At 42.6% G+C, this 144,179-nt stretch overlaps 1 protein-coding gene across 2 annotated transcripts; it reads left to right on the forward strand.

The window, feature by feature from the left end:
• Positions 1-9,391: 9,391 nt before the first annotated feature.
• Positions 9,392-90,339, forward strand: olfm2a (olfactomedin 2a). Of its 2 annotated transcripts, none has more exons than XM_080446599.1 (6): positions 9,392-9,743; positions 69,652-69,801; positions 79,973-80,128; positions 85,959-86,178; positions 87,678-87,784; positions 89,486-90,339. In XM_080446599.1, exons 1-6 carry the CDS (start codon positions 9,684-9,686, stop codon positions 90,158-90,160), a joined length of 1,368 nt encoding a protein of 455 aa, XP_080302725.1. In that variant the 5' UTR covers positions 9,392-9,683; the 3' UTR covers positions 90,161-90,339. The 2 variants fall into 2 exon arrangements, with proteins under 2 accessions (XP_080302725.1, XP_080302724.1); XM_080446598.1 differs by lacking the exon at positions 9,392-9,743 and adding an exon at positions 48,393-48,575.
• Positions 90,340-144,179: the final 53,840 nt, after the last annotated feature.

The raw sequence follows: 144,179 nt of genomic DNA on the forward strand, positions 1-144,179 counted from the left end.
GAGCCCAAGTGAGAGTGCTGAAAGAGGTTAACGACTGTGAGTGGCAGGGGGAGAGAGAGAGAGAGAGAGAGAGAGAGACAGACAGACAGACAGACAGAACGAAACAGGTTTGATTGATTGATTGAATACTTAATTAGCTGTTTGCAAAATAAAGCACAGGAAAGTACAGTTCAGTACAAGGTCTGCTAAGAGGATTTCAAACCCAAGAAAGCCTTATGGCTTGTTTCTATTGGAGTCCTTTGTACTCAATTCATCGAAACATTCAATGACAGACAAATAAACACTACTTTGCAAAACATCATATAAACAGTTAGAAAACAAAAACTAAAATATGTTCAGGTTTGGAGGAAGAAATAATCTATTCTGTTAATACAACATGGGTAGGAGGCAGGTTTGTGTACTGCGGTAATGGCTCTAACGCATTTGTTATGCTGGAACGTAATTAAGCCATCAGTGACAGTTTGGAGTATTTAACTTCATAATGAGGCTGAATGTGTTCAGTTCAGCGCTCTGTGGATAAGCTGCTGTAATCGCTTCTATCTGCTTAATTATGTAAAACCATTCTTTTATGCCTACTACCCTCACCCTCTCTCTCTCTCTCTCTCCCTTCTTCTCTAGTTCTCTGGGCCTGCACTAGTCTCTCTAGTAGTACTGTATGTCTTCCTGAATCTGGCCTTCCATCTCTTTCTCTTTCAATTTCTCTCTCGCTGTCTCCCCTCTTGCCCTCTCTTTCTTCTATTCTTCCTGTCTTCTGAATAGTCCCACAAGAGCACAGGGATAGGCTAGAAACTAGAGTACCAGGCACTCATGCTGAAAGATCGCAGCCTGAAAGGGATCCTCTGCCCAAATCGCTGCTTGGAGATACGTACAGCGCAAAGTGCAGCGAGTGTTGAAAAAGGCCTTATAGGAGGAGGAGGAGGAGGAGGAGGAGGAGGAGGGATTTCTGGCTCAGCCACACTCTGAGTAAGCACAAATCTCCCACCCTCAGTAACACATTAGATTACCTCTCTCCCTCCCCCTCCACACAGTATTGGTCAGAGTAACATTACTGGCTACATGGTGGAATTGCGTGCTGCCTTAATTGCTTTATTTTTTTATCTCTTTCTTTTCTTCTTGCTCTCACATCTCTGCATCTGTCTGTTGCTCGTTTTCCGTTTACCGTCTGCCTACATCTTTCTCCACAAGAAAGAGACAGTACAATCCTATGATCACCACCGGAATCAAAGATGCTCTTTTATTACCAACCACCGCCACCATCAGACCATTGTAGTTGTGCATGCAGTCGGCAGGAAGCGAAGATGTGTGGAGGTGCTGCAGGTTATTTGTGTTGGAAGTAAACACCATCTATCTCCATGGACCCTAATGGACACAACCATGGCTTCACTCTGTTTTAGGTAGACCTACTGTACATCAAAGCTCTCCTTCTGCTGCTTAGCCACTTTCAACCTAGCATCCATTAGTCTCGCATAGGCAGAAAAAAGGAAAGGCCTAATTTTTACACTCTGCAGCAGTAATGGGTTACGTGCAAGCCTTAAGTCTATTAGCCCTATTGTTCTTCAAGTCCACCACAAAGAGCTGACTGAATAGTGGCTAGACCTAATTATTAATTACCCCTCCCCCCTCCAGTAACATGATGCACTCTGTTTACACACACTTACACTCAAGGACCACAATTGAAATAAGATCTCAAGATGTTGGTGTTTTATCCTTTTGACATATAGTACAAATAATGTCAATGAAAATGTCAATCGGCCCGGATCACTGGTCTAGCGATCCGGGCACTTAAGGCTCAATGTAGCCTGACAGCGTGTCGCGGGTTCGAGTCCTGTTCCCGACGACCTTTGCTGCGTTTCTCTCCCCGTCTCTCTCTTGCTCCTTCCTGTCCATCTTCACTGAAAACTATCAATAAAGGCAGAAAAGACAAAAACAAGTCTAAAAAGGTCAATCTACTGTATCAGACTACCTATACATCTTGTGACATCTAAATTATAGAACTGGGTGGAAATAATTTGGACATTTTAAAACAAACTGCATCGCAGTAACGATGCAAAGACTTTAGGGTGATCCTTCATATTGCGATGGTATCAGGATTGGTTTTCAAAGCAGTGGGCTTTGGGGTTTGTCAGCACTGTACAGGCTAGCTGTTCTAGCCTCTACAGTACATTGAATTTAGATTTCCCAAGATGATTTGTAGGTGGAGATCTCTGATCCTCTGGCTACGTGAGACTTGTGTGAGACTTTTGGGCATGTAATTTAAGGCATACCTTCACAAAAAAGAAAGAAAGTGAATTTCTTTCACAATTCTTTTAAATAGGAAAATATCGGATCTACAAGCTCACACTGCGCAGCATCTCGACATGTTGTGAGGTTCTAGATACGCTTTTTTAGCTATTGGGTGTACGGACAATTATAAAGGCCTAGTGGCTAAGGGATACACTGCCACACTGGAGAGGTTGATGTTTGAGGTTGCTCGTGACCTTTGCAACACAGAGAGTGTATGTATACAGTATACTTAGATAAACTTAGATGCATGAATGATGCTCTTCTCGTTTCAATGGAGCAGAAAAGAAAACAGCAAAGAGAAATGTCAACAACAAATAGCTGCTGGTTTCTGCTGCTGCGGGCGACACGGACTCTGGTTCCCTCATGTTTCTTTCCCCCTCGCATTATTATGCATCATCCTTTCATCCAATTAAACACAAAGGCAGGCTACAGTGTACAACTCAGAGAACATCTCAGCACTGCATGTTCTGCAAGAAACAGGGAGAGTGGCGGGGGGGGGGGGAGTGGCAGGGAAGGGGAGAGAAAGAGCGGCGGGGGGGAGAGAGACACATACACAGAGACAGAGAAAGAGAAAGAGAGAGAGAGAGAGGGAGAGAGCAGGGTAAGAGGGGGTGGAGAAGATGAGAGGAATGGACAGTGTGTGTGTGTGTGTGTGTGTGTGTGTGTGTGTGTGTGTGTGTGTGTGTGTGTGTGTGTGTGTGTGTGTGTGTGTGTGTGTGTGTGTGTATGTGTGTGTGTGTGTGTGTGTGTATGTGTGTGTGTGTGTGTGTGTGTGCATGTGCGTGCATGAGTGTGCATGCTGGCGTATGTACAAGCATGCATGTGTGTGTGTGTGTGTGTGTGTGTGTGTGTGTGTGTGTGTGTGTGTGTGTGTGTGTGTGTGTGTGTGTGTGTGTGTGTGTGCATGTGCGTGCATGTGCATGAGTGTGCATGCTGGCGTATGTACAAGCATGCATGTGTGTGTGTGTGTGTGTGTGTGTGTGTGTGTGTGTGTGTGTGTGTGTGTGTGGGGGGGCTTTACTTGAGACAGACTTTTTGGCAGGCACTTTGTCTGTGTATACTGTATGTGCCAGTCTGCGTTTCCCCTCTCTGCGCATGTGCATGTGTATGCATGTGCGTGTGTGAATGAGAATCAGTGTATATGTGTGTGTGTGCGTGGAGGCATTGCAGTGCTTCGCCTCTTGTTCTTGTTTGGTTGTAGATACGGCGGTGCTGTGCGGAGTGGCGTGCAGCTCCATCTAAATGAAGATTGATGATGTTTGCTGTGTTGCGTCTATAGCACAGCACAGGCATGAAGCATGGCGGGCCGCTTCCGCCATAACCTACACTCAACCTGCATCGTCCTTGCCCTGGTTGCCGTGGTTACGAGCAGGTAGTGAGACTGAAGCATGTGTTACACTTTGTAGTACAGCGATGTCGCGTGCCAAAAACGTCCTCGCAGACGCAAACAAGTTGTGATCTTGTGGAGCTTGCCTAGCTGTTTTCCAGCTAGGCAACAGTTAATCAAATTAATCAATTTGATATATTATACAAAATAATTGATAATCCATAATTCAATAAAATAATCGATTCATAATCAAATCCATTTTTTAATCTAATGTCATTTTTTTATATTGAAGATATCTTAAAGCTCACAGTGATTAATCCCTTTTTAAGGCCGCGGTTGAGCAATAAGGGTTTCACACCTCTTCCTCTGGGCACTTTAAGCGAGCATTGCTATAGCAACTAAGCACTCTTAACCTTCTGACCCGTGGGCTGGTGATATCCTCTGCCAATCACTTCATGTGGATTATTTCTGGTGCTGTGGCTGATGTGAGACACAAATGCTATGAAAGTGGAAGACATTCACGGGTAGAATAACAGCTTGATAAGACTCTTGAGTGACTATAAGACATACTCTCACAGAGTACAGCAAGGTCCTATCTGGATGTGATCCGGTAGTGAAGCCTTGGCAATAAGAAATCCTGCTTTAGATAAATAGCTATAGCAATGATTATCTCTTTCTCCCGGCCAGTGAAGGGGGAATTTCAGACCGAGAGAGATAGTGTACACTAGGAACGAGACAGTGAGTTTGACATTTAGCAGTGTAATGCAATTATATGCTTTCAGGAGTATAATAGAGAATAACATAGTGTTTGTTTCTTGCTCACACTGTTGAGAGCTGACTGTGCCTTCAGTGTGAATTTTACCCAATTTATTATGATGCCACAGTGTATTTGTAGAAAAAATTATCAAGAATTGTCTATTTATTTTTTATTGTGAAAATAGCTGATCTACAAGCCACAACATGCAACGTGTTGTGAGCTTTTAGATCGACTATTTTCGCTATTCGTCATGTGCACATTACTGTATATGGCTTAAGTGGTTAAACATTTCATCGACATGTCATTAGAGGCATGCAGATGCTGCCAGACACTGATGATGATGATAATAATATAATAATAATATTAAAGGTAGGGTAAGTGAAGTTTGTTTGTTAAAATAAGTGTTAAATAGCTCTATTCTGATAGTAATCGTTGCTATAGAGTGTTTGTTCACTAACAGAGGTCTCCCTGTCTGTCCGGCTCTTTAGTAAACAGAAAATGCATTTGCAGGTAGGGATAATAATTTCATCCAATCAGGAGACAGAACTCATACAGGATACATGATTAACAAGTGAAATTGGAAGTGATGACACCAAGAAATGAGCAGACACACAATTGGTACTGGAACACTGTAAACTTGAAGCTGATAAATGGATACTCTCTCTTGATTGGCTGAACTTTTGCCACCCACCTGAAAATGTATTTCTTGTTTATTAAAGAGTTGGAGAAACAGGGAGACCCCTATATATATATACTGAACAAAAACTCTAAACTCTATTGACCATTTACAGTGTCATTTGTTGACTATAGGGTTCATGCACTTACTTAAGTCACTCTGGATGCCAAATGACTAAATAGTAATGTCTTATTATTGTTGTTGTTGTTATTATGTACACGTGTTCATTCTTGACATCTAAAGCCAATTCAAGCCAGAGAATGAGAGCTCCATCAGCTAGACTTTAACCTGTATGCCTATTGAACCACTAACCATCTATTGCATAATGACTCAGCAGCAGCCGCAACATTACAAAGATCAATATAGAACAGTCTCCAATGTTTACTGGATTGATGGCACATATCCATGCACTCTTACTTTGTGGAATCTAATTAGGCTGTCTGTGGATGTCTGAGTGATGATCTAGTCCAGCCACTCTCTGGCCTCGTCCACCTGTCTAATCTTTCCTTTTACTGGCCGTACGGGTAAAATCCCTGTCCACCACAGTGGAGACTGGAGTTTGAATCCTCCATGGTGCATCTGGCTTGGCCAGGCACTCCAACAATCTCTGTCACTGCATTAGCAACTCATACAGGTTGGTCAGGGCTCCTGTTCAGTGGGAGGAGGAACAGGGAAGAATAGCGTGTTGCCCTGCATGCGTTACATACTCCTGGTGAAACCTCTCACTGTCAGGTGAAAAGAAGCTGCTGGTGTATTGAAGGAGACACGTGGTTGTCTAAATCCTCCCCAAGACCAACCAGTATAGGGGTAACCCCAGTAGGGGTTCACAGTGACAGGGACTAAATGGGGGAATTGGGAATTGTAAAACAAATAAAAAACGATTGAAGCTTCACACAGTCAAATCCACAGTGTTAGTTTAACTTAGTGTGCTCTCTGCATCTTCTCCACAGTTCATGCTCAGAGGGTGTTTAAAATTCTCCTTGCCTTATTTGGAGAGAACCAACTCACCGAACCAACTCCTGGAAACTGAAAATCTATCTAATGATAAGCTTGTTAATGCTGGCTCAATACAGAGTCCCATCTGGACAGTTGAGTATTAATGCTTATGAACCATGCTTTCTGAGAAATGCCTGTGGGCAGCTGTATAGTCATATATACTCATTTGGGCTTACTGTAAATGCATGCATGAACTCATGCATGCGCGTGTGTGTGTGTGTGTGTGTGTGTGTGTGTGTGTGTGTTAGGGGAGAGATAGACAGAGAGAGAATTACAAAGAGAGGGGGGTGAGGGGGGTGAGGGGGGGGTGAGGGGGATATGCAGATTCTACAGTACGTCTTCCTTACAAAGTGTAGTCAAGTGTGAAGAGACAAAGAGAGAGAGAGACAAAGAAATGAGAGGAGGGTGAGAGACACTGGCTGGCTATGAGCCCGAAAGGTCGCTTTTCATCCGCTCTCCTCGCCTTGCCTTGGTCTGACTGTCGGGATAAAGAGATCAGCATGCTGCTTCCTTGACAAATGGGTCATGAATGCCTCGTCTTCATTTACCTAAGACATATCACCCCAGTCTTTAAGTCAGTGTTCCACGCCAAAAATAGCAGATCTACAAGCTGGCAACGCTGCGTGATGCAACACATTGTGAGCTTGTGGATTGGCTATTTACATGCACAATGCAGTATAAATCAGTGTGGCACTGCGTTGATGTGAAGCACGGTGGCTAGCAGAAGGCAGCTCTTTAATAAAACTGTGAGAGTTTAAAAATGAACCCTGTGATTTTACTGTGCATTAAAAACACTGGCACACAGTAAAGCACAGAAGCTGTCTGTTTACACTTTGATAAATGCCCTGTAAAATCCTTTATTGATTTAACTCTGGGAGGATTTTGACTGAGGATTTTGCAAGTGGCACAGAAATGCAGGGATAATTCCTCTCCTCTGGGCTCAGGGCGGACCAGTCCTTTGTATGCCTCGTTGTATTTGGTTCCATTTTTCCTGTTTCCCTCCGTTTCTAGTACTCAGTTCACCTCCCATGATTTGTCCTGCTGGGAAAATGGAGGGGTGTGTGCCATGTAACTGAGGACAACAGCAGGGGCACAGGATTTAAGCAGTCCATCTGACCGCAGGGGGTTCGAGAGACTAAAGGGGTGAGGCCCTCACGATGCTTGTTCTGAAAGTGCTCTTGACTTACGGTATCGATGTAACGTGTTGTTAGCTTGAAGATAAGTTATTTTTGGCAAGCCACACCATCGGGCAATGGAGTACAAGTTCATCTTAAAGTCTTCAGACATTCAGACAGCGAAGGGGGGGCCAACTTTCTAGAAAAGTGATGGTGTATGTATGTATATACGTATGTATGTATGTACGTATGTACAGTATGTATTACAGTATGTATGTACAGTATGTACGTACGTACGTACGTACTGTATGTTAGTAGAAAGCAGCACAGAGGTTTTGCATTTAATTTTTTAATTTTGTTTTGAGTGTAGTTGAGTGCTTTATTATTGAGGAGTGAGAGTGGACTGGGCAGTGAAAGCTGAATGTATTATTCATACACTATTGCGGACCGCCAGAGGCACAAACTCAGTCTGTCAAAGCCAAGGAGCATGCATGGAAATCACAAGCCCACCAGCAGAGCCCCGGAAGTGCATCTCTGACATGGGAGCATCATGGGTACACTGAATAATAATAATAATAGCTTGAATTTATATAGCGCCTTTCATAAACCCAAGGACGCTTTACATCAGAACAATGAACAAATAACAGACAACTGAACAAACAAACAAAAAACAACTATATGCCATAAGCCTGAGAGAATAGGTGTCTTTTCAAGGCAGCTTTAAAAGAGTCCAGTGTTGGAGCATGGCGAATCCCTATTGGGATGGAGTTCCACAGGGTGGGGGCTGCCACACTGAAGGCTCTGTCCCCGAAAGTTCGCATTTTTGCGTTGGGGACAGCAAGGAGGTCCAAGTCTGTGGACCGCAGGGTCCGTGACCGGCTTGGTTTATGGAGTAGGCTTGAGAGGTACTGTGGAGCAAGGGCATTTTGACATTTGTAGGTGAGAAGGAGGAGTTTGTAGTGGATGCGGAATTGAACAGGAAGCCAGTGCAGTTGTTTACGTGTAGGGGTGATGTGCTGCCAAGGCTTGGTGCGGGTGAGAACTCTGGCAGCTGAATTTTGGACATACTGGAGCCTATCCAGGTATTTGTTTGGGAGCCCAAACAGGACTCCATTGCAGTAGTCCAGACGGGAGGTTACAAATGAGTGGATGAGGGTCTCAGCCAAACGAATCCGATCATTAAACTGTGCAAATAATCCAGATGTAGGGCAACATTTGCTGTGAAAGGATCTTTGAAAAGATGCCGAAAAGACACTAAAACACAGGCTTTAGCGCAGTTTGAGGAGCGGCGAAATTCACGCCAGCGTCCCCTCAGTAATAGCTCTTTTATGGTCTGCGACTGAGGCAGACTACAGTGCAATCTGCATTATACTTAGCTACCCAACACAACAGACGACTGACTAGGGAGTAGGGAAGATACACTAATTATACTTACCATTAATTACAGTATGTCCGTTGGCTAATGACATCCGTTATCTTCATCATAATCAGGAGGAAAATAATCATCTTTCCCATTTCCCTAAACGCCAGTCCCAGCAATTAATTGGATATGCGTGAGTGTGAAAATGATATAGCATTAATTCCGTTTTGACAATCACCAACAGGATCTTTCATAACACACGTGCTTATCAGGGCCCATGAGGAAACCTTTAACAAAATGCCAGCCAGCCTTCACTTGAGTTTCATGGTGGCCTATCTGTATGTCATTCTACTGGAAAGGAAACCCATCTCTCTCTCTCTCTCTCTCTCTCTCTCTCTCTCTCTCTCTCTCTCTCTCTCTCTCTCTCTCTCTCTCTCTCTCTCTCTCTCTCTCTCTCTCTCTCTCTCTCTCTCTCTCTCTCTCTCTCTCTCTCTCTCTCTCTCTCTCTCTCTCTCTCATCTCTAGCTCTCCTCTCTTCCCTCAATCTCCTCTCTTCTCTCTCTCTCCTCTCTTCTCTCTCCTCTTCTCTCCCCCCTCTCTCTCTTTCTTTCTCTCACGCAGACACGCACACATAATAGGCACTCGCGCGCTTGCGCCTAAACACATGGGCGCACGCACGCTATTGCGCACGGCTGAGCCTGCCCTGGACTCATCAAAGAGCGGTACTTCTTTGAAGCGACTCCCAGCACATCTATGCACTGCTCCTAGCGTCGGCGTCCCGCAAGCACAGCAGTCACCTTGCAACCTCTAGCGACTCTCATCCCGAATCGCGTTTCTGCAGGAACTGGAACACTGTGTATTCTTTTTTATTTTATTTTGAGAGCTTCGTTGTTTTTTTCTTCTTTTTTTTGGCTGTCTAAAAAGAGTCTATGCTTCACATAAAGCAGGAGGCTGGCCATTTCACCGTTCCGCGGAGGGCTGCTGCTCGGCGTCCGTGTGTAGAATTAACCTGGCGCACTGGCTGGTGATGAGGTTGGTCGCGCACAGCCGACAGAGCATCACAGGAGTCCCTCTGTTCGTGCAGAAACCGCCCCAATAAAGCGAACCGACGAGAGGGAGAGCAGAGCAGCGGTGGTGCCGGCTGCTGTAACGCTGCCATTTCGACTAGAATGCATCTCTTCAGTGCCATGTTCCTACTAGTGATGTTAGCTGTCATGATGCCCTGTGAGGTAAGAGATGCGTTCATTCAGGCTATGAATAAGCATTATCTAAAAGTTGACGAGGGAACGTGCTGTCCGTCGCCGATTTCTAAAACAGATGCTCTTAGGAGACGTGCTGTTGTTCATAGCTATTGATATGGTTTATTTGGGAGTGAATGGCTATTTCACTGAAAAAGAAAACTAAAAATTCACAAAAATCTGCCAAGATATGTCAGTGTGCATGGTGCAGAAATGAATGGGACGTACGGTGTTAAAGATTTCTGTATACCTCGGCGTGAACATAGTCTATATATTGTGTGTTGTGGAGAGGTATAGTGGCCGGACAGGGAAGTTCCAGAGGCTCCGGGGCTTTCCCACGAACACCAACTGGTGATGCAGATATAAGCTTGGAGCGAAAAAACGCTATGGTCAAATGTATAGTGAGTATGTTACTCCGAATTCTAAAGAAACCGGGGTTACATCCGTAACCCTGAGTTTGTTTGCACGATCCGTGTGTGTGTGTGATCCATTTCAGGCGGTGGACTCTCGCCAGTGCAATTAGCCACGTACCAGCGCGCCTGCATCATGGTAGCATATCTATTGGAGATCTGTTAGTGGCTACAGGCAATGAGACTCGAGGGAGGCTTGTTGCCGTGTTGGCCGAGGTTTGATGTGGCAGTTGTAAATTGAAGTGAAGGACGGTGAATTAATCTGACCCAGAAAAGCTTTCCAAGTCAAAGAACTTGCGGGGTTCAGCTGTCCAGCATCTCGAATTTGTAGCCCTGAAGTATGATCTATGTCAGCTCCCTTCAACAGCCTAAAAGGACTGAGGTTGTGGTTGCTACTATTTACATATATTTTACGACTGCATAAAACATTTACCCGCAGATGAGTATGGTTTCCCAATAGATCAGTGGCTTTCAACCCTTTTCATGTCAAGGCCATTATGTATTCGGCATTTGAGCCACGGACCACCATTTGATGAGATTTAGCCTCTCAGACCCAAAACTTAGAATATTTTGTTATCGTTGAATAAAGATTTTATGGATACAATTCCATGCTGTATTGATGTGGCATAGGAGAGATAACAGGCAAACATTGATCAAAACAATTCTTTAATTAATTAGTGCTTTATGTTTAACATTTAACTCTTGAGAGTGAAAAATGAAACCAAATGGGTCCATTTGGTTACCAACTTGCCATAATTTCGGTGGGGACCACCTGGAACCCCCTCAAGGACCACTGGTGGTCCCCGGACCACTGGTTGAGAACCACTGCAATAGATGACCATAGATAGCGTTGTGTCGTACCGTAAATAAAAACAACAGTCTGTGGCAGTGCTACAGTATACTCATTTCAGCACCGTGGATAGCTCCCATCGCACTTTGCTCTACTTGGCTACCAGACAAATTGAGAGATGTGTTAAGTGGCTTCAGCTGTTTGTAACACTTTATTTACACTCAAAACATGTATTGGATTTGGAGATAAATAAATAAAATCGTATTATTTTGCTAAGATAAGTACAATTTTGTGATGCACCAAAATGTTGGCAATATTATGAGATTGACAGTATTCGTTGCTGTTTCAGTGTTTTTATGAGAGCAAGTTGCTCATCTATTTGCAAGACTGATCCAACTAACATATACTGTTCCATCGTAAACCCCTGAGACCTGTTAGCTGTAGTACATTAATATCTTTATGTCATGCATGTCTGCCAGTTGGTGGATGACCTTTAGCAGATGTGGACGCTATGTTTGCTGTCTGAGGGGCATGCTCTCCATACGGTGAGAGCAGTCTGACAGAGGAGAGCAGGTTGTATGCTTAGGTGTTGGAATAGCATAATACTGCACAGATGGTATTGCTCTAATGCAACCAATAAATCTCAGTCTGAATGGCACAGAGCATGCTGTTGGATCTGTTCTCTGTGGTTCTTTTAACTGCTAAACACACTGCAGTTAACTGCTACCATCCCAGCAGAAAATATGAAGAATATGATCTGCCTTAAATGCTCTCAGTTTTCTTTCTTGAGGCTTAAAATTGGCCATACCATTTTGCATGAATTTAATCAATAAAGGTAGAATTGTAAATAACATACCTCCCTTCAACAAAGACAGAGCAATCTGTCAGAATGTTAGCTGTTGCTCAATACCATTGCTAATGCTAAAATCAATCTCAAAACAGTCGTAAACATGACAGTGAAAATGTAGCTGATGAGCTACTATCATTTTTCTGTCGGTCGAACTGTTTTCCTGCCTCAGCAGGCTCATCACTGGCCTTGGGGGACAATTTGTTATAAGTGTAAACATTAAACATTTATAGGACTGAGGGAAAATACGACATCACCAATCTCCACAACATTGCATTGCAACCATAAAGAATTGATGAAATTTTGTGGCGTGTATCCTGCAATGAGGGTAACACTCTCCACCAGCTGAGAGTTGTGCGATATCCCCATATCTTCACACACAGTCTCGACACGGCCCAGCATGAAATATTCAGGAGGTTTTAATGAGACAGATGCACTTGCTCGTTCACTGCTTGTGTTTGTTAAGTGCCCATAAAGCCCAGGGGTCCAGGCAGTCAATGATATGGATGGGCACCTGCTTGACCTGGGCACCGATGTCTGTGCACATCATGTCATGCATGACAGGATGCACTGACGTGAGTGCATGCTATGCATTTGAGTGTGTGTGTGTGTGTGTGTGTGTGTGTGTGTGCGCGCACACACACACACGTGTGAATAACACATTTAAATGTAACTCCTGTTTGCTGACCCTAGCTGGAGTTGATTAAGTGTAAGGCTATAGTGAAATGTCTTGTAGCAAATCTAAGGCTATAGAATAAAATGCCCTTTCATTTTCAAAGCACGTCATTATTATTATTTAAGCAATTTGAGATCTCAAGATCTCAAGGCTGGCTGAAAATAGTGTGATAATTTTATCAAGTCAGATTACCTGCTCCCCTTTAAATCATATTACAACACATTCTAAATTTGATCTATGAATCCTTTTAGTGAACAGTTGTCTCTTTATCGTAATTGTTTGAACAAAACTTCTCAAATGTGTGGAGAGAAAGCTGTAGAGAAAACCATCTGCCATCTGCCAGTGACTAATAATCAAGATTCTACAGACTCCTCTTGTGAAAGTCAGCCACTTTGAATAGCCTGGGTCTTTCCGGAATATGAATTCCTTTACAATATAGGTTATGTTGATGTGCAGCTGAAATGATCTCATGGCAGATGTTGCCTTTTTATAGACTTGCGTCTAATGTAATTAAAATAATTGTTGTGAACTGAGTCAGTCATTTAGTGTGGTGCCTAAGCTGATAGATAAGGGCTGGCGGAAACTAAGATACATTTAAATAAGTAGAGTGAGATGAGTGAAATAAGAAAAGGAAGAGTTAAAAGGAGTTTTGCCTGCATAAGTGAATACTGACAGTAGTACCACAGGGCTTTTCTTAAGTGGACTTCAGTGTCAGTGAATTGTATCTTTTATCAAAATTGAAGTCAATTGGAATTTGCTTTGTGATAGTTATATCCCCGAACCTTCATGAATAAATATGGCTCCCTTGTTCAAAAGTGAAATCTTAAATTATATCAAAGCCAATTTTCGAGGGGATAGTTAGCAAAGCATTGGCCTGAATCTGAAGATCAGTGTCGTACTGTCACCTCTATCCCTTTTTCTAACTGGATTATGAAGTCCACTGGAGTAACCCTAAAGGGTCTGGTATTATTATTCAAAGACGACAAAAGATATATTTGTCTTGTTTTCTCTATAGCAACTGCATTGCTGCTTAAACTGTCAGTGATGTTGATGCACTTAATGATACATACTTGAAAGACTCACATTCAGGCCGTAAGGTGCATTGATGATGTCCCACAGGACAGGATATAGATGCAAGGCACCAGAATTCTTCGCTCAAGTTCTCTGGCCTTGAACATCAATGAGAAGGATGGAGACACTTGCTTAGTTTTTCTGCTCATACTCAAAGTGCAGTGAGAGGGAGAATACATAATTACCTTTATCATTCTTAAAGACGAAGACAAAGCCCTGTACTGTATAAGCATTCCAGAGCCAGCATTTCTCAGTCATTTACTTCAACCCCTCTGTCACCACCGGGGAAAACAATAAGCAATCAGTTCAAATAGATTACTGCTATGTAGGACTCTTTAAAATTCACTTCCTCATTCTAGATTGGAGTGATGATTGCGCCAGAGACTCACCCTGCCAGAGTCGATTCATTGTTAACAGGCCGAGGAGGGAAGAGTCGTAAATGCGTGTTTAAATTACAATCTAACGGAAACATTTAGCCGGTGTACAATGAACTGATTATACTTCAGAGCACTCTAATGTAAGTGTCACTGTGTGGAAATTGCTTTATCCAGGCAATTTAAACAGTATTTATGATAATAATCAAAGTGAAAGGACTGTGTTTGCAATGTCAAGCTCAAGGTTGCAAACTTGGGATATATTAGGCCTGAATCCACATGGAAGCAGCCACAGTAGGATAGCCCAGTAGGCCGAGCTAACGTTAGAGGTATCTAAAGTATCTCCACATGAGAGGACAACTAGGACAGACCTCTGCCCAGTGAGAGCCAGGCAGACCAGCAGCTGGGTTGGCTGTCGTCCAATCCGTCCCAACTTTCAACACCCCACTGACCTGGCACTGAGACCCTTTGACTGAAAGTTTCTTTTTCCTGGTGAATTTGTAATGAGAACAAAGCAACATCATCACAGTTGGACCTGTCCTTGAAGAATGGCATTTATTGGGACTTTTACAGCCAGCTTCTCTCATTAATCCTCTTTCGTGGCAGAGGAAACCTGGAAAGCTGTGGTTTTTACAAGGTCTGATGTGTTTCCTGGTTTTGGTGAGACAGGCGTTTGGCAGGAAGGCAAGGTGACAACTCAACTCAAGTGCCTCTGAAAGGAAGGTGTCTGTGTGCATCTGGACAGCATTCAAATGGGAGCAGGTACACAAGAGTCATCCATCCTTCTCTGGACCAAGGACACCAGGAAGCACGCCGGACACAGTGTGTTCTGCCAAGCAGCCTAACTTCCACCTAGGGAATTAAACAAATGAGGAGTTGCAGGAGCAGGGGTATAAATCTGCCACCGAGAGCCAAGGACACACACACACACACACACACACACACACACACACACACACACACACAGTGTTGGGGCTTGACCAAAACATTACTGGAACCCCCCACCCCAAGCTTCGCTGACTAGATGGGTATGATTGAAGTATTTTGTGCACTGAAAAGAGATACTTGAAATGCATTCAGAGAGCAGGGGAAAGACACACAGCAAACAGTCCGGCCAGCTGGGAGTCGAACCGGGGAACGCAGACCCGATGAGGGCATTCTGCACCCATGTGGTATTGCACCTTAAACCATTTGGCTACCAGGTTGCCCGATGGTCTAGCAGCTAATCTAATCTCTGTTATGTAGTTGTCAGTCAACCACTGCAAAGCAAAATCCTCAGAGAATTTTACGATGTATATCTGTCAGCGAGTGGGTGGGAGAGCAAGGGCCCATCTAGATTAGCCTTATAGTTATACCCACCTTACACACCTTTATGTGCTCTCCGTCAACCAGCAGAGGTGCAGCTCCCATAATCATCCCCCATATAATGAGGTTGCATTGTTTTGATTCATTGCTCCTTGACGAGATTGAATAGTGTGCACTTGTGTCATGACTGATTACTGGAGGGCTCGATCCGGTAGCAGATAATGCAAGCGTATTAAGGCAGCCGGAGCCTCATTGGTTTTGCGTGCGTGTGCGTGCGCGCACGCGCGTGAATATACTTGATGTCCAGATGTCCAGTTGTCCACACAACAATAGTAGAATTTGAGTAATAGACGTGGGGACAATTTACCTGGTCTTTACAAGAGAAATGGTTGTTAAAAAACTGATGTTTTTAGTTATTATACCAATTAGGAAAAGATTCAGGTTGGAGTTAGGATTAAGATTAGTATAGCCTGGAATCCAGACTCATTCGCTCCGTTTAGATGACTTTTCTCTTTCTTTTGCACTTCACTTCTCAGTCTGGCCGTCTCCAAAACTCTTGGCTTCCGAACGTCCACCTGTTTCGTAGGCACATCATTGCTGATTGGATAGTGCTCAATGAATCACGGGAAGTGGCTTGAGTTTTACATTGGCTCTAATCCTCCCTGCCCACAAACCATTCCATTGGAAGGCTCTGGTCAGAATCCTCAGCACCTGGGTGAGGTGTCCGAGACCAACTCTTTCACATAGGAAGCTTCCCAGACTGATAAAAAAAAGTCAGCTGAACAGAGCGAATGAGCCTGGATTCCAGGCTATGGGATTAGGCTGGGTTAGGTTTTGGGTTAGAGTTACTGTATGCCTGACTTTTACCTTTACTTGCCTTTACTTTTAGTTGTATGCCAGTATCATGGACCGCTGCGTGGCGCGAGCTCTGCTCTCTAGAGATCTGCTATTTACGGCTTTAGGGTTACGGTTAAAAATGTCATTACAAAAATTGCTTGTCTTAAAAGGTTGATGTCCTCACAAGTATAGAAACACAAAACGTGTATGTGTGTGTGTATGTGTGTGTGTATGTGGGTGCGTGTGTGTGCGTGTGTGCGTGTGTGTGTGTGTGTGTGTGTACACACACACCGGGGCCTGTGTTGATGCACTCGTTTCTGGGTCAGCCTCTAAATGCAGCGTGGTCGTGACTCATGGAGGGCGATATGAGTGTGTGATGGGGTCTTGGCATTCTCTGTGAGCGTGGCTGCGGCGCTGTGCAGCCTAGGCTAAAATGGGTGAATGATTTTACTACAGCAGAGCCTCTGAGGTGCAGGTAGCAAATTGGCTAACAGATGGAATACTGGGTGAGGTCATAGGCCTGCACTCTGAGAGTATCAAGTGATGAAAGAAGCACTTAGATTTTTTACGTAGAAGTAGAATTATAAGATAACACTTCAGTGGTTAATGTATGTTTTGTAATAATAATATAGAGCTGCAAAGTAACTAAACCTGTCGTGAAGTAAAAAGTACAATATTTGCTTCTGAGATGTAGTGGAATAGAAGTATCAGTATCGAAAAATGGACATACTCAAGTAAATATACCTCAAAATTGTACCACTGAGAGTATCACTCTGTCCCCATCACATGGCCGTCCCTTGAGATAGACAGCGAGTGTCTGCATACCCTTGCCTCTCTAACTGGTTTGCCCTTTGTTCTAAACCCATGTCAGACATTGACCGATTGTGCTATTGTGTCAACGTCCAGATCGTCGCTGTCGGGTCCAATTTAATGTTATGACAGTGTTGTGCAAAAGTAGCGAAAATAGCAGATCTACAAGCTAAGAATGAGGCGCATAGTAAGCTTGTAAATCTGTTATTTCTGCTATTTATTTTTTTTATTGCCTATAATGACATGCCCAAAATACTGTATAGGGACACCAGGTTGAAAGTGGTTAAGTCTGTCTGTAGGTTTATACATATTTTAACCTATGCAAAGTATTAACAAGTGACTTAATATTTTTGTCAAAATTCAATTTTTGTCACGGGCATGCATAATGAGCGGAACCAGAAACGCATAAAGAGCGAGCCCTGAATGACCATAACAGGTCTGTAACTCTGAGAGTGTACAAATGGAACCAAATGGACCCTTACGTGTCCATTTGGTTCCATTTGTACACTCTCAGAGTTAAGGGGGTCCTTGCAAATAAAACATTTGAGAACCACTAGTACTAGTTGGACTCCTATTGTGCCATAGTGTCATAGTAAATCAGCGTCGTACATATTCTGAAGAAAACCTGGAGACTTGACATTCAGTAATTGGGTCTTATGATCAAAATAAGAACACTAAAATGGTGTGTTAAAAAGAAAATCAAACATTTGCCACGGACAAGACCAAGTCTTTGCCACGGACACATTTGTCCGCGTACGGACATATTGATGACCCCTGCTATGTTCTAACTGACCACTTAACTGTACTCACTCTGTGAACCATAGACTGACCATCACTACATAGCCCCAGGGTTGTGGGTGTTCTGACTGACCTCTGTGGCTGCTTCCTGTCTTCTCAGTGCACCCAGAGGCCCGATGAACTGATCTGACAACTGGCATTCCCATGCAGTAGATTGGACTGGCTATCAGCAGTTGCCCTTATCATAATTAGCTATGGTCTTTTGGGATGTCAAATACAGACCTAACCAGGGCTGGGCCGATATTGACTTAATCAAATATCACGCTTTTTTTCTCCACCAAACCACGATATGTGCCCTAGACTAGAGTGTCCGCCCTGGGACTGTGCACGCCGGGGTTCAATCCCCAGACAAATCATACCAAACACTATGACAAATGGCACCTAATGCCTCCCTGCTGGTCAGGCTCAGCATCAAGGGTAGGATTGGGTTTAAGTCCCTTTGACATACTAGAGTTATGTCCAGGGGTTGTACTTGTACAGTACATCAAGTGCCCCGCCATTAGCTGGGCTTAATATTTTACTACAGTATAATGCAGCCTTCCGAAAAATACATCATTTAAACCTGCAATAAGCTGCAATATCTGAGGCTGCAACTAAATCCCAAAACAACAGTCTAAGAACTGTCTCCCTGTACAATATTTAGTAATTGATTGCAGGTTATAGCAGTGCACATCGTGAACAAGGCTGCATAAATCGTTATTTGGTGTTCAGTGGCAAATGAGCAACAATTGACTGTGGTACCGAATCTTTTTGGAATGTCAGTGCTTCTCAATACATGCATCAAATGTTTCATTTGATTCAATTCTACTCAATGTTATGTTAAACCCCATCAGTGATTGTTCTTTCTGTGACTCAAGAAGTTTAAGGTGTCAGGCAGGGATTATATACATTCTCTATCAAAGTGTGGTATGTACAGCTGAGCTTATGACAGGAAAGAGATGAATAAGGTAGTAAAGGCATAATCAAAAATCGTTGGTCAAGATTTGCCTAGCACATGTGCTATTTACAATACTCACATCCAGCCAAGGCACTTTTTGCCCCACTTCCTTCAGGAAAAGGTTATGAAGTATTAAGACCAGAAGTACTTGATTCCATAACAGCACATTAACAACATGAACCCTATTCTGGGTGGGCGTGTCATAACAGGTGAACATTCCGCGAAAATAACAGATCTAGAAGCTCACAACAACGTGAATGTGATGCATTGTGAGCTTGTAGATGTTTTTGGTGAATTGATTTGGTGTAGAGGGAAAAGGAGGGGACCAAGTATAGACCCTGGGGGACCCCGCTCAATGAAGTATAAGTATAAGTTTAAGTGATTGATTCCTCATCATCAGTTCAGACCATTAACTTAACGTAATTGTGTCCTCAGGGTGGATTTCCTTATTAATGCACCAGTCACTAGTATTTTTATCTCGGCCTGGTTGCGTAGATTATGTTTTCGCCTGTCTGTCTTTGCATGCACACTCCATGACACGTTTTACAAATTGGCCTCATGGTGGCACTATACCAGGTAACTTTGCACTTTGGAATATAATTCTTGAACAATAGCTCGTATGGCATGACCATATAGGCCATGACCATTTCTGCCTAGCTAGATTCAGCATTTTCTTCAAAACACACTTTTTGCTACTATTCTTACAGATTTCCAAAACTCACACCAATCTGTACCAAATTAGGTACAGATGATCTTGTGAGTCATGTGACAATGAAACAACTACAAAACACTTTCACTTCTGCCCATAGGGGCTGCCACAAATGTGAAAAGTTGCCCAGTATGTTGTACAAATGCTAGTTCCACCCAGCTTCTTTACGTCCAGACGGCTTCAACCCAAGCCTTACACAGCCCTGGGTAGGCAACCAAGCCTGGCAGAGATATGCACTCAGAGTAGTACCCTTTTCTAGTTTACTGTGCTGTATGTTTATGCTGTCGTATATTTGTATTCTATTGTTTTGTGTACCCTGAGCACACACCAAAACAAATTCCAATCAATGTCTCATTGAAATTGTAATAAATAATGTAATCTTGAATCTTGATGATCACAAATATTGCTGATTCCAGCACTCTATAGCAGTATACCCCTACAAATCCCAGAGGATATTAATTATACTGATATTATCCAACTCTAACAAACATTTAACACATCAGTTACCCAGCAGCCGTGAACTTGACCACTCTGCAGATTCTACTGACCAGGTTTCAGAAAAGAAAAATAACCCTGTGTACTGTTGTATGCATTCCTTCTTTCTACGCTTTTTGTCACTTTTGGGAAGAAACCTTGTGTGTACAAAACCTTTACTTTTCAGGAAATGGCTAGAATAACCTCTGTTCCAATGGATCTAACGTTATTATTTAGTCACAAGGTCTTGTTAGTACTGTGCTTTTCACTGGTTGAATATTTATAAAACCCACAGACCCTCTCTGTGTGTGTGTGTGTGTGTGTGTGTGTGTGTGTGTGTGTGTGTGTGTGTGTGTGTGTGTGTGTGTGTGTGTATTAATCTTCTTCACATCACCATATTAGGTTCTCTGCCCCCTTTCTCTCTCTCTCTGTCTGTCTGTCTGCCTGTCTGTGCGTCTACCTCTCTGTGTGTCTGCCTGTCTGTCTTTGTGTCTGCCCGTCTGTCTGTGTGTCTGCATGTCTGTCTGTTTCTATCTGCCTGTGTATATGTGTGCCTGACTGTCTGTATGTGCGTCCGCCTATCGGTGTCTGTCTGTCTGTCTGTATGTCTGTCTGTGCTGCAGGGCACAAGACTCCTAGCTACTGTGATATCTCTCTGACAACAGAACCAGGCATGCACGCACATGCGCGCGCACACACACACACACACACGCACACACGCACACGGTCGAACACGTGCATATTATGCAAGCACGCACACACATTTTCTTTCTCTTGTGCTCGTCCAGTTCACTAACATCTCAACCATGGCTTGCACCATTGACACAGTTAACTAGTGGATGCAGTACAAATCAGTTTGAGCTCAGGGTAACATGCAGCAGTAGTTCTTAACCAGTAACCACTTAACCACTTAAACCTCATATGGGTAACCGGAGTTCCTCAGGGCTCAATACTAGTATATTTTCGTTTTTTTTTTGTTATTGTGGGGAAAGCTTTTGCCGAAAATAGCAAGCTCACAATGCGACGAGCTTGTCGATCGGCTATTTTCAGCGAAAGCTTTCCCCACAATACCGGTGCTGTGGTTTAAGTGGTTAAACCACTTGGTTGTCCGGAGTCTCTCAGGGCTCTATACTAGTGACTTTTCTGTTTTCGCTCTACATTAAATATCAAATACAGATCTACAAGCTTGTAGTGAGCTTGTAGATGATCTGCTATTGTCTGTATATGTTTTCCCAGAAATGGATGCTGGGGTTTAAATGGTTACACTTTTTCATGTCAAGGACCTACAAATTGATGTATTAGGCCGTGGACCCCCATCTGAAAAGGTTTTGTGCCAGGGAGCCCCATAAGAGATTTTTGTTCTTAAAAAGCTTAAAAAATATTCCACATTTGTCACTTTTTTAACCAGGATTTTTTTGAAAATAACAGATCTACAAGCTCACAACACATAGCAATGTGATGTGTTTTGAGCTACAAATAGCTGATGTATAGGGTTAAAATGGTTAAACTGATTTTGATGTAATATTAACAAATTTAGCCATGAAGACCCAGTTGAACCCCCTCCAGGAGCCCTGGGGGTCCCCGGACCCCACTTTGAGAACCACTGACATACAGTACAGTACGAGTGACAGGCGCCAGTCAGAGTGGCCACAAGTGTGGACATTTCCTTTCACCCTTTATGGGGAGTAACTGCCAGTAACCCCCTGGTAACCGCTGCCGTGGCGATCACGCAGCATTTCTGTGCCCATCAGGATTTGTTTTTGCATTAAACTGTGCGAGTGCCTCCTGACCGCTTTTCCATACGACCTTGCTTTCCCCTTGCACGATGAATCTTTTATGAGACCCGCGATGTGGGTTTCAATGGAGAAGATTGGAATATAAATATGGCCACGTCGTGCCCAAAGCTCCTCTCTTCCTCTCTGAAACAAAAGCTTCTCTCTAAGCAGAGACTGAGCGGTTTTGGCTGCATGGCTGCCGTATGCGTCCCCCGTCACCAGACGCACACATTGTCATCGCCAAAAGTGTTAAATGTATCTCATCGCTTTGACAACACACGCCACACTCCCAGAGAACTGTCTTCATTTCTCTTGACAGGAGCTGGTTTATCCTGGATACAGATTTTTCGACAGAAAGCAAAAGATAGCTCTCGCTCTGTGTGAGGGAATCTACTTGTTAGCAGACTTAAGGTATGCGTATATAAGGTCTACCACATCTGCAGTTGAGAGTATTATCACTTGTTTGGCGTAGAATGAAAGGAAATGATGAGACGAGACAGAGGTAAATCTCAGCTGATCGCAGTGCACTCTGTCTTCTTCTCCCTCTCTCCCTCTCTCTCTCGCTCGCTTTCTCTCTCTCTCTCTCTCTCTCTCTCTCTTCTTGTCACTCTTGTGGTCTCTTACACAAAGACAAATAATGGTTCTTAAATGGTTCTTTAAAAGACTATAGGGTTCCACGAAGAGTGAATGGTTCTTCATGTTCTTCAATATGGTTCTAGAGAACCTTTTTTTGTCAAAGCTCTTTGTCGAAGCCAGAAATAGGTCCTCAAAGAACAATCGCACCTTTAACCATTTAAACCCCTAGATATCTTAATAGACGAACATTTGCCGAAAACAGCAGATCTACGGGGTTTACAGGGTTAAGGGGTTGTCCTAGGACCAAATAAACGGTTCTTTAAAGAACCTTGGTCTGAAAGGTTATTTCTAGATCCGAAAGTGGTTCTTCTAAATCACTCTGAAGAGCCGGTTTTGGTTCTAGTGAGTACCTCGATTTCCCTCACTCTTTTTCTCATCCTTTCTCTTTTGCTGTCTCTCATGCTTTCTCTGCCTCTCATAATGCATAGCACTTTAAAGAACCATAACCCCTGTGTATGTACACGTGTGTGTGTGCGTGTGCGAGTGCGTGCGCGTGCGTGCGTGCGCTTGTGTGTGTGTGCGTGGACAAGCAACTTAGCCTCCTGTGTTGAAAGCTAGCAAAACGAAGGCCGCTTGCATTTTGGGATTGAGGGACGAAAGCTATGTGGCGCAGCAGAGCCGGGTGGTGCAGGGAACCTTTTAATCGATGTGTTCTCCGCGCGGTACTGTCACAGCCACTCAGTAGGGTCATTGATGAGAGAGGCGCTTTCTCTCCGACTGCACCAAGGCTTAAAGACTCTAGTCAGGGAGGTGCGAGAGCCCAGCAGTCGCCCAACACTACTGCATATCAAGCAGGTTCGGTTAGGGCTGCTCTCTGCAGACCCACGGTGCAGGGAAGGTAGAGACAGGCAAGAGAGGTCCTTTGACAAAGACACTGCATGCAGGCGGGGAGATAACAAGATACTCCGGGAGCAGGAACAGGAGCTTACATTGCATTAAGCTCTCTCTGATGCAAAGCCACTGGGATTCCCTCAAGTCTGCAAAATACACACGGACACGGAGGGGTAGAAGACTGGCCACACACACACACACACACATCTGAAAGAAATAGTTACAGCTACAGACTGTTAAGTGTATGCAGGGGACTGAAAAATCCACCATTTATTAAAAATGTCCTTCACATATGCACATATACCAATATGCTCACTTCAAAGAATATGGTAAGGCTTATTGGCTAAGGGTTAGGTTATTTGTATTGGCTGTCCCTTAGCCGCTAAGGGACAGCCAATACAAATAAATATTGATTATCACATGGGCATTCATCAAATGTCCAGAAGCAATTTATTTATCATTTAGCATTCACGAAGACAATGAGAAAATAGCATTTGATCAACACTTTAATGGAATAAATATATTAAGAGGGAGTTGGCTGATAGCACTGGTCTCTTCGCCCTCACCATTATGCAGACATTCTGTGACCTGATGTAGGTCGCTGTTTTGGGTCCTTTGCACCTGGATTTCAAGAAGAGATGGCTCATGGGTTGCGGGCTCCCGAACGACTTTAAAGTTATCCGATAATTGTACTTTCAATTGTTAGTTTTTCTGCACACAAAGCGTCTGCAGCATACAGACAAACCCTTCTGGACATTAGATCAGCAATCGCTATGCTCAGATACGTTGCTGGATCTATTCTATTCATCAGAGGTAGCACCACACACTATCCAATTCCAAACTAGGGACAACTGAATAATATGCTTCACAGAAACTTGGATGTCTGACAGAATCGGTGATCACAGACTCAGCAATCGAGCCACCAGGGAGAACCCTGGTAGCTGTGTGGACAGGACAAAGTCTCTCTCGGGTAAGAATCGACGGGGAGGGATATGTCTCATGATCAACAACTCTTGGTGTTAACAATGAAATGTGCATGCGATCAAGTCCTTTAGTTCCTCGGACGTGACGTAGTTGATGCTAATGTGCCTTGGGAGTTTACTGCAGTGATTGTTACTGTTGCGTACATCCCCCTCCAAGCCGAGACGGTATTAGCATTAAGAGCACTGTATGGGATAATCAGTGAACCGGAAACTATGGCAGCACACACGCAGAGTCACATTTTATTGTTGTGTTGGACTAAAGAGCTAACCTGACAAAAGTGTTCCTGAAATATGATCAAAACTTTACAAGAAGCACGGCTCCTCGATCGCTGCTTCGCCCCCTGCCGGGATGGTTACAAGGCCGTCCTCCACCCACCATTCGGCAAATCAGTGATTGCTTCTCTATTCAGCTACTTCCCACCTGGAACCGAATAGAACATGGCGCCACTTCTCCATTGAACTCAACGAACACGGCCGCCCTGTTCTTTTCTGTCGCCCTATTACTTTGAATGGTGTCCTCAAGCTCGAAAGGCAGACTGAAGCAATAACTAGTCAATGTGAGGGAGGTTCAATCCTGGTCTGACAAATTATATTCTATGCTACAGGATTGTTTTGATCACGTGGACTGGGAGGTGTTCCAGCTCGTCTCTGAGGATAACATCTGTGAGTACACAGACAGAGTAACAGGATTTATCAGGAAGTGCATAGATGACTTTGTTCTAACAAAGTCAGTCGGGATATATTCCAACCAGAAACCATGGATTAACGGCGATGTCCACCCAACCCTTCCTGCTATAGGCAGCATCATGCTGCCTATAGCGCTAGAAATATGGTGGATAATACAAAATCCCACTTTGATCTCCAAAGATCCATCAAACAGTCCAAGCGGGAGTACAAGAATAGAGTGGAAGACCAGTTCAACAGTAATAACATGAGGACCATATGGTGGGGTTACAATCAATAATTGACTTCAGAGAGAGAACCAACTGTGCAGAGAGCCTCTCTACCTCCCTCCCCGGTGAGCTGAATACCATTTTCAGGCGGAGGAAACTATGCAAGTCTCGTCGGGTTGCTCAAGGACACTTTGCGCCAGGTTGCAGCACCACGGCAGATCCACTGACCCGGGAGCACCTCGGGGCAACGTGCTGAGCCCTCTCCTCTGCTCCCTGTACAACACACACACAACTGTGGCCACGCACAGCTCCAGCATCACCGACAAGTATGCTGATGACAGCATTGCAGTGGAGGTGTCAGCGGCCCGATGGCGTCACCTCAAAATACAATCGGGCTTAGTAGAACACCATGGAGCACCTTGGTAGTAGCATCATCTGCCATTTTAACTCAAATCTTTGCTTCTGGGGATTCTACAAATGTCTTATAAATCCTAGCAGTTTTTTGAAAAATCTGTGGTTCTCAAACTTTTTTTCATTTCAAGGACCCTCAAAATTATATGTATTTGGCCACGGACCCCTATCTCAAAATATGTTGTTCCAGGGACCCCCCAGAAGCAAAGATTTGAGTTAAAGATTTTCGCTTTAATTTCTTTTTTATATATATAATATTCAAAGATTGGCACACATTTTCACGATTTTTCAAAAATAGCTGACCTACAAGCGAACTCGTGCCGCGCTATGAGCTTGTAGATCTGCTATTTTTGAATAGCCAAAGAAATCTAAAATGACACAGCTTTCCCGGTCTCAATGGGTAAACTAACTTGTTAATAAAGTTCATATCAATCAAAAAGAAACTGTGGAGAGGGTCAGTTCCTCAGCATACTGTGCATCTCAGAGGAGCTCACATGGGCCACACACCACCATGTGGCCCAACAACGTACTGCACAGCCTCAGGTGGCAGAATAAATTCAGCATGAGCCCCCGCCACATCCTCAGCATGTTCTAGAGCCATATGGTTCTCAAACATTTTCATGTCAAGGACAAGGACCCTTTTGTCAAGGAGGCCGATGCACACCTCAAGGGTTAGCGACAGCAGGGACGTCACGGGCTCTCAGAAGGTGGGGGGGATGGACTTTCGGTGGACTATACCCCTTATTTTATACTTTGGCTATTCAAAAATAGCAGATCTACAAGCTCATAGCGCGGCACCGAGTGCCGCGCTATGAGCTTGTAGATCTGCTATTTTTGAAAAATCGTGAAAATTTGTGCAAATCTTTGAATATATATTTTTTTCAAGCGAACATTTGTAACTGTGTCAAATGTAAACACATTTTTAATTTTCAAAAATGTGCGTTTTTTTTTGTTCCGGTGTTTTGGTTACTTTATTTCGGTTTTAGGGTTAGGGTTAGGTCATTTAATTCTTATTTTTGCCTGATTTTACCAATTTATGATTTAAAAAAAAGATATATCACGGATTCGTGAGAGTGAGGGTGTCGTGTTGTACGCACAGTGAATGGCCGTGACGCCCCTGAGCGACAGGTGCGTAAGTCAAAAATGCACAATTTAGGAGGAGATCTCTGATGGTTAAACCAAAGAATAGGACCCGCACACCGTCTGAATCTTGCAAAAAAAATAATTTAGCTCTTTATTCGACGTTTCGGTCGTTAGACCTTCATCAGGACAGACGATCAAGGACAAGGACCCCCAAATGTATATGTATTTTGGGGCGCAGACCCCCATCTGAAAAGAGTTCGTGCCAGCGACCTAGCCTGGCAAACCATTCCGGCCGCGTGAATTCACATTTTGAAAATGTCAATTCACGCGACCGGGATGGTTTACCAGGCTACCAGTGACCCCCATAAGAGAAGATTTGTGTTCTTGTTTTTTTCTAAATCATTCAAAAATGTTTAAGGTTTTTCTAAATGTAAAAAAAAATACTATTTTTGCATAGCTGAGTTATAAAATAGGTTTAATGTGATTAAACTGATTTTGATGCTATACGCAAATTTTCCTGGGGACCCCCTGGAACCCCCTCAAGGACCCCTAGGGGTCCCCGGAGCCCACTTTCTCAGTGTTCTATAGAGCAGCACCATAGAGAGTGTCCTGACGAGCTACACCATGGGAACTAGAATGGGAACTGGACCGCCCTTGATTGCAGAGCATTATAAATTCAATGGGATTTTTAAAAGGGACATTTTCTTTATGACACAGGGGGTGGCTTTGACTATTGGTCGGCTGCTACATTATCCCTCGAATGGCACAGCAGCTGACTAATTATTGCAAGCTCATCATTATCGCTGTCCTTTTATCACCCCCTCAATAATGATAAAATATATTAGCTTTAGTTGTGTGAAAAATCTGTGTCTTTGTTCTGATTGGCTATTCCATTGATTGTACACACAAAAGAATTGCATGAATGAAGCACTCTATTTTCTTGCCCCTTCTTAGAATAATCCATGATCACAGAGGTAGAAGAACCATCCCAGTTTAAAGAGCAAACACTAAGCCCTTTGCACTTTAAAGAAGGTCCTTTCGCTCTGCTAGGCCCTAAGTAGTACTCGTTGCAATGAGCACGCCTCTCTGCACCTGAATACTGTACAGTACTGGCTACTGTATGGTGTGTGGAGGATGACAGTAGAGTCTAGGCATAATGCTCAGTGGTGCGCACTCTGACAGTGCCTGGTATTAATTTGTGTCCCTCTTCCTTAAACAGGACACACATGCAAACAGTGGCGATGCGACGCATTGTGAGCTTGTAGATCGGCAATTTTCAAGATATTTTTAACACATTTTGAACTTGTGAAATGGGACATTCTGCACAATTAGAACTTTTACTTTTGGTACCATAAGTATATTTTGTTGCCAATACTTTAGAATTTTGAATACGGGACTTCTACGTGTAACAGAGTATATCTACAGTACATTGCATTATTGATACTTTTACTTAAGTCAAACATGTGAGTACTTCTTCCATCAATGCATTCAAACAAACACGTACTACACACACACAGAGACGCACGCGCAGGTGTGAACAAACACGTTATACACACACAAAAGCATGCGTTGGGGGCTGAATAGGAGTGATTAGTGCTAGTGGTATAGGGTAAGGTAGTGTCAATGTACCAAGTGATATACGATGTGGAATGAGTTTGAATTAGTGCCCAGTTTTTTATCTAAGAGATAGGGCTGTGGTAGGAAAGAACAACCAGTCTTTTGGGGACATAGATAAAAGTTAAGTAAAAGAGAGTGTGAGAGAGAGAGACTGCATAGATCAATGACAAGCATGGTTTACAGTCCCATCGTTTTCAGATGCTATAGGACCCGCTTCAGTAATTCCCATCATGTTTCTAAATGGCAGAGTCAAGTGCTTCAGCCAAGATCAAGGCAACGTAATAAATAGGTATATATAGACAGGGGTCTCTAAGCCATAGCCCTCACCCCTACCCCTTCCCCACTGCAATGCACAGGCAGTGATCTCGAGGAGGAGAGGGGGAGGATTGCTTCTCACTTGTCAGACATGTTTTTCTACTTGGTATGTTCTGGATCGATAGCTGCACTTGCATCGAGATCTGTGTTGATCTTACCCAGACAGCCCTGAACAAGGCTATTAAAATGAGCAGTGAAACTCAGCCCAGGAATGAGGTGGTGCTGCTTGCACGCTTACTGTGTATTCTGGTGAAACTAATGTGCCACTGTACAGCATAAAGTCAGAATCTTGCTTGATTGTGCTGCACACCGTGAACTTAATAGCAGATGATGATGTGCTGATTTGCTTAACATCCACTATATAGAGGACATTAAGATGAAATATTTGCAAATAGTGGCATAGTATCAAGAGCTGCAGTGGTATCAATTGAAAAGTCATCTTAATAATACATAACGTTACAAATTAACATACACACAACCATTTTGTGCAAGAGGGCCTTTGCACATGTGAAGATTTATTCATCAAGATTTACATTAATTCTGTGGGCGGCGGAACAGTTTTTTAAAATGTGTCACCTTCCTTTGCTTATTATTAAAATACATGCTTGGAGGCTGGAGCTTAATTCAAGTGCATTCCTGCCCTTTTACCTCGGGGCAAACATGCAATATAGTCAACAATGATATACCCCAGGGGGATCGAGTGATGGTGCTGCAACACTGCTATTTCTTAAGCAGGCAAAATGGAAATGTTTATGTTAACGATTAGCAAAGGAAGTGCCTCCTTAAAGGAGCTACACCATGAATTTAAAAAAAATATTTGATATTTAATATCATATGGTGTATGTCCCTCAAACCTTTTTCAAAAGGTTTGAGCCTAAATCATCACTCAGATATACTCATCCCAAGTCAATTGTCTCTGGCTTATACAGCACTTTCAGCTGCAATACCAAAACGTCCTCTTGGGCAGGGGGGGGCTACTGAGCAATTCTGTTAATACAAAATTCTGTTAATAAAAAAATATATAAAAAAAAAAAAAAAAAATGGAAAAATTCTGCATAAAAAGAAGCATATAAGAAAAATACAAAATCGAAAAAAAAACACTTTGAACATTTTTGAACAATTCCACCAAGTGTTTGAGGTGCCTGTTTCACCCACTTCCGGGGGGCGGAGCCAAAATCCGAGCCCGAAGTATTTGTTCGTAGACCCCCACTTAGGGGGGGTAGAAAAAGTTTCAGAGCGATTCGGGCACTTTTCATTTAACATTGGGTTTGCCATCAAAAATGTTTATGACCTCATAAACATTGCCATTCTGAGATCGCCTGTTCAGACACGCCCATTCTGGAAATCCATGAAATGAGAAGGAATGACTGAATTAAAAAAAAAAACATTTTTTGGGGTACAAGAGACACTGGGGACCCCAAAAAATACAAAAAACCAAGAAAAAAGTGATTTTCATGGTGTAGACTCTTTAAGGGAGGAATCATTTCCTATTTCCCCCTCATGTCTGAATGGAATATTAACGTGAGAGATAGCTTTTCTGATTATCATGACTCGCAGGCTCTATTCACAGATGTCATCATTAAGGTCTATACTGTAGCTGCGTTGCGTGCTCTGACTGTAAAACTGATTTACACTGCATAACATCCTGCCTCTATTGTATTCTGGCAGAGAGACAGAAATATGTGCAAATTACATACACAACCACTGTAAATATATCCATTCACTCCAGCCTTTGTGAGGGAGGGGATTGAGGGAATGGTAAAAGGATAAAAAGGTGATAGCTGTGATAGCAGTTAGCTGACCAATCAGTGCAGGACAAAGTGGCGCCATGCGCTGAACTGTTCCCGTAGGGACCAGCAGCAGTGGTAGAAGAAGTACTCAGATTTTAAGTATAGTAGGCTACTTGAGTAAATGTATTTAGTTACTTTCCACCACTGGGGACCAACGTGAGAAAAATAACTCAGCATGTCAATCACGGCTGCCACGGTTGCTGCAGTCCGTCAAATGTGATTTTGTCCTCGTCTTTTGTGACAAAATAGAGCTTTGGGCAGTGGTGGACAAAGAACTCAACCCCAGTACTTGAGTCAAAGTATACGGTAGATACTCCTGGTGAAATATTACTGAACTACAAGTGAAAGTAGTTCAGCGTTGCATTGTGACGCGTTGTGAGCTTGTAGATCTGCTATTTTCATTATATTTTAAATAGGGCTTAAGTGGTTAATTCATTATGTATACATTTCCCTTCCTCAAGGGAAAAGTGGACTTAACTCAAGTCCAGATATTCAAAACATTTACTAGTATATGTACTTTGTTACTGTAATGTATGTATGTATGTATGTATGTATGTATGTATGTATGTATGTATGTATGTACGTACATATCCTGTACATAACAAAGACAAGAATATGTCATCAGGTTGTTCATTCTATAGCTGCTAGTTGCTGCTCGTTGGGAAAGTTTCACATGCCATTTTACCACAGGAACTCTAGCATCACTATTCTGGGGGCAAACATGTGTAAAAAAAAAGAAGAAGATCTTTAAGCTCAAGATGTGTTGTGGGACGTGGTGAGCTATCAGCTATTTTTGACAAAAACTAGTGAAGAGCCCTTTGGGATCCTGGTCAACTAAATACATACAGGGTTTTAAATAACAAGTCTAGTAATCCAAACCAACGCCCTACAGCATTACTGAAGTACTGAACAATAGGACTATTACAGACTCCTCTTCCTGCTGTCCCCCTAGACACCCCCCACCCTGGACACTCTCATCTCACACTTGGCTAACTCAGCAGAATATTACCATGTTATTAGATTCAATATACAACCCTCTCATTTCTGCTCCCACATACTCATTTTCTCCAGTTTGTTGATTTTCTTCCCCCCCCCCCCCCACTCCCCATTTGTTTGTGTAATCACTGAATGGATCAGCGGCTTCTTGTTGTGAAAATACGGCCAAGAAGTTGCAGATTATATGGCTGGAATCATTGGCAGAGTGTTGGGGGGGGAGTCACAATGGAGCGTGGTCTTACGCCAGGGTGTTTATTCGTACTAACAATCCTTCTCAGTCCTTCCATGGGTGTGGAAGGATTCCACAAAAACACAACGCGAACACAAAGCTAATTTGCTCATCTTCAAGCTTCTGCTACCCATTGCCCACAACTCCATATGATTATAAATATAATATTCAGTTAAGTTAGGAGCTGTTTGGGGAATTCTCTCAGCCGCACGATATGCCCGCGTGCGTGTGGTAATAATAATGTCGCTCTAATTAAACGCTACAGCTTACCCTGGATACTAATGACCTGTAGACACAGAAGGGGAAGGGAGGGCTCTGCATGAGTTCTGGCAAAAGGACTGGGACACAGGGCTTTGTGTCGTAGTTATCACAGCACATACAGCAGGGTATAGGCAACCTTAGGCACGGGTGCCAACATTGGCACAGGGGAGGGTGATCACTGGCACAATGGCATAAGTGTGAGAGAGAGGATTTTTATTTAAGATTATTCTAAAACTCTGAACTCTGACTGGAGAGGGAGTCTGGGAGATAGGTGGGGTTATTGCCCCCAAAAGTCTAATGGTCACTACATCCTGATCAGTGAAAGAAAATGTTTCTAAAGAAGAATAAAGGTTATATGGGGGCACGGTGGCACAGTCGGTAGTGCTGTCGCCTCACAGCTAGAAGGTCCTGGGTTCGATTCCCGCAGGGGACGCTGTGGGCGTGTTCTCTCCTCCGCGTCATCAGTGCCCATACCCTAGGTGGGGTTGGCGAAAGGGCCTTTCTGTGTGGAGTTTGCATGTTCTCCCCGTGTCTCCTAGGTACCCTCACAAAAACATGCAGTAATCCTGGTCACTATACTGCCTCCCCCTGGCCAGCCGGGGCGCCTGATGGAGGGGAAAGGAACTGGTTGGAATAACGTGTTCCTTCCACGCGCTACGTCCAACCAGGGAAACTCTCCCCTGTCAGGTGACAAGGTCAGTTGGCTCTCATGCATTGAAGGAGGCATGAGCTCGGCCCTGGCCTCCCTAGGTTGGCAGAGGGAAGGTAGTGCCTAGGATTACATAGACAATTGGCACTGGGTGTAAAAAATAGGGTTAAAAAATCGTGGGATAAAAATTTAGGAAAAAAACAAAATAAAGTATAAAGGTTATGCAAATGGGTAAATATTTTGTTTGTTTGTGGACGGTGTTATAATTAAACTTAATGTTGACATCGCACACTGACTAAAATTAATAAAACATGGCACTTCATGTCAAAAAGGTATACAGAGTAACCGACAGCTGCTTTTCACCGTTTTTGCCATTGACCATGTGTTGCTCTGCAGGAGGTGTCGGTGTGTGTTTGTCTATGTGTCGGTTTCCCCAGCGAGATTTCTTGTGCACACTGCCAGTAGGCCACAGAAGTACCTTTTCTATGTTTAAAAAAAAAAATCAGTCCAAGGACCCCTTAAGTGAGAAGGAGACGAAGCAGTGACCCTCTCTACATGTTGTATGAATATTTGTTCCATATTCAACTTGTCTTAGCTTTTTGAGAAAGCTTTCCAATGCAACTTGATGAGAGGCTTTCAAAGCTAACTCCCAATAGCTGATTGTCTCATCAATGTCTGTTGACCGTTGAGATTTGAGACTAGCTTGGAAGTGTTCCACTGGTTTCTCTTTTACAGAAAGTGCAGCTTTGATGGCTTCATAGATTAGTTTGACAGCACTATCTGTCAGTGTTGTGTAAATTAAAGGATTTTTGTTTGTTTGTTTACAAATTCAAGCCAAGAGCCCCTTAGCTGAGTGACAGATGAAGCAGGGACCCCCACTACTGTATACAATTGTGTTGTACATTCTTTTTTTTTCATAGATTTCATAGTGACATGATATTAGTTTAAAATAAGTGTTAAAGGATCTACACCATGATTTAAAAAAATATATTTAATATTTAATATCATATTGTTTATGTCCCTCAAATGTTTTTCAAAAGGTTTGAGCCTAAATCAAGCCTCAGATAAACTCATTCCAACTAACTTCTCTCTGGCTTATAAAGCACTTTCACCTGCAATACCACATTGTCCTGTTTGGCACGGGGCGCTATTGAGCCAGTTTGTATGCATGTTATCTCCTGGTTCTGTGTGAAAAACAAACAAAAAAAAAAACAGAAAACCCCAGATATGCTGTGAAAGCCTGAGTGTTCAAACTGGGGTATTTTTGGGGATAGAAGAGAGGTAGGGGAGACCAAAAACACACAAAAAAGAAGGACAAGTTAAAATTCATGGTGTAGTCCCTTTAAACGGCTGTTTTCTCAGAATCAGAATCAACTTTATTGTCACATCATAGGTTTACAGGTGTAAAACAGTGGGTGAAATCATTTTTCGTGCAAGCTCCATCGTTTTTGTCATTTCCATAAAGAAATTATTTTAAAACAAACTTTGCTGCGGACGTGGGGGGTCGCCGGATCCAAGGTTGGTCTGTATAATTATGTTTTCTACTATATTGTTTTAATGGACAATGTTTATCAAATAATATTTTGAATATCCTTAAGAATTTATTATATGCACAATCAATATCATGTTCTGTATATAAAGACTCCCAATCCTGTGTTAATAAATCCTGCTTAAGTGCATTAATGGCTTCCTCTGTCCTTACTCTTCTGAATTGTAGTTTTCAGTCTATCAGATTTGTCTTGCAATTACAGTCATAGACAGTAAAAACAGGTAGGTGATCACTGATATCATTAATCAATAATCCGCTCATCGTTTTACTATCTATATCATTAGTGAATATATTATCTATTAATGTAGCACTATGGGATGTAATTCTGCTGGGTCTGGTAATGTTTGGGTAAACTCATACTATACATGGTATTAATAAATTCCTCAGTCATTCTATGATTGTTTGATTTCAAAAGATCAATATTGGTATCCCCACAGACAAAAAGTACTTTTTGATTATTTAATGTATACATCTCTTCTATCCAGTCCTTAAAAACCTCCATACTAGTGTCTGGTGCTCTATATATATATATATATATATATATATATATATATATACTAATTAATACATTTTTACTATTTTCCATAGAGATTTCAATTGTTAAACATTCAACTAAGTTATCAATCACAGTTGTCATGTTTTCTACTACCTTGTAGTTCAAATTACTATCCACCTACACAGCTACTCCTCCGCCACCCTTATTGTTTCTGTTTATATAGTTAAATTCATATCCAGCCAGCTCCAAATCCACTCCATTGTCAAGGTTGATCCAAGTCTCAGATATGGTAATTATATTGAATGGATGCGTAAACCGATTTAAGTATTTCTTGATTTTTTTAAAGTTAGCATACATGCTTCTGCTATTGAAATGGATTATTGATAATTTTCCATCAGCCTTGATGGACTGGTTATACTGGTCATGTGTGTAATAGTAGCGATTGTCATTGATGTTGGAAAATAAATTATTGTCCGGGTCTATATCATTTTCTATGTCCAGTAAATTATGATCCGTGTATTCACATGATTTCAGTTCCAGAGTATCATAATCCATAATCATTTGCGTTGTGTACTGTCTCCTGAAGTAGATGAATGAGTTATTTCGGTGTGTGTCATGGTTGAATGTTTGTTTAGTCACATAGCGGTGTGGATTTACCTTACAGGCCCAACCATGTTGCTCACTGGTGTTTGTCCAGTTCCTCGATGCTTCGTATACACAATACTTTGGCCTCCTCCGGTGCTCCGTTGAGTTTGATGAAAACTTTGCAGTTGGTGGTCCATGTAGATTGGATTTTCTTATCTTTCCTCATGAAGCGTGCTTTCCTGGCGATGTCAGCGTTGCGTTTGGTGAGATGTTCATTGAGGTAGACATTTGATCCCTTCAGTTTCCTTCCCTGTTTCATCAGTGCAGTTTTGCGTTTTCGATTGACAAACCTCATGATGACGGTTGATGTTTTGTCCTTGTCATTTCTCCATGGGAGAGTGTGGCAGGCCTCAATGTCGTTGCAATCCAACTCGATCCCTCTGGTTTCAAGGAATGCAGCTACCTGTTGCTCCACAGAGATTGCATCCAGTTCGTTTGGCTCATTCCCGTTGTTCTCGGTAGCCGCCTTGGCATACGACCTGGGTTTTATTTGGAGCCCTGTGACAATAACATCATTAATTCTGGTGTATTGTTCCAGATCTGCAACTCTGTTCTCCAGATATTGGAGTTTCTGGTCCTTCTCAGCATTCTGCAGATTCAGTTGTTTCACCTCAACCACCAGGTCCAGGATGGTTTTCTGCTGCCGTTTCATTTCAGAAATCTCGGCCGATAAGAATTCAATTGACTCCTTAATCGACTCACCATCCTCCGTTGTAAGGTTCTTCTTGGGTGGCATCTTTTATGGTAGCGATGATTTACTATAATCCCAATTCAAAGTTTAGCGTGTCGCGCCTCCCGTGCTGCTGCTGTTGCAAGAACGCTCGCCCCAAAACGTCACCGCCCCCTCAATTCCATCTACATGATCACATGATCTACAAGATCATGTGAATGTTTATCACTGAACCTGAGATAATCTTGTATTATCGTATATCCAGAGGCGTAATAAAAAGGCGTGAAGCGACTCGTTTTGATCTTGTAGATAAGCTGTTGTTTTGCTGTTTTTGAATTTGAATCATGAAAAGTAATAGTTTTGGACATATAAGGTTTCCACCTGACAGAAACGATAGAGAAGTGTTCTACCAACTGAACTGTACCAGGAAGCACATGGCTGCAAAGAGAAGATCTCTTAGATTCTTAGAGTTCTTCTCTGTGACATACAAGATTGGCTCTGGTTCAAAAATGACTCAAAACTGTCATATACCAACAATTTCCAGTGAGTGTGAATGAACATGGTTTTAAAGATAGTTAAAAGTGCAGATGAGAACAGCTGCACAAATTGGCGTTGTTAAGGCATGCATGACAACAGTTTGTGTTGCATGTGATTTCACACCAGAAGATATAAGATGATGCTCTGTGTTCACAATGACTGTTGACGTCAAGAGATTGAGACAGACACAAATACAAACAAAGAGACAGACACAAATACAGACAGACAGACAGACACACACAAATACAGACACAAATACAGACAGACAGACAGACAGACAGACAGACAGACAGACAGACAGACAGACAGACAGACAGACAGACAGACAGACAGACAGGGTAATGTCTCGTTGGGCCGTTTCCAAAGCAGGAGGACCAAAGCGAGCCGATCATGCTGCTGTAGCAGTGAGGAACAACCTTTATTCCTTTGGAGGCTTAGATGGAGAGACCTGCAACACCATGGATCAGATGGATGTCCATGTCTTCAACATGGTGTCTTTATGCTGGAGGAAGTTGACCCCACTGACACCTGCAAGAGGAGAACGTCACCTTGAGGTTCCCTCGCGCTACAGCCACTCAACTGTGCTGATAGAAGATACAGTCTATATCTGGGGAGGATGCCAGGGAGGGGAGTTCTACAACGTGCTTTATGCATTTGATGTCGACGCCCACAGATGGTTGAAACCCAGGGTTTCTGGGACTGTTCCAGTGGAGAGGTTCTACCACTCAGCCTGTGTGTTGGAGAAGGTCATGTTTATCTATGGAGGATACAACCAGACTAATGACATCTACAAGTTGGACACCAGCACAATGGTCTGGTCTTTAATTAACACCAGAGGAACGCCACCACCTGGTTCATCAGGTCACTCTGCCACCATCATCGGGACAAAGATGTTTGTATTTGGGGGCTATGGGGGGGACCAGAAGGACTACCACAACACAATCAGAGTGTTTGACACAGAGACCAACTGCTGGCTGAACACACCTTCTGCACAGCTTCTTCCAGAAAGACGCGTGAGTCATACAGCCTTTACCTACACTGGAGAGCTGTACATATATGGTGGCACCAACAGGGACCAGACCTTCAGTGATATGTGGAGATTCAGTCCAGAGACCTTCTCCTGGAAGAAGGTTGAGCCCAAGGGGAAAGGACCGTGTCCAATGTATGGCATGTGCTGTTGCATGATGGGAGATCTTATCATCCTCTTTGGAGGATACAAACACAGAGTCTACACACCCTTGATGATCTGTACATCCTAGACTTAAGTCCTAGTCTTAAGACACTATGTAAGCTAGCAGTTATTCAGTACGGTCTGGAGCAGTCTGAACTCCCACACAACATCAGGTGGGAACTGGTAGCCATGACAACCATGTGACCAGTCTATGACATCACTCATGTACTGTATGACATCACTACTATGACACCAGTCATCTCCATATTTGGGCAACGTATCAGCCAAAGCCGACCTCTAATGACATTGAGTTTATAATTAAGCGTTAGATCTATTTAAACAAAAAAAAGTACTAAACATGATCTGGCATCACTATCTGGCATCATTTTAAACCAGATAGTTGACTGTCAACTTAGTGAGTTGAATACCAGGTTACAAAAAAAGACTCCTATGGTTTCATGACATCTGCAAGTGTATTCTTAACAACTACCCGTGCTGATGCAACTGAAATGGTAAAAACCTCTCTGTCTCTGGCAGTGTTTTTGGTGCCATAGTTAAAGAAGACGAGCTTGCTTCATTTTGGACCCACCTTGCTATCAAAGAACGCAAGGAGCTAAACCTGACACACTACTCAAGGTTTTGGACCTGTGTCCCCACTCCCCAGATGACGTTTTGGCCAGTGTCCATTACTTCTTAAGAAACCATTTACTGCCAATCACGTAGATCTACGCGAACCGCTTTAAAGCCGCCACGTGCCAATCGCGTAGATCTACGTGAAGTGAAAAAAAATAGGCAAAAAAAAACATTAACTGACAGTTAATGGGGAGGGCACTAATTACACTGCCACTGACCACATGCAGTGTTGAACGCCTATTGTCCAGTGCACAAAGAGTCAAAAGTTCACACAGAAGTACAATGTCACACCCTTGTCTCTGGTGAGGGTAGAGTGTAACCCTTAGTACTCTTTAGTTCACCCAGACATTTCCAAAGGATGGCAAGGCACGCCAGTTGGGCAGGTTTTAACAGTGTTTTATTTTCCCCAAATACAATTATACAAATAAATGTATATAAAAAGTTTTAACTGAAAATTCCACTCCAGTTATCCATTGCAGGTGTTTTTCTTTCACATTTCTAAAGCCTTTTCAACTGCAATGAAATAAGAAATCTTTGCCTGCGGGTGTCGCTGTTGAGGGATTTTGCCTGTCAATCATCACTTCTGCTCGGCAGGTTTACAGGTGTAAAACAGTGGGTGAAATATTTTTTTGTGCAAGCTCCATCGTTTTTGTCATTTCCATAAATAAATTATTTTAAAACAAACTTTGCTGCGGACTTGGGGGGTCGCCGGACCTCACTTTGAGATTCAATGACTTTTACTCACCTTTAATCAAGAGCTGTAATCTTAGTCAACCTGAGAGTGGCTAATTGGCAGAATCTCGCCACTTCTCTTGTTAGTTACGCTCTTGCAGACGTGGCAGAAAACAGAGTAGAGGTAAATTCATCACTTCAGGGAGCTTCAAATACATCACCCATCCTCTGTCTCGCTCTCATCTCACCATCCGGCATCTCTCCTTTACAAGCTCTTTGTCACTCCTCTCTCCTCGCTCCTGTCTTAATCTTTGGTTTATGATCTTCCTGGCGTCGTGTCCCACAGTGATTAGCTAATCACTCTCATACCTTTCGCTCTGTGACTGGATGCCGTATGTAAACATTGACTCAGACAGAGAGAGAATGAGCTAGCCTCAGACACTTTGTCCAATGCCTGCCTGCCAGTGGACCCCCCCCCCAGACATCTGACATGGTGCAGTGCTTCCGCAGACAACTCTCCGCTCTTCCTCAAATAGGCCTATAGATGAGAACGCGCTTAATGAAACAAAGGAAAGTCCCGCCAGTACGTTAATGAGACAAGTGCAGGGCACTCTGCTCAAACGCCGCTGTGAAGAGGCTGATTGAATTATGCACTCAGCGGCAATCACAACATCCAGGTATCTAACGGAGCTCTATAGACACTGGCAGGCCAAAATACTGTACACAGTAAAACCCTCAGCGTTCATTTGTAACTCTGAGAATGTACAATTGTAACCAAATGGGCCCTTACTCTCTGTTTAAGCGGTATGAGGCTGCCTGCTCTCAGACAACGACAAGTTGCTATTTTGCCTTTGAAAGGGAAAAAAACGAAACAAAAAACAAATTATTCTGGGTTAGTGACAAGGCCATCCCCAATTTTCTGTCAGTAATTAGTCCATTTACAGGAATAGCTTTCCCTGTGCAACAGAGTGAATGCTTGATTAGCTGGATGGGAGAAAGGGTCAGGAATGTGGCACCGGTTTTCTATTGCACGGAATCAAAGAGGGGAGTGCTTTGTGTTGTAATTAGGTCATGGAGCCAGGAGGTGATCATAGTAATCGCTGGTGTGGGAGTGTGTGTATGCGTGTGAGAGCATGGTGAATTCATGCAGGGACATTTGTCACTGCAAGCAGAAACTGGCAGTGAGAAAGGCTTGTTCAGCTGGTATCATTGGCATGGGATATGTGCTGAACACTAGGTAGACTCCTTCTGTTCTGCAGAATGCATGGCAGCTGATTGCCACGTGCATTTCTTTTCTATGGCTTTGATCAAGGCTAACACTAGCATGCCACTAGTCCCTGATTGAGCTGATCTGATATTCAGATTGATGCCCCTCTGAACAGCCCTGGCAAATACCAAGCCCTCGGTGGTCAAAGCCTGGGTGCAGAGGCTAGTGGCACTGTAATCAAGGGACAACCAGTCAAATCCTAGGCAATCAGTCCTGCTTTGAATAAGACCCGAATGAATATCCTGGCGCCATTTCCACAAAGTGTCCAAGAATGAGAATACTGGGATCGGTCACATCATGGTCATACAAAATTCAGTGTAGCTTTAAGAGGTTTCTTGTTCCCTCTGCAGTACGGTTGTGTAATGTTTTATGAATACGGCCCAGCCTGGTCGACAGCCTGAGTTGACTGGATGGGATTGTAACAAAGACAGTGGAGGGTCGCACAGCAGGCTACTATAGGTGTTTTAAAGTCAATACAGTGAGACAGACAGATTTACTGTATTGATTTTCTCTCTCACACATTGCTGCTGGAACTATGGATTCCCCATTGTTTTCTAATGGAACTGCTGTGGGTTAACACCCAGTATCACTGCTGTTAAGCACTAGCTGCTATACATGAGCTGTAGCCAAGATCTTTCTTTCATTTCTTAAGCCTGACTTATAGTCTGTCGTACGATGGGCAAAAATTGCAGATCTATAAGTTCACAACGCGTCGCATTACTACGTGTTGTGAGCTTGTTTATTGGCTATTTTCTGCAGATGACAGCGCTGGATGATGAAGTTTAAATTGGGCTTTAGTTTGCCTCTAAACATGATGGATAGTAATTGCCATATTATGTGCATGTCACAGCGCAGCCAGCTCTTTCACACTAACTACCATCTCAGGATGCAAGTACATGGTTTACAGCTCAGCGGAGCGATGGGACTGCTCATGCAAGCACACACAGACACAGACAGATCGTGCTATGCTACTGTACACGAATAAACAGATACACACGCATCCATGGACGCATGCACTCGCGCACCCACATACACAGACACATGGGTCTGACACACACATATACCACAAATTCAAAAGTTAACACTACTGTTCCTACTGTTACCTTTAGCAGATTTGAGTCCCTAGTCTGCAGACACGCCTTACAAAACAGTGCTGATGCAAGCTAAACGTGCAAGGATAACACCCCCCAAGTACGGTCTGCATGCAAGACACATATATCATGTCTTGTCATTTCATATCACGTCATATCTCATACTGTATGCCGTCAATGCCCTCTGTGGTCTGAGTGGGACAAAGGTCCCACTGCATTTGTGGTGAATGACTGAATGCTCACTGCTTGCATTATTGAACATGTTCGGTTCAGTGTGATGTGGTGTCTGTTCTGTGTGCATGCAGGGGTCGATGGGTGTGTGTGTGTGTGTGTGTGTGTGTGTGTGTGTGTGTGTGTGTGTGTGTGGTCCTTTTGTGGTCTGCATCTCTTCTACTGTCACAGCATGATATCCCAGAGGAGGAGTTCTCTAATGCTCACAGGAGCAGTTAATGGATCAAACGCTGCACGTTGAAAACATACTATCGTGTATCCTCCCCGGACCCTGGGGTATAGCCTATTTATGCCACTTAAACAGTTGCTATAGTAATGAGGTCACATTTAAGCTTAATTTAGGCTATACTCCATCACACGACACTGTTGCTTGACAAAAAGAACAGATTCTCAACCTTGAGGATCAGTTATTTTCGACAAGCGACACCGCCGTACTACGGAGTCATAAATTATGGCTTTAATTTGGACTCATTTTGATGTTGATACATTAAGAGGTTGGTGGTCCTCCAACGCCTGTCATCCGATTAATTAATTATGACTCAGGGCGTCCTGGCCGGCATTCTTAGAACGAGAGGCCCGGAGCGTTTTTCACAGCCTGTCTCGTGTCTGACCGTCTCCGGCTTGACGGCTCTGAACCACATCGGACAGGATTTGTTTTACCAGACGAGTTCTAAGCAGCAGCAGCAACAGGGGCCAGTCGGTAGCTGGCCGTGTGATTAAGCTCTGTGAGACTGCAGAAAATAGCCGATCTACAAGCTCACAGCACGACGACGTATAAAAATAGATTAGGCTTGAGGGTGGGTGCTGGGTGCTCGGTGCTGGGCCTGCTGCTTCCCCAACACTGTTATCTATATCACCCAGAGCCAGTCGCTAATAGCCCGGGGCTCTGTAGCACTCTGCTGCCATCCATGGGCGCATGTGCACTGTGCACAATAGCTGCCTTTTTTTTTCTTCCCTGCAGTTGGTGGGCATTTCCACCGTTTGCGCTGATTAAAAATGCCCTTTATAGAGAAACCCCCCTTAGGCTAATAGGAGCATAATGGATTTTTCTTCCTTTTCTTTTTTGCTGCTCAGATGTTTATTTAAAAAACTCAACACCGTTTAAGCTTAACGTGTGCATCTCTGTGCTGTAAGCGTAGGTATGTGTCTTGTGTCTGAGTCTGAGTCTGAGATGATAAGACAGCTAATGAGAATTTATTCTCATAACTTATTGAGTAAGCTCAAGATAGAAATAGCTGATATGAAGATGTACGTAGGGTAAGAGCAATATAGGATATGATGCCATCTCTCCTCCTTGCCTGAGGGCGGGGGGGGGGGGGGGGGTGGCAGGGAGAGAAGAGGTGTTGGAGAAAAAAAAATAATTCATAGAGAGTGTGGGGGGGGGGGGGGGCAGGGAATTGGACATAATTATGACACAGCAGAGGGAGACAGGGAGAGAATCAGGTACAGGACCATCTTTAAAAGGGAAATGATTTAGGTGTGGAAATGAATCAGAAATGTTTACATGAATACAGGTAAAATTTCTCATCAGCTAATATTTAATAACACTGTGTGTCCCACCAGACTCTAATGCATGCAGTTTGCATTCTTTGAGCTTCAGTATGAACCCATCACATCCATATCTAGACATCCCAATAATATAATCACAACGTATTGTCTATGGCATCACACTGAAACTTGGTGATTTGCGACTCTATTACTAGTTAATTACATCGCTAATATGTCATTTCATGGTGCACTGTTGTTGTTACGCCTGATTTATACCTGGCTGCCGCCGGTGTTGCGCAGCGAAAATTGAAGATCTACAAGATCGCAGCGCAGAGCACAACTAGTCTATAAACCAGTGGTTCTCAAAGCGGGGACCCCCAGGGGTCCTTTGGGTCTGTGGGCCAAATACACATCAATTTGAGAACCACTGAAACCAAGCAATAGATGAGTGCATCCCACCCCTACTCCTTGCATGTGTGTGTGTGTGTGTGTGTGTGTGTGTGTGTGTGTGTGTGTGTGTGTGTGTGTGTGTGTGTGTGTGTGTGTGTGTGTGTGTGTGTGTGTGTGTGTGTGTGTGTGTGCAATGTCACCAATAATTGATTATTTAACAGGTAAATTGAGGACAGTAACTGTACAGAGTGGAGCCATTACGTAGGTAGGAACAAGTAAAAAGAAATGGTTAAAGTTTTAGTATTCTCCAGTCCCTTGTTTAGCTCTGAGTGAAGAATCACCCACTATGCTCTCATCTCTGAAAAGAAGCACTTGTGTCAAAGTTTGAATCTCTACTGCCACCCTGTGGATTTAATATCCACTGCATTCTGAGCTCCATTTCAGGGTTGATCATCACTTAGCCTACTGTACACTCACTCACTGTGACAAATCTTCCTGGAATTTCTGGATTCATGAGGGAACCATTAATTTTTAGATGATTTTCAGCCTATTTGTCTGATAATGAGATGACGTATATCATTTCACATTATAATTTCAATTTATCCTTATTAACACTGGGTTTACTTCCTGCTGCTGTGTTTTTTTGTCCTTACCAGGGTCAGAACCCTGCAATCAATGTGTGCAATCTGGGAACCCTTTAGTTAAAGAAATGATTTTTAAAGGGACTACACCATGAATTTGAACTTTTTCTTCTTTTTTGTGTGTTTTTGGTCTCCCCTACCTCTCTTCTATCCCCAAAAATACCCCAGTTTGAACACTCAGGCTTTCACAGCAAATCTGGGGTTTTCTGTAAATTGGTCTCAAAACAGGCCAAACTGATTTGCACCCTGACGTGACGTCATGTCAGGGTATAATCCCTCCCGTTTTTCTTTATTATTGTCTCCGCCGGAGGCAGAGAGTATGTTTTCGCTTCGTCCCGCTGTGTGTCCCCCCCCTAGCCAAGCTAACATTGGTCAAGCTCCACGTGACAATATGTTGACACCAATGCTTTTGATTGGCTAGAGGGACGCATGACGAAATAAAATCCTATAAATAGGTGTGTCACTTCAAAAATCAATGTTTTTTGAAGTGAGGTAAGACAGGATCAATCAGTCTTGATTGGAACAGTACCTTCCAGTACTGGGCACCAACAACAACAACGCATATGAGTAGCATAGCTTGGGTAAATATTAGTAAGACATTTGGTACTGTAAGTACTGAGAGCTGAGGATAGGTTAAGGTTTGGCACTCTGACTCAGCAATCCATCTCCCAGGGTCTATCTAGCGCCTTGTCGAGGGGATAGACGCCTTGGCTGGTACCAACAATAATCAACACCTACATTGTGATCCATTATTGTTGACACCCCAAGCCACGTTTATACTATTTATACTATATTTTTTGCTTGATTATTGTTCCCAATTTTACCCTGATGAACACATAATCAAAACAGGTAATTTATTTTACATAATTAGCCAAGTAGGAATAAAGGCTTTTTTTCATTTACTCTAATGGCTAAAATGTTTTGTTTTATCCTGCTTTACAGGTAAGACAGGATCAATCAGTCTTGATTGGAACAGTACCTTCCAGTACAAATCACCCGTCCGTGCGTGTGTGTGTCCCTCTGAGAACACCTAACATTGGTCAAGTTTCATGTAATATAAATATATAAATAGCTTAGACAGGAATAGTACTATCCAGTACGAACAGAGATCACAGCTGAGATCACACAATGCAACTAACTCCCATTACGCAAACTGAAGAAGCAGTAATCGTCTGAAACCTGATGAAGAAGCAAAGGCGCAGAAGGCCAAAGCTAAGACAAAGAATCCCTAAATGACAAAAAACGATAGCACAGGTCTGCTGGCGGAGACTTGTGCTCCGAGGAGCACATTTTTTATTATTATTTTGTCCTTATTTATTTTTTTACTTTTTCCACACAGAACCAGGAGATAACATGCATACAAACTGGCTCAATAGCGCCCCGTGCCAAACAGGACAATGTGGTATTGCAGGTGAAAGTGCTTTATAAGCCAGAGAGAAGTTAGTTGGAATGAGTATATCTGAGGCTTGATTTAGGCTCAAACCTTTTGAAAAACGTTTGAGGGACATAAACAATATGATATTAAATATTATTATTATTTTTGGGCGGTGTAGCCGCCCTTATAAGTGGGGTTGGGACACCTCATTAGTGCACCCTTCGCTGTACTGTGATTGGCTCATAATTAGTACACCCCTAGCATTAGTACACCCCTAGCTGTACTGTGATTGGCTGACTATTGGCTGACTCTATTCAACAGTGTGATTGGCTAGCGAGACACATGATGACATTAATAACCTATTAATAGGACTATGCACTAAAGTGAGCTTCCATCACTGTGATGACCACACCGCCCACTTCACACTGGGTGTGATTTTTTTAAATTCATGGTGTAGATCCTTTAAAAAATCTTTCTTGAGAGATTACAATGTGTGTGTGCTTGCATGTGTGTATGTGTGTGTGCGTGCGTGCGTGCGTGCGTGCGTGCGTGCGTGCGTGGGTGCGTGCTTTCTTTTCCTACATTTTTGTACTACAGTAGAACGTCTAATTTGTTAGTGAAGTCTAACAAGCGAAGTGACCAACACCTGTCACCAGTAAGAATAGAATAGAATAGTCCCTATAATCTTTTTTTGCCCCTTTATATTTGCACACACGTGAAATTTGACCTCTACATTTACCCATCCTATCCTATAACAACTATGGAGCAGTGAGCACCATTCTACAGCTCTCGGGGAGCAATTTGGGTTTATGAGTCTTGCTCAGGGACACACATTGACACTTTGCTGCCAGCAATTTGCTGGCCTGGCCTGGGATCAAACCTGAGACGATTAAGGTCTCTGGCTTCCCAGGTGGCCTCACTAACCACTCAGCCACTCAGCTATGGCTGGCCCAAGCTCTCGCATAGCGCCTATGCCCACTATTGTAGTTCCGTCAGTCGCCACATGAGGGCAGTCTCACTTCACCAACAAGCAGAGCCTTTACAGCAACAAGGCTGATGGCAGAGCCTGCAGGTGACCTGAAGAGGGATGACATGTTTTGGATGGCGCTCAGGCAGCTGTCTCCTCTCATATCGCATGGAGGCACAGCCCACACGGCGAGGCCCATATCGCTCGCCCCATGTGACTGGCTGGGAGGGAAGTGGGGAGGCAAGCATATAGCCGTGACTGACAAAATGAATAACTCAGCCGACCAGGAAGCCGGCATGACTGCGAGCAGAGATGGCCCGGTCATTTTGTGTCTGAGCACAGACCATTTTGTCATCATTATGGCTGTTTAGGCTGCAAAGTGACACGGAGCCATGGTCCCCAAGGTGAAATGACACCGATAGGTGCTCGAGCAAATGGAACATCTGAGATGTGACTCCGACGTGCCTGCTGTGACTGTGCTGAAGCCTCCATGCACCGCTGAATTTCAATTATAACAGGAAAAGAAAGACAAAAGCATATGTTGTTAACCTCCAAAAATGTTAATAAACCTGTATAAAAGTCCTGCAAACTTGTCAGTGAGAAAAGTACACAGTAGCAAGCCAACCCAGGATAAGAAAATAAGTAGATTTTCACTGTAACCACCCATGTCTATTGATCCACATTAACCACTTGAGCCATATACACGACGAATAGCTAAAATAGCCGGTCGTCAAGCTCACAAAGCATTGCGATGCCACACGCTGTGAGCTTGGTAGATCTGCTATTTTTGAAGATTAGCCCAAAATAGGGACATCATGCAGGGTTAATGTTAGTAACACAATACAGTCTGGAAATCTCTTAATGGGAACAGGTTTGAGAAAGGGACATCAGGAACAGTGAGCGACAGTGTGGGGTTGACATAGCAAGATGACATGGCAAGGACATATTTTCGTAGCGGGTGGTGTTGGATTGATGAGGCCGCACAGCTCTTAGCCACGATGCAGAAAGTTTAATTAGAATGAAATGAAACCAACGTTTCGACAATACAGTCTTCCTCAGGGTTTGAATTGTCACACATCATACTGTACTGTATGTGCTGATTGAGAAGGTGTTGTGAAGCAGTAATGTTGAAGAACTACTAGCTGTGGGCTGGAACATCTGGAATATCTCATCTGCTTGCACATTAATATCGTGTCGTGCACACCACCTCCTTGTTCACCCCTGGCCATCCATCCATCTGTACGTCCAGCCGTCCGTCCGTCCGTCCGTCCGTCCATCCCTCCATCCATCATGCTTCCATTCAGCCGTCCTTTCATTTATCCATCTAACAATCCACCCTTGCTCTGGCACAGATTATATGAGCAGGATAATACCACTGTTGAAGTGTGTGTGTGTGTGTGTGTGTGTGTGTGTGTGTGTGTGTGTGTGTGTGTGTGTGTGTGTGTGTGTGTGTGTGTGTGTGTGTGTGTGTGCGCGTGTGCGTGTGCGTGTGCGTACGTGTGTGCACGCAGGCTGCTGTGATGGAGACGGAGTCGACACGATGTGTTTTGTCACTCAACATGAAACACAGATGATTATGTCGTAATGGTCTTTCCTCCGATTACCCCCCAACCCTACCGAGACTGCACTGAAAAGTCATGAAAGAGCAGCTAAGTGTTACAACAGGGAACGTACAAATGAGAGTAGAGGAGGAGAGAACAGGCACGTGTGGAACCGGGCTGGCGGGAAAGAGGAGCAGAGGCTGATAGGGAGGGGATGAGACAGAGAGGGAGGGGGGGGGCAGGGGGGGGGGGTGAGTGAGAGACAGAGGGAGAGAGACAGAGAGAGACAGAGAGAGAGAGAGAGTCAGCCAATGCGCAGCCCTGCTCCTTGAGGAATAGAGAGCGCAAAAGAGAGACAGAGAGAGAGAGAGATAGTGAGAGAGGGAGGGGGGAGAGGGAGAGAGAGAAAGAGAGACAGAGAGAGAGAGAGAGAGAGAGAGAGAGAGGGAGGGGGTGAGTGTGAGCCGGTCCCTCGCAGAGGGAGGATTCCAGGGTGATGCTGTTGGATGTGAGCTTCTCTCCTCTCGCTGTGTTCAGCTCCTCTGGCTGAACATTGAGTGAGCCAGTGGTGTGCTGAGCCTCTGTGCACTGTGCTCTGCAGCTGTGCTTGTTGCTGTGTGCTGTGGCTGAGGCTGAGGCTGGGGCTGAGTGCCTGGTTCCCCCACCTCCCCACCCCCCCTGTGTGATCCCATCCCAGCATCGGCAAGAGCGGAGTGCTGGTTGACCGGAGCCGAGTCAGGGCAGAGACAGGGAGGGCTGGCTGTATAGGGGGGCCGTGTGCGGTGGGGCCCGGGAGACAGGCAACATCATGAGCGTTCCCATGCTGAAGATCGGGGCTGTGCTCAGCACCATGGCCATGGTGACCAACTGGATGTCCCAGACCCTGCCCTCGCTGGTGGGACTGAACGGGACCACCATCTCCAGGGGGGGGACCTCCGAAAGGATTGTCAGCGTGCGTAACTACTCTTTTGCTTTATTGCAAATGTGTGTGTGTGTGTGTGTGTGTGTGTGTGTGTGTGTGTTTGTGTGTGCATAATTATCTATATTATGTACATAAGAAAGAGAGCGAGAGCGCATGGCGAAGGAGAGAGAGAGTAGCGTGGGAGATGGAGAGAGAGAGGGAGAGTGAATGGGAAATAGAACAGTGACATCTGAGGGTGTGTATGTGTGTGTGACTGTGTGTGTGTGTGTGTGTGTGTGTGTGTGCGTGCGTGCGTCTGAGGGTGCATCTGAGGGTGCATCTGAGGGTGTGTATGTGCGTGCGTGCGTGCGTGAGTGCGTGAGCACATATGCATGTCCAGAATTGGGAGAATGATCTCAGTGCGGGGTGTAGGCATGGGGAGGTGCACAGCAAAATCCGGGGTGTTAATTCAACACTGAGGGGTGAATCAACACTCTGGATTTTACAGTGTGCGATTGGCAGACCCTCCCAATCCTGCACACAACAATCTGGAGCCTCATGGGCTCTACAACATCAAGTGAAATATAATGGCAGACATGCACATGACAGCAAGGTGCCGATTTAGCGTGAATTATGTCTACGGTGTTATGAGAATCTCTTTAAGTGTAATGATGGTGAATTGTGAGGGAGCCTGCGTGACCGTGAGTGATGGCGACGGCCAGAGGACGGTTGACTGGTGGGCGATGGCGGTATAAATCATATTTGGGTTGGGGAGGTAAGAGGGTGGAGAGCCATTCTGAGTGATGTATAGAGTGATCCTGGCTGTCAGTCACCGACAGACTGGGAATGATGGCGTTCTGATTCGGAGATCATGGGGGTGGGGGGGGGGGGGGGTGGTAGGAGGGAGGGGTGTGGGTTGGTTACAGTTACAGTAGATCTATGTAGTGCGTGATTTTTTTTAGAACAGTGGTTCTTAAACATTTTAATTTCAAGGCCCCCCTGTTTGATCTTTTTGAGTTTTGAGTTTTATCTCTGGGACCCGAATGAGTCTGCACGATAAACTCCTCAGCGTTAATTTAACTCTGACTGTGTACAGATGGAACCAAAAGCCCATTTGGTTCCAGACCCGTAACTCCTGAAGGGCTCCTGGGGGTCCCCGGAGCCCACTTTGAGAGCCACTGATTTTATACATTGACATTTTCTGAGGTCATTATTTCATCATCCACTTGAACCCTATAGCGTCCCTATTGTGAAGCGAAAATTGGGTGAAAGTAGAAGATCTACAAGCTGAAAATGCATCGCAAGCTTGTTGATCTGCTATTTTCGGCAAAGATGCAGTATTTGTCTAGAGGGAAGAAAGTAGGGTGCCTAGAATAGACCCTGGGGGACTTCGGTCAACAAAGTATAAAGGATTTAAGTACAGTACAAATACAATTATAGTAAACTACAATTCACTCAATTAAATATACGTAATGCTACAGCAATCTCTAATTGTAAGTCAGTCAGTCATGTTTTATCCCATAGGATTTTCTCAAAGAGGAGAATGTAATCCTTGAAATGACTTTAAAACATGAAATCACCAAAACTGGAGTAACACGATTTTCACCCAACAGCGTCAATTCAACAGCACTTGGGATAAACGACAAAAATCAATTGCCGTGGCAAATGAATCCATGAGGCATTTAACACAATTCTATTTACTTAAATTACAAGAAAGGTTTCCTGTCTAGAGTACAGTACATTCTCTCTTGATGATTAATGTGCTAAATGAATGAGCTTGAGTTAAGCTTGAGTTGCTCAGGCTGTCAAATTATCAACTTCGAGAAACTCTTTGAAATTGTATTATAATTTTACTTCAGACAAGACTGGGGAAGCACTTTTGAATATTTATTAAAAAGATCTCACCTTTTATTTGAACTTCCATCGTGGGCGGGATAAAGTCTCAATTAGGGGGCTAAACTGCCCTGTAATTTGCACCCTAAATGTGTCATTTTACCCCTGGTCCATCCACGGGATGAATATGCTATGAGGGTTAACCCTTATACTTTGTTGAGGGATCCATACTCGGTCCCCTCCCTTAACATCACGTCTACAAGGCATCTCGTTACGACTCATTGTGAGCTTGTAGATAGTCTATTTTTGAAGAATGTCAGATTGTCCGCCTAATGACGTGCCCAGAATGGGACGCTAGGGCTCATGGTTAAGCAGGCTCTAGGCACAGCAGCCATATTGGAAAGAAATTGGGCCTATTCCTTAATTCCTTCACAGATGTTACCAATGAGACTAATGAAGGCTCTGTTCCATTCTGGTCAAACAAGAGTCGGGGTGCTGATATTATGCATGTTGGCTCACTGGAAAGACTCTGCTACACCAGCGGGTCTCAAATTGGGGTCCAGGGAGTACCAAATGGCCCCTTACGCCCTTACGGGTGTGTAACTCTGAGCGTATACAAATGGAACCAAATTGAGCCGTCCATTTGTACACTCTCAGAGTTATGGGGGTCCTTGAAATAAAAACGTTTGAGAACCACTGTGCTACACAAAATAGAACAATAGTGTCATTGGTAACACCTGTGAAGGAAATATGGAAGAAGCCCTGTTTCTTTCCAATTTGGCTGCTATGCATAGAGCCTATTGCTAAGGTATGTTGAGATACAGATATTTTTGTGTGCATGTATGTAAGTGCGGACACACACACACACACACACACACACACACACACACACACACACACACACACACACACACACACACACACACACACACACACACACAATGTTCTGTGCTATTTGGGTGTCTCAGACTTTTTGTGTGCATCCAGAAGATATGACACAGTTGACAGGCTGTGAGGACTCTCAAACAGCAGAATGAGTTTAGCATTTTCCAGACCATTAGCTTTGAATGATGGCCGTTGCTTCTACAGTATCTCGGGTGTTTGCATGGCGTCTTTACCATTAATAAATGCTTTGCTCAGTTGAAATGATTGAGCCTGTGTGTGCATGCAGATCTACGTATGTGTGTGTGCCTGCCCTGCACGCATGCACGTGTCTTTGTGAGTGTGCTTGGGTCTTGTGTGTTTGTTCAGTTTTATTATCTCTGGGGTAGTGGGTCCATCTGTCTGAAATAGACTCTACCTCAAGGTCTTGTCATTGTCATTAATAGCTGCACATTTACGCCCCACTTTTTGTAACAACGAATTATTGGACTATGACCCCCTTGGAGAAACATAGTGTGAGCATGAGAATATTAACTTTAGAATTGTTTGCCTTGCTGTCAGGTCTGGGGAGTGGGGACATATCCAGCTACAAACACACTGAAATTGTGTTTTTTTTGTTTTGTTTTGTTTTAGTTTTTTCTAAATGTCTGAAAATCTCAGCATGTGTCTCGAGGAACAAGATCAAAACTTGAAGATCAATTCTCTGCAGTGATTTCAAAGCATAAGGTGTTTCTGAATTATTTACCAAGCTGAACTCTATAATTGAACAGTGTTGGGAAGAGTATCTACTCCCACAGCTACTCTGACTGTTGTTGTGATTGGACTTCCTCCCTCAGCAGCATGGCCCTGATAGCATCCCTCTTAACTGGATGCAGTCAGGAAGCCCCTCTTTGTTTGTGTGATAATCAAAGAGAAGGCCATTAGCTTGCTGCGTCTGAACTTTGTTTTCTCTCCAAGCTCTCACTGAACCATTTCAAATTCAAGGCTTGTCGCAGAAAACCTCATTATGTCGAATTCAAAAGGCGACGATGCACATTAAATCTTTGGCAAATATTTCACATTACGTTTATGAACGGGTGATGTCAGGACAGTGCTTCTTGGGAGTCACAGGAATATTCTTCACTCTGTGATCGTGTTTACCCAAGACGATCTTAGAAGCAATCGCGAGTCCCGTAATGTGTGGAGCTCTTATCAAAGCTTGAGATGGTCTTGAAACAGGCACCAGTGTGCCAAGAGACAAACTACTCCTCACGCGAGCATCTTCCATGCATGCTATGTGTCCTAGTATATTCCCACTGCTCAGAGCTAGAATCACACTCTGCTTCACTTGCTTTCTACCCCCGTCTTTCCACCAGCTGAGAAGAACACATCTGACAGAGTTCATATGGGCCTTTCTGTGACCCAAGTGGGCACAAGATTGCCTGGATGCTTGAACACATCTGGATAGTGCAAAACCATGTTTCTTAATGAGTCAACGAAGCCCTGCAACTCTCACACTTAAATGGTACCAGTTTGGCTATAAGGCGAGGCCAAGCTGGGCACTCTTTGGCTCTTTCCAGTTATGTATAGCTGGTACTTGTGTGTGTGTACACTACAGTATGTCCATCCAAATGCACGTGCATGCATGTGAGTGGTATGCACAAGCATGCTCTGCTAAATACATGAAGTATGCATGGCATGTATAGGACAATGCATAAGAGCATTCCAGGTAGAATGGAAAATAAGCGCTTGTTTTCACCGCCCGTCCGCCCCCCAGGCAATTCTGTAGAACCAACGCCAGAGGGCAATGCAAGCCACACATGAGTCCCACACCACACACGCACGCATGCACACGCACACAAACGAGCACGCACACACGCATATGCGCACATGCACGCGCGCGCGCGCACACCCGCGAACAAGGGGGCGAGACTGAGGAGGCGGGGCTGGCGGGCTATGTTAGTGCAGTGAGTGGCAGTTGGGGCAAACCATAGCGGGGCAAACGCAGTCCCCACAACATCATTTACTATTCTGTGCCTATCGGTACATAACTCGGACGGCGCTTAGTCGACTAGGAGACCATCGGCCGGTCGTCGCGGGCACTCGCGCCTGGAGGCGCTCGGGCGCGACTCCTTGGCCTCAAGGTCTCCTGTGCCGGCGCGCCTCCGTCATGGTCCAAAACTATACTTTATCGGCGAAAAAAAATAGTCCGCGGTTGTTTGAAAAAGTAATGTCCCGAGCGGGAGTCAAACCCAGACTCCCAGTGGTAGTGGATGGGGAGTCCAATGATTTTCGAAGTGCGCCACTGAGGCCAGTAAGTATGTATATTCATGTTGTGTTGTCGTCGTCCTCGCATCGCAGCCCCGCCCCGAGCCTAAAAACAAGCGCTCCAGTTCCAATCTACCTGGAATGCCAATCTACCTGTGACATATACACCATTGGTTCTCAACGTGGGGTCCGGGACCCCCCAGGTTTCCTTGAGGGGGTTCCAGCCAGAGGGTCCCCAGCTAAATGATTGATAGTTAGGAACCAAATGGACTCCAATGGGTCTGTAACTCTGAGAGCATAACAAATGGAAACATTTGGTTCCATTTGAACTCTTAAGGGTATTTGCACGGTCTTAAGAGTTAAATTGACACTGAAAATTTTACAGTGCAGATTGTGGTCCCTGAGATAAAGATCGTATGAAAAAATGGGGCCTAATATGCATATCAAACTGGGAGTCCTTGAAATTAAACTTTTTGAAAATCACTGGTGTACTGATGTACGCGCAAGTCTGTTCCAGTTTGATGGGGAAAGAGAGGAACACAATAAAATGAGAGAATACTGACTTTGATTTCTGAAGAAAGCAGTGAGGCAGAGGAGGAAAATAAACTATTTCCCGCAATCAGAGGAGCGTTTGGCCACGTTTGTTGGTGTGTGTAAAACTGTCAACTTTAGCACTTCCACAATGCAATCTAATGAAGTTGGATTTAAAGACTGACCGACCCCTCTCACAGCTTTTTTATGTGAGCGCTATAATCTTTATGTTTACAGGTTTATTTGAGTTCAGACCTTGGTTGTCCTCTGCTGGCTATTAAATTTGAAGCAGTGTTGAGAGCAAAGCAGTGTTAATTGGAACACCAGTGGGGGTCAAGATATGTTTTTTTTTTTTGGGGGGGGGGGTTAATATGATTTTTATTTTGACAAAAACTCTGTAGCAGGATGAACCCGAGGGCTGAGTAATAATTGGGCTTTTGACATTTCACATTTGGCAGTTTGATAATGTTAAACCAAAGCATGGGCACCGTAAAGGGGGGAAGGGCTGAAGGATTCAGGGGGCCCAGAGCTGGACAGGGGCTGGACACGGGCCCAGGCAGTGGTGTAAAGTAACTAAGTACATGTACTCACGTACTAGTACTTAAGTACAATTTTTAGGTATTTATACTTTACTGGAGTATTTCCAATTTTCAATGCTTTTACTTCTACTCTACTACAGTTATTTGAATAGACGATCTACAGTACAAGCTCACAATGTGTCGCAAAGCGATCTGCTAGTTTTATACATGACATACTGAGTAATGATGACTTTTACTTTTGGTACTTTAAGTATATTTTGATGCCAATACTTTTGTGCTTTTACTCAAATAAATGTTGAACTTTTACTTACAGTAGTTGTAACAGATATTTCTACATTGTGGTATTGATACTTTTACTTAAGTAAAAAATGTCAGTACTTCTTCCACCACTGGGCCCAGGAACATGCCAGATATACCAGGCTAAAATACTTGTACTCTGCATCCGCGTAGCTCGCCAATGGCAAGAATCCCAATCCATTCACATTTACTTACTTTTTTATTGATTGTGTGCCTTCAGCTAGTTCTTTGTGTCCAAAATGTTGACCATTTTACAATATTTCATTTGTAAGGTGTAGCATTTTGCTGCTTAATGTTTGCTTGTCACCAAAGCAACTTGCAGAGAGCTGTGTTTACAAGCAATATCATCACTCCCATAAACCGAAGGGACGGCTGTGTTTCTAAGCAACATGGTTGCCATAACACGGACGGACGCGTCGACTGTGTAGATCCCATAACCCAGAGGGACGGTCACATTGTAATTGGCTAGGTTCAGTCTCAGTCCCCCCTCCACTTTTGCACCAGTCATGATCAGAGTTATTTCATACACTGTCAGCAGAATGGAGGCCAACTACATTTCACCGTGGGTGGCCAGCCAGCTAGCATGGCTGAAAATCACCTTTAGAACAGCAGTTCCTAAAACGGTGTGCCGAAGGCGGCACACTGGTCCAAGTGTGCCTTATTGGAATTTTGTGACAACAATGCATTCTTTTTTTTACTTTCTCAGTACTTTGTGCAATACAGAGGCAAATTCTATACCCTAAAATATATATATTTGAACCACTTTCACCCTGCATTGGGGCTTGGGTAATAACATTTTTAAAACCACTGCACTAGACACTGGTCTCAGTCTCTCACTCTCTCTCTCTCCCTCTCTCTCTCAGTTCTCTCAGTTCTCTCAGTTCTCTAAGCTCCAAGTGACACCCAGCTGAGTATCCAGCTTCAGTAACCTTCAGTAAGGCTTTGTAAATCCCCACCCTCGCGTCCTCTTGACTGGGGTGCAGACTGCAGTGAGGGCACAACAGGTACCAAGCCAGCGGGAGGAGAGAACGGAAGGGTGATGGTAGCGGGAGTCGTAGAGGGAGGTGGTGGAGCAGGGAGGGGTAGGAGAGAGGCAGGAGGCAGAGGAGGAGGAGTAGAGGAGGAAGGTGTGTGAGTCATACTATTGACTGGCAGCCATGCTGCGTTGGTCGTGGTAATCTGTTTTCCACGGGAGTAAGGGAGGCCAAGGACTGACTTCAACGAGTTGTATTTTAAAGATCAACAGCTGGCCTGTGCATTGAGGGTTGAGCTCAAGCTGTGTGCGTGTGCGTGTGCGTGTGCGTGTGCGTGTGCGTGTGTGTTCACGCAGTATATAGAATGTCCACACATACTGTAGTATTATGTAAATAACAGGTAATAAGTAAATCCCAAATAGATCATTTAGGTGATCCTTGTCTGTACAAGTGTACAATACTGTAGGTATACCCGCATATGCCTGATTGCCTGCATGTGCCTGCGCAAAATGTGTGTGCGTGCATGCATTAGTGGGGGATGGGGGAAAAGTGGGGAAAAGTACTGTATCTGTGCCAGATCATTAGAAAATTGGAGCTGATCTTATGGCCGCTGTATAAACGTAGTGGGGCTCTGAGCTTCTCAACCAAGCAGGGACAGATGTTGTTGCTTTGCTGCAGGCAAGCAGCATCGGAAGGCTATGAAGCTTGGCAGCACGCGTCATACTGCAAAAAAGAAAGAGGGTCGTGAAAAGATAGAAAGAGAGATAGAGAGATGGTGGGAGGGAGATAAAGAATGAGAGAGAATAGGGTGGCAGCTTAAGTTGTTTAGGTTGAAGGTATAGTGAATAGCAGAGGAGATCTACAGTGATACCTCCTCTTGTCTTATCCTGTTCATTCCATCTGCCACTCGGTTCTCACTTTCAACACTCTTTGCTAGATCCCACGCCCCTCCTTCTAATTGTCTGTGTCCTTCATGGCGCTGTATATCTTGGGGCTTATTTAAATTTTGGTGCACAACTGTGTTGCTCACGAAAATAGCCGATTTTTTCCGTTGAGCGGGTATCAAGTGGAGAGCTCATTCGGATCTCTCCCACATGAAAGCGCCCGCTCCATCTTCCGCTTGCTTCCTCCGTGTGCCGCTGCTTATGAAAGTTGTAATAGACTTCCCGTCACGCTCGTAAAGTTGAGAGCTATAGATTTATGATCTCATTTAGCTCTTGGCTTTACAGGGTCGGCCTAATGAAACACCGGAGGAAGTTATGTCCCGCGAGAAGCCCGACACCGGTGCCCCGGCCCTAACACCTAATTGGCTAATCTGAATTGAAGTTTGTTCGTCGAGGCTGTTTGTAAAACTGAGGTACTGAGCTTTTTTTTCTTTACAGCCAATGTGTAGAGGTGTAGGCATGGCTCAGTCTTTTTGATACACACAAAATCCTGAGTCTTCATTTTGAGAGTGTAAAAAGTTACATACAGTATATCATCTGTTTTACAGTTTGTTGCCACCTGAATTAAAATGTTTGAAGTAAATCGAGTGCTCCGGTATTTTCCGTGGGTTGACTCGTTCAGAAGTGGCGCATAGATCTTCTCTTTTTATTACTTTGTCCTTCTGAGAGCACCAACCTCCAGTCCTGGTGGAGAGGGCCTGGAGCACACAAGACACCGTCACGTCAACCCCTTTATACTGATTATAGTGCCAGTATCGTACACCGATATGTGAAATAACCGATTTACACGCTCACACTGCGTCACGTTGTGGGCTAATAGATCTGCTATTTTCGCTACTTTCATGTGACAAAGTAGGCCTATAAAATAGGGTTCACATTCTGCGCAACCAAGTATATAAATCAGGCCTTACTATTGGACATTTAGGCCTAACTATAGCCTACTGTAAGTGAACCGTTATCACAGTATATATAGGAACCTGAGGACAACATTTGTCATCATTTATTTTCTGTACACATAGGCCTACTTTTCTTTTTTTTTTAGCTTACTAATGACCACAGTATCTCCTCTTCTCCTCTCTCAGCACACCAGACCCTGAAGCTGTCATTCTGCACTATGACTGGGCACATCCCTGGCCATTTGAACGAAAGTGAGAGGAAATTGCCTCCCTCTCACTGAAATTAGAGCCTTTTGGCTCTATCTTCACTGTCAGCCTTTCTTAAACCACAAGTCTTTCATTCTCATCCCCCCGTCTGTGTCTCTATCTGTCGCAGTGAGAGGGTGGCAGCAGGGCAGGGTTGTGGTTATAGCGGTGTGATGTGCCGGGTCGCCATGGGTCTCAGACGCCCAGTCCTATCGAGGCACTGTCATGGACGGCAGACAGGAAGTCCCTAGGGTGGCGCTCTCTGGCCGCAACACGTCAGACATCTTAAGAGTGATGTAGTTTTCATTTCACCGACTGTCTGAGCCCCATTGATTTTTAATTCCACCCTCAATCTCCTGTTGTTTTTATTGCCGCCGTCATTTTCCTAATGCGCTTTTTGCTTTGGCAGCCTTGAGTGTCACGAAAGCGTTTCAAATCTGGTACTTGCACATTTTCATTTCAACCGCACCCACCAGCATTTCTAATGGAACCGTCTGCGGGTCGGGCAAGCTGCAATATGCTTCCTTCTTTCCTGAAAACTCAGTTTCGATCTGTGGGGTGGATTAGCCCCCCGAACCTTAAGTGCTATAGCCAGCTAGCAGCATTGTTATCGCTGTACGAATGTTCAATGTTCTCTCAGAGTTATCTCATCATCAAGATTTCAAATGTAATCTTCTCAGCCTTGACCTCCCTTTAACCCATTCAATCCGGGAACGCATCTGTGTAACAAACCACTTAAACCATTACATTATACCTTGGCTATTCAAAAATAGCAGATCTACAAGCTCATAGCGCGGCACAGAGTGCTGCACTACGAGCTTGTATATCTGCTATTTTTGAAAAATCGTGAAAATGTGTGCAAATCTTTGAATATAAAATATAAATTCACAAGCAATATTTTTTTACTAAAATATTTACTTCTGGAACAACACTTCCCTGGAACAACATATTTTGAGTTGAGGATCCGCAGCCAAATACATAAAATGTCGGGGGTGCTTGATATGAAAGAGTTTGAGCACCACTGATATAGAAACATGTTTTTTTTTCAGAAAACTGTTTAGGATTTAGAAGACATTAGTAAGAATCGGCCTCAGGTCTTAATGGGTTAACTACGGTATGTTCCACCATTCTTCCATTCCACTCTCCAGAATCCACTGCATATTTATTGCTGGTTGCTTTCTATACCAAGGAGACTCTTGTTCTCATACTAATGAGATATCTGGTGGGAGATGCTACGAGCCCGTGTCAATGAGCCGTTCTCCTCTGCAGAGAGTCGAACAAAGCATCATAATAAGTATCATATTCATATAAATAAGCCAGTGTTGTGAAACATATGTAAACTGACAAGTCCCACGGTTTGAGAGGCCAGCTGCTTACGGGGGCTGAAATATAGATATCTCTGCAGGCACTGAGTAAAGCGTAAATGCATTTGCATGTCAGATTTGGCTCGGCCGGCCCCTGCACTCAACGCTGCCATTATACGGGGTGGGGTGTGTTAGTGCAGAATGGATAGGTGGGTGGTAATGAAATTGTGGCCGATTTAAATAAGCTCTTAATTACCCTGCATTTGTGCAACATTAAGGAGCGGAGGAGGGGATGTGTGAGCATGAAAACTACAGCAGCAAGTTCTTTTAACCACTTTCAACCTGGCATGCCTATTTTGGGTATTTCATTATAGGTTACATATATACAGTATATAGCCTACACATTTATTTACATTTATTTATTGTCTGAAAATAATCAGAAATAATCAGAAATGTTCACATTTTCAACACACGAAAATCTTAAAGGTAGGGTAAATGATTTTCTTTGGTTAAAATCTCCATGTCTCTTATTGAACAGAAAAGGTATTTTCAGGCCGGGATGCCAATTTTATCCAATCAGGATAGAGAACTCAAACAGGATACAGATTAAACAAGCGAAATTGGAAGTGATGACACAAAGAAATGAGCAGATATAATTGGAACTGGAACACTATAAAAATGAAGCTGATAAATGGGTACTCTCTCCTGATTGGCTGAAATTTTGCAACCCACCTGAAAATGTCTTTTCTGTTTATTAAAGAGCTGAAGAGACAGGGAGACTCCTGTTACTGAACAAACACTCTACAGTGTATATCGCAATGATTACTATCAGAATATAGCGCTTTTATAGCAAATATAGAGCTGTTAACAAAACCTTACGTTTTAACAAAAAAATACCATTTACCCTACCTTTAACTCGAAACTGAGGAAAATGCAAATGAAGCGCATGACCATGGGGAGAAATACGAATATTTATACTGTATGGTAATAGGAATACTCGCATGTACAGTAATTCATACATGGCTCAAATATAACCTTTTTTGAACTTCCACATATTACTGTCTGTGCCCACAGCCCGTATGTGGTGAAGACAGAGCGACTCAAACTCTGTCTGGAGTTCAAGTTGATAGCTATATGAAATATTGATGTGCACTCGTACATTAATTCCTGAGACTGTTTCGTATTCAAAAAGTGAGTATCTGGTGCGTGGGCAGCCCTCCTCCACATGTATGGATGATTCGCAGTGTTATTTAATGCATGACGGAGCACAACATGGCTAGTAAACCGGGGTTTGCACTTTGACACAGGCTAACCTCCACATGTCAGCACAGAGCAGGTTAACACCAGTAATGAGCAGCCGCAGTTCAAAAGGCAAGAGAGCATATGGTCTGAATTTGTAAACACATGCACATTGTTATAGCGTGTATGCAAAATGTTCTAGCACGCACACATACGACACACCTAGTAAAATCTGTGTTCATTTGAGTGTAAAGGGTCCATTTGTGTCACTTTTTACATTCTCAGATTAGAATTAACATTGAGGATGTTACTGTGCATTTCAATACAGTCACACACACGTGCGAACACACACACACACACACACACACACACACACACACACACACACACACACACACACACACACACACACACACACACACGAGAGGTCCTGACAGTGAGTGAGAGGTATGTAGAGAATCAGACCAAGGGAGAGCATCTTTCCCCAGGCAGGCCAAGGCAGAATAAAATAGTCAGTCAGATGTGGCTTGGAGAAAAGTTTGGAGACTTTTCCCTTTGAGATGATTCTCTTTTGTCTTCTCCTTCACTGAAACCATGTTCATATGAACTGCGTCCTCTACAGACTTCTGTCATCCCTCCACCGAACAGCCTTCTGTTCTGATCTGATGCTGGATTGCATCAGATCAGATCAGAAAGAGGCAGAAAAAAGCTCAATGATAAAAGAAGCCCTCACTGGTATAATAAGATGTCGTTCAGACCACTGCGTAGGCAGGCACTCAGCAACACACTTCTGTAGTAAAGAATTATGGAAAGATAATTAACCTGAGGAGCAATCAATTCCATCAAAAGTCACTCGTGTGCATCTGCACATATTCACTCACGCTGAGATATTATCTCAGATGGGAAATGTATATGAATTACAAATGAGAAATGAATACCATTACTCCCACTGTGAATTCAATTACCCTGACTAGATGCGTGGTTATTCTATTGTATGAGCCTGCTCACTACACCTTGAATAATATTAAATAGAAATGTAAAGTGTGAAGAAAATTTGGCGTGGCAAACATTGTCACGCTTGTCGCTTGACCTTAAACATTTGAGCTGTATTCAGACTGCTGTATTCTGACTGCGGTATTAAGCCCGTAGCTTTAGCTGTAGGTTACAGACAGAAACTATCAAGGAAACTGCTTAGCTAAATACATGTAGCTAGCCTACAAACAAGAACATGCAAGCCTAGTTAAACCAAACCCAGATACATGCAAGTGGCGATATCTGTGTTGGTGAATTATGTTTAGGCTAATGTACAACAATGTGTGTAGACTACATTCTAACATTGGTAAACCTTTGTACAATGAGTTTATTGAGCACTTTGAGTACTGTATGCCTATAAATAAGGAAGTTAATGGGCCCTATTTAGACAATCTACCATATGGTCTAAAATGCACGACACAATTGTGTTGAGGGTGTTTCCGTCTCCAATTTAGCTAGTTAAACGATGCATTATCTGGGTGCAAATATTGGTGCTAGGTGAAAAGGGGTTGTAGTCTCTGAATGGGTGTGTTTTGGGCGTAACATGAATGAGATAAACCAGAGTTTCCCTTTAAAGGCTAGGTGTGTTGAGTTGGCGCATTGCTATTTATTTACAGTTTGTGACGGATTCAGGAAGTTGGGGGACGGGGAAGATTTTCTGCAGAGGAAAAGTGTGCAACCATCTAGCAGCATTAATGACGTGATATAATGATTTCAGGAGAGAGGGGATGCACAGAAGCTCCCTCCAGCAACGTCTCCTCATTTATGTCCAAGACACATCCATGATATCTTGACATATCAACTTAATAACCACACGCTCATTCTCAATTATGTTCTTTATTTAAACCACCTATTAAAGCATGACAGAGAAGCTCACGTATGTCTTTGCGTTAAAGCTCCAAAATGGATATTGATGACTGTTACTGCTGTCCATTGAGCAGAGACAGATAAAGAAAGCCATGAGGCTAATGGGTTCACGACAGTCTTAGAGGACGAGAGGTATTTGAACATATTCTATCAGCAATCAATTGTAGGCTGTTAATTGAAATAAATCTCTTTCTCTCTCCCTTTCTCTTTCTCCCTCCCTCTCTCCTAACCGCTCGTTTCCATGCAAAGAAAAAAAGGCACTCTCCAATGCAATATTGATTATTTAGCCCGGATCATTAATTATTTTTTCAACCTCGATGTGGAGACCCTCAGAAATGTCATCTACCATGGTACATTCACAACGTGGGAGCTGGGCATAAATATTACAGCTGCGTCAGTTGGAAATTAGCAATGACACCTACATTCCATTTTCTCGACGATTTGCGGCCATTTGTACCGGGTGCAAGATAGGGCCCAATGGGTTTCATGGGTTTTTCACATGTGACCAGGACATGGGACAGCACAGGGTTGCATTTCAGTTGTGGATGGACCTACATTGTCCATCTGTAATTGACTGTTTCATACAAGATTATGAAGACATACATATGGAAATAAGCTGCAGAATGTTTAGTGGTCAAAATATGATTGAAACTGGTTCATGGGCAGAACAGGTTTTTACATTAATGCAGATATGAGCCTAATATACCGTATACTTGGTTCAGGAATCTCCCCTTGATTAGTCGTCTGAGGAGAGTGTATTGCAGGGGGAACTGCACTTATTGTTAATTTACAAAAGTAGACACATGTTTGCAAGAAGCACTATTGTGCATATAGAGTGCTAAATACCATCAATTATGTTAACTTGTTAAGGTTACGGTACATTATGTTAGGTAACGGCAGCTAGCGTTATTTAGCTCTATAGCTAACATTTCATGTACAAAGTTAAACACTTTCTATAGAAGCATTACAGTAAAGCAGGGGTCTGCAAGTATGTTTGGCCTCAGGCCAATTTCTTTCTAAGCTATTAGATGAAGGGCGAGGCCAGCACATAATCAAAGGCTAATTTAAGAAATTGATTGCTCGTGTGATTAGTAGGGCCATCCTGGGGAGTGTGGGTGAATAGTCAGCGCCACAATGCACCCCACTGCCTGATTTGTGATCGTCTGTAGGCCTACCTGTCATTCACTCTCAAGATGGATAAAAGTATAATTCAGTATAAACAGGCAAAAACGAGTTTTATCATTATTGTTTTAAACATGCTAGTGGTGTCAGGATACTGACAGGTTTTCACATCTCCTAACAAAATGGAAAGAAACGGTATTGCTTCCCATAATGCATCATTTAGGGCACATTTGGCAGGCAGTATTAAAAATCATTCAAACTTAAGAGCAGGGGGAAGATGTAGAGAAAGATTGAGAGTGCAGGAGAGGAGAAGGTGGGGTGAGGTATGGGGGATTGGCGAGAGTGACGAGATGTGACAGTGAGCACATTGGCTCGCAGGGTGGTTGCTACTTTATACCCCAATCACATAGCATGCCTGTCCCCCAAGACATTTTAATCTGATCGGCATCTCCCCCCTACCTGAGCAGCACAGCACTGCTCAGAGCAGAGTGGTACAAAACAAGAGTTGTGCAAAATAGGGTAGAACAGGTATAGTAATACAGCGTATAGTAGAACATAGTATAGTAGTACAGAGTTGAACAGAATAAGTGTAGAGTAAAACAGAATAACAGAGTAGGGTAGATAGGAGTAGGGTAGAACAGAACAGAGTATAGTAGAACAAACTAGAAAATGTGCTCCTCGGAGCACAGGTCTCCGCCAGGCGAGGTGGTAAAAGAAGGTACTGTTCCTGATTAATCCTGTCTTACCTATTTATATTACATATTGTGATGTCACGTGAAGCTTGACCAATGTTAGGTGGACGCGGACGGACACACGGACGGTCCTTCGGCCTGGCGGAGACAATTAGGAGATAATCGGTTTCTGCCGACAGCAACACTATTCTCCTGTATGAAGATGTTTATCAATGATCTACAAGATCATGTGAATGTTTATCACTGAACCTCAAACAATCGTGTATTATCGTATATCCAGAGGCGTAATAAAAAGGTGTGAAGCGACACGTTTTGATCTTGTAGATCAGCTATTGTTTTGTTGTTTTTGAATTTGAATCCTGAAAAGTAATAGTTTTGGACATATAAGGTTTCCACCTGACAGAAACGATGGAGAAGTGTTCTACCAACTGAACTGTACCAGGAAGCACAAGGCTGCAAAGAGAAGATCTCTTAGATTCTTAGAGTTCTTCTCTGTGCCATACAAGATTGGCGCTGGTTCAAAAATGACTCAAAACTGTCATATACCAACAATTTCCAGTGAGTGTGAATGAACATGGTTTTAAAGAGAGTAAGAGGGTGCAGCGGAGAACAGCTGCACAAATTGCCGTTGTTAAGTCATGCATGACAACAGTTTGTGTTGCATGTGATTTCACACCAGAAGATATAAGATGATGCTCTGTGTTCACAATGACTGTAGACGTCAAGAGAGAGAGAAGAGAGAGAGACAGACGAAGAGAGAGACGGAGACAGACAGACAGACAGACAGACAGACAGACAGACAGACAGACAACAGACCAACAGAGAGACAGACAGAGAGACACCCAGGGTGATGTCGTGTTGGACTGTTTCTAAAGCAGGAGGACCAAAGCGAGCCTTTCATGCTGCTGTAGCAGTGAGGAACAACATTTATTCCTTTGGAGGCTTAGATGTAGAGACCTACAGGTACAACACCATGGATCAGATGGATGTCCATGTCTTCAACACGGTGTCTTTATGCTGGAGGAAGTTGACACCACTGACACCTGGAAGAGGAGAACGTCACCTTGAGGTTCCCTCCATGTGCCAGGGCCACACAGCTGTGCTGGTAGAAGATACAATCTATGTCTGGGGAGGATACTGGGGAGGGGAGTTCTACAACGTGCTTTATGCATTTGATGTTGACAACCACGGATGGTTGAAACCCAGGGTTTCTGGGACTGTTCCAGTGGAGAGGTTCTACCACTCAGCCTGTGTGTTGGAGAAGGTCATGTTTATCCATGGAGGATACAAGAAGCTGACTGGATGGACTAATGACATCTACAAGTTAGACACCAGCACAATGCTCTGGTCTTTAATTAACACCAGAGGAACTCCACCACCTGGTTCATCAGGTCACTCTGCCACCATCATCGGGACAAAGATGTTTGTATTTGGGGGCTGTAAGGGGTACCAGAGGGTCTACTACAGCACCATCAGAGTGTTTGACACAGAGGCCAACTGCTGGCTGAACATACCTTCTGCACAGATTCTTCCAGAAAGACGCTGCAGTCATACAGCCTTTACCTACACTGGAGAGCTGTACATATTTGGTGGCACCAACGATAACCAGACCTTCAATGATCTGTGGAGATTCAGTCCAGAGACCTTCTCCTGGAAGAAGGTTGAGCCCAAGGGGGAAGGACCATGTCCAATGCGTGGCATGTGCTGTTGCATGATGGGAGATCGTATCATCCTCTTTGGAGGATCCAAACACAGTCACTTCACACCCTCTGATGATCTGTACATCGTAGACTTAAGTCCTAGTATTAAGACACTATGTAAGCTAGCAGTTATTCAGTACGGTCTGGAGCAGTCTGAACTCCCACACGATGTCAGGTGGGAACTGGTAGCCATGACAACCAACAACAACAACATAATAATAAACTAGAAAAAGTGCTCCTCGGAGCACAGGTCTCCGCCAGGTCAGGTAGGCTATTGTGGCCTCCTGGTGGCGCTATAATAAGCGTGTGAAAAGGGTGCCATTTGTTCTTAGGCCTTGCACGACAATCGGACACCGACTGCATTCATGATTTGAGGCATTGTTAAAAACACTTGTTTTGCTAAATTAGACCTGCTGGTGGTGCTATAACAGGGCAATGTTAAATAGTTGGCATTTGTTCCTCAACATAGTGTGAATGTGCGTGCAAAGTTTGACCGCAATCGGACAGTGCGTTCATGATTTGCGGAATTTTGTTCAAAACAAGCCAATAATGCAAACTTTAGATGTCAATCTTAGCCAATCAGGATAGAATATGAAAAATCAAACACATCCGTCGTGATCACATGACTATAGAGATCATGTGTACCGATTTGCGTGAAATTACTACCCTTCCTCTCTGCCTGACCTACTTGTTGTTAACTAGTTGTACGAACGCTTGTTTTCTATTGCTGTATTGTTTATTGGATTATTGGATTGTTTATTGGATCTTGTTTAGTCGATACACTTATTTGTTTTAGCTCATGCTCATTTGATTTAGCTATTTTGTCTCATCTGTTTAAGGAAATAGGTAGCTGATATATTGCACTTTTACCTTGGCGCTAGGTATACTCTTGGTTGCTTGTTTTTGCAGAAAATGCACTAAAGACTTCTGGTGATTAGTAGTTTTCGTTCCCTACCTATGTTGAATACACTTATTGTAAGTCGCTTTGGATAAAAGCGTCTGCTAAATGACTGTAATGTAATGTAATGTAATGTAAATTTGGATAAAATTGGAAGGAGTAGTATAAAATAGCGTTTTACATAAGTTGGCCTCCTGGTGGCGCTGTAAAAAGCAAATGTGAAAAATGCAGGGCAGATGTTTTTCCTTGGGCGGTAGGGAGTGTGCGAGCAAAGTTTCACGCAGATCGGTGCAGTTATAGTTAGAAACGCAAATCGGCCTGTTATAGCACCACCATGTGGCTGATGTGAAAATGTTCAAGTGGCATTTCTTTCTCTACCTAGTGGGAATGTGTGTGTGAAATTTCACGGAAATCGCAAGCTGCGTTCATGATTTGAGGCATTTTGTTCAAATAAAATTTTGGAAGGCAACTTTAGCCAATCAAGATGGAATATGGAAAATCAGACAGATCCGTGTTGATCACATGACTATAGAGATACTGTGTACTGATTTGCGTTATGTTTGGATAAAATCTGCAGGAGTAATATTAAAAAATGGGTTTTGCACAAATCGGCCTCCTGGTGGCGCTATAACAGGCCCATGTCAAAAACTTGGGCCAGAGGTTCTGAATTGGCGTGTGTGTGCACAGTTTCGCAGCGACCGGGCCGACGGTGCCGGAGATTAGCTGCTCACAGACAGATGGACACACAGACACACACACACACGGACGGACGGATGGACGGGGTGCAAAACATACTCTCTCGCCATGCCTTCGGCCTGGCGGAGACAATTAGAGTAGAAAAGAACAGAGTACAGAGGAGTTGAACACAGTAGAGTAGAACAGATTAGAGTATAGTAAAACAGAATAGAGCAGAGAACAGAACAGAATGGGGTAGAGTAGAACAGAATGGAGTACAGTTGAGTAGTGTAGAGTAGAATAGAACAGAGTAGAGTAGAACAGAATGGAACAGAGTAGAGAAGAGTAACAGAATGGAGTAGAGTAGAACAGAATGGAGTTGAGTAGAGAAGAGTAACAGAATGGAGTAGAGTAGAGCAGTATACAGTAGAGCAGAATAGAACAGAGTAGAGTAGAGTAGAACAGAATGGAGTAGAGTAGAGAAGAGTAACAGAATGGAGTAGAGTAGAGCAGTATACAGTAGAGTAGAACAGAATGGAGTAGAGTAGAGAAGAGTAACAGAATGGAGTAGAGAAGAGTAACAGAATGGAGGAGAGAAGAGTAACAGAATGGAGTAGAGAAGAGTAACAGAATGGAGTAGAGAAGAGTAACAGAATGGAGTAGAGTAGAGCAGAGAAGAACAGGGCTGGGAGGAATTATTTCCTTGTTTTTCCCTTCCGTTATCAGGATTCTTCAGTTTCATCACTGAAATGGCTGCTCTCACTTTCATTACAATTTTATATTCTCCCTCTCCTCCTCTCGTGCGTGCGTGTGGTGTCTGCCTTAGGGTGTGCGCTTGTATTTGTGTGCGTACAGTGTGTGAACGGACAGATGTCTACAGAAATAGCGTGCAAATTATTGTGGGTGAGCGTAGTGTGCGCGTGCACATGCGTGTGTGTGTGTGTGCGTGCGTGCATGTGCGTGCGTGTGCCTATGCACGTGCGCTTGCAGGCACACTGCACTACTTTTGATTGGATTAGCCAGAGAGAGACATCTATCCTTTCAGCCCCTCCCCTCCCCCCCACGGGTAAAGAGCAGCGTTATCGATCCCAAGCGGCTCCATTTCCTTTCTGTGTCCAAACTGATTAGATCCTGTGCTTTCACGCAGGCTTCCCTGATCCCTCCATCTCCTTCCCCCCTTTGTAATCCTCTTTTGTCGCCCAATCTTTCTTTGTCTTTCTTCACTCTCCATCTATCTGTTACTCCATCTCTGCCACGCCGTCGTCTTCTTTCACGCCTTTGTGGTTTGTCACGCCAGCGCCCCAGCCGACTAGTGGAAGGGCCAAGGCACTCTCTATTTCCTTTATTTTCTCCCAAAGATTGGTCTGTTATCCCTTCCTGACCGCCTGTGTAACCTCCACACCTCTCAATCCCATACACAGTAAAACACTTGACCTGTATGAAGGTCTGTTTTTACCCTTTCAGACATAACGCTGAGTATTTCACTGTACTGTACTCTCCCTCTCTCTCTCTCTCTCTCTCTCTCTCTCTCTCTCTCATTAATGCCAAAATAAGACTAAGAATAGTTGAGAAATCAATTACCATTCAGTGCTTATTGGGGAAAGCAATGTGTTGGCACTTGGCACAACGATCACAAACTGAGTTTTTGTGTCTAACCATTGGTGACAGCATGGGGAGAGTGTGCCTTTGAATCTCAAGACAACTGCTAAAAATACTATGAAGTGAACACAAATGAATTAATTCCTTTTCCTTTTAACAGGTCGTTCATGAAAGTCCTTGCGGTCTTGTTTCCAATGAGAACCTGTGAGCAATTGGGGTTAAGAGTCTTGCTCAGGGACAAATTTCATATCATCGGCACATATGCTGGGATAGCCTGGAATCGAACCTGGGGCAACCAGGGCCAGCTGGTTCCCTAGGCGGGCTCACTAACCACTCAGCTATGGCCTCAAAAGTATAGTATAGTCAAAAGTATAGTATAGTATAGTATAGTCTCAAGTATAGTAGTATAGTATAGTCTCAAAAGATGATTTTGAAGCTAGGCATTTCACATCACATTGATTATGACGATGCGAGTGCGCTGAAGTGTCTCATTGCCGCCACAAGGCATTTTGTCTGGCCGTGTATTTTGAAAAGCGAATTTAAAACAAGTGAGAGCAGTACTAAAGCTTCTCTCTGTGTCTAAATGACATGTTGTTCCGTCTCTCTGCAGGCATTGTACCCGAGCCCAGAAGAAGGCTGGCAAATCTACAGTTCTGCCCAGGATGCAGATGGGAAGTGTATCTGTACCGTGGTCGCACCCGCCCAGAACATGTGTAACCGCGACCCACGCAGCAGGCAGCTCCGTCAACTCATGGAGAAGGTGACAGCTGTCAATAAGTCTTAGCACACTCACGACCACACACACACACGACCACACACACATGCACGCACGACCACACGCCCCCCCCCCCCTACGCACACACGCACACACGCACGTGCGTAGTACACACACAGAGACTTTATGTGCACACACAAGCGCAATGTAGACTAGGTTCCTGGAGTAAACAGCCTCACTTTCTTTTGCCATCATTAGTTCATAAGATGGCGTCTTGAGGGGGTTCCAGGGGGTCCCAGCTAAATGTTTGATAGCTTCATGTAGAAACCAAATAGACCCTGACGGATCTGTAAGTCTGAGAGTGTACAAATGGAACCAAATGGATGTACGTGGTAGGGCTTTCACGACTAGTGATTTTTACAAGTCGACTAATTTGACCAACTGGTAGTCGACTAGTCGAGATTTACCTATTATGTAATATTAGGTAAATCTATAGCGCCCAGGATCATTTAGAAAATTGGCACCGGGAGAAAAAAAAGGGTTACACAATCGTGGGATAAAAAATAAAAAATAAAAAAACAAGGCTAGGCTACTAGCCTAGCTACACAAACATTCCACCGTTGTTTTTGTCCACATCTTCAGTGAAATACTTCCATACAAACGAACGTCGTTGTTTAGCTGGGGCCGCCCTCACCTGCTGCTGTGTTCGCTACAATGTTATATTTTTATACAACTAGATTCTGATAAGTCCCGGGAAAAGACTTTAACTGTACAGGTGTGACGTAGTTGAAATTAGAACTATAAAAAAAAATCAACTATTCGACTAGTACCAACAAGGTCGACTAGTGGTTATACTAGTTGACTAGTCGACTAGTTGGTGAAAGCCCTAGCTCGTGGGTCTATTTGGTTCCATTTGCGCACTCTCAGAGTTAAACTGTCAGGATTTTACAGTGTAGATTGGGTTCCCAGAGATGTATATCAGACTTGAGGGGCTTGGAATTAAAAAAGGTTGAGGGGCTTGAAATTAAAAAAGGTTGAGGGGCTTGAAATTAAAAAAGGTTGAGAATCACTACTGTAGACTCATGCCTGGTTGTGTCTGTCAAATGCAGGAGTAAACAGCCCCACTTTCTTTAGCCGTGTTGAAATGTAATCAGTGGTGCACATAACCAGTGCACTGTGAATTAGGGGATTGTTATAATTGTGCATTGGCCTGTTATCCAACCAAGAGAGCTGAAGTGATTGAAGTGTAATTAAACTGAAAAGAGGAAATGTCCTAAATATACCCACAAAATTGGATTTACTGAGCCTTGACCTTGTACCATTTGAAACTCATTGGCTAAAGTTATGACAATGAAAAAGTGCTCTGCAAATTATCAAATGAACACTCCTGAACTGTTGTGCCTAATTTACACTCCATCTCATGACAGTGCCGCTTACCAGAAAGAGAATTTTCATGCTAACAATTTTTCAAGGAAACAAAGTAACAATCAGGTCATGTATAGACTCATTCTGTCATGGCAACTATGCAAAATGAATTGCACATGAACAAACATGACATATGAGGTGTAAATAAAGAACAGATAGCACTCAAAATCTGAGCAGTTTTTCAAACACACACACACATTTTAATTCTTTATTTGAATCCACAAATTAATATACATTTACAGGGAAACAAATTTAACGGGGTTAGACATGGGCACCTAAGGATACATATAGCACCTTCTCCTTCACACAGACAAACTGCCTATAACAGCTGAAACAGCAATATTTAGCTAGTTTGGAACTTTCAGTTCTTTGTCATGCCCCACACACACACACACACACACACACACACACACACACACACACACACACACACACACACACAAGGATGGTTGTACTTGTGTAATGTAGCTTTAGTTCAAAGCTTATACTCAGTTAAACACAGATAAGTCAAAGGTTGCATAGTTATTGTTTATTATCTTTCACCAAAAGAGCCTGATTGTGAGTGTCATTTTCTAATTCTGCAGTACTCTTGTACAATGCACAAACACGCACGTCACGTGCACGCAGTCACATACTGTATACTGTAAGTGCACTGTATTGTAGCACTCTGAGATTAGTGAGAATGTAATGTAAAGTGCGTTATAAATAAAATGTATTATTAAGTGCATTATAGAGCATGGACCATCTGAGCCAAAAGGCTTCCATTGAGTTATTCTGTAGTCTAGCCAGGTGCCCTGAATGAAATCGCCATTAAACGTTTATTTGTTTAAACAAATCTGATTGGCTGTTTTTACAGTAACACTGGTAAACATTTGGAAAGATTTGATTATATCACAGCAAACCAGGTCAGTTTTTACAGCAAAACTGTTTCATACAAATTTAACGTGGTGCCATGTTACAATGCCAAGTCACTTTCTTTAGGAAGGCCTACACGCACAATTTTCTTTCAGACCCTATGGCACACTGATCACCAATCAAAAATAATTGTATCTGTTCTTACTAAATATTTTCAGATAACCACTCTTAATAACAGCATGCACAATGTTGCTTTGTTTCTATAATTAATATCGCTGACTCCTTGAAAAGGCACGGTACAGTATTTATATGTTATCACATTTATTAGATTTCAAGCAATAATATCACGTCTTAAAACATTAGATTCAAGGTCACGTGAAATCCCGCCATCCATGATACATCTTGACTGGTTGTGCCATTGAGATGGTAGGGTATCATTGTTTTATGAAGCTGTTGGTTAGCTCCGAAACTTCATGTACTGTATGTACTGTAATTAAGCTACATAAAAATGCTCCACTTTTCTGCACGGGACAAATTAACTGTTACATTTTAAATATACTTTGCCACATTTTTGTGAAGGTGTCGAGTATTGCCCTGGAGGAGAACTAAAGAATTAATTAAAATGGCCCATAGGCTATTAATACACACAGACGGATCTCGAGTGAGAGACAGCAGGCAGGAGAGGGAGAGGGGCACTGCTCAACCATGAGTCATGGGGGCTTGATGACTCGGCTGATCTGCAGTTCCATCGATCGACTGTTTGCATGCACAACGGCAGCGTGTAGGAGTGCGTCATAGAAGCGTTGGCCCCTCTCTATGTCTCAACCATCCCACTCCTCTGTCTGTTTCTCCAATCTCCATCCCTATCCGATTGTACTCCCTAAGAACATTATCTTTGCTGCCTGTCGCCTGTCGGGCACAAGCCTTGTATCTCCATAGTTAATCTTTTACATTTTATTCATAAATGAATGCCCTATTTTATACTACAGTATGTCGCATGACATGTGTCGCACAAAAGTAGCAAAATAGCAGATCTACAGTACAACCTCACGCACCACATTGAAAGTGGTCTGTGGGATTTATAAATATTTAACCAATGAAAATTATTAACAAGAGTTTGTGACTAAATAATTATACTATTATGCATTATCCAGTACATTGGCTGTATTGGAACACAGGGTATTTTTTTCCCATGTCCGGAAACGTAACGGTTTTGTACATACAAGGTTTCCAACCAACTGTAACGATATAACGCTCCCACGGGCCAGTGAGCTGTGGTCTGACACACTGGCAATCTACAATTCTCTTGGCCACAGCTCCAGTCACAGCAGGGCACAGGGCAGTACTCTGTGGACTCCCAGAGTTGGTTTCCACAGCTGGGCCACTCTTCAGTGCCTCTCGATATGCGGTGCTGCTTGGCATTGTGCCGTCGGGGGGGGGGGGTTGTGAAGTAAGACGAGAAATGCAGAGACAAGTAGAGGGGCTGAATGAATGAGTGGATCCAGACAGAGAGAGAAGAGAGCTGGTGAGGGAAAGAGGGGGTGGTGGTGGTGGTGGTGTGCAGACAGCTAGAGGTAAATTGAGATGCTGAATGGGTTGTGAAGCCCTGGTGGATCAATGAGGCACATGAACTCGAACATGTATTCATTCTCACTGAAGCGTGCCTTTTCCCCGGACGGTCTCTCTGTCTGCAAGTGTGTCAAATGCACATTCACACACACACACACACACACACACACACACACACACACACACACACACACACACACACACGCACACACCACATTTAAATTCAGGTACATTTTAACAAGTACTGGATGTTTTAGTGGTAAGTCAGGCAAGACAGGTGTGTCATGTATATGTACTCAAGCATGCAATTGTGTGCATGCGTGCTTACCTGTATGTGTGTGTATATAATGATGTACAGTACAGTCTGTAGCTGTGTTTGTGGGTATATGATGAATGGCGAGCTGGAGAAGTTGTGTGTTTGCTGTTTGTGGTGTATGTGTGTGGAAGGTACTTTGTTGTGTCTATTTCCCAGTGCTTAAATCCACATTATTGTGCAGCCACACAACCTTTGAGCCTATTCAACACTGTCAAGGCTACTGGTCCTGTCTATTAAAACACACTAATGAGAACACCTGGGGTCAGACAGCCACTGTGAGTCACCCAATCGAGTTGCTGTGTGTGTGTGTGTGTGTGTGTGTGTGTGTGTGTGTGTGTGTGTGTGTGTGTGTGTGTGTGTGTGTGTGTGTGTGTGTGTGTGTGTGTGTGTGTGTTCATACTGTATCATTACCGTTCCCGCATGACATGTTAATTTACTCACGACATCGCGGTGGAATTCTCTGAACCAGGCAAGACTGTCAAAGCCTCTCCCAAGCCCAGGCAGCCAAGGATACATACATTTAACACTGTAACAATGTAACTGCCCTCTGCACCGAGAATGTAAAATAGCTTACTGCAGCAACAACAAAAAAAACAAGAACATGCCTTCACTATGCAATTTCCTCCGCCACCCACAGAGTTATATTAAAAGGCTGAGAGATGGAGTGAATTTGGGGGCCCAGTCGGCTGTTACGCACACAAACTGCACGCGTGACATGACACACCAGCATGGGGAATCGATCAGTATACTGTACAGCAGTGTTTCCTAAACAGTGCCGTTATAGTAAATATAACTTCTTTTTTTCTACATTTAAAAAATATGTATTATTATTTCAAAAGATTAAAAATATAAATTTAAAACACACTTTTCAAAATAATGTTGTAAAAAAATCAAAAATCTCAGAAATTCCGTAAATGTAAAAAAAGGTTTAAGAAGTAGTGAAAATAGCAGATCGACAAGAATCTATCTATCTATGGTGGGTGAGGTTAACAGTTACACTAACCCTTTACATAACAAAATGTAAACGACTCAATTGTAACAAACACCCAACATTTTTGTAAAGGGTTAGGTTTAAATATTTAATCAGCACTAAACACACCCTCACCTTAACCTGTAGAAAACAATGCCTAAACTTAACCACTAGAAAACAGTGCATAGCCTAGGCTTTCACGAGCGGTTTACAATGCATATCGGCCTCCGTTAATTTCTGCTATGCAAATGAATGTCATATTTATTGCTACAGTTGCAGAAGCTCTGTTTGTTTGAAATCTGAGATCTGCTGCACTTCCACAAATGTCAGAAATAAATGTGGACCATGTTGACTCAACATCATATTTCTGCAAAAATCGAGGAAGCACATCGGATTTCTTTTCTGCAATGTATTTTCACACAAGTGCATCAAATTTCTTGACTGCATCAGATTTCACATAACAGCAGGTCTACAATCTCCCAGGTAAATAAAATGATTTATTTAGAGCAAGAAGGAAGTGCGTCACCAAAGCAGGAAAAGATAGCATACTGTAGTTAGGCAGCATACAGACCATGATTAACATACTATGGTTTGGATTGAGACAATCAAATGGCAATGGATATTCAGCTACTACTTTTGATTGCTTTCAGCTGCACAGTAGATATACAGTGCCCAAGCCTAGACTAGGGTGAGAATTGAAAGGGGTAAGTTAATTGAGCTACTGTAGAGCTTGGACACATATATTGTAGCATCAATTTGTAGGCATTTGGAGATATGAAAAGAGGGCTTAGACTACGTAGGCTAATGTACAGATGATTCCAGAAACAGGCCCAAGAATGTTATCAACAGAATCCTCAGCTTCAGCAACCATTTCACATAGAGACTTAAGGCGTTTGTTCTATTTTCCTGCATTGCTCAAAATGGATATTCACACAAATATAACACTCCCAGACACATTGTAGATGCTCATATTTTGCATTGCATCAGCTCAGCAGTTTATACATCATTGAGAATTTGTTTACTAATCCCTTTCCTTTCTTCAATTAAACAAAGGCAAAAGTGAAGTAATTGCTTTTGGAGCCAAGAAAAGAACGATTAGAAGTCAGTGCTCGGCTTCAATCCTCATTTTAAAAACCCCAACCCAAGCCAGAAATCTTGGTGTCGTTATGGACTCAGACCTGAATTTCAACAACCACACTAAGACACATTAATAATATATAAGGATTAAAGGACTTACTGTATGTCTCAGCAGGATTTGGAAAAACTCGCCCCCCATGCATTCGTCTTGAGTAGACTTGACTAATGTTAATAGTGTCTTACTAAAACAAATCGATCACAGCTGCAGCTGATTCAGATTGCTGCTGCTCGAGCCCTAATCTGAGTTCCCAGAAGTTTTCGCCAGCTCTCGCATACAAACGAGAGGGTACTCGAGCCCTAACTAATACTAAGAAAGTCTATCATGTCACTCCAGCTTTACACTGGCTTCCTGTCTGTCAAATAATTGATTTCCTAATACTACTGTTGGTTTGTAAAGCACTAAATGGTTAAGGGCCAAAATACATTTCTGATCTTGTGTGATCATGAACGATCCAGACGTCTCAGGTCATATAGGTCATTTTATTATTGTTGGTTGAATGACATTTTAATTATTCAGGCAGAATTGTTGCAATTAATTATCTTTCATTAAATATTTAAGTCAGCTTATACCGTATGACATGTCACAATATTGTGCTCTTCGTTTGCATACATACAACTGGCATGTGTTGCAGATAGCAGAAATTCATATGTGGCATTATATAATCACATAACATCATTAAAATAACTAAATTGCCAACCATAACTACTACCTTCTGCTCCCAAATGTGATCCAAATGGGGAAGCGAAATGTAGCAACTGAAATGATTTGGTGCTGATGTGTAAATGATTGAGTTGCTGGTGTCATTATTTTCTTGTTAAACACTTTCTTGGACCTTCATGATGTGCTTTTGCCATTTGGGTTTTATTTATATGTCTATTTAAGGGGAATTTATGAAAGTATTAGTCATCAGTATTCCGGCATGAACAGAATATTTATTATAAGTTTGTTGTTCATAATTTCCACCAAATGTACATGCAGCTTAACACATCTTATAATGTTCATTAAATCAAAAGCCTATGGATCAAATACAGACAGGCCAAAAAGGCAGAGTGAGGCTATCAAACACATCTGGGAGGCTGCAGACCAGCAGCAGAGACAGATATACGGCCCAGGCATTTTTACTAGCCTGCTGCCCACCATGACGTCTGTGTTATCAGGAAATTGTTGTTGATAGCATTTTACACGAGAAATATGCCATGCAGTTGCTGAATATTGATTCATTTCACATTTACAATGGCTAGTTTAAAGGTTTGTCAACAATATTCAGGAGCAGAAATATATTTCATATTGTATTGAATGCTGTAGGAAGGTTGGCAGGGAACATGGCAACCTCCAAATACGGGAAACGCTTCTATTTGTAGCATTTGCCAACCCGTGGCCTATACACAGCAGCACGACTACAGTCAATGAAAAATAGATCCAACAAAGAGCAACAGAAAGGGTGTAAGTTTGGTCGCAAAACCTGTGGGTGATGCGAGCTACTGTGATGAGTATCCTGACCCCGACCCCCCACCACCCACGATTTTGCAATGAAACTGATGAAACCTATGAAAACAAATGACTGCCTGATATGACAAACATTAAACAACAACATTAAACATGCAAAACCATACTCTAAATTAGATGAGTATAAATAATACAACAATAAACGTGGCTGGGACTGAGGCTTGCTGGGACATCCTGCCAAAACTGTGTGGATGTTTGAATGTGTGAGTTTGTATGAATAATAATAATAATAACAATCACACTAACAATAATAATAACACATTAATAGTACATTTCCTTTACAGTATAATGCACTTTACATTTAAAACAAATCTCAAAGTGCTACAGAGTAAAACATTTACATAAAAACAGCTATACCGTTTTTTTTAACCTAGGTTAGTGTGGGCCAGAAATGTTCGGAATTCGCCAATCAGGCTGGAATGTGAAAAATCCGACGTATCCGTCTTGATCACTTGACTAAAGAGATAACATATACCGATTTGTGTGATGTTTGGACAATATTTGTCCAAACATAATATAATTCTTTTTTTGTGCAAAGATCTGACTCCTGGTGGCGCTATAATAGGGCAAAGTTGAAAGGGTAGCATTTGTTCCTCAACGTAGTGCGAAGGCGGTGGTGGCGCTATAACAGGCCCTTGTGAAAAATTAGGGGCAGAGGTTCTGAATTGGCATCCAGGGAGTGTGTGTGCACAGTTTCTCTGCGATCAAGCCAACAGTGCCGGAGATTAGCTGTTCACAGACGGAGGGGGCGACGGACACACACACACACACACACACACACTCACACGGACGGACGGATGGACGGACAGGGTGCAAAACATAATCTCGGCTATGCCTTTCGGCCTGGCGGAGACAATAATAATTTAGATCACATGAAGGCATCAAGGTAAAGGTATGCAGTACAACCTACAGTACGAGGCAGGTGTCATTGCTCTGGACTTAACCTCGTGTCACCAGGCTTTCCACCATGGAGGAAAGCCTGGCATTCATTCTAAAACTGAGCTGTGTGATCCGGTTTAGAAAAAAGGAAAAAAAAGGGTTCTGGTGGTGTGTTCCGGTTGGTGCTGCATTGTTTTTGTTCCCCCATAATGTGAATCAATTTGTTTAGTCTCGTTAGTCACACTAGGAGTTAGAATAAAAGATGGACATTATTATACCAAAAGAAACTAAACAAGTATACCAAACTAAACCAATTTTAATGGAAGTGCACGGCGCCGGAGGTTCCGGTCGTGGGTTCGGGCCGCCTGATGACGTAAAGTTATTTCCGCTTCAGACCGGATCAGAAAACCGAAAATGGTATTGATCCCAGGCTACTCTGGACTGGAGAATTTGCCAGGCTGCTCAAAGCCGGATTTATGCTTCTTTGTTCTTTGCCTGTCCCACGCCGGAAATATCCAATCTACAAGTTCACAATGCGCCGCGGACAGCACATAAATTAATCATTAAATACCCCTCCATCTGAAGTGTATCCAGCTCTATCTGAAGTGCTTTCGAATAAGTTTGAGCCAAATGAAAAAAGGCTCCATTAAACAGACAAATGAACAATTCTTCAGCAGATTATCTCTGACTAGCTTGGTGGAGCGCGTGGGAGAAGAATGGGCATATGAAACAGCACAGTAGGCTGGACATGCAGTGGGTTCGTGGGCTGTGTCAGGCCCAATTCATACTTCATCGCACGACAGTTTTGCACGTCAAAAATAGCAGACCTACAAGCTCACAACACATCACGGATGCAACGCGTTGTGAGCTTGCAGGTTTGCTATTTCCGGCGTGCGACACCGCCGTACGACAGAGCATAAATTAAGCTTCAGAGTGGGCGAGCTGGACATTTGGTGAGAATCTTCATGCCAAACTACAACCCCTGCTGGATCCCACGTTTGTTGTGGGGAGTCATTTGAATAAATAACAAACTGTATGTTTGTTACTGCATAAACATGAGCTTCATTATTTTCGTGTCTGTGTTGGTTTCTGTGCATGTGTGTGTGTTCGCGTGCGCATGTGGGTGGGGGTGTGTGAACAACATTAATGAGTGTTTCCAGAACCCCATTCTAATGTTCAAAGGGTTATGAAACCCTTTGAACATTGTAGAATGTTGTGAAGATTCTGGAAGGGTTTGTCTAGATCCCCAGATAATCGCTGACCAGTTCAATAGCTGTGTGGGAGATAAAAGTGTGTGTGTGTGTGCATGTGCGCGCGTGCGTGCGCGTCTTATTCATTATTTAACTATCTGACTTCATGCCAGACAAACACCATGGAGAGCTGAGACTGTTTGTTGTGAGTTTGCTGCGAATAGAACCCTTCAGTCTTTGTGCTCCTCCATAAACATGAGATTCACTGGGTCTATTTGTGTGTGTGTGTGTGTGTGTGTGTGTGTGTGTGTGTGTGTGTGTGTGTGTGTGTGTGTGTGTGTGTGTGTGTGTGTGTGTGCCGCTGACAGGTGCAGAACATCAGCCAATCCATGGAGGTACTGGACCTGAGGACTTACAGGGATCTGCAGTATGTGAGGAACACTGAGAGTCTGATGAAAGTGGTGGATGGAAAGCTGAAGACAGCATCTGAGAACCCTCGTAGTCTCAATCCAAAGAACTTTCAGGTACACCCAGCTGTCTGTCATTCCTGCCTAATCCTGCATGGTTTCAAACTGACTATAGACCCCTTAACAGACGACGTCTCACTGGCTCCAAACGTCACACTGGCTCCAAATGAAACGCATTCTTTCAGGTCTCGCTAGGGCGCGCCTCACTAGCCAACACACAAGAGGGGGTTGGGGTGCGCTGAAACCAGCGCACCCCAAAACAACAGGTTGAGAATTGATTGCATGAAACAATCACCTGTGCATCCAGTCTCAATGTTGGTAAACAAATAATTGGTCTATACACAGTAAAAGCCTCTGCGTTAATTCAACTCAGACACTGTACCTTTGGGCTTGGGTGCTCAGTCTGCTCACCTGTCCTACTATTACAGCAACAAGTTTACATGGTAGCAAAAGCTTTTGGCTTGGACGAGTTTAGTTTTATGGATTCCATTTTTTGTTTGTCAGCAGGCCATGGTAAAAGTTTGTTATATATCAAACCTGGCCAGCAACCTGTGAAGCATTACATAAGAGAGAGAAATCATGTTTCTACCCAAACAGAAAATTAACCAGAGATGCATCCCCGGAGGCTTGTGTACATAAAATATTGTATTACGTTATAATTACGCTAGGTGTTTGTATTAATAGAATGAACTTATACTAGATGCCACTGTGATTACCAACTAACATTATACTGTATAGTGGTTTGAATTGGATCAGGTTATTTTTTGCACAGTGAGATACTGTAATGTGACACACTGTAATGATAATCGGATCCAGGGCATAGTGAGCAGTATGTGCTCTCATCTCTATCTCGCTTTAGTTTTTCTCTCAGTCTCCACACCCTGACCCGTATCTCTTCCCCTATCAAAGCTGAGAGAGTCCTTTCATTTTCTCAGTGAATAAACGAAATGCATTCGGGGTCAATTTGAATAGCGCCATAAATTGGTGGCACTCATTAAAACACATTTTCATGTAAAATGATGGATACATAATCTTAACCTTAACAACTACTAAATGATTTCTTTACCTTTCAAAATGTAATGATCATATTGTGTACACAGCAGACAGTACCAACCTGCAGTATGATAGAAAAGCATGACAAGTGATTAGCATTACGATTCAATGCCGGATTTATTCTGAAATCCAAGCATGAACCATAATTCCCATTGATCACAGGCAGAAAGTGCCATCTAGGATGTATAAGGTTATTATCCTACCGTGACAGGAAATGAAATGAGCTAACATTACATATTCTAAATGAAGTACTTGCAATGATCAGTCTACCAGTGGATGGATGGAATTGACATTAGCTGGCTAGTAGCTAGCTAACGTTAATTCACTCAAGTGAAACTAGCTGGCATCATGCTGGTTTAATGCAGTGTGACTGCACAGGAGCTATTCATCAGATGATATCTGCAGATGAATGACATGGAGCTGCAAGCAGTCTAGTAATATTCTGTGGTTCACATTATGAAAGTACCACTGTCGAGTTGAATTTTTGCAGTAATGACTGGAATCTAGATCAACAACTTCACCTCCCACCCCCCCCCCCCCCCACCCACACACACAAGCAATGACGGTGATCTGTGGTTGAGCAAGTTGGTTATCTTGGCGTTGTACTATCTTTATTATCTCACAACTTTTATTCTATAGGCTACACCTTGGAAAAAATACAGGGGTCCTGATCTCTGTGTCCTCATTGTTGGGTATGTCCATGTTTGTCAGGTGTGTACTGGAGCTTTCCGCCCGCTTTCTGCCCCTTACCTCCTGTTTCCAACAGGCCTATATTACGCACCGTGCGTTCTATGACAAATTGAGTGTGAACATGGCACTGTTAATATAGGTATAATCAGATGCCTGATGGTCTGCAAATGTAGACCCTTTTTTATTATTTTAGGTTTGAAAGAAAAAACCTCCTGCACACCGTCTTCAAATGCAATTAAAAAGTTTCTGTCTGTTATATAACGTTTCTGTCTGTTAGACCTTCATCAGGTTATGTTTTATGTTTAATTTTTTTAGATAAAAATCGTATCATAATACACTCATTTCATGAATGAGGTTGAATGTGTGGGCATTGCTGCTCCCTTCATTAGTGTTGTTCTGTAACTGCTGTGACGGTTTTGTGACTAGCCTTGAAAGCACTGGGGGAACGACATGTGCTATTGCACACTGCATGGTTCCTAACATGCATACCTAGATTCACTAGTAAGTGAACTAATAAAGGTTGTCCATGAACAGTCCAATTTCCAGACATGGCCTTATTGAAAGAAATGTTTGACCACAGCCCCTCTGCTCAACCAGCGGATTTCAGTGTGGCACGGTAGGCCGTGTACAATATTATTTTCTGACAAAAGAGCCAATGGATGAGTACATTGGCTCTAATAAAAGTAACAGTTTTGATTACTACATCGGTTTTGTCAATTTCCAGGCTTTTGCTGCTGTACATAATGCCTCAACACCAGCTTCACAAAATCCTCAGTGACGGTCAAAGATGCATCAGCACAGAAATAAATATTCCCAGTCGAGCTCCATCAATCCTGCTGGTGCTTATAGAGAAGATAATAAATTATCTCATTTTGACTTTTATTTGACTGTAAAAATCTCCTGCAAGGTCCCTGATTCAGAGCGGACATCCCATAGCCTGGAGGGATGATTGCTCTGCGATTGGCTAGTTCATTGTTGGGCCAACTGGCCCATAGCATGGAGGGAAGATTGCTCTGAGATTGGCTGGTTCGTTGTCAGGCCAACCGGCCGTCCAATGATGTAACTTCATCAGTGTTTCAGTCAAAGACCCATTTATAATGCTGGCCCTGCTGTTGCGGTCCCGCCAATAAACTATTGTATCTCCTGGCCACCAGCACTCAACATAATATCACAGAGCAGAGTGAGGAAGTGTCTTGCATCTTTAATGTAACTATAGCTCAGTTCAATATAATGGATATCAACTGCACACCTTCTGTTTAACCACATGAACACTAGTGTCCCGATTCTGGGCATGTCATTATAGGCGAACATTTGACAAAAATAGGAGAACATTAGGCAAAAATAGCAGCTCTACAAGCTCACAACACGTTGCATTGCCCCACATCAATGTTGTACCGGTTCAAGGCCTGTGTATGTCCTTCTGAGAGCTAGGTCTATCAAACAAATAATAAGCAATTACAAATGTCTATGAATAGGCTGCTAATAGCCTAAAGGCCAGAGAGATCTTGCCCGATATTATGATTTGGAATTTGGTATCACATGGCCATTATTTTGCACTTTGGTGAGTTCCAACTTCAATGGAATGCGCCGTTATGGTAAGAGAAAAAATAATACTAAACTAGAAAAAGTGCTCCTCGGAGCACAGGTCTCCGCCAGGTCAGGTACGTTATTGTGGCCTCCTGGTGGCGCTATAATAGGCCAATGTGAAAAGGGTGCCATTTATTCTTAGGTCGTTCACGGCAATCGGACACTGCATTCATGATTTGAGGCATTTTGTTCCAAAAATGTGTTTTGCTAAATTAGACCTGCTGGTGGCGCTATAACAGGCCAATGTGAAAAAGGGTGGCATTTCTTCCTTGGCCTAGTGGGAATGTGTTTGTGAAATTTCACGGAAATCGCAAGCTGCGTCCATGATTTGAGGCATTTTGTTCAAAACGGACCAATCCTGTTGGTGAACCTTAGCCAATGAGGATAGAATATGGGAAATCGGACAGATCCGTGTTGATCACATGACTATAGAGATACTGTGTACCGATTTGCATGACGTTTGGATAAATTCTGTAGGAGTAATGTAAAAAAAAAGGGTTTTGCACAAATCGGCCTCCAGGTGGCGCTATAACAGGCCCATGTGAAAAAGTTGAGGCAGAGGTTCTGAATTGTTATCCAGGGAGTGTGTGCGCACAGTTTCGCAGCAACCCGGCCAACGGTGCCAGAGATTAGCTGCTAACACACGGACAGGACACACACACACACACACACACGGACGGACGGACGGACGGACGGAGGGTCTTCCCCGGACCTATGTTCCCCCACTAAGGTTATGGTTAGGGTTAGGTTTAGGTTAGGTCCTATATTCCCCGCTCTCCTAGGAAAGCGGGGAACATAGAACCTGGGGAACATAGAACCTGGGGAACATAGGTACGGTCCCGGTAAAACATACTCTCTCGCCATGCCTTTCGGCCTGGCGGAGACAATTATCTTGTGGGTTTCTCTCTCCCCGACCCCCTTCCTTTTTTTAGCTAACACTGGTTGATGAGAGCCAACTACCAGATAATATTGACCAACCAACAGTCAACCAAAATGTGTCCAAGGTTTTTGCTGCACTCCATGGGCACAACAAACTTTGCCAGATTTAATGTACTGCAATCTTGCTTTCTTCACAGGCCATAAAACCTTGTATGGCTCTCCATAGTGTACCACATAAACATACGCAATCAATTTTCCAACTATCTCTGTGTAATTGAGTCATTGCACAGAGGCAATTTGAACAAATTCACATCATGCACCTGAATTATTAAACCCCTAGACGGCAAGTGGGGTGTTTTTCGCCATCCTTCCCTCTCTCTCCCTCTTCTTTTCTCCAGCTCTCTCCATATACTGTAAATTTAACATTCTGCAGCCAGATCTTTGGTTAATAGGCACATATATTCACTTTTATCTCCAAGCTACTGTATCTGTACAAGCTAGGTGCGGCCACCATTATCTGTGAGCCTTTTTGTCTTCCTCTCAGTGGGCTGTCTTGTTTGGCCTTTCTCCACATTCCTCACACCCTCACAAAAAATGAGATGGAGCATAAAATAGTTTGATTAAAATATACCTTGATAAATGTTAAGTGTTCTTCACCGCTGGGACCTGGCCTCGGCTAAGGGATGGGGAACGAGAGGCCGTGTTTTGCACTCTCTGCATTTTATTAAAGCCATCGCAAAGGAGGTAATGAACATGTTGATGAGATTAGTCCATTCATCAATAAAGCCTGAGATGACTTAACATATGCAGAACGATATACATCTGTTCCAGGCAGGCGCCTGAATGCGACTCCGCAATCCAATAAAGAGAAAAAAAAGGCCACAAGTCTAAAATGCGGGACTTGACTGGTGTAGGATGGCTGATGAATGTGCGGCAGCTCAAAGTCGCCGATGGCAGAGCGCGGGAGATTAACGAGTGTGAATTTTCGCGGCTTGAAAGGGGAAAATGAGATTTACGATGCTGCGCTGCGAGGCTGAGAGCTGCTCCATCACCGGATTCGCGATAAACCTTAACAAGGAGGAAACAGCCCCTCCTGTGGTGGCCGGACTTTATTGATACGCCTGCTTTATTGATATACCTTCCAACAGCAGGCAGCCTGCGTCTCCAACTGCTAGTGCTGTCTGAGGAGGACACAGCTGCTGTCCATCCAGGAACATGATCAGTACTGTAGAAAGATTAGGCTGGGGCAGATGCAAACGACACCTACAGACGGTAAAGCCTGATTAATACTTTGTTGCGTACTGGAGCCCCACGGCAGAACGCGTCGATGCGTTGTGAGCTCGTCGATCGGCTATTTCTGGCACAGGACACCATCATACGATAAAGTATATATCAGGCTTTATGATGATGGGAATTGGATACAGGAATGCGAGCCCAAATACTCAAAATTGCCAATCGTCGTCAACGTTCAATAACATATATTTGCCTCTTCTCTTGGCCAGTGCACACTCGTAAAAGAGACTATGGTCTCAATGTGTTTTTTTACTGGTTAAATAAAGGTTAAATAAAAATAAATCAATGTGTTCAACGTTATCTCATTATGCTCTTTGCTCACTCAGAGTTTGATCTATATTTGTCCCCTCATGAAATGTTTCTTTCTTTGGGGTGGGGATGTCAGGAGTTGAAGGACACGGTGACCCAGCTGCTCCCCTTGCTGCCAGTGCTAGAGCAGTACAAGGCGGATGCCAAGATGATCTTGCGTCTGCGGGAGGAGGTGAGGAACCTGTCGCTGGTGCTGATGGCCATCCAAGAGGAGATGGGGGCGTACGACTACGAGGAGCTCCGCCAGAGGGTCCTGCTTCTTGAGACCAGGCTCCACTCCTGCATGCAGAAACTAGGTGCGCACGCGTGTACACATGTTAAGAATTTTACATTTCAATTTATTATCAATGACTCAAAAGGGTACCTTTTTATGTTCCCTCCAAAACAACGCCAAAAATGACATATTGCCTGAACGAGGACTAATCTGCTTGCGCTTGAATTAGCTGCATAAATTAAGCACAATTGGCCCAGAGTCACTGAATAAATAATCTCTTCTAATGTGCAGGGTCAAATTGATGATTTGACAAAAAACCCTACATGCATAATCTGCTGATTTAACAGAAAAGCCTTGTGGTGATTAAAAATGTTCTGTTTCTTTTGCCACAAAATGAAATGGCTTCACGCAAAAGCATGGTGTAGCCATAAACGCAAACAGATCTATCTTATTTTCAGCCAGTGCATGTACGTGTACACCATTATGCATTTATATGTCCTCTGGGGCACATAACAACATCCAGGGTAGTAAAAATTGTTAATTTAACTAATTTAACCAAATGGCAGTGCTGTCGGTGCCAGACAATGATCAGCAGGGGGAATATATATATATATTTATATATGTATATGTATATATATATATTGTAAACACCCTACATTACAAATTCTCTTGTACATATTTCACGTAGCCCATAAATACAATGATGCAATGAAAAACAATGTCTTATTTATGCACCGACAACAACAAACAATAAGTAAACAGAAACACACAATCAAATTAAACTATCAATCAAAACACTAGCAGACAAGCTGAGGCGCAAAAAAACGTATTATGCTTACTTCAAACTTAAACACATAATCATAAAGAAAGTTGTCATCCATACAGAAAACACACAAACAGTGATCACATCAAATTAATGTAACTTGTCACCACCTACGGTGCAAGAAAAGACAAATCCACAGCGAGAGTGAGTAGACTGGGATCAAGTCGCTTTGCAGGTTGCTGATCTGGTATGGGTCTAGAGCGGATACGGAAACGATGCGTGTATGTGTGGGCTAATTACCTGATACGGAAAATGGACTCTAGACTAGATTACATCAGTAAATGTTGAACAAAGACCATGCTTTGTGTGTAAAGCCTGGTAACACAGTATTTACATGTAGGCTGATGAATTTTAATAGAGCATAAGTAATTAGCAACAAAAATGCAATAGACCTACTGAACAGTAAGTTTTATTTATTCATTTCACTCACCAATAAGGCGGCACTTGTGACCTGACTTCCTGAAAACGGCGCCATTATTTGTTTTGTCAAATTACGGAAACAAATGTCTCTCTCTCCCAGAACGGCATCAAAACAAATCCAACTGCGCTAATTGTAGGCCTGTATTAGCCTGTATTTTAACAAAGTCCAATCTGGGGGGCATTGCCCCCAAATGATCCCTCGTGTGGTGCTATTGCTCCGACCAATTGGATCCTTACTGGTCCATTTGGTTCCACTCTCAGAGTTACATACATTTTACAGTGTACATTAATTTTACAGTGTACATACTTTTTTCTATGTTCATCTGCATGTCCTCCAGGATGCGGTAAGCTCACTGGAGTCAGCAATCCCATCACGGTGCGCGCATCAGGGTCAAGGTTCGGCTCCTGGATGACTGACACCATGATTCCCAGCTCAGACAACAGAGTGAGTCTCCCCCTATATCCCCTATATCCCCTATATCCCCATAACTATTATTACCCCTGTTATGTAGCTGCAGTCAATGACAAAAATAACCCAAACTCTGTCAATCTTACCACCAAATCATCCCCTCACCACCAGGCTGTCGTGAGATTTGCGCGACTGATTGACTGTTGCGCCTGAGTGGGGCTCCTCGTGAGCAATGAGATATTGATAGGGAGACAGAGAGAGATGTGGCGAGAAAGCTGAGTCATTGACAGAAAGCATTCCTCCCCTTCTGCCCTGTCCCCTCCTGTCACTGCTACTCCGGCTGATTAATTGCTTCATCATCAGAGACGAAATGAATGGGTTTGTTTGGGGCTAAAAGTTTTCCAAATCACCTGGGTAATTACCGAGAGTGCCGGCATGTCAAGAAACTCTGTGCTCAGATGGTACAGTAATGGATTCCACTGATGACATGGGTCTCGCTCAACATGAGGAACAGCCGGGAGGGAAACAGCGAGGGGGTGGGGGTAGGTGGTGCCTGGAGGTAGCTGGAAGAAACGGTGCCTGGAGTGTCGGTCATCGGTATGGGGGATATAGGGATGAGAGGAAAGATGGAGATGCCCTTTCCCCCCCTCCACCGTGTAGCATACAGAGTAAATGGATTTCGTCGACAACAAAGGTCAATTCCTTTGATTAAATGCCCCGATCTCGTGCATTTAATCACCTTGCTCGCTCAGATCACATCAGCCCTCATACAGTATCAATCACTGGTTACATTAATAGCCAGACACATCACCAATATGATATTAGCAACCACCATATCAATCATGGTGATCACATTTGGGAAGGAGAAATGTCATTGGCTCTGGGGAGTCTGACAGGAAACAGACTGGGCAAAGAAACACTTGGCCTGAATGTGAAAACACACACACACACACACACACACACACACACACACACACACACACACACACACACACACACACACACAAAAAGCAGAGGAGAAACAATGCCTAATGCTCCATAATCGCCCTTCTCCATAATTCCACTGCTGTTATGCACCACCGCCGGTTCCTCCACTCCGTTCCCCAGGCACTCCTTCCCACTGTGGGAATCTAACACAAGTGTATTTGCTCTACAGTATCTGGGAAGGCGGAGAGAGGAGGGGAGAGGGGGGATCAGGGAGAGGACAGAGCAACAGAAGAAAGAAAGCTCTAAATCCAGACAAACTTATTGTATGGGAAAAATAAATATTGAAGCTGACTGCAGTTTAATTGAATCAATTAAAAAGCTGAGCTGCGTCTCAGTGGTATGGTCGAGAGGATACATAGCCAAACTGGGGCCATGGGTATCAATGATCCGTTCCAGTCATTGAGAGTGCTTGAGTGGGAAAAAAGAGAGCTGCTAAATGGATTGATTTTCTATAAGTTGGGACTGTAAAGGGCACAGAGCTCACACATTGGTTGACTGCAGACATCTTCACTCCCACATACAGTAGAAATCAATAATGCTCGCACGCACGCACGCACGCACGCACACACACACACACACGAATGGGTGACACACTCCACACGTACACATGGCACACACTTTGCTCCAGGCAATGCTGCAGGTTATGATGAAACATCCTCAGATGTTGCAGAAAAATATCCTGCTGCAACAGATTCTCTGCCACTCCTCATTTGCTCCACTGGGGTTGACTTCCCTTGTTCTTCTGTCCAGGTGTGGTCCATGGATGGGTACTTCAAGGGCCGGCGTGTGCTGGAGTACCGCACCATGAGCGACTTCATGAAGGGCCAGAACTTCGTCCAGCACCTGCTGCCGCACCCTTGGGCCGGCACCGGCCACGTGGTCTACAACGGCTCGCTGTACTACAACAAGTACCAGAGCAACATCATCATCAAGTACCACTTCCGCTCCCGCAGTGTGCTGGTGCAGCGCAGCCTGAGCGGGGCGGGCTACAACAACACCTTCCCGTACTCCTGGGGCGGCTCCTCCGACATCGACCTCATGGCGGACGAGAACGGCCTCTGGGCCGTCTACACCACCATCCCCAACGCCGGGAACATCGTCATCAGCCGCCTGGAGCCCCAGAGCCTGGAGGTGCTGCAGACCTGGGACACAGGCTTCCCCAAGCGCAGCGCCGGAGAGTCCTTCATGATCTGCGGCACGCTGTATGTCACCAACTCCCACTTGGCCGGCGCCAAGATCTACTTTGCTTATTACACCAACACGTCCAGCTACGAGTACACAGACATCCCCTTCCACAACCAGTACTCCCACATCTCTATGATGGACTATAACCCCAGGGAGAGGGTCCTGTACACCTGGAACAACGGACACCAGGTTCTGTACAACGTCACACTGTTCCAGGTCATTAAGACTTCTGAGGACTAGGAGCTGGGGAAGACTGAAACACTCAACTTAAGCCTGATCTATACTTGGTTGCACACAGTGTCGCACACCGAAAATAGCAGACCTACAAGCACAACGCATCGCAGAGCAACGCGTTGTGAGCTTGCAGTTTCGGCTATTTTCGGTGTGTGGCACCGTGCGCAACTAAGTATAAATCACCCTTAACGCTGTGATCATGGTTGTGGGGCGGGCGTGGGAGGATGTCTAGTTGGGGCCTGGAGGGGTGGGGGGTGGGGTGTTGTGCTATATGGACAGTGTCTTGGACATTTCTTTTTTTTTAAGAATTTCAATCTTCATAGAGTGCTACTATTCACATTCTGGAAAAAGAAAAAGAACCCACATCCCGACAGCGAGGTCGGCAAAGATATATGGACTGAGCGCTTTTCTTTCTTTTCTTTCTGTGATGAGTAAGCATGGTTCTTTTTATTTGTGATGAGAAATAAATATCGACCTTTAACATTTAAAAGCTTGTCCTTCATTCATTGTCTCATCTGAAGTCAACCCTCGTCCCCTTTTTGAAGCACCGAAGTGGACAAATGTCTTGATGTGTGTCTTGATAAAGTGCATTTTCTGACCTTGTGACTATCAGAAATATTTAATCTGGAACAGGTAACAGCTAAATCTAAATTGCTTTCATTAACATTAATTCAATAGTTGAGTCTTCTGGAATAATTGCCAACATTGAGTTACAAGAACAATATCAAAGTAAGGATGTTAATGCTATTTTGAATACCCAAAACTGTGCATATTTTAAGTATATCAAGGAAAAAGAAACCTCATTCAAGGTCATTAAAATATCAGACTACCATACATTTCTTCTCTCTTTTAATTAATCACCACCGCTTGCAAAACTAAATATTGATGAGGCCAATCCTAGAGCTATATTAAGCAATGAATTTGGATACGTCTTTAGATAGTCAGCCATTCCATAGGTTTAGATGTAAACAGTACAAACGGCTGCAACTGGATAGCTGGCTGCCTTGATGATTAATTTAGTCACCATGACGATTAAGTTAATTGTCACCACTACTACTATGCTACTGTTTCCAAGGTGATATTAACATAAAAAGCTAAAAAGTCTAGCGATACACATGATCAAAATATCAGTGTTACTTTATCTACTGTATTTGTAACCAAATGGACCCTTTATGGGTCTGTTTGGTTACTGGGAACCTTCCGATTCCAAAGCAGCCACTAGACATCCAGAATCTCTGCCGCCCCCGTTTTCACTGTGTACGAGGAAGAGCTGAAGTGTAGAGAGTATAGGAGGAGAAGCAGAATGAAGATGTACTGTAAAGAAATCCTGACAGTGTGTACGTTCAGCCAGAAAAACTGGTCTTTTGGAAACACTGATGCCTGTTGGCTTGACAAGCTCCGATCTGCCTCATTCTTTTCCCGCGGTTGCTACTCTATGACCCTGCGTGTGTGCTGCCTGGAGAAGGATCTTCAGCTGCAGTGCACGCAGCAGGACTCCCCCTTGAATAAAACCCAGCCCAGAGACCTTTTCATTGTGCATTTTTTATTCAGGTCCAGGGAAGATAGTTAACAAAATTCTTGACGGCCCATTGACATTCATACTATCACAGCTGTGCAGAGGGCACTTTGGAGAGGGGACAAACTCCCACTGTGTTGCTGTTCTCTTATTTGCCTTGTAAGAGATACAATCGTGCTTTTCAGTCCGTAGTGGGTGTTGGGGTAAGATGGGAGATCGCCATTTTCCCCTGCGTAACAATGGTGATCCTATTCATCTCAGATGACCTTTCTATGAATATGACACGGTACTGAAGGAAACCCTGAAGAGTAGTACCTACCTACACAGGTAGTGGTTGACATTTAAAGCTTAATACAGGACTGTGAACAACAGCACACAGCTCCCAGCATGACCACACAATACCCTCATACACAGAAAGTGGAATGTAAACATAGACTGGATTAGACAATAACATGTGCTGAACATTTACGTTATATCTAAAGTATTGGGATACAGCTATAATTAATTATTATTATTATTATTATTATTATTATCATAATTATAATGATAGTCACATGCTATTGAATCATTACTCAGCAACCATCTTGATAAAAACGGTGGATTGAGGTTAATATTATTTTGCATAACTGACAAAAATCTTTAAGAATGTAACCCGTTTTGACCTCCAGTCAGTGAATTGTGATGAAATTACTTCATTACTGTAACAATGCAATCCCTAAATTGTGGTGGAATACATTGGAAATGTTTTTCATGTTACAGCAATCTTCTAATACTGTACAAGACTATAAGAAGACTACTGTAATAACATTCACATATACTTTACGTATACTGTATCATATATATGTAACCTACAGTATGCATGATAGGCCAAATAAACACATACAGTTGTCAGCCAGTGGTTGTGACCACTATACTTCGTGGTGGAAAACATAATGACATATTTTGCTAATCATTGTCCTGAATTTGATTGAATTCCATGACAGTGGCATAGTCTTTACTGCCAAGCATGTCTTGAAGACTAACATCCATAATAACAGTTAATGCAGTAGGAGAGGTGTGATGAAACAAGGAGCATGGTGGCTCACTAGAAGCTTGCTACATGTTCCCCAGGGCCTGGGTTCAAATCCCACCAAGGGTGGCCTACTCTGTACGGCAAAGCATGTTTTGAAGACAAACATCCATAATAACACTTCGGTTCAAATCCCACCAAGGGTGGTCTCTGGACTGGGAAAAGTAATTTGGCATATTAAATAGTATGTGATTTCGGACGGGGTCCCTGAAATTAGTATGCATCTCATGTACTAAGTACTAATTAGTAGTTACTAAGCTTTTGGACATAAGTAAAGTAAGTAAGCCTTGCCAAGAGATCTCCATAGATGGCCATATCAGTTGGATCACTGGTTAGTAGGGGTGTGCCGATACACTAATTTCACCATACGATACGATATTTGGCTCACAACTTCGATACGATTTCGATACGATACGCACTTTTTTTATTATGAAAAATATATGGGGGAGAAAAAAAGCAAATGCAAACAAATAATTCTGTTTTTGCATTATTCAGATATGCGAACTTGTAGCTTTTCAGCTACAATAGCCGTTTTGAATCCAAATAGGGCAATAGTGTGACACCTGACCCGAAAAAAAACAAACATGTTGTCACCCTTTTCACCTCGGGGCTGTTTGCATGCCTGATTATTATTTTGTAAAAAATAAATAAAAAAAGAAATATATATATATATATATATATTTATTTTATTTTTTTTTAACTTTTTTTTTTTTCAAAACGATACATATCGTCACGAAACCGTATCGTGATTTATCGCGGGACGATATATCGGCACACCCCTACTGGTTAGTAGCGGTAGCTGCGGTAGCTGTGGTAGCTGTGCGGGCCGTCTAGATGTGAGGGCGGCCCGAACCTCCAGTTATTATTGTTATTATTAATCCCGAACACTCACATGTCCAGATGTTCTGAGTAAGGATACAGGACTGACTGTAAATTAACTAGGTGTGATAATGAGCAACAGAAACCAGTGGAAGAAGCAAGTGCTTGTGATGATTATGAAGATGATGACTTGAAAGTAGCCTGCTACTTAGAAGCTACTTCTAAGTAAGTTGGTAATGTGGCTAGGGACATGTTATGACTTTGAGTGATTGAATAAAACATTCAACAGTCTAAAAGCTACAAATGGATGATATGGAGAATACAAAAAAAGATAAATCTTTGATATGATGGACGAAGTGCACTCAAAACTAATCTGTTGTATGGTGATGAGCCACTGAAAATGTAATCATGAAGCTTTTGTCAAGCTACCCAGCTTCATGGTGAAAGAAATTGCTTAACTACTTGAAAGCTACATCATTCTTGAAAGTATAGTTAAGCTATCCAAAAGCTACTTGGAAATATAATATAATATGTAGTTAAGCTGGTAGCCCTAATTGTTTTGTATTTTGGAAATTGTTGCTACAACAACATTCCACCATGATGTAAAATGTAAACAACTTTCAAAAAATATATACTATTTGAATAATAAACAACAAATGTATTTGAATGCATTACAAAACTTACTTTTTTAATAACCCAATGAACTTAGTGATGATAAATATGATGAAAGGGTAACAACCCTACAGGGTGGAGGTAAAGTGACAGGCAGACATAATTAGAGCAGAGTCACCTTTTGTGTGGCGCATCTACATACTGTAGCATCCTGAGGTGTGCCAATGGACAGAGAAGGAGTTCCTAGCATGCCTTGTGGTGCACACCAATGCTTTGTGTTTTATTGTAGATTAATTGCGCTCCAGTGGTACAATACCAAGAAGATGTTAGACACCAGGTGACGGTACCGGCATACCGCCGAAGAAGTCAACCTCTTCTGGCCTGATGGCACCAGCAACCAACTCAGGGGTTCGGCAGTGAGCTACTAAACGAATATCCGCAAACAAACCTGATATGTCCTTTTGGAATGAAAAAAGGACAGTAGCTGGCCCTGCACCCCACTGGAATGTGTGGAAGTTGACATTCTGGGCCCCTTTCTTTTCACCGACCATGGAAAAAAACATTATGTAATAGTAGCTATGGATTACTTCACTAATTGGCTGGAGGCATACACCCAAGATATAGCTGGCACCATGGCAGAGAAGCTGTGCGGCATGATGTTCTGCAGTGGTGTAAAGTAACTAAGTACATTTACTCAAGTACTGTACTTAAGTATAATTGTCTCCGGCAGGCCGAAAGGCATGGCGAGAGAGTATGTTTTGCACCCTGTCCGTCCGTCCGTCCGTCCGTCTGTGAACAGCTAATCTCGGGCACGGTTGGCTTGATCACAGCAAAACTGTGCACACACACTCCCTGGAAGCCAATTCAGAACCTCTGCCCCACATTTTTCACATGGGCCTGTTATAGGAGGCCACTTTTTGCAAAACAAATTTTTTTTACCGTACTCCTACAGATGTTCTCCAAACATCATGCAAATCTGTACATAGTATCTCTATAGTCATTAAACGAAACAGGTGTTTCAGATTTTTCATATTCTATCCTAATTGGCTAAGAATGGCTTCCAAAGTTTGCAGGAGTAGGCCCACTCCGTTTGAACAAAATGCGATCAAAATGCGATTTTTTTATATTACTCCTACAAATGTTGTCCAAACACGCAAAAGTGATCAAGACGGATCCGTCCGATCCGTCCGATTTTTCACATTCCAGCCTGATTGGCGAATTCCCAACATTGCTGGCCCACAATAACCTACCTGACCTGCCGGAGACCTGTGCTCGAGGAGCACTTTTTCATTCACACATTTTTTTATCCTGCCGTACCGTTGAATACACACACGCGCGAAAAAAATTGGGTCTAATTCGGGTCTAATTCGGTTCTATTTGACCAAAAAAATCAACTTTTTTCTTTTTTTTTGCTGTAAAAATATTTGTATCAGTGCAGGCGGGGCCCCCCCTGCTGGTGGCCCCCCCGCACCGCATCACTTGCTGCCCCTCAGTTACGCCACTGTAGCCAACACAAGAGGAGGTTGAATGAAGTGAAACCAGCGCACCCCAAAACAGCAGGTTTGGGGATCGGTTGGGAATTGATTACATGAAACAGTCACCTGTACGTCCAGTCTCAATGTTTGTAAACATTGAGACTGGTCTATTAAACTTTTAAATGAAAAAGTAGATTGTCTTGATGTCTTGATGAATGTAGCTGCAGTGACTAGTGTGAAAGGTCAAATGACCAAGTCCAGGCCCGGATTTACACAGTCCCCTTGACCTTTTGGTACCTACCAAAAAGTGACCTTTCAAATGATCAGGTCCAGGCCTGGATTTACAGAGGCCTATGTCTAAAAAGTATTTAATGAAAATTCTGACACACACACACACACACTTCCAATAACAGCCACAACACAGCCGACATAGTCTAGATTCACATCAGCCTTCAATTCCAGAGCCACAATCAAGCAGTCACTGAACATGTTTCACTGCCACACCGGGCCCCAACAGAGCTACATCTTGAACCACATCAGCACATGACACAAACAGCATACAACACAAACTGCAGCAGCGGCATCCAGCAAAGGAAAAGGAAGAATTAGGTATGTCACGATTACTACATGATCGCCTAATCGCAAGTATTTGAGATAATCGCAATATTTTTTTCAGATAATAATCGTCATAATCATTTCCATTTTGAACATTTTTAATACGTTTTCAAACATTAGAAAAAAGAGTGGAAATAGCAGACTGCTATTTCCACTATTCATGTTTTTTTTAAGTATAAAGTTATTGAATTATGCAAGTTATTTGTCATATCTGCCCTGTGCACCTTTTGTTTACGAAGCCTAAAAAGCCAGACAGTTTTTTATTAATAATGTTACAAAGTTCAGTGTACGACAGAGCACGACAGATACGCATTTAAATCGTTAATCGCAATTATTTGAACGACAATTAATTGCCAAGTAAAATGTCATAATCGTGACAGTCCTAAAGAGGTTCCTACTTTGAGCCGTCTTCATCAGCCGTCTTCAGGGGAAACCCCGAGAAGGACGAGGTCTTCGTCCTTCTCCCATGCAGACAAACCCATGGATAGAGAGAGATCTCCAGATCTCGTTCTCTAGGTCAGGGCATCCTCGGATGAGCCTTCCAGCGGCAACTCCCACCATCTCCATCCTCCGTACATCTGGTTAGCTTCACCAGTACTTTATTAGAGGTGAATGGTCTGGGAGGGTGTTACACTGTAGGTGAGAACCTCAGTCTTCTGGGCATTGACGATGCAGATGTCATCTGCATCGTCATATGTACAGTATGTGTGTGTGTGTTTATAACATTTTTAAAAAGACTACATCAGGGAGCCATCTAGACCTCCTAGTTGTAGTAGTGAAGCCCAGTTCTTGCCCCCCTCCTCCACAAAGGATAAGGATAATTCCTTTTAACAGGTCGTTCATGAAAGTCCTTGCGGTCTTGTTTCCAATGAGAACCTGTGAGCAATTAGGGGTTAAGAGTCTTGCTCAGGGACAAATTTCATTTCATTGACACATATGTTGGTCTGGCCTGGAATCGAACCTGGGGCAACCAGGGCCTCTGGCTACCTAGGCGGGCTCACTAACCACTCAGCTATGGCCGCCCCTTAATGGCCGCCCACTGATGTCTTAATACATAGTCCAGGCTTATAATGAAGAGGGGGGTGTCCCCGCTGCAACACCGCTGCCCGCCTTGAGTATCTGAAAGAAAGAAAGATTCATTCAAGTAACCGAGAGCCAGTATATTGTATCCCAACCCGATCTCCAGAGGAAACGTTCTCTTTGAACGTTTTTGAAATTCCGTGAATAGACACGGAAAAAACAGAAATTCCGTGCATAGCCGCCTCGCATCTCCCCCATTGTGACTAAACCATGACGGAGGCGCGCAGTCACAGGCGAACTGTCACCCCGTGAAGGACCACCGAGGGAGCTTTAGGCGACCGAGTTGCCGTCCTGAACGGTGTGACGTTCGCCTGTGCCTACTCAGCGCCGTTTGAGTTATGTACCGATAGGCACAGAATCGTACATTTTGTTGTGGGGACTGCTCTGCTTCCGGGTTTTTCCACCGTGGGACTCGTCGTACATATGCACGCAATTTCGGGGTTTCTAGGCGACTATCCACGGAATGAAGTGCACTGGATCCGTGCAATGTTACGGAAATACAGGCTGTGTATCCTGTCACAACATACAGCTAGTAAACGTATACTGTATCCTGTCACAACATACAGCCTAGTAAACGTATACTGTATCCTGTCACAACATACACAGCCTAGTATACGTATACTGTATCCTGTAACATACAGCCTAGTAGGCCTATACGTATACTGTATCCTGTCACAACATACAGCCTAGTATACGTATACTGTATCCTGTCACAACATACAGCCTAGTATACGTATACTGTATCCTGTCACAACATACAGCCTAGTATACGTATACTGAATCCTGTCATAACATACACAGCCTAGTATATGTACTGTATCCTGCAAGCCCCCAGAGTTGCTGAGAAACATTGAACATTGTAAGCATATTATACATACATACATATGCATTTACATATAAATATGGATCTCGAGTGTATTTAATAAATATCTCGCGTTCAATCCTTGACACACGGGCTGCCGTAGAACGCAAAAAGGACACTAGTGCGCATGCTCATAACTCTATGGGGGTACAAAATCAAACCAATAATTCTACTTCCGGCAGGTTTCCGGGTGCTTCAAAACGCCACTGAGCACATTCATTGAAATGATAGCTGGGGGCGGGGCAATCCGCCCTCTAGTTATATTATACCTCTATGGTATCCTGTCACAGCATACACAGCCTAGTATACGTATACATGAGCTTGTAGATCGGCCAATATCACAATGTTTGCCTCTTTCTTACATAATATTTGACCAATTTAGTATTAAAGTCATTAAATTGTAACTTTATAAATGTGCAAATACCCTGTATACACTTAAAGGGCATAGCAGTGGCGCCAATGTTGTGGTGTCAAAACCATTAATTTTAGATTTCCGAAATATTTTTTATAAATTATGTTAAGCCTGGAACCAAGCCATCCAGAATCCTGGTGAATGTGTAAAGTGATTTACTAGGCCCAGTGGTGTAAAAAGTACTCAAATTCTTTACTTGAGTAAAAGTACCAATACAACAGTTTAGAAATACTCTATTACAAGTACAAGTCTGGTATTCAAAAATTACTTGAGTAAAAGTACAAAAGTATTGGCATCAAAATATACTTAAAGTACCATGTGGTAAAGACAGACACTGCCTTTCCCACTTTACCTTTATAGCCTCACATGTTCTATATTTCTCATGATTTAATTATTTTCTGTTTAACATATGCATTCTTATCATACTACTTATTTCATGCAGCAGCATATTCACTATTCCCATATGTTACTATTGCAATATATTCACCATGGACTTTGTAACAGATCTCCATTACATTTTCTTATCAATATTCATTTCATATTCATTTCATTTTAACAAACGACACAGATACAATTGTTTGTTTCAAACATACAGTAACCACTTTATTAATCGCCACAGTTTAAAGCTCATCTTCATCACCAAACAAACACACATACTTGCCATGTCCTCTTCCTGGTTTGAGGATCAGAAAAGGGTACCACATGACCACAGTGCTCCTTACATAGAGGGGTATGGTAATTGGGGCATACCATATGAAAGGGGAGTGTGGTATTTTTCTGTGTATTATATATTCTAGAGGAAAAGAGTTGTGTTGCTAAAAACATGATTAATGCTTACCTTTTGGATGATAATGATTTCTGTAAAGTTTGGGAAATGTTTTCTTTGTTGATTTCACTAGTACTGTAGTAGGTGAATGTGTTGAGGTAACCTGTCCTTTAAGACAGATGGTTGAGGCCACTCGGTAGAGGCCATGCAGGTAGATTATATGAGTCAGTTTTGTCTCAGGCACAGGAGAGTGAAGTCATGGGCACAATGCTGAGAAGCTCCGCCCTTTAACTCAGTCTGTCAGCGTATTCGCCTAGACTGTTTGCTTGTTTGAAAAGCATGTAAGTTTATTGTTTTGAATATTTTTTTTTCGGGGAGCCCGATAATTGGAGGACTTAAAAAGCCCGCCCCTACCTCCCTGCTTCCTAGGGAGTGTGGAGCAATAACTAACTACCTTCCAGGGCAGGCTTTCTCGTGGGTGGGTGCCCCGTGGCAGACGGTGGACCCTTACTCAAGTCCAGGGGTGCCACAGCAGCATACTAATATTTGGAATTCAATTAATATCACTTAAGTTAAACCACTTAGGCCCTCTAGATTTAATTAGTAAAACGGACCTTGCGCCACGCTGTGAGCTTGTAGATCGGTTATGTTTGGCTAATGTTCCCCCCAGAATAGGGATGCTGGGGTTCAAGTGGTTAAACGTCAAGTATAAGGTAAATCTGTCCAAAAGGAATTATTCTCTCAAGTTTTCACTGTGACACGCTGTATCTTAGGGGGAAAGATTTACATATTTGCGTAGCGTAATTTGACATAAATGTAAGGTGCTATAAAGTAACAATGTTATTCAGGGGTGCCGTGGATTTTTTTTTTTTTTTGATCAATTTTTTATTTATTTTTCAAGTAAAGCAAACAGGTGAGATCACCAAAGCACACAAAGAGGCCATACTCAGGAACAACTAAGACAAAAAAGGGAAAGGAAAAAGAATCTGATAATAATACACATACACACATGTAGACATACAACAACAAATAATAATAAAAAATGTATAAAAAATAAAATAATACAAAACTCGGTCAGACAAACAAACTCGCAAAGAGCTAAATAAATGAGACAAGTCAAACAATAAACATGCATACATGCATTAGATGGAGACATGCATACATGCATTAAACAAAAAACATAACCCATAACAAGCAAAACATTCAATACAATATGGACATCCACATGAACAGAAAAAAAAAGTACAAGTACAAGACAGGTACAGACAGGGACAGACCAACACGAGACAAGCACAAGACAAGCACAGGACAAGTACAGGATAAAAAGGTTATTTACAGGGATGACCTGAGAGATATAAAGTGGTTAAAATGATGGTAACGCTATATCAACTTGCCTCCGCCAGGCCGGAAGGCATGGCGAGAGTATGTTTTGCCCCCTGTCCGTGTGTCCGTGTGTGTGTCATTCTGTCTGTGTACAGCTAATCTCTGGCACCGTTGGCTTGATCACAGCTGGCTTGCCTTTTATAGCGCCACCACGAGGCCGACTTATGTAAAACAATCTTTTTGATAATTAAACTTCAGATTTTATGCAAATTTCACACAAATCGGTACACATATGTATATAGTCATGTGATCAAGACGGATCTGTTTGATTTTTCATATTCCATCTTGATTGGCTAAGATTGACATCTAAAGTTTGCAGGAGTGGCCCGTTTTGAACAAAATGCCGCAAATCATGAACACAGCGTCCAACGTAGTGCACATTTGCACTACGTTGAGGAACAAATGCCACCCTTTTAACATTTCCCTATTATAGCGCCACCAGGAAGCCAATTTTTTGCAACACTTTTCTTTTTTATATTACTCATACAAATGTTGTCCAAACATCATGCAAATCGGTACACATTATCGGGCATAGCAGTGGTGGCCATTTTCTGGTTCCACTTCAAAATACTCAATGCATTTTTCCCATTGACATTTCCAAAAAATAAATGTTTTTGATTTTATTTTATATTTAATTATATGATATACTATATTTAATAAATACCCTTTGTTTTGCCGTTTTCAACCAGGACCCTGGATGGCTTGATTCTAGGCTTAAATTAATTGATATAAACATTTTTGGAAATGTCAATGGGAAAAATGCATTGAGTATTTTCAAGTGGAACCAGAAAATGTCCGCCACTGCTATGCCCTATAGTCAAGGGATCAAGATGGTTCTGTCCGATTTTTCATATTCCATCCTGGTTAGCGAATTCCGAACATTGCTGGCCCACAATAACCTACCTGACCTGGCAGAGACCTGTGCTCCGAGGAGCACTTTTTCTAGTTTTTAGTTATTTTTACTTTACTGGAGTATTTCCGGTTTTCAGTACTTTTACTTCTACTCCACTACATCTCAGTGGCAAATATTGTACTTTTACTCCACTACAATTAGTAGAACATTTTAATTACTAGTTACTTATTACAAAACATACACTAACCACTATACTTTTCGGCCATTTGAAAATAGCTGATCTATAAGCTCACAATGTGTCAGGACACAACACATTGTGAGCTTTTAGATCTGCTATTTTCAATATATTTTCATACAATTTCTACATTTGAAAACTTGTGAAACGGGACATTCTGCATAATGAGTACTTTCTACTTTTGGTACTTGAAGTACATTTTGATACCAATACTTTTGTACTTTTACTCAAGTACTTTTTTTATTCTGGAACTTTCTGGAATTGATACTTTTACCTTAGTAAAAAAAAATTGAGTACTTTTTCCACAACTGATGTTCTGTCAGTTCAGTGTGCCCGAAGCTCCGTGGCACAACTTTGATGCCCCAGGTGTTCCCAAGAAGTCTGTCAGAGGCCTCGATGTAAAAAGATGAGGACTTCTCTCCCAGAGTGACGGACTGGTCGAGCAGTTAATCACACCCTGGCTATGCAGCTCACTGTTCTCTCTGACCACTGTGCATGGCCACTACTTGAACTGGAACCAAGGGGAGGCTGTTCGCTGGACTACTTTGAGCAGCTATGGGAACATCTACAAGAGGCTTGTGAACTGTCCTGGCCTGGGAAGTAAAAGGAGGCTTCCAGTGGTGGAAAGTAACTAAGTACATTGACTTAAGTACGGTACTACAAGTACAATTTTGTGGTATTTGTACTTTACTTGAGTATTTCCAATTTCCAATACTTTTACTTCTACTCCACTACATCTCAGAGGCAAATATTGTACTTTTACTCCACTACAATTATTTGAAAACTTTAGTTTATAGTTACTTTTCAGATATAAATTATGATATTGTGAAACATACATTAGCCACTTTAGCCCTATTTCATACATAGGCTATTTGAAAATAGCCGATCTACAAGCTCACAACGCGTCACATCGCGACGTGTTGTGAGCTTGTAGATCTGCTATTTTCAAACATTTTAGTACTTTTACTTTTGGTACTTTAAGTACATTTTGATACCTACTTCTGTACTTTTACTCAAGCACATTTTTAATTCTGGACTTTTACTAAAGTAACAGCGTATTTCTATATTGCAGTATTAATACTTTTACTTAAGTAAAGAATTTGATTAATTTTTTGATTAATTTTTCCACCACTGGAGGCTTCTGCCTCGGCACCTCCAGGACGTTGTGCTGGGTGCGTGGGTTACTGCGGACAGTTGATCCCCTCCTTTGGGGGGGTTGTGTGCCAAATGGGCAGAGAAAGACTTCCCAGCATGCTCCTGGGCGCACACCAACGCTTTAGTGTTTTATTGTTGTTTATTGAGCGGGTTAATTCAGTTAGGGGAATGGTTCTGCACGCGTATTATGATTAATGTTGTCGTTTAATGTCCCCATTTGATCCTTTGGTTTTGTGTGTGTGTGTGTGTGTGTGTGTGTGTGTGTGTGTGTGTGTGTGTGTGTGTGTGTGTGTGTGTGTGTGTGTGTGTGTGTGTGTGTGTGTGTGTGTGTGTGTGTGTGTGTGTGTGTGTGTGTGTGTGTGTGTGTGTGCGTGCGTGCGTGCGTGCGTGTGTGTGTGTGTGTGTGTGAATTGATTGCAAAACCATGGGTGACGGACGGGTAGTTGTTGTGAGTACTCCTCCTTTTTTGTTGCATGGGGGGAGCTTTGTTTGAGCTGTTTACCTGCCACTGCACATAAACCCTGTTCTTGTATCAAGAAGTTGTGATGTTGCATCCATCACCATTTTCAACCAACTGGTCATTACAATACAGTATGCTTACTCACTTTCTGTGTAGATTTGCAACCAGGTCCATCACTGTACTTCCATCTATCTTTGTCCTTATCCTCGCTCTCTCCTTCTCCATGCTGCATTGCTACTAGCTCAGACAGTAAACTGGCATGATACTAAAGTCTGGACACTTGCAATAAAATGTCCTATACTCATTTCTAAAATGAGCCCAACGAATACTGTAAGCACACTCCCCTGCTGAAAACCGGTTGGCTTATTCTGTCATCAACGTAATGAAAACGTGAATATATGTTTTTATATTCATAACTTATGTATTTTCTCAAAACCTTATTAAAAATGGTGTCTTTACTCTGTGACTAAATTAACTTACTCACGCACCATGGCCTCTCTGGCCAAAGATACTGAAAGTGCAATAGTCGTTGAGTTATGTATAATATACTACTCTTTGGTAACGGCTTCTGTGGTCTGTACACGCACAATCTTTTTCTGACACAAAGTTATTCTGTTGAGAAAATGTGATGATTTTGATTTTCTGGTTTTGATGGCTCCTGGCTTTATACAGTCCACTGACGACAGAAGAAGCTTACCCTGCTGCTGGATGTTTTTAGAAATGGTGTGAAGGAAATTGTATTACTACATCCAGACTTTTGTATCACACCAGATTATAGATACTGAAGTATGTCCCGCAAGTTTGCTACCAGGGGTGTGACATGGCGGTTTCAAATTAAACAAGCCCTGGCCAACAGAGGGGCTCCCAAACGGCCACAAGAAGTTTTGAAAATGTATAATTGTAAGATTTATTGTAAAATGTTTTATTAGTTGACCTACAAAAGCCATGCATTTGCAACTACATACATATTCAACATGTGATAGACCCTCAACCCAGCCAAGAAAAACTGTCAGTATAGGCCTACAATCGCGAGGCAACTCACGTACAAAGCAGCTTACAGTGCAAAAGGCATGGGGCATCACAACATAGATGAAAACAGGGGTGGAACGGAACGTCCCTTTCTACCATCTCATCATCTTCACCATCACTCAGTCCTATCTCATCTGCTGGGAGTTCAGCTGCTGTTTTGTTCCCTCTAAATAAAAGAATAGAGAGCATACTTCTTTGAACCAAGCACAGACGTAAATATGGCATGGAGAAGCGGCAACCATATTCAATTTCGGAAAGCATAATTGTATACATTTAGCTAAATAGTTAAATTAAAACTCTTGGTAATTTGTACTGAAGCAATACTGTTACAATGAACGAAGTAGTTCTTAAGACTTTAACCAACATGAACGAATAACATAATATTTATCAAAGTGCCATATCCTACATTCATTCATTTTGTTAATTTGTGTGCACGATATTGTATTGACTGATGGAAATGAGGCACGCTGGCAACTTCTCTCTGTAGGAAAACACTTTGTATTGTGGGCTGTGAAGCAAACAAACATCAAACCATCTCACACTGAACAACAAACAGTGGGGTGCTCCCCACAGAGGAGTATGTCTATGCTCCCTCAGCCCTACGGTATGTTCCCTCAGCCATGCAGTGTATATTTCCTCACCCCTATGTTCTTTGATGTTTTATCTGCCATAAACTGAAAGTAATAACATTAACATGTGGGTGTGTCTGATGTAAGTCTTATTGTGCCAGCATGGACAGGACAGTGCCTGTTCAGTTAGCTTCATGCTGGCACACAGAAACACCTAGCCTAAATAAAACACACCCACAATGAACGTGATTAGCCATCATGTGAATTTACCTATACAGTTACAGTAGCCCTGACTGAAGACCCTGTTGAAATGGTTTGTTGCACATACAGCCGATCTGATGTACCACATACTCGGTTAATCATAGATAGCTTATGGAGGAGTAATTCACACAGGAGATGTGGATATGTTCTCTTTGCAAGTGCGTGGGCAACTCTTTATTTTGGCTCCAAAATAAGGACTATACTGTGTACATTTTCCTCACATAACCACAACAGTTGGCTGTTTACCATCCTACAGCGAAGCCAGTGCACACAATAAAATACACATACACAATCATGAGAGAACATCATGCATGTTCTGCCATTGTACATGTCAGCTCCCACACTTGCTCTCATGATGTCAGCTTCTTAACATAAAAGAACAGCATCATTCAAATAATTGTCATCATGTAATCTCCAAATCTTCCATGGTTAAATCCCACACATAAATTTCCAAAACTTAATCAACTTGACCTTTGATGCAGGCTTTGTCATAATGTCTGCCACCATTTGTTATGCTGGGCAACATTCCAAGCTCACTTTACCCTCATTTACAGTTGACCTAATAAAATTATACTTTATATCAACATGTTTGTGCCTCTGCCTGCTTGCAAGGTTCATTGCCAATGCAATTGCACCTTGGTTGTCCTCATAAACCTTTGGTGGTGCATGCAAATTTCAGCAACTGTGCCTTTGCAGTTTCCCACTGTTAGGATAGTAGACCATGTAAGGCTGGACAAATTTGTTATACAAGAATTTGCTTCTTACTCACGCCTTGAGTCTAACTATGTTGTGTCTTGTTGCAGACATAACACACTGACCTGAACATTTACATTCTAGAAATGTTAGGCTGTGCTGTATATTTCATAACATAATATACACATTTAAGCCACCTCTCTGAATACGCTCTCCTGTCTGTAGGCTACTTGTGAAGTATGGTTTAAATGTGTATATTATGTTATGAAATATACTGTCTTCCTATAAACATTGGACAATGTGTCTGCTTTGTGTGTTTGTCTACAACTAGCTGCAGTCTGCACAATACTAGTCCTTTTAGCAACCGGCTCTCTATTAACATTAGTGGTGGACAGTAACTAAATATATTTACTTGAGTACTGTACGTACTTAAGTAAATGTTTTGAGTATCTCATCTGCACTTTACTTGAGTACAGTATTTGGATTTTTGGATACTTATGACTTTCATTCACATTTCAAAGACAAATATTGTACTTTTGACGAAAAGTAACGAAATATATTTACTTGAGTACTGTACGTACTTAAGTAAATGTTTTGAGTATCTCATCTGCACTTTACTTGAGTACAGTATTTGGATTTTTGGATACTTATGACTTTCATTCACATTTCAAAGACAACTATTGTACTTTTGACTCCACTACTTTTCTAAGAAGGAAAGAAGTACGGTAAGACTGTATGTTAAAGTCATGGTCCTTCAAAGGTGTATACAAAGCTGTAACTGAAAATTCCACTCCAGTGATCCATTGCAGGTGTTTTTCTCTCACATTTCTAAAGCCTTTTCAACTGCAATGAAAAAATAAATCTTTGCCTGCGGGTGTCGCTGTTGAGGGATTTTGCCTGTCAATCATCGCCTCTGCTCCGCTGCTTTTTTTAAGTACTTGAACTCGGCATTGGAATACTCATCGATGAAACTATATACCTGTCTTTGGACTCTGCTTCTATTGGTCCCTCTAAATCTGTGAGTACTAACTGTAGAGCTGCTTATGCTCTGCTTTCTGTTTCTCGTTCGGAAAAACGTTCCCTGAGTGCACTAACATGTTTTAATTGATTTGAAGTGTACAGCTGAAAATAGTCCCTGACTCCCTGGACAAAACACTGACTGACACTCAATTCAAACCATGTCTTCTTAATGGCTCAGTGATGTTTGCATTATTCAGGTATGTACAGTATGTTCATTAACCACTTATACACTTGGTTGACCAGAGTCGCTCGACACTAAGTATCTTTGCAGAAAATAGCCTCACAACACCTCACATTGTGGGTTTGTAGATCTGTTATTTTCACATTTTAGTGACATTGTTGAAAATGTAATCAAACGCAAAATTACAGATTAATGACATTAGCGCACAAATGGTCCATATATGTACGATACATTGCAGAAGCTGTGTTTAGACAATAACAAGCATTGGCTTTGGTGGGATCCTTTAAAAAAACATGTGTCATGATATGTATGACAACAGGGATCTACAGATATGGGCATAAAAGGGACACAGACAGACAGACACAGGCATTTTTGGATTTTCGGTTCTGGAAAACCGCAGGTCCGCCTGACTTTCCACTCGGCGCAACACACCCTCAGGTCCTCGTCAAGTTTGAGGTCGATCAGGCGGACAGTGCTCGACTTATGAGGAACACACACACACACACACACACACACACACACACACACACACACACACACACACACACACACACACACACACACACACACACACACACACACACACACACACACACACACACACACACACACACACACACACACACACACACACACACAAAATAAGGATTGTTTTTTATGTAGCAGGCGTAGGTAGTTACCACTGGTTTTCTCTGGCATCCGAGCCCATTCAATGAATTTTTATTTCCCCAGACGTATCTAGGTGGAGATCTATGATACTCTGGCTACGCGAGACTGCTGGTTGTGATGATTGTCCAACTGCTTTTTCAATCAGCAAAGTATTTTAATTATGCATGATTTATTTTGGCTACTTTTGGCAGCCTTTAAATTTCTGGGTAATAACAGACAGAAGCGGTTAGCCTTAATACTAACAAGTCAGTCTCTAAACACTTAATAGATGTTGTTAAAACTGGGTGGAAACGCATTGAAAAGCATTGATTTGATTCATGTTTTAAGGTGCAACCTAAAACCGTCGCCTGGAGGCAACACCAGACAACACCCTCTTGATGAACTAGCACTGATTCATGTTTTATAGTGTTCTATTTTGTTGCAGCACAACCTAAAATTGGTCATGTTGCCTGAAGGCAATACCATACCATAGACATAGAGTTAATTCACCCCTGTCAACTCCTCTATATCTCACTGAGGGTGTTGCATTTAAATAATGTATGTAGGCTTCCAGTGAGACAGGATTTTAGTTGCACATAATCACTGTTACTCCAGACATTAGCAGCTGATGCTAGTGTTAGCTGTGTGTGAATGTTTGTTGGTAGCGCAGGAGTGCGTGCGTGCGTGCGTGCGTGCATGCGTGTGTCATGCACATAATGTGTATATCTATATACTGTATAACATTTTCTACTGGCTTATAAATCATGGATATAATGCAACGGCACTTATTATTCTAACTCTTATGCTCACAAATACTCATATTATATAGCTACCTACTGTTGTCATGGCCTAGTTTAGTGAGATTCCATTATGGTGCAATGTTGCTTCGGGGCAACAAGCAGATTTTCATTATTTTCTATCACTCATGTGGCCTACATTATACTGTGTGTGTGTGTGTGTGTGTGTGTGTGTGTGTGTGTGTGTGTGTGTGTGTGTGTGTGTGTGTGTGTGTGTGTGTGTGTGTGTGTGTGTGTGTGTGTGTGTGTGTGTGTGTGTGTGCATGAAATACATAAAATACATATGTCATTTTATTCTCAAATTGACACATTTTAAACATTTGCACAGGTTTACACTGTGGAATAATTTAATAAATATAACAAAACACAATGTGAGATGTCACTTCTACTCCGCCTCTGATTAGCTTACCCACCCTCAGAACAAATTCAACCACAAATGAGAGGCAGAGTAGGACTTACCTTGCCTCAATTAGTGAATAAAGCCTCGTGGAAATGTCCTTATGCATTAAAGATAGTTTTGTTTTGTGGTAACTACATTACTGCATAATCCATAATGGTCAGAAAAGCTTAATATTTGATTATTTGTGATGCCATGCGTCAGTATTCTGGTGTCAGTATCCTGGTCAGTATCCTGGTCAGTATCCTGGTCAGTATCCTGGTGTCAGTATCCTGGTGAGTATCCTGGTCAGTATCCTGGTGTCAGTATGGGTGCGTCCACACACACGCTTCGAGTTACCGGAAGTTCCATCCACTCCAATGATATGGATTTGATTTCCGTTTTATTCCCATATCATGGGACTGGATGGAACGTCCGGTGACTTGTGTGTGTGTGTGTGTGTGTGTGTGGACGCACCTTATCCTGATGTCAGTATCCTGGTGTCAGTATCCTGGTGTCAGTATCCTGGTGAGTATCCTGGTGAGTATCCTGGTGAGTATCTTTGAGTCAGTATCCTTGTGTCAGTATCCTGGTGTCAGTATTCTGGTCAGTATTAGGGTCAGTATCCTGGTGTCAGTAATCTTTTGCATTTAAAAGTCTTGGATGGATGATATCTTTGTACAGTATGTTTTATATCTTTTTGGAACTAAGGCTTGTAAGGCTACAATATGATAAACATTCATTTAAAATAAAAATTTTACACATCAATTCATGTGTATACATTTGTTTTGGCAAGTGCAATTTTTGTTGTCTTGCCAAAAGAAACATTTGATACGCATTATTTGACGAGTAAAGATAATTATAAATAACTGGTGCTGCAACATTTGCACACAAGCAGAAATAGGATTCAAAATAGCTGCCAATGAATCATATGGACAATTTCTTTCTTTGTTTTACTGGGTCCTCCCCTCTTGATGAAGCACTGATTCATGTTTTATGGTGTTCTACTTTGTTGCAGCACAACCTAAAATTGGCTGTGTTGCCTGGAGGCAATACCATACCATAGAGTTAATTCACTCCTGTCAACTCCTCTATATCTCATTGAGGGTTTCATTTCATTTCATTTCATTTCATTTAAATATAATGTACGTAGGCTTCCAGCGAGACAGGATTTTAGTAGCACATAATCACTGATACTCCAGACATTACAGATCATTGTTTCAGGGAAAGGTTTAATTGCTAATTCATTTGTCTGAGAAACAAGGGGAATTTAGTGTGGAATACAAGGGAGGGGATAATTATATGCTTGAAATGAATTTGGTATCCTGGCTTGTGAATCCCACACACACGCACGGCGCAGCCACACACGCACAACGTAGCAACGCATGCGCGCGCGCGCGCACACACACACACACACACACACACACACACACACACACACACACACACACACACACACACACACACACACACACACACACACACACACACACACACACACACACACACACACACACACACACACACACACACACACACACACACACACGCACGCACAATATTATTTTTAAAAAATATTGTCATTGAGTGTTGGACAATGGAATGCCATGGAGGAAAATGTATACATCTATTATTGAAACCCAATAAAGTAGCATCAGGAGTGATGCAGAGCACATATTGAAGTTTTGCTCTGGCAAGCAAGGAAGTGGCCATTCTGTGAGGCTGGTTGAAAAGGGCAATGGCTCTGGGGAAGGAGCTGTATCCAACCACAGCTTTACTTTCAGTGACCTATAGCCATTTTCGTGAGTTGACTTTTTCAGCGGCTGTTAGGGTCAGCGGTGACTTTGCCTGCAGATTTCCTTACTCGGAAGATGGCCTGATCCTTAGCAAGGCAAACAAAATAAACAACTTCGGAACAAAAAGTGCTCTGAATAACAAGTAACCCCCTACGGCAGGATTGGGGGATGTATTAACCCAGACTCTCAATTTCCAGCCTGGAGTAACGCACACAAAAGCAATATACGAGGAGCTATGGCATGGTATAGGGGATCTTACACTATAGCTTAACAGTAACCTACTATATATGGGAACATGTATGCCCACATGCACTCGAGCTGATTGAGTGCCTGTAGGCCTATAGCATATAACAGTGATAGAGTGTAATAGTGCATAAAGCTGAGTTTAATCGGTAACAGAGACAGAGCAAGCAATTCGGACCCTGAGAGACATGCCCGGTTCCCAGATTAATCACACAGCCATCCCTGGGAAGCAAGGATCTGCACTGATTAAAACACAATTGTCCCTGCATTCACAAATGGTCCTGAGATACTCCGGTTTGATTAAGTCTTAGCCTCAATGCAGACTCTGACATCTGCTTTCTATCCACCCAATTAATACATTGGTTATCCTCGCGATATCCCCCGGCAACCAGGCTGACAATCACCGGCACTGTCGTTCCCTCAATTCACTCCTTCTCATACAACCATTTCTTTGTCGTACCACTCTTGATCGGCTCACTTATTAAGGCTGCAACCTGGAGCTTATTTTAATGAATAAAATGTGATCTGTATGGTAGAGTATGTTCATTCAATATAACTAGCACATCTGCGTGGTTGGAGACAGTCTCCCTAATCGAGCTGTTTAAATGAGTGGTTCTCAACCTTTTCTAGATCAGGGCCCACTTGAAAATCTTGAAAGTGTTTGTGACCCACCCAACTGACCACTAAACATGGCTGCCGTGTTAAGTGGTCAGATGGGTGGGCCGTGTGCATTTTTCAGAGCTTGTTTATTTATTTGAATGATCAATCAATCGATTGTATTCTGCCTTGGATCGATGGAACCTATGTAGTATACTTTAAGTTCCTATTTATCGCTATCACAAACACTTTTGTCAAGGTTTAAAAATTTTAAAATACCATGTTATTTTTTTATAATCATCTTTTTTATATTAATGTTATATTATCATTACAATTTTAGTGTTTTGCCAATTATTTGGGGTCCCACTTGCAATGTCCTCACAGCATTTGTGTGTGTGTGACACACACACACACACACACAAACTCTGAATCCACCATCCTTCCGTGTTCGGGGGACTGATGTCCTCAGCAGCACATCAACAACATGACGTCAGAGATAAACTGGGAAGCCATGCCATTATTATTACCAGTCTTCATGTAAATGATGCAAAGATGCAGAGGGGCAGAGAAGGAGGAAAGGAAGCAAGGCAGAAGAAAGGGAGTTTTACTCCACTTATCTCCTTGGAGGAGCTTGCTCTTTAATTGGTTCTTTAATTGTGGTTTTTGAACTTCCATTGATTCTGCACTCCCATCCCTAATCTCATTAGCTTCTGATTTGTGAGGGACAGTAAACTGAAATATTCTGGGCCACAGCCATGGGTCATTTGTTTTTTATAACCCCGATGTCCTGACATGCGCACTTCATTGAGGCAGTAAAGATTTACAATGAAACACGGCGCCACAGGGCCTCCTGGATCACTTCCTCTCATTGTAATTAAGGTGCTGATGAGACCGAAAAGGTTCAGCTCTTCCATTTAGGCTAGGTTGAGAACACATTTAATTTAACTCTGAGAGTGTAAATACAATATACATTTGTACACACTCAAGAGTTACAAATGGATAAATTAACACTGAGAGTTTTACTCAGGTCTTTTATTTAAGTAAAAATTGTTATGCCACAGTGTTTGATAGCCGTCTATACTTGGCAGAAGGGAGATTTTCCTGTAATTAAAACTGCTGGGTAGCTTATGAATTTCCCTCACCAATAATAAAGACTTATTGATATAATAGTAATAGTATCATCATTTAATTCTTGATTATGCAACTTATATTTGACATATTTGACCATCCATCAACGCCTGACATGAGGGGATGCCTCCAATTTTGTTTTCACTTTCAGCACCTTTAAGTAAATGCACATAGTGACCCTTTCCACCAAGGGAGCTATAAGCATCTTACATGAAGAAGGAACTGACATAATCCTTTGAGCGGGAGCTCCCTCTCACTCTGCGGCTCTTTTCACTCACATATTTTCAAAGTGACGGCATGCTTTTTTTAAAATGTCTTTTTAACAAGATGTAAATGGGTCTCAATCAGAGAATCCCCTACACTCAAAGAGCCGCCGTCGTTTCGTTTCGTCTCACTCCAATTCTCATCTTTTCTATGAAGCACCGAGTAGCAGCAAAATGAATGCTTTCTTGAGGAACCGAGATTCTGTACTCTCGCGTCCTTACGTGCAGCAGCCGAGATAAGATGCAAGGCACACGTCACAGGTGCTAAGCCATAACAGAATATATCCAACTTCAAATGTCACACTCTAAAGAGGAAATCTTCAGGCAAAGAGAAGAAAGTGAAAGTACTGTATGAGGGAGATGGATGGAAAGTGAAACTCATGTTAGTTGAGTGGAATGTGAGATCACAGGCCTTCTGTAGCGTGCAGCAGCGAGACAAGGTGCTACTCCGTTCTCTGGAGGATCAAGGGAGAGGAGAAGGCATTTCGGAAGACGGAGAAGCAATTTCTTGCTCTCCGTCCCTTCTCTACCCCATGACAAATGAGAGTTTCTCGGTGAGTAAGTAGGAAAAGAGTATGTCAGAAGACCAGAGAGGTATACGGCTTGAAAGGACAGCACAGCAGTGCAGATCCCATTTTACACATTCAAAGTGCTACTGTATGTGACTATAATATGGAACTAATTGCTGCAGGTCCAGAGGGCCGTGCCTCCAAGGACATCGTCTCTCTCTCTTGCTTTCACACACTCTCCGTTTCTCTCTCTTTCTCCATCTATAAGATGAGATGTGGGTAAGTGAGTTCACATCGCTCCCATAAAGCCATTGTATAATTCATGCCTATAGAACAGTATATGAATTCCATTTTAAATGGCACATAAATCTTCATTATGCTCCAATGCGCTTCTAAAAATCATTTGACCATACACCTTACATATGAAAATACTGTACAATCCTCAGTGCTCATTTATCTATTTTGTAACCCCAACAGTGTACAAAGGGAAATGGACCTATAAGTACAATTTAACTCTGAGAATGTCTGTACATTCTCAGAGAAAATGAACACTCAGGATGTGATGTGTTGAATAAGGGTTTTAGGTGATTCATTCCCCACAGTGGGCACAAAATCACTGGAGGAAAACAATCAATATTGGATTTCCACTTGTCTGTTGATTCATATTCAGCGTGCCGTAAGAGAACTTCTGACACCGACCCGTTTGGGCGGGACAGGACATCACGGTAACCGTTTAATAAATATGCTGAGGACACTGGAACTATTCCACCAGGGAAATGTTGCCTGTCCTCTTGCCTCCAATGCAACGCAGCAGAGCAGCCCCCCCACCCTGGGCTCCGTCGCCTTCACCGCAACACACACAGTAAGGGTAATTAAAAACAGTCCCCTTAACCAACACCCCCGTCCATAAACATCGCAGGCTGCACGCACCCTACAGCATTAATATGCAAATTAGGACTAGGCCTGTGATCACGGTGCTTTACTGATCCCAGTTATTAAATTAATTTCCCCAAAACAAGCGGCAGGAGCTGCTGAGGTAGTCGATGGGCTTTCCTCCTGCATGTATCCGCGCATATTAATGAGCCTTTATCAGTTTTGCATTCATCACAGCCGGGGGGGATGTCAGGCAGCGAGACAGAGGGGACTGTGAGAGCCGCCCACCCCCACGTCCCCCCCCCCCCGCCCAGCTCACCGCGGGGCCACCCCCACTCAATTCACCCCCCACCCCCACAACCCACCCACACCCCACCACGTCAGCTCCACGGCCACTCGCAGTGTCGTCCATCCATCACTGAACACATCCCAGGGACACGCTGGCCCTGTTCTCCATTTCACCTCACTGCCCTCGCGTCGCCCCCTCTGCCATGCCACTAATACCAGCAGCGGTGATGACATGATCAAGTCGTTGCAGTGAAAGCAACATGTGATGTCACATGTAGGCCAGAATGCAGTAGTCCACGAGGAACAGATTTGTCACACCACCAAGCTGTAAGGTTAGGGCACCAGATAGCACTTCACTACGCATTCATAACTTCCATGTAATGTCCGTGATTCAAAAGTGGGTCTCCCACATGAGAGAACAAATTTCTACCGCTCTGCCAATATAGCTTGGTCAGGGAAGATACTGTGCCATGAGCTTCAGGCAGCTTGTCAACCAGTAGTTGCCAGACCCGACACCAGGGTCTAAATTCGTCAATAGAAGAGTAGGGAAACCACCTCCAACTACTGCAGATGTGCCACAGTAGCTATATTGTAGCAGCATTTACCATACATATTGATTAAAATAACATTTTATTCATTAACCACAACCCCAGCATCCATATTCTGGGGGGGATATTAGCCAAATATAGCCGATCTACAAGCTCACAATGCGTCACAACGTGTTGTGTTGTGAGCTTGTAGATCGGCTATTCTTTGGTGATTTGGTGTAGGTATAAAAAAGTGGTCCAAGTACAGAGCCAACTGTACTTGGTACAGTTTACTATGTACTGTATAGAGGGTCTAAATGGCTAAAATAAGTTCACACTGATTTAACACAGCACTGTAAGATTTTACAGTGCTGACCGACAATCCACATATTAAAGTACTTCAAGTGTCTTCCTCTGGTTGAGTTGACAAATGATGAGAGTCAAGTATAAGAAGTACACATCCACATTTAATTGTTTGCTTTGCTGGATTCCCTTTATTTGTGTCAGGACTCAGGAGTGACCGTGGGCAAAGAAAGACTCAAAGAAGAGGACTCCAACAAACTGGTTAGCAATCGTTAGAGCAATTACTAGGAAAACATGGGGCCATGGGGAGCAATTATGTGCTTTGTATTTATAATCCTCCACAGGAGAGAGGAGGGGAGACCGGAAACCTACGCAGCAAAATCCTCAGTGTTAATTTAACTCTGACACAGAGAAGAAAGGAGGGCAAAGTCACATGATGAGAGGAGATGAATGAAGATGAAGATGACAAAGGCTGGGGGCGTTTTTGCGATGGCGCCATATCTGAAAAATGTTCAGGGCCCCAAACTGTTTCATGCTTTTATGAAAAAGTTAACGATTTTTGTACCAATCCACCGGACTAATTGGAAACAAGTGTTTCATTACGCTTTTATGTTTTTATTCTGGGTTTAAGTTATATTGTGATGACTTGTATTTCTTTTACCAAAATGTAATTAAATCAAATAAATTCATCACACACATAGGCACACACAGGCATGCACATGCACATGCACATGCACATGCACATGCACATGCACATGCACATGCACATGCACATGCACGAATGTGGGGGAAATATTGATCGAAATGTTTGCAATCTCTTTCTCATCAAAGCCAGTTGATTAAAGTCAGTGATGTGCACAGACATTTTGAGGGGCTGTTGAACTAAACCGAACTAAACTCTCCAGAATGGGGTAAAATATGGTCATTTCACTAACCACAAATCCATTTTAAATTAGTAAATTGTTTTAAATTTGAAAGATTTAAATAAATAAATAATTCATACTGTTAGTGTTAAGTTATATTGCCAGTTTCTTGTAACTGGTTTAAGAGTATACGTGAACCTCACATGGTTCGGGCCTTCATTTCATTACTTGTTACGGTGCACCCACAGCAGAACCCTTTGAAATCATTGCTGTCAGGAAACCTCATATGTCCATTGTCCAAAACTGTTATTTTCAAGATTCAAATGAAAAAATAGCAAAAATAGCAGAAATAGCAGATTGTAGATCGGCTATTTTGCTACTTTTGTGTGACACTGTAGTATAATGAAGTAGGGCATTAATTTACAATTCTGCCTGACAACAACAAAATATAAAGCAGGTGTGATCCTCTGATTGTCTCATTGGCTGTGAGTACTCAGCTACAGTCAATACATATATGGAGTTTGTCTGTTTCTGTCTGTCTACCTGTGTCCCCCCCCCCCCCTAACATGGGGTTTTGGCCTGCCAAGGTCATTAGGTTGGTCTGGTTAACACAAAATGATCAGATTGGTGTATATACAACGCACTAAATGTAATGGCCGTAACTAGTTATATTGTATGTAGCCAGCTGTGCTGCCATATGTTAGCCAACTAGCTAAGATTGGTCCATGTGAGATGGCAAAATATAAGGCAACATTGCACAGCACGCATCGTTCAGAAGCATTGTGGATATTCCATTGGTTATACAAAAAAAAGAAATCTCATTGGTTTGTGGATTCCTGTTTTGAAGCCTCCAGTTTGACAAAAGTTTGTCATCATATTTGCTATATATACACATGGTCATCGTGGATATTGCTACTGATCACCATGGTAGTCAATATTAGCAACTTTTCACTCACAACAGAGCCACACCCTAAAACACCCTGACTATTTATTGTTATTCTACTCTAAATGGGACCATAATTTACAAAATGAAAATCATGCTTTATTGAATAAGACTTTAAACAAGCAATTAAAAACATAGACTCATTAGGAAAATGTTTAGTGAGGTAATAAATCAAGTGAGGCTTGCCTATCAAAAAGTAATGCAATTTTGAATAGTATCATGATTTAATTTGGTCTAACTTTAGCATTTATAAGCTACTCGTAATAATTATTATGCAGCCACAACTTAGCTGTGAGGAGCAGATTTATTTTTTAAATCTTTATCTGTACACCCTTTATAAAGAAGGGATCATAGTAATTATTAGACTAATGTCATTTTCGTGTATTAGCTTCACACCAGCTAAGCTGCCATGCAAAATCCTGAGTGTTCATTTGAATCCGAGTGTAAAAGTTGACCTGTAATGCCTTTACCGCACCTGCTGCCACTCTCACCTGTTGCAAGGGAATAAAGTGAGACTAAGTCAGACTTCAGACATTAATATCTCTGCCCATTCAGCTTTCTTTCAGAAGCAACACTCATAACTATTTGAGTACTGCTCATGAAACATTCAGAAATCTCTGAACTTATATAACTGCAATTTTGCTGGCGGTGAAGGGTTGTCGGGTAGGAAAGTATATTAGCCTTAGCCAATAGGTCTTCTCGAGTTTTGGACTTCCAACGCTATGTCTTAATCCTCTGAGGCATGAATTTCAAATGACTCTTTACTCTGGCTCTGGCGACCCACACTGTCAGTATGAGAATAGCGAGGAGTTGGCCTGCTGACATGGCCGGGCTGAGTCTGAGGCTGGGCTGATAAGGGCGAGGTGGAGGAGGTCACAGCTCGCTCGCTGTATCTGAGTCAATTCAATTTCCTTATGGATACGAGAGTCTGAACTGCAATCAGAACGTTTAATATCCCAGCAAGGTTCCCCTTGCCCTTTTCCCAAATCTCATTGAGGGTAGTGTAAGGAAATTAGTGTTTTTAGAGTTAAACTCAGCTATTCAGATTTATTTGAGCAATACACTAATAGTTAGATTTTATACTGTGCGTATATTTGAATAATTTGTAGGTCTAATAGTGTTGAGTGTTAGTATAACTGCGTCAATATACCCTTATATTAAAAAACTGTTTATCAGAGCAGGAGATGAGATCATAGTTTAAAGAGGTCTTGATATAATGTTATCTAATAAGCACAGTAGAGAAGAGAGGAGTGTTAGGGAGGGCACATTCCACAGGTACCCTGAAGGAGCCAAGGTCATCTTGCAGCCCGGAGTAGCCGTGGGAGAATGAACACACAGGGAGGGGGGCCTTTGCCCGCCCCAACGATGGGTCGCGAGATGGCACGGGATTAGGGGCCGTCTGCTCAATCCCCTACGATGGATCAACAGCGACTCCTGTTGATGATTTTATTTTAATCTTTATGCCAGAGATATAAAAACTTGATGAGAAAAATATTATGTTATTACAAACTTCTCGATCTGCTTGAGAGGCGTGTATCTCGGAGCTCCGATGTAATATATATCTGGTGTAGTATCTTTATTGTTTGTTTGATAATTCATTCTAATAGTTTATAGGCTCATAAATAATTGTAAAACTTAGACTAAGGATAATAAAATCATTTCGATTTAACCACAATTGTAATCACCTGTGTAGCAATTCTTTCAAGGGATTTTCCTCTCACTCTATAGAACCATCTGAACCAAGTACCTTATCTATGATTTACTTTTAAATGGTGTCATAGGTTCAGCAGTAAATCTAACAATTGGTGCCGAAACCCTTATGGTTCTGTGGAGGGAAATCCTTTGGCAGGTTGACCGTCTGGACATCATTCCAGTAACCGGTCTCGGCTTTCTTGTCTCGGTTTGAGCAAACTTGCCCCGGGGTGAAAGATAAGGCTTGCTGAAGCCTGTTTAGACGAATTCAGTGATTGATTACTCTAACCTGAGTTTGTTTGACTGAGATAAGCAATTGTCGTAATCCCAAAGCATTTGAGATAAATTTAGCTATTGTAGGACATTGATTTATAACCAAATTTGCCAGGGTGAATGAATTGTCATTACGCAGTGTGGTTTTAACGTGTTTGAACTGTGCAGTATAAACTATAATCGTCGCGGACGATAACGAGATAAGTTACCAGAGGACTCGGGGAGCTGGATAGTCGTGCAGAGCGGCAACGAGATAATGAGATGAATTGCTGAACTCCCAGATTATTTTTGAAGCGGACGTACAGTATTTACAATGATCCGGTATCTAAATTGTATAAGTGGCTGATGAAATAGGGAGTTTGGCTTATTTTAAACGCATACGTTGAGCATTTACTTTGATCTAGTATCTAAGCTGTATACGAAGTGGATAAAATAGTGTTATTTAAGAGATTTATGGGCTGGGGGTCCACAGTCGTACGAGACGGCAATAAAAATAACTCAAGAGGAGTTATACAGACTCGCGAAGTCTGGCATATATCATATTTACTGTGTGGGATATAAGGGTGGTTTCGTTGGAGCGCGTAGTTAACTTGTAAATAATTAACTTGTAAACAGTTTATAAATGCATTTTATAATATACTACAGTTCATTGCGCTAGGAACTGTGTTGTTTTTTTGTTTTTTTTTTGGGTTTTTTTTTATGCATTCTGGGCACTAATAGCAAATTTTACAATAAACATTAGAAAGTTGATTTAAAAAAAAAAAAAAAGTGTTGCAACACAAATAATTCTTAAAAAAAAAAAAAAAAAAATGAAACTTCTAAAATAATTTTACGAGATATTACAATTCTGGGCGCTAGGAACTTTGTGTTTTTTATGTGTTTTGGTGCTTCTAGTGAATTGTATTTGAAAACATATTTTGAAGAAGTGTTGAGTAATTTTCAGGAGCCAAATATTTGTCATTGGTTCCTGACATAAGGCACAAATGAGTGAGAGTTTTTGAGCATTTTTGAAAACTCCCTGAGAAAGTTAGAATGAAAAAGGGAGACAGAATTTGAGTAGTGGTGCCGCCACATGACACTCCCACATTCTCACACACACTCGCACACACACAGGGCAGGCAGAGAAATACCCAGTAATAAATCACTGCTATAATGTGTTTAACTGAGTAGTCTCATGTTTTATCTTATATAGATTGTAACGTGGGGGAGCATAAGAATTGGCATTTTCAGTGAGAATCATATTAAGTGCCACATCCAGCCGCTTTGTTAGAGATTACTGCGGTAGGACAGTTGTATGAGAAATACTGTTGTGCCATTCACTAGGGAGTGGTAAAAATAGCAGTACCTTAGTCCCCTGCTGTAAAAAAGTTGACATGGCGACAATTGCTGATATGACAATAAGGCTTCTCAGATTACAAATACAACAGGTAGAACAACAGCTTAGTACAACCAAAAAGAATGCCAAAAAGAATGCACCTGATCTTAACACAGTGCCTACACAGCCAGTGGTATAGGTAGCTCCCACATCACAACCTCAGGCGCCGAACACACAGTCCACGCCCATGTTTTCATTTGAGCAAATGCAACAGATGTTATTAATGCAACAAATGCGGTTACAACAGCAAAATAGCAACCATGGGTACTATAAGGGTGGAGGAAGAGGAGGATATGGTGGAGGAAGAGGGGGTTATAGGGATCCACGTGACATGTCTCAGGTCAGATGTTTTAACTGCAATGATATGGGACATTTTGCCCGTGATTGCACAAAACCCAGACGGCAGCGAACACACGGTGACTGCCAGCAGGGTGGTCATAGCCAGCAACAATCTTAAATGAGGCAGAATAGAACAGACTAGTTATAGGGGGAAGCAAGGTGTTAAGGCAGGAAAGGGAGGTTACAGGGTTAAGCAGGACCAGCAGAGAAGGCAGAGAAAAGTGAATAGAAGGGAGTATGAGAGAGTAGGAGAGAGGTCAGAGTGCATGCACGCACGGACACACACAACATGACATTTAAGTGCCAGTACACATACGAAACCATGCGCACGACAACAGCATTTCACACACATGATAAGCAAAAGTTTAAGAGGAATAAATAATAATGATGATAATACTGCTAACTGCCAAATTATTATAACTGCCATTTTTCAAAGTAAATAACCCTGCTGAGGATAATTGCGTTCACATCCGAGGGGTCCACGATGTTTATGGTCTGGACAATTTGCTTTTTCACATGAAGTGACACTGTCTGCAGCTATTGGACGAGACATTACAGGCGTGAAGGGGTCAGTCTATGCGACCTGGGATGTAAACGATGCTACTGGATTGTTTGCAATGCACATGCGACACGTGCAGGAGAGAGAACTATATCGAATGAGCATTTTGGGGGTGCTCAGGAAAACATAAACTGTTTTGCGTCTGTCTTCCGGCAGGAGGAGTGTGGAGGAGTGTGTCACGTGACCGGGCCACTGGAAGATGTCAAACCAGGGTCTCAAGCCCCAAAAGCATGTGAAAGCAAATTTTCCTCTGGCAAGTTGGTAATTAAAGTATTAAATGGCGAAAGTAGGGCAGAGTGCACCTTTAGTTGTAGGTTTCTAAAAAAAAATAGAGCAGTCTTTTTTCAGAAAAAGGGGGAGAGAGACAGGTCCAGGTTTTAACAAGCATTGCGACATTCATCACATTTAAGTGTTACAATGGAAAATTTAAGACAAACCATATATAACCACACATACAGTACTGTAGTATACGACCATGGCAGAGACATTGTTGTACATAGAAAACTCACACTATACACTGACTGGCACCCTGACCAAAGATTACAAGTGTATGTAGTAATTAAGTAAGTAGGCGTAGTGGAGGTGAAGTTTGGAACAATAGGAGAAGAAAGTTTGTTAAAATATTAAATGAGGGCCGTTGAATGGAAAAAAGAATGTTATCAGAGGGCTTGAGAGAGAAAGAGAGGAGGGAGAGCTTCTGTATGTGATGCCACGGCCTGTATGTAAGTGGTGTGATTGAACAGACAGAGAAGTTTAGTTTAGTTTAGTGTATTCTTATTAAAAGTTCAGAATTAGAAGAGTACTAAATCAACAGAGTATAGTATGGAATAAATTAGAAGTGTTTAAATGCTTCTTAAATGTTGGAAAGTGTTTAAAGACTTAAATGGCATCTAGTAAGTTCAATAAGTAAGTGCGGAATGTGAGAATGTTAGAAATATGACAATAAGTAAATTTAAAGTATCTCATTGTCTTGTGGGTTAGGAGTGAATGTTAGAAGGAACATAAATAATAATAAAATATATGATAAGAACAAGGAATGTTTTTTTTAACGAGCGGCAGATGGTGCGGGGCATGTTTAGTTGAGAGTGAATACATTCTAAAAATAGTTTGGTCAGATATGATGGAAGTGCAGCCCAAAACAATATAACAATAGTTTCAGTAATTCAAAGTTGGCGTTGGGGGAAGTATTGCGATTGTATTAACTGTTGTACTGTCATCTGTTAACTTAAGTGATTGATCATTCCCCAGATGAACTAACCACAGATCGAAAAAGTCACGGACCAGCTATTTTTAGGTCAAAAAGGGGGACGCCCCTGGACCTGAGCAAAATGTGTAGAAAATGTATTACAAAGTGTACAGACCCTAATTACATTGAAAGCCTCTATTTTTCTAACAGACACAGGAGAAACGGACAGGAGGTATACCCAGAATCCAGCATAATCTGTGTGTGTCATGCTATGCTTGCTTTATGTTGGCTGAAGGAGGTTTTGTCTGTCGGTCGGACGGTCTGTCTGTCTGTTTTTTTTCCCTCCCCAGCCAGTCAGGTCTACCATGTGATTCAGCAGTCAGCAAAGGGGGACACTGGGGCAGTTTGGGTCTTTTGGGGTTTTGGCTGTTCGCAGTGGGTAGTGGCATGGGAGTATATGTGTGTTTTAATTACTATTTTTTATTGCAGTACCTGAAGACCCAGACTGACGTGCCTAACCTTTATCCTAACCCAGACACACACGAGGACCAAATGGCAATGATTTGTGACATAACACTGTAGATTTAGGTGTACCCGGTCCTCCATAATTTCCCTTCTTAGATTCCACCTATTTTTAAAGGTGGAAAAGGGGGAATTGTAAGGAAATTAGTGTTTTTAGAGTTAAACTCAGCTATTCAGATTTATTTGAGCAATACACTAATAGTTAGATTTTATACTGTGCGTATATTTGAATAATTTGTAGGTCTAATAGTGTTGAGTGTTAGTATAACTGCGTCAATATACCCTTATATTAAAAAACTGTTTATCAGAGCAGGAGATGAGATCATAGTTTAAAGAGGTCTTGATATAATGTTATCTAATAAGCACAGTAGAGAAGAGAGGAGTGTTAGGGAGGGCACATTCCACAGGTACCCTGAAGGAGCCAAGGTCATCTTGCAGCCCGGAGTAGCCGTGGGAGAATGAACACACAGGGAGGGGGGCCTTTGCCCGCCCCAACGATGGGTCGCGAGATGGCACGGGATTAGGGGCCGTCTGCTCAATCCCCTACGATGGATCAACAGCGACTCCTGTTGATGATTTTATTTTAATCTTTATGCCAGAGATATAAAAACTTGATGAGAAAAATATTATGTTATTACAAACTTCTCGATCTGCTTGAGAGGCGTGTATCTCGGAGCTCCGATGTAATATATATCTGGTGTAGTATCTTTATTGTTTGTTTGATAATTCATTCTAATAGTTTATAGGCTCATAAATAATTGTAAAACTTAGACTAAGGATAATAAAATCATTTCGATTTAACCACAATTGTAATCACCTGTGTAGCAATTCTTTCAAGGGATTTTCCTCTCACTCTATAGAACCATCTGAACCAAGTACCTTATCTATGATTTACTTTTAAATGGTGTCATAGGTTCAGCAGTAAATCTAACAGTAGAGATGGAAAAAAATGTTAAAGGGGTGATTGAGAGGGAAAAAAAGAGAGAGAGAGAGAGCCTGTTGCTTGGTTTAGGAGCCATGGGGTTTGAAGGGCACTCCAGCGGAGCAGAAAATCTTAATTTCCTTTTAGCGCTATTGTAGCCAGCCAATATCTGGCTCTAGCCAGTTTTTTACAGGGACTATCCACAGGAGCATCAGAGAGCACCCTCCGAAATAGATTCAGCAAAGCTTGAACGTTCAGACAAATAAACGAACCCTGTCGGGCTGTGAAAGCAAAGAATCAGCAACTCGCTCCATCGCTTTAATTATTCATATCATTTTGGATTTGACTGCCAGAGGAGCGTAGGAGAAGCTGATACAGGCTACCGGTGGATCAACACCTCTGCGGCTTGAAAACTAAAAGTTGAATTAGGGTTAAGGGAGTGAAGGCTAATGGCAAAACCCTGTTAAAAGTTTGGTGCAATAAAGGTTTTTGTTTGTTCATTTGTTGTTTTGAAAAAAAAAGATTTGCATAAATTTGTCTGACGTTCATTTCTGTTTTTCATATTTCCTTGCCACATAGAATATAGGCCTATGCTTTCATAGTCTAGTGATGAGATTATTAAAATGACATGCCTGTCTCCTGTTCATGCACATCATGGGTCTTTAACTAAGTACACAAATATCCAGGCCAGAGAGGTTCGCATCCAGCCAAGAACAGCTCTGTAGCATGAAATACAAAATAATGAATGGAATTTGGCCTTGTCTGCAGTCAGTAAATGGCACCAACAGCATTCGGGTAGTGTATTGCAACACTACCTGAATGCTAATACAAACATGCTCTTAGTCACTTGCGGCTAATATAGGACAATGCAGTCTGAAATAGTCACATAAACTTACAGTACAGAGCAGTTTTTGTATGTTGGACCATCTGATGCGTACACACGTGGACCTGGTGAGCTAGAAAGTGGGATCAAATTAGGCCAGCAGACGGCTATATCACAAAAGTGATATTCAATTACTTTTCAAAACCTCTCTCTGAGCCAGCTATAAGCGCCTGAGAGAGACAGAGACAGAAACGACAGCTGACAAGTTGACACCTGCACCTCCCAGAGCCGTGCCAGTTTTGGAAATGCTTGAGACTGAGACAAAGTGAGATGGCCTGTATGCTGTGGAGGGGATCCACCAAGCACCAACTAAGCTACAGTAAGTGCAGTTATTTTCTACTCTCACCTATTTTGGTTTGGCCTCATGTTCTGTTTCACGTTATTTTATGTATTTATTTATGTTTAAATATGACTATGGAATAGCAAGCTTTGATTCAGAAGTGGTCTCTCTTTCTGGGACCTTATGATTTGCCTAATTAGGGCCAGAGCACTATTGTTGGTCTAATAGTCATGCATTTTGTGAGGGGTAAACATACTCAAAACTTTGTAAAACTTTGCACACAGTATGTTGACAAATGTAAAATGTTTGGGTGTTGGACATAGCGGGCCCTCCAAAAATTCAGAGATTACACCCCACTATGGTTCACCTACATGTACCAAATCCGGTATAGGCCTATGTATGTATGTATCATGTCAAGACTTTTAAAAAGCACTGTAGCGAGACTCGCGGCTTCAGACGGGCACTCCTCCTTTTGCTTTTCCTTCATGTACGGCTTTCTCACATTTATTGTAACATACACCTCAAATTATTTGAAATGATTTGTGTTTACGATGCGAGGGGCGAAGTATTCCTTCCCCCATGTCCTCCCAGAAAACAGTTCCAACGTCCAAAAGTGAAATGGAGGCACACGGCAGCTATCTAACTCTGATAGAGCAGCACAGGAACCCTGTGGTCCCACATCGACCAGCAACAAAATGAAAGATTTAAAGTTAACTCTCTTGGCCTACTTAGAGCAAAGACAGCAGCTGAAGTCTCGCCACGTTATTTTAACCACTCTCAACTTCCTCAACTTGTGCTCACTCCCCCCGCAGACTCCGCTCATGCATTTTCACACAGGCATTATGGTCCCACTGACGCAATTCAAAATTCTAAACTTTTAATCCAACTCGACTGCCGTCCTATCCAACCCTACTCCCAATCATAGCTGGGGCTGTGTCTTGATTAGGCGGTACAGAATTTGTACATTGCATTAGTAAAAGCTTACCGTATATAAGTTCATCTGCAGTGGCACTGATTAGATACACAGAGAAATTTAAGTTGGGACCACTAATTCCCTGGATTCGCTGTTAACAGAGGGAATGCTGAGCCAAAATGAGAAAACTATAAATTTTCTCTTTATATACCTCATGCATTTAATTTCCCTAAAAGATAAGGAAACTGGTCCAGCTTTTAAATGCCTCCTCTGACAGGCAGTAAAATAATGTGACACAGCTGGCATTTCTGAGCCAGATAGATCATTATTTTAAACAAGGTACATGAGCACAGTAGGACATTTTCTTTCATACTGTCAGCCTTTGTCATAGTGTTAGAAGCTTGTGTGTTGTGTTCTGTGAGCTTGTGCACACAACACACATGAGAGAAGGAATGAAGAAAGCGCAACATGAGTTGGGGGGGGGGTGCAGCTTTTCTCGGGAAATCAATCAGCAATGCAACACATAAATACCCCTACAATTGTTATCAACTGGATTGTCCATAATTGTGACTGGGAGTTTATTGATGATGCAAATAAAATGCAAATCATGGACGGACATTTCTGTAGTCGTGTGAGGCTTCATAAATCATGCAGATACAGCTGTTTGTGTGGTCGAGGCAATCAATAGTTTGCAGGATTTTGGCAGCCGCCACAGACAAGAGGCTGTTGCCAAGTGAGTAAAAAAAAAAAAAACTAAATGAAGTTTTGTGTGAAGACTTTGGGAACCAGAGGTTGAGAGAAGGGCAAGAAGGTCCTGCGTTGACACGTTAATCTGCTCTGAAATTAAATGGCGAGCCAAGGAGATGAGAGAGAATGAAGCGTTGGTGATGAGCAGTTGAGCAGGAGAAGAGAGACTGATGAAATGATTAGTGTTTTAGAGGCAGGGAAAATGGAAAAAAATGAAAGCCTGTGGAAGCCAGTGCAATCATGTGTCTGCTCATTTACTGCTATTCAGAAATGCACTTGCAAAAATGACCTGTTAGAAGTTTTATATTATTCTTTCTGGTTCACAAGGCCACTTCACCCTTTGCTATAGCATTGCGGTTTCGAGAGGAAAAGGATTTTGATTTGATTGGTAGACCTTATTAATCCAACTGGGAAAAAATCTGTTTCAGCTACACCCAGCTGATGGCTGCTCAGATAGTTACGATGAATGCTCGGGGGGAGCAGTTGGGGTTAAGTGTCTTGCTCAGGGACACATAGACCGGAGCCAGGAGACTAACCGGTGACCTTCTGATTACCAGACGGCCTCTCTACCCACTAAGCTACAGTAGCCAGGAAACCGGATACTAGAAACCGGATACTAGACCGGATCTGAGCACTGAGCACGCAGTAATTAGAAATCATGTGAGTATACATAGCAGAAGTTTAATGTTAAGGATATAACCAATAGTGGTACAAAGATACAGTCGAAGGAGTTCAGAGGTGGAATAAGAGAGCATGGCAATCACCATCCCAGTAACGGACTGTTTGTTAAAATGCAAAGCGTTGGCAGTGTCTCACAGGCCTCAAGGCTCAGAAAGAGTTAGGACATGCTTGAGAAAAACAAAAACAAAAAATTGTTACTTTGCACAATAGACAAGTCAACACTTTTCTATTAGGGGTTATGCATGCCTTCTGCTTCTTGCACATTTCCCACAACTGCTAAGCATAACATACCTGCCTTAAGAGGTTTATCATATACCTACCGTTCAACTTGTACTTTGATCTTCTGTTATCATTGTCTCCGCCAGGCCGAAAGGCATGGCGAGAGAGTATGTTTTACCCCCTGTCCGTCCATACGTCCGTCCGTGTGTCCGTCCGTCCGTGTGTCCGTCCTGTCCGTCCGTTAGCAGCTAATCTCTGGCACCGTTGGCCCGGCCGCTGCGAAACTGTGCACGCACACTCCCTGGATGCCAACTCACAACCTCTGGCCCAAATTTTTCAGATTGGCCTGTTATAGCGCCACCAGGAGGCCGATATGTGCAAAACACATTTATTGATACTACTCCTACAGATTTTGTCCAAACATCACACAAATCAGTACACAGTATCTCTATAGTCATGTGATCAACACGGATTTATCCGATTTCCCATATTCCATCCTGATTGCCTAAGATTGGCCTCCAAAGTTTGCAGGATTGTTCCGTTTTGATGCCTCAAATCATGAATGCAGTGTCCGATTGCAGTGAAAAGCCCTTGAACAAATGGCACCCTTTTCACATTGGCCTATTATAGCGCCACCAGGAGGCCACAATAACGTACCTGACCTGGCGGAGACCTGTGCTCCGAGGAGCACTTTTTCTAGTTTTTGTTCTTATTTTTATTCATTACATACTTCATTATTACTATTACAATTGTTATATTGTATTGCTGTTGTTAGCACAATCTCTGCAGAATATGTCTCACCAATATTTCTCTGCATTTCGACATACACGCACGAACGCATGCACGCATGCACGCATTCACGCGTGCGCACACATAGAATTTGCATGCACTCTAGGACAAGTTCATGCAAAGTTTCAGGATGAGCTAGAGAGTGGGAGGTTGCCGAGCACCAGCAGTGTTTTTCAGTGATTCGACGCGGATCACGTGGCACAGATGGCAAGCCTGGATGCAGAAGGGTCAGAAAAGGTTCGCTGATATTGTCCATCTTCTATTTCTCAGCGAGCCTCAAACGATCACTTCCTACGCTTCCTAATAATACCACACTACCGTGGAGTATATGTATGTAGGACAGCAGACGATGGTGATTATGCAGTGCGGCATACATTATACCTAATTCTGTTCTGAGGAAGACAAAGCGACAGAGAAGGATTGAGATAGAGCAGAGAAAGGAAGAACCAGGAAAGGTAGCACCATCTAACGATGTCCCTCTTGAGCTTTGTTAGCAGACCTCAATGGCAACAACTCAGCCGTGAGGAAACAAACACCTTGCACCAGTTCCTCTCCTCTGCTTTAGTTTGTCTGCCCCCCTCTCCCTCCCTCCGTCCCTCTTATCATCTGTGATCCCATCTTCCCAGGCACCCCTTCCTGGGTCAGTCCTCTGTGTTTCTGTCTTATTTGTTCACTAATGTTGTCGGGGACGGTGCAACCTCACCGAGGGTCACTGCCTTGAGGCTGAACCTGTGTCTGACAAGACAGGTGAGGGGGAGAAAAGGGAGGCGGGCGGAGACAGGGAGGAAGAGAGAGCTCCTTCATGCCCAACCGAGAGAGATGGGGTGGTGGTGAGAAGCAGTGAGTCTCAAAGAAGGACTGACAGTCTGAGATAAAAGACAAGGCCAGAATAAGAATATTATAGCCTACGCAGGTTCTTCATTCAATGATGAGCTGCCGTTGCATAAACTGCAGTTTTTGACCGTGGCTGACAGCCACAATAGCAGGAGATGGCTCATTATACTTGCTGCATACAGTATACTGTAAACGTATTACGTACATACAGTAACTGCTGGCTGCAGAGAGCTTTGTAGTTATGCATGTATCTTGTAGGAGCTCCCCTGTCTGTGAAATAGGGATTACAACTGGCGTGACTTCAGTAGTCGTTGAGTGTCATACGTAATTAAAATGCTCCTCTCATTTAGATATAATTTGCATTAAATTATGTCAGACATGATTTCTACCGACCACTTGACTTGTGCTGTGTGTGTGTGTGTGTGTGTGTGTGTGTGTGTGTGTGTGTGTGTGTGTGTGTGTGTGTGTGTGTGTGTGTGTATGTGTGTGTCTGTGTGTCTGTGTGTCTGTGTGTTGTGTGTTGTGTGTGTGTGTGTGTGTATGTGTATGTGTGTGCGTGTGTGTGCGCGCGTGTGCGTGCATGCGTGCGTGTGCGTGTGCGTGTGCGTGCATGTTAGGAAAACCAAAAGTGACAGTATAGGCTGTGAAGTACATGTGGGTGTCTAGTCTCTCTATCCGCCCATAAAACAGGGAGAAGAACAATAAGTAGTGGCATCTGACTGAGGGGAGAACAGAGATCTGAATGGAAAGTTCTCATGTTGAGTGAGAGATTGAGGTCATCTTGCATCCTGATCTCCGTTACATTATGTTACAGTCGGAGGAGGTCTTTCGAATGCCTGCTTCTTCTCAAAGGGAAGCCAGATATTTAATCACGAGCTCCCGCAGTTATCTATAAGGAGATGACATTATTGGGACAGGCTTCATTGACAATAACAGAGCATAAAGGCCTTTTCGTATCCTCCCATAAGGCACAGGGCGGTGGGAAAAAAAACTGGCAATGTTGTCTCAGTCTATTTTTATCTCACACCATCAATATCCATTAACGAAAGATTCGTGTTAGCTGATGTTATTTCAAGTCTGTTTTTCTGTGGCTACACAGTCAAATCCTGAGCGATAATTTAACTCAGAGAATGTAAAATGGACCCTTTGGGTCCATTTGTACAATCTCGGGGCTAAATTAACACTCAGGAATTTACTGTGTACATTACTACAGTACTCAAGAACCAGATTGGACTGTATATTAGCATGCAATATGAATACGGCCGAGTTACTTCTGGTCCAGCTCTGTCAGAAAGAATGGAGTGGCAGCCCTTGGCCATAGCTATGAGGTTATTTTGGGGCAGAAAATCGTACTCGACTATATGTCAAACTGCTCTGCCCCAGTGGGAGTTGGGAGGCCCAGGGTTACTACGCCTTGAGCGGGAGCTCCTTCTCCATCTGCTTACTTACTGTGGTCATTTACATTCGGCACTGTGCTGATACATCCACCACTCACATGGCAGAGCCTCATCCCCTTGCATCTTGACACCTGCATCATGAGACTACCTTAATTAACAGTGTCTCTTTTAATAGTATTTGCCCCACTTTTCACATTATGTGTGCACAAAGGCACACACATACATGCGAGTACATACACACCCACCCATACACAGATTAAGGAGGAAACGAGGCCCAAAGTAAGAGAGTAATGGATGACAGGTGTGCTATATTTGAGCTGTGCCTCGTGGGATACGGTAGATTTAATTAACCTCGCAGCTGGCCTGTTCCCGTCACGCACATCCGCCCGGAAATGCAAAACACACAGATGGACGCCTGTTTCTAAACACTCCTTGTGTAAGAAAATAAGGGCTACGCATGGACTGTCCCTGGAATCTTTATGGATGCCAAGAAAAAATTATACACACTCCTCCTGCTGGGGGAAATGACATTGACGTTGCATGACATGTTGTGATTTCCTACAAAGATGTGCGTTTTCCTTACCTTGTCAAGGCTGATCTGGAACAGTTTGATGCTGAAGTGATAATTAAACAAAATGAGCTGTAGACGAGTTGCATGGGGCATCTATGCCAACAAATCCTGTCATCACACAATGACAAAATATATACAGTATGATGTATAGTGCATATACCAAGTTAGGATTTATGTAATTATGGAATGGAAATCCTTTTTTTCTGCAGAAACTGAAGTGGCTACCTACATAATCAGAATCAGAATCATATTTGTCATCACATCACAGGTTTACAGGTGTAAAACAGTGGGTGGAATTCATTGTTGTGCAAGCTCCATCGTTTTTGATTGTTTCCAGATAAGAGATAAAAGAGAGAGAATGTATCAGAATATATTAGAATATATATCATTGCATTCACTATACAGTAACAGAGATAAAAAAACATGAATCTTAATCAAATTTAGATTGGTGGGTACAGTAGGTATGCCCAGCCTCACACTGGGAATAAATACTATATTACTATGTAGTAACAATGTAAAAGCAATAAAACATACACACTGTACTTTTGCGATCCCATAGAAATAGCTCAAATAAATGGCACTGTAAAAAAGCTGGATACTATTCACATGTGTAATCATAAATCATAACACCCACAGTTATGGATGATAGTAATTTATATTTATGCCTTTGTGAGCGGCGCAGCACTATGGCCACCTTGGAATAAGGTGAAATTGAAACGAATTTGCTTATGAATAACAGATAAGATCTTAATCATTTTGACGTTTCTTTCAATACCTGATTTTAGTTTAATTGAGTGCGTTAAACCCCTTCAGCCTGTGATCTTAATGCAACAATGTAACAAAAACCAAGGCAATGTCACACATGCTTTTGTACTGTACGATTATTGCATCATTCTTCTTAAACAAAACAACTAAACCTAGGCCAAACCAGAGTGATGTAAAGAGAGAGTGGTGACAATGAAAGTTCAAAATGCTTGATCGTCACATGACCGTCTTTGAATGGCTTACCTTTTAAACGTGCATCACAAACGGTCTATTGTTCTGCAACTCTATTGCACTGATGGTGGTTCCTGCTAACTTCCAGGAACTATTGAGAGGCTCCTCTCTCTCTCTAGGACGTCCTCGGACAAGCCCTCCAGTGGCGTCTCCAGTCATCTTGATCCTCCATAGCTTGCCGTACTTTCCCCTGCTGCATCTTCCTTTAGTATGTTGTTGGTAACGTGCTCATTCTGGTTAATGTGCAGTACTGCGGGTAGCATTCTAGACACTGACTTCTTTCATTACAGTGCCTCCTTTTGTTGATAGAGGTATCTGGTTCAGCAGTATGTTCACCTGAGGATCACCTCAGTTTTCCTGCAGTTTAGCCCAGGACCAACCTTGGCGCACGCTGTCTCCACCTTGGCCAACAGCACTTGTGCTCTTGGCCAATTCATTAGGGCCAGTTGATTAGGGCTACCGCAAGGTATCTGTTGGACCTCCTACAGTAGGTGTAATAGTGAGACCGAGTTCCTGCTCCCGTCCACTGAAGGCTTGACTTGGTGCATAGCCCAGGACTATAATGAAGAGGGCGAAGGTGTCCCCTGAAGGGCCAATGTGAAACCTTGGGCCGTCAACCTTTACTTTAGAGTGTGGAGCACAGAGGCTGTGCTCCAGTTATAGAAGGCAGGCCTTGCAAGCCACCGCTTTGATATACTGAGTGTAAAGATAACAACTTCAGAATTCTCCCAGCGCTCATCTGAGAGCTGGTCTAAGCATGCTGCCTTGTTGTGGAGCGAATCGACTATGCGAAATTATCAGGCTTGTATTTTGTTTTATATATCATTAATTTGCTGTTCTTTTATTCACATATTATAGAGGGAATCTCCCTTGTTTTCAATAAATATGCCTTGCTCAGGTTAACGGTAATTTCTGTGTATGTCGTCTATAAACTGGACTTTATGGTTTTATTGAACCATAGATTGACAGGACCACGGCACAACACCCCTTGACACAGCCCCGCTGCCAAGATGTCATCTGGAGTCACCAAATTGTCTCTTGTGCTCGTGTACATTGCTCCTATGGCCGGGAGTAGGCGAGGAAGAACAAAGTAGGCCTTGAGTATCTTCATCATCATGCCTGTTTATCAAGTAAAATGGCTTTTTGAAGTCCATGATTCACAGCACCGCTGCAGGTTGTTCCTCTTCACCCCCTCAATTATCCTTCTTAAGACCAAGATCTGGGCTAGAGTGGTTCTCCCCTCTCGAAAGCCGTTTTGGTTCTCTCTCAAGTGGGGTTAGATGGCGCTCCGTATCCTGTTCAGTATCATGCGGTTGTATAACTTTGCAATGACACATGTCAGACTGATGCCTCAGTACACAGTTGTCTGGCTTTGAGAGATCTCCAGATGTTGGCAGTGGCACTGGAAGGATGTTAGAGAGAGACCTTATATCCGGCTTGTTGTTTTCCATGAGAGCCCCATGGATGCATATATCCAGGATGATGTTCTTTAGATTTAAATTCTTAAAGGTGTGTCACTGTCACAGTCTGAATATAACATACAGTCTGCATGTATCATAGAATTATTTACATGGTTTGAAAAATATATGGAATATATGGTTAACACAAATGTATAATACATGGTATATATGATTTATGTAGAGTTATTAATAGGATTCCATGCCTGGTATGCCTCATTTGAATTTCAATGGAATACTAAAACAAAACATTAATCTTTATAATGGCAACCCCAAGTAATGATATTGATAAAGGGCCTATCTTTGAAAATCTCTTCTACTTTCATTCAAAACTGGGCATAAATTAATTTTATCAAAGGTAAATTAACCAAAAATGGCTATAGATAGATACAGTAACTGAACCCAATGGGAGAAAAAGCAAAAAGAAATCTGAGCATCTGAAATATCCAAGTGGTAATATCGCAAAATGTATCATATTATATCCAGAAAACACCACAAAATCACCTTGATAATATCTGGGACTGAGGACAAAGGATTATTCAAAAATAAAAGAATATCATCAGCATTCAAATAAATCTTATGTGATTTTCCTTGGATTTCATACCAGTAACTGAATTGCTGGATCTGATCATTTGGCTTTAATGGCTTTGTAACAACAGGTTAGGTGAGGTGCGACACAGATTCCGTATTCTGAGCGAAACGTCCCTCAAATCTGTCTGGGAATCCCAGCAGCACTATTCAATTTTGTTAAGTGTTGATAAAATGTTATTTTCTATTTTCTTTGGGAATCAATAAGGCACATAATATGCAACCTTGGGCAGTAGCATCAGCCCTTGCCTTGGCTTGGGTTGATATACTAGCCCTTTGTCGGATAAGCTTTTTGTTTATTAGCCTCAACGCAATGCGACGCATTGTAGATCATCTATTTTTAAAGGAGAGATTTGGTGTAGTGGGGCAACAGAACAGATTAAGTACAGAGCGACGCCAGTCAATATTACTAAGTAAGTATAGACTCCATACTTAGCAATATTAACCGGCGTCGGCTCCATACTATAGAGGGTTTAAGTGGTTAGTGTATATTGTATCAATATTGTATTAATAGAAAACTTGTACCTCCATAATTCGCCAGTGCCAGTATTGTGCAAAAGAAGCAAAAATCACTCACTCAGTATTGAAGCTACTGTATCCAGTTATAAACTACATTGGACATCTACATAATAATCTAGCATTCACTTCTCTCTGTTCTGAGACACAGTATCGCTCCAAATAAAGCATAGTGTGTCAGTATCAGCTGTGATTGCAACAGGGAATAGAGAGACTCTGAGCCACAAATGCAACAGAGTGTTGAAAACAAAATAATGCAAGCAATATGTAGCCAATAAGAGATGCAATGTTACATTACAATTTTATTGCATCTTAAACTTCCACAGACTTTCTTTAAAAAAAAGAAAAAGGAAGAAAAAATATATATACCAGCATATTGTTTTGGTGTGGCGCTGGTATGCCTCATTTGAATTTCAATTTGTTGTCTGGAGGAAGGCAATAAGAGGAGAGGAGCGAGGGAGAAAAAGAACGAAAACTAAAGTAGGGAAGAGAAAGGTATAGCAACAAGTCCAATCAGTCACAGATGAAAGTAATTTGTTTCAGTCGGAGGGGCACTCATTCAATTATTTTCTAACTGTTTGCTTTGGTGGAAGCAGAGTAACGCCACCGCAGGTATTGAATAATTTCTCTTTACACTGCCTCAAACAAGCCAAGACCAGAACTATGAATAAAACATTCTCACTAAAGTGAAGTCTATGAAAAGGAAATAGTTCCTACAATGCCCACCGTCGACCTACATTATTAGACTGTTAAAAAAAAGACTACACTGTGTACCATCTCACACACAGATTGCTTTACACAGACACAGTTAAGTGAAGTCAATACGATAAAATCAATCTGGTGGCTTATATAAATCGGACACTGACCAACAGCGACCTGATGTGATTCAGTCAGTCCAAAGACTTGCACGGTGACTGAGTCAGAACAGTGTCAACTGAGTCCACTACACTCATTGAGGGTGACAAATGATGCACCAAGCAAGCAGAAGCACCAACCACACAAAACCTGGATTTGTCACAGAGGCCATCAAAATGTGTCCGTAAGCACACGATCATGGCTCTGGTCCAGTGTGCGGTAAGCATAACCTGCAACATTATCTGTTAAAAATAAATGGATCTATGCTGGCTGCAGCTGAAACAGCTGAGCTGTCTGAAAGGTGCTCTTACACAATAGGGAGGAGAGGTTTTGCTTTTTTCTTGAGACATGAGTCATAGCATTATGGGTGTGGTTGAGGCAGGGTTTGGGTTAGAACATCAAAATAAATATGCAGGCTTTTTATTAGAGTGTGTGCATGTGAAAATTCTCAGGTGTGAGAAGAGAGTGTATTTTTTATTGAAAGTCTTGTATTGTTCAGCAAGCGACATTCGTACGTACACTAAGTATAAAAAGGGAGCGAAAGACAGAGGAAGAGGAGGAGAGAGTGAGGCAGTGCAAGCTGAGTAGGATTGCAGTAAATTGTTAACTGTGGAAACAGGCTAAATTGCTGACTCATGTACGGAACAGGAGTCCAATTACATGGCGGGAATGCGAGGCACCCCCTTGTGATTGAACTGCTGTTTGAGCTTCTTACAGCAATTTGTTATTTCAAGAATCTTTCGTTCACTTCTTGAAGCGCCTATTTCGTGTACAGAGGTAAAAGTTGCCCATGCACTGACAATCACTTTTTAAGAATCCAAATTAAGTGCTTGTTCATGTTGGCAGCTATAGGTTTCCTCTGAATGTTTTGCACTGCTATTAGGCCCGGACCTTTCCATTACGCCGCTGTGGAAAATAAAGTAACCCTCTTAGAAAACTCCCTCCTCCAAAGTTATATATATATATATATATATATATATATATATATATAAAAAGCCAATATGCTGAGAATGTGACAGAATGTATCATTTGTCATGAAAATAGTCTGGGTGTATTCTATGGAGACGGTTGTAATAGCAGAGGAAGTGATTGTACCATCACAGCAGAACCTGGAGGGGATGAATCTCTCCCTATCATCCTCCATCTAATAGTCATAAGTGCAGTTACTAGTACACCTGATTCAACATACAAACTGACACCATTTCCAAAAACATAATTATCTCTTAATTAGCTTTCTAAGAAAAAACATTAACAAAACACAACAGAACAATATATCAAATCACTGTACATTGAGACAGATAATTGCAGTCCCTTCGCTTAAGGGCATGAATGGATAAAACATGGATATAATATGCTACCACTTTGGCTCGGAGGTTCTGCACAAAAAAAAAATCCAAGCACAAATTCGGAACAGGGGGGAAATTACCAGCATATAAGCGCGGCATTGTAAATCAAGTTGTAAAATTGGCCAACAGCCTCCACTTGTCGTGAGAAAGGCTAGATAACTTAAGCTGTGTGCAGTCACCTAAGATGGAGGGGAATGTAATCTGTTGAATGGGACAGAGCTTTGAAATAATTCTTATTTCTTCCCCACTGGCATTGTGCTTTGTCTGCAAAAAATGAGGATTTGCAGCGAGTTTTCCCACACTCAGGGCCGATGGTGAACAAGAAGAGTTATTATTCACATCCCACAGATCCAAACTTACACACAAGATGAACGCACACACACTCACACACGCGGGTGCGTGTGCAAGAGAGGTCCCATCGCTGCACTCGCTCATTCATTACTATTCAACATCTCCTCCCTCTTGGTTCTTTATGGCTCCCAGTGCAGCTCTTTGGCTGTGTGGTTACACAGGGCACCAGTCTGCTTAACAGCTCCTGCATATTCAAGGCATTATGGAGCACACAAGCCGCTAGACCGACAGTGTGGGCAAAGCTGAGATCAACACCTCCATTACTCAGTGGCTCTGAACCTGAACCTCAAGACACAAAATGAGTGCTGGAGAAAACACCTCATTAAGACTCGCAGCTGAGAGCCTCGGCTCGGACCAGCACACGGCTGGACAGAAGCTCCTCTGCAGAGCCTCGGCCATAATAAACCCTAGGTCAAGTTGCTTTCATTTAGGTTTAAAACCATCTAAAGCAGTGGTTCTCAGAATCAAACGTTTTAATTTCAAGGACCCCCATAGTAAGTATGAGAGTGCACCAAATGGACCTGTAAGGGTCTCAGAGTTACAGACGTGTAAGGGTCCCCACTTGGACCCCACTTTGAGAACCACAGATCTAAAGGGCTTGGTTGACCATGGAATACTGTGATGTAAGCAACACAACTGCAGCTACAGGTAGTAAAACGTATAATGGGCCACAAACTCAGCCTACAGCACTTTGGATGATTTTTTACCCATTAGATGGCAGTAACCCCACAAAAGGGTATAGTTCCCCTTTACACAATTTAAAATGTAATACATCAAAGAAAGAGACATATATTTGTTTGCATATTTATATTGCTATCAGCCATAAAACAACTGATATTGACAACTGTGTCATATTTCCAAGCTTAACACATAGGAATGGCACAATAGCAGGAAATGAAAAGGGCAACCGCATTCATGACATAGCATTTCCTGCTATCTGCTATAGACCTCATGCATCACACACCCTAAGCCCCATCCATTCTAAGGAGAGGCAAATGTGATGACAAAATACGGACCTTGGAGCAAGAAAGCAAGGAAATGGGGAAATAGTAATTCCCAACAGCCCTAGACAGAACAGAAAATATGATCCGACTCATGAATTATGAATGAAGCAGGTGAGGCCATTTGGTCACCTAAAGCATCACATTTGAAACAGTAGCAAAGTTCTGTGTGGAGGGAAGGAAAGTTTGAATTTGCATACGCGCGTGTGTGGATTAATATATGGGGTAATCAAGAGTCACTTGCAGCAGAGGGTTGTTTAATTAATGCCAAGAGGTATTTCAGTTGTGCAACGATAATCCAGATAACTTCGCTTGGGCAAGTGGGACTGCAGGCCCGACTCCCTGGCTGTGGGGACTTTAACTCTCCCCTCACTAAACCAATGAGCATGGCCAAAGAGCAGAATCACCACGGAAACCATAGACAGTTGAGCAGGGAATCTAGTACCATGGGAGAAAATAAAAACCAAAGAATGATGCAGAGCTGAGGAATAATAAATATAATAGAAAGTAAAGATATTGTGAGTCCCACACCCTTACTCTTTCGACAGGAAATTGTTTGGGTATATTGGAGTGCTGTTGTTGTTGTTTTTCCTCTCTGTTTTTGGTTCCATTCTTCCCCGAGAAGGTTCGACTCACTTTAATAGCTAGAGGGAGGAAACCGAACAGAGATTCATAGAGCAGAGGGAGCTGTGTTTGGTTATGAATTGAATTAAGAAAGCACAGGGGATTTAATAATTGCAACAATGTGAGCCATAGACAGCACAGGAGAAGAGAGGGAGAGAGACAGAAAGAGAGAGAGCTGTCCCATCCAATTTTCCATAACATGATGGACCTCATTAAAAACAGTAAACCGACGGGCATGTTTAATTCCCTTGCAACAACCAAAAATTAGAAAAATTGTGGAAGAACCCACATGAGACTTTTCAACAGCAACAGCCGGAGATAAACCCCACTGCGGCATACTGGTTCATGCATCATTTTCACAGCATATCTGCAATAATGCACTATAACCCCCTCACACTGGTGATTACTTTAATATATGAATGATTTTAATTTCAAATGTTTAGGACATTAAATAAGATTAAGGATGATAGATGGGCACATTGAGTAGTGATGAAGTGAACATCACCTGCGTTGCTTAGAAAACAGACATGCCTGTCAAATTATCTTTAAAAGGCACATTTTAAAACTTAACAGCCATGGTCAAGGCCATACATCCATAACCATTTTCATTTACAAGATGAATCATCTCTTCAACTATCCCTCAAATGAAAAGCCACATCAAAATTGTATCTAAACATATCTTATTGAAAGCTCAGAACTCTGCCGTGCTGTTCACAGAAGCAGCTCAGAGATCTATTTTCCGAAACAGCAAAAAGGGGGAAGAGATGAAAGTGCTTCAGCTGTTGATGCAGAACAGTGAAGAAGATGAATATTTATACAGAGACACACGTGGGACCACTTCGCTAAGCAGCTGAAAGCCCAAATTGCAACCAACTGACTCTCCTTCCTTCCCTTCCTCCAAACAAACTACTTGGTCAATTCTACGCTAAAAATACATCCCATCATCCTTCATGGCGCACATATAACGGTGAATGGTTTTTGTCGCCTTGAAAAGCAGTCCCTTGAAAGCAGTCCTTTAAAGAACTCTGTGTGTGTGTGTGTGTGTGTGTGTGTGTGTGTGTGTTAGGGCATTCACGAATAGTGATTTTTAGCATTCGAATTATTCGACCTATAAGTATTCGAATATTCGATTAATCGATTTGATTATAAAAAATATTTTTAAAAAAAGTTTTTTTTCTTTTTTTTTTTCTTAAATGGCATTGATGACTCGACTCAAGGAATGCGAGTTGACGTCACACCAGAGCTCACAGCTGCATGTCTGCTGTAGAAAAGACAAAAATAAAATAAAAAAATAGTCCGTGTGTTAGCAGCTAATCTCTGGCACCGTTGGCCCGGTCGCTGCGAAACTGTGCACACACACTCCCTGGATGCCAATTCAGAACCTCTGCCTCAAATTTTTCACATGGGCCTGTTATAGCGCCACCTGGAGGCTGATTTGTGCATAACCATTTTTTTTACATTACTCCTACAGATTTTATCCAAACGTCATGCAAATCGGTACACAGTATCTCTATAGTCATGTGATCAACACGGATCTGTCCGATTTCCCATATTCCATCCTCATTGGCTAAGGTTCGCTTCAAAAATTTGCAGGATTGGTCCGGTTTGAACAAAATGCATCAAATCATAAACGCAGCTTGCGATTTCCGTGAAACCCATTCCCTAACATTCCCACTAGGCCAAGGAAGAAATGCCACCCTTTTTCACATTGGCCTGTTATAGCGCCACCAGCAGGTCTAATTTAGCAAAACACATTTTTGGAACAAAATGCCTCAAATCATGAATGCAGTGTCCGATTGCCGTGAACGACCTAAGAATAAATGGCACCCTTTTCACATTGGCCTATTATAGCGCCACCAGGAGGCCACAATAACGTACCTGACCTGGCGGGAGACCTGTGCTCCGAGGAGCACTTTTTCTAGTTTGTGGTTGAATTTGTTCTGAGGGTGGGTAAGCCAATCAGAGGAAGAGTAGAAGTGACATCTCACATTGTCTTTTTTATTTTTTATTAATTCCACAGTATAAACCTGTGTAAATGTTTAAAATGTGTCAATTTGAGAATAAAATGACATAATAATGTAATAATGTATTTTATGTATTTAAGATAAAAGAACGCATCTTGATTTTAAAAAATCCATCCCATCCAAATACAAATGACAAAATACAAAAAATATATGTATTTAAAATACTGCCCATCTCTGTGCGTGCACGTGTGCATGTGTGTGCATGCATTCATGTGTGCATGCGTGTGTTATAATACATTGTGTGATCAGTGGATGTTCACAGCTTGTCATTTCTCCACAGACAAAAGCGCTTGGCAGAATGAAAGGGAAATTGGAGTGCTTACTGAGGCTGCAGAGAGGGCCCTTAGCTGTGCCACAAATTGCTTCCCTCCTCTCCACCACCACACCACACCACCCGAACATGGCTGCAGCCATACATCAATTACCAGCCACTTCAGTGGAACATCTCTGCCACTGCAGCACCTTTAGTAGTTTACTGCCAAATGAATATGCTGCTCCACATCATGGAAGTCAAATGGACAATGCTGAGGAAGCAGTTCTAAAGGCACTAAGTTGCTGTTGATAGTTGCTGCCTATTAGCAGTGGTTCTCAAACATTTTCATGACAAGGACCCCCCACCCCCCCTCCCCAAATGAATATGTATTTGGCCGCTGACCCTCATCTGAAAATATTTTGTGCCAGGGACCCCCATATGAGAAGATTTGTGTTAAAAATTGTCAAATTCTTTCACGATATTTAAAAAATAGCAGATCTACAAGCATACGTGTTGTGAGATTGTAGATCTGCTATGTTTGAATAGTCTAAGTATTGAAGGGGATATCTGTAGACCAGCGGCGTCCCCAGTATTACATTTGGGGAAGGCGAGATTTTTTTTTGCCCCCCCCCCCCCCCCTTATTATCGAAAACCGGCTAAAGTGGCCGTTTTCAATATGTTTTGGCCATTATCTCTGGAACGGAAAGTCCAATCGGCTCAGTTCAAAGCTTGTTGGACATTAAGCACGCAATGACACCTTTTCAGGTTATTTGGGTTTTCTAGGGGAGGCAAGATCTTAGTTGGGCAGGCGACCGCCTGCCCTGCCTCTACAGTGGGTACGCCACTGCTGTAGACTAGGATATTCTATCACCAGGTGCATGGATAGATGGAAAGACACTTAGTCCAGGCAGATCTTCAATCATCATCTCTTTATTTGCGTGCAGGCATGTTACAGCATAGCAGTTAGCAGGCAGTCAGCTCCGTAGCCCTCATAGTTCAACTATCACCTCCCTCTCATCCTCCGACTCTCTCGCAGAACTCCTCAATAACCCTCTCCTCACATTTATAGGACCCAATGTTGCAATTCTTCTTTTGATTCGCCCCCTCCTTTTTGATGGGGTCCTGTTCTTTGATCATCTCATTTCTGGGAACTTACGGTATACAAACCCTGCTTCTAGAACTTTCTACTGCCTTTGCAGACGCCCTGAGTGTTGCTAAGTCATGCTGACTTAAGTAGAAACATCTGGAGGTCATCTGGAGGCCTCCTGACTGTATCATAGGATTTCAACCTGTCTATATTTCTCTTTTATATAAGTATTTACCACTACATTCCTCCCTCTTGACAAATAATGGTTAAAGGTTTGAAAGATGATGAAGGTGGTAAAGTTTTGAAGGTTTTGAAGGTTTTAATGGTTCTGAAGGTTTTGAAGGTTTTAAAGGTGTCAAAGATTTTAAAGGTTTTGAAGGTTTTGAAGGTTTTAAAGGTGATAAAGGTGTTAAAGGTTCTAAAGGTTTTGAAGGTTTTAAAGGTGTCAAATGTTTAAAGGTTTTGAAGTATTAGTAGTGTTAAAAGTGTTGATAGTGTTGACAGTGTTGACAGTGTTGAGTATTAATTATAGTTTTTTTTGGGGGTAAAATAGGCAGTTGCTATAGGGCCTAATAAGTAGTTGCTATAGGCTCCACTGTAGCTAAATGGCATTTCCCCATCGAAAGGAATGGGATTTCGTTTTTTTGTTGTCGCAACAATTGGCATAACAACAGAATTGGGGAGGGGGAAAAAAAGAAAAAAAGAATGTCTACATGAGCAGAGCATGATGCAGGTCAGTAACTCACACAACAAGGTTAATATAGTTAATGAAAACCAACAAAATAATGACAACTAGATATCTCTGCTGTCCAGCCCGAAACTGCTAACTCCAAAAGCTCATTGTTCAGGAAACGAAAAAACAAAATATACGTTTTTCAGGAAATGAAGAAAACCTTATATTTTTAAAACAAAGCAATACTGCCTCATCAAAGTTGGTATAGTGACTTTACATATCGTCAGATACTTGCATGTGTCATTATATTATCAACACTTTACCCAAATCGCGGGTAAATCAACACTTTACCCAGCGCAAGTGGAGTTAGTAGTTTCAGACGAGCAGAAATCAAGCTGAAATGGAGTTAGGTGTCCAAACAACAATAGCTCCACTTGCTGCTGAGGGAGAGGTTTCAAAAGGGTACAAATTTCCAAAAGCTAACAATGGATCTCCAAGCTCACAATGCATCACAACAACGTGTGAATGGCCTGATGCTTCATGACACTTATATAGGCCAACAATAATAAACAGGACTTTAAATATTACAATAACTTTTGCAAAGAGGGGTTCACAGAATTGGAGTTTCAGTAGAACTAGCAGAAATGCTATCAACTCCTTTCTTCTGGTCACATTGCTCTCTTCATTAAACACTTCATAGATTTTAGAAATATAATTACTTGTTTTCATAACATTAGCGTCAGTGCTAAGTTTGATAAACAGGTACACTGCATAGTTTTAACAGACTACGGGGAGTTTGTTTACGCGATACTCCTCCTCGTTCACTGCGCAGCGCGCTCTGTTCCGTGTTGTG

This window comes from Gymnoscopelus braueri (genome assembly GCF_963280865.1).
Source record: "Gymnoscopelus braueri genome assembly, chromosome: 13".
Taxonomy (NCBI): Eukaryota; Metazoa; Chordata; class Actinopteri; order Myctophiformes; family Myctophidae; genus Gymnoscopelus; species Gymnoscopelus braueri.

What these genes read in the sequence shown, in the direction of transcription:
- olfm2a (XM_080446598.1), top strand. Translation starts at nt 48,432, where the DNA reads ATGAGCGTTCCCATGCTGAAGATCGGGGCTGTGCTCAGCACCATGGCC. An exon ending in CCTCCGAAAGGATTGTCAGC is followed by an intron (nt 48,576 to 69,651) that starts GTGCGTAACTAC and finishes GTCTCTCTGCAG; the next exon opens with GCATTGTACCCGAGCCCAGA. An exon ending in TCAATCCAAAGAACTTTCAG is followed by an intron (nt 80,129 to 85,958) that starts GTACACCCAGCT and finishes TGGGGATGTCAG; the next exon opens with GAGTTGAAGGACACGGTGAC.